This window comes from Lissotriton helveticus, chromosome 3_1 (assembly GCF_964261635.1).
Source record: "Lissotriton helveticus chromosome 3_1, aLisHel1.1, whole genome shotgun sequence".
In the NCBI taxonomy this organism is placed as follows: Eukaryota; Metazoa; Chordata; class Amphibia; order Caudata; family Salamandridae; genus Lissotriton; species Lissotriton helveticus.
Window position 1 is genome coordinate 434361748 of NC_136061.1, and position 144179 is coordinate 434505926.

Here is a 144179-nt window from a genome sequence, read left to right on the forward strand (position 1 = left end):
AAAGTTTTTGATTGATACAGGGGCAAGTAGGACTACTATCAGTCATGACGAGGTTCCAGGGGCTCCGCTCTCAGGCTCTAGAAATGTTTCCCTTGGATTTTCAGGAAAGCCTATTGTAAACGAGATATCAAAGCCAGTTACTCTAGAAGTTGGTCCATTGTCCCGAACTACTGATTTGTTACTTACGAAATCATGTCCAGAAAATTTGTTAGGTATTAGAACATTGAAAGAATTAGGTGCAGTTATTTGCTGTTCCCCAGAAGGAATACGCTTGTTTTTAAGGGACTTTAAAGGTCACTATGTATTACGAGATTTTGATCCAAGATTGTCCAATGTACCGCAGCATTTATGGGCGCAAGGTCCAACTGATGTAGGGTTTATGCAAATCACACCCCATCGTGTGACTCTCAAGCAAGGTATAGTCTTGCCACGAATCAGACAGTACAGATTGCCACCTGAGGCTGTAGCAGCCTTATCCAAAATTATTGACGAACTCATTACTCAAGGAGTGGTTGTAGAAACTGACTCCAATATATGTAATTCTCCTATCATTCCAGTCATGAAACGTACTGATCCAAATGCACCTCCAGTATATCGATTAGTGATTGACCTTCGAGAACTCAATAAATGTATCATACCCCAGTATCCAGTAGTCCCAGATATTTCATCCCTATTGACAGCTATTGATTCTGAAGCTGTATTTTTTACAGTAATAGACCTCAAGAATGCATTTTTCAGTGTCCCGATTCATCCAGACAGCCAGTACCTTTTCGGTTTTTTAGGGCTCGGACTCCTTCCCAGTGAAACTGGGAGGAGTTTCGAGAACTAATGTTAAAGGAGAAAAAAAAGAAGAAGTATCTCCTAGGGCCTTGGAGAGAGAAATTCCAGACATTCCTTAGCGTTTTCTGTCATCTGGTCAGTGATTCGTCTTCCTTGTGTTTTCGTTTTAATAGGCTTGAAGTGATAGGGTAAATGTAGTTTTGTTCCGCCATTTTGAGGCATATTTCGTGCGTGCTCGCGCAAAGAAGTACATAAATTGTAATTAGGAGCTGTCAGGGTGCCTCCGTTAGTGAATGCAGATGGCCGGGCGCGTTCACAATTCTGCAGCGCTCAGCGCTCAGCTTCCTTGTTAGGTCCCGGAAGCACTTTTTTTTCTGGATATTTTTGTTTTGGATCCATTTCACGGCAGTGAGCCTGGGAAGGGTGCCTGCCGCCGCCTCGCCTCACAGTACCGGGCGCACGGGGAGGAGCGCGCAATCACCGCCGTCGCTGCTGGAAGCTGGCCCCCCTCCCGCTGCCTGAGGGCCCCCCCTCTCCGGCCGGAATGCAGGCGCGGACCCTGAGCAGGACTGCAATGTTTCATCCCAGCTCCTGGCGTTTCAGTGAAACTTCATAAAGCAAAGTCCATTGGTAGTGACTCGTGTGTGCACACGTCACGCATGTGTGTTTTGGCGCTGCTGTGCTGTGTGTACCGGCCTCGTTCCCCTGCACACTGCGTGTCTGCGACACTTCACGCCGGAGCGGCCCTCCCGTGACCCCCGGGGCGCCCAGAAACCTGGGGCGTTTCGGTGCAGTTCACAGGTGCAGTTGCACCGATCTGTTGTGCACAGGAGCACGCGTTCCTGTTCAAAGCCGGTGAGAGGAAATGCGCGCCCTTCAAATGCACAGAACTCCCCTGGCACACTTTAGGGGGGTGCGCCCATACGGTGCAGGTGGTCGTAGGTTAAAGCCGCATGTGCAGAGCTGTGCGTGCACCCCGGGACACAGCTGGGCCTGTGCCCCAAGGCACCTGGTGCTGGACAGCCCAGGGAGGCCCCCGGGTGTGCACAGAGGTCACAGTTCACCAGGAGCAGAGGCCCCGTGTCTCACCTCTTCTGACTGTGCACTAACTGCACAGATACGCGGCGGTGGCACTGGTCGCACGAGCCAGCATAGCGCCTTCATCCTCGGCGCAGCATCACCTTCCAAGGACCGTGTAACGCGCATTGCGCTGTGCACCGCCGGGCGCGCGCACCCCCTGGCGCACCATCCCCAATGGTCAGCTTGCGCACAGGCCCAATTTTAGGATTTCGCAGTGGGTCATCTCGGGCCTTATTTACAAGGCTCTTGCGCCGCTGCTCCGTCATTTTACCCATATTAACAGTGAGGCACCGGCGGCGCAAGGGACTTGTAAATAAGCCCCCTCACGTTTTTCATCCTTTGGCTGCGCACTTTTTATAAAGCTGTTACTGTGAATGGAGCGAAACACCCTGAGCTAGGCGCACCTTCATCGTTGTGCAGAGAACGCTGCTACAGGTGTGCAAATGGAGGTGTGCACGCACATTAGTGCACACGTAAAGGCTTCAGGGTGCCACGGGGGGCTTCCTCGCGTTTGGTGGCACCCGCCACGAGCATCGGCCGTGGGGCACCCTTTCACCCCCCTCAGTGCCCCTCGTCCCGTGCGCATAAAGCACGGTTACTCCTACGTATCCGGCCCGTGCTCTGCTCCGCGCGCTTCGGGCCTGTGGTGCTCACGAGGGAAGGCGAGCGGCTCCTCGTCCGGACAGTGACACGTGCACGAGAGCGTCATTTAAGCAGCTGACAGGAGTGTAGGGTATGAGATAAGATAACAACACAGGAAGGGTCCGCGTATCCAGAGGGATGAGGGCCGGTGACAGACAGACAGACGTACAGATAAACGGTTGTCAGTCACCCACCTGTCCAACGCCCTCTTAGCCTCTTTATTCACCAGATCAAAGGCGTGCGAGGGAAGCGCCGGCCACATGCAGGCGATGCCAGCGGGTCATTAATGTGCCAGTTGCCGAGACAAGATTATGACACTCTTCCTTACATGACTAAAGGTAGACAGGCTGTAGACAGGCGCAGATTAGCACACACACCCCTCTCCGCCCTCCCGGGTCCCGGGTCCCCCCTGCCCTGGTTTGACGTAAATCTGATTTTCCCAGCGCGAGTTAGCGCCCAGCGTCGTAGTTGCTTCTGACAGGCACAGCCGATCAGTGTGAATTCCCTTCTGAAACATTTCTTTTGGTAAGGTTTTTTTAGAGCTTTATATAGCGCGCACTAGCCCCGAGGCATCGGGTATCAGAGCGCTTTACATAGCACCGTTTTCGTTACAGACACATTCATTTTTGAGAGGTGCGGGGAGATGACCTGATCTGCCCAGAATCACAGGACGTAGAGCGTCTCTGCCGAGACTCCAACCAGTCCCCCAGCTTCGAGGTCCGCCGCTCTGGCCACAAGGCTACACCCTCTCCCCTAAAATTGTTTAAAATACTTTTTTCCTTTAATTTATTTTAATGTGGGTGATGTGTGAGAGCTTATTACAGATATTCTGCAGAGTCATGTGTTTATGTTTAATGCAACCTCCGTAAAAAAGTTTTATTTATATCAAAATAGGACATGATGTGTGAGAAATGGGAGGGGCTCGCTCAGATTATTTGCAGTAATATTAGTGGGCCGCTGCTGTGTCACATTATCCAAGAATATTCGATGTAAACACATTTATAATCTGGACGTGGGACTGTGCACTGTCAGTGGCCTGGCCAAAGAGGGCATGAAAGAGATGAAATTGGATCATAAATTCAAAGCTGTTCCAAAAAGCGGCCCCCAAGATGCGTTTGGCCCAGAGCCCCCAAAATCCTTTGATGTCCCTGAACCGAGGCCTCTCCCATCAAACTCCCTGCAGCTGTGATCTCATATGGGGTCAAACACAGATACTGCAAGCGAGAAGGGAGCCTCGAACACACCAGCGATGTGATGGCCGCATCCTGGTCTGTCCAAGAGCACACAGCGAGAGAGTCCCAGGTGCGTTTTAAAGAACGAAAAATGCATTGTACATTTTTTAACCTTCCGCCACCACATGAAGTGTAAAAATTGAGAAATTATAAAAGAGAAGAGCAACCTAGAGCCAGACTTTTTAAACTGAATCTCACTTTGAATCGAAAAAAATATATATTAACCGCAGTGTTTGAGTGGAATTAAAAAGTAAATACATCATTCGCACACTCAAGAACATAACATGCAGCGCCGCAGCTGAGAATATTTTAAGCCACACAAGTCTAACCCCTATGAATAGAGCAGTGTGCATAAACACCGTTTATTTTGGCAAGAATAAGACCAAAGCGAAGTTCTCTAGTTTATTAGAATATTTCAAGTTGGTTTTATGCCTAAATTTGACTTTCAGTCTACATAAAAATGTCCTCTAACATGCATCACAGTCGTTACATTTCACTGCAATGGGCCATAACATTGTCAAATAAACTAATGCAATGTTATTGTTTTTAAAGACTGGAAAGAATATTACATTGTTTGAAGTGAACATTTTAATAAAAGTATTTTAACGAGAAATAATACTTAGGCATTTTCCTTGACATACTAATCCACAGTGCATGTGTGCACAGCCGTAGTGAGTAGAGTAGTGAGTAGAGTAGTGAGTAGAGTAGTGAGTAGAGTAGTGATTGGAGTAGTGAGTAGTGTAGTGAGTAGTGAGTGCAGAGTAGTGAGTAGTGAGTGCAGAGTAGTGAGTAGTGAGTGCAGAGTAGTGAGTAGTGAGTGCAGAGTAGTGAGTAGAGTAGTGAGTAGAGTAGTGAGTAGAGTGGTGAGATCACTGGCAGTACACACCACATGAACACACTCCACAACACATAGCAACAATACATTGGCATTTATAATGCCATTAGCTCAAACTCAAATAAATCCGAGCCCGATTGCATTTCTAATGCTTGTGTTTAAATGGAAGGAGCTATAAATTCACACGAGCTCCTCAAGGTTTCACAGAAAGTCCTAGTATTTACAGTCAAGCACTTAAAAGACAACTTGACAATATTCACATGCCAGCTGACACTGCCTTGCTCCAGTATGTCGATGATCTACTGATCACAGCCCGTTCTGAGCGAGCTTGCGAGCGAGCGTCACTTACAGTTCTGTATTTCCTAGCCGAGATGGGGCACAAGGTGTCCCCTTCGAAGCTCCAGTTCTGTGTCCAGCAAGTGATCTACTTAGGCCACTTACTGTCCAAGTGGGGTAGGCAGTTGACACCAGACCGTATCCAGTTGATAGCGAGTCTTCCACAGCCCAAGACACAGAAGGAGGTACGTGCTTTTATCGGCCTCACTTCCTATTGCAGACAATGGATTCCTCAGTATGCATTTCTAGCTAAGCCACTGATACAGTTAACGACACAGGAGGCAGCCGTATCGACTGTCCTCCCTTGGACATCTGAACATACACTTAGTTTTAATGAGTTAAAGAAAGCCTTATGCCAAGCACCTGTTCTAGCTACACCGAACTACAGTAAGCCTTTTACACTTTTTGTCACAGAACGTGAAGGTACAGCATTATCTGTTCTCACACAAGATCAAGCAGGACAGTACAAGCCTTGTGCTTATTTTTCGAGCACATTAGATCCAGTAGCCCAGGCTTTGCCTGCGTGCCTCAAGTCAGTTGCAGCCACAGCACTAGCTATCAGACAAAGTGATTCCATAGTATTAGGACACTCCCTGACAGTACAAGTTCCACACTCCGTGGAAGTTCTTTTAAACCGAACACAGACTCAACACTTGACCATTGCACGTTTAACAGGTTATGAACTGACACTGTTCCAGCCACACATAGAAATCAGACGCTGCAACGTTTTAAATCCTGCTACTCTGTTACCGTCAGTTACTTCAAATCCGGCCACACATGACTGTGTGGAAGTCATTAACACTATGACCAAGCCAAGACAAGACCTGACAGACATTCCATTACCTAATCCCGACCTGACACTTTATGTGGATGGTTCATGTATGAGAACTAGTACAGGAGAACTAGTAGCCGCGTATGCAGTGACTACTGACACAGAAGTTATTGAAACACACCGTATTGACACCCTGTCTGCTCAAGCAGCAGAGCTAGTTGCTCTGACCCAAGCCTGCATACGTGCCAAGAACCTGAAAGTAAACATATATACAGATTCACGTTACGCATTCGGAGTTGTACACGACTTCGGAGTGCTCTGGCAGGAGAGAGGTTTCATGACTTCTCATGGAACCAAGATTCAGCATGGTCTCCTCATTCAAGCTCTATTAGATGCAATACATTTACCGACAGCTATCGCTATCATGAAGTGCAAAGCACATACGAAAGTTACTGACATCATTTCCCAAGGTAATGATCTAGCAGATCGAACAGCCAAGCTTACAGCTCAGACTCCCGACATTCCAGTTAACAAAACACAGATATCCACTCCAGATCCGACTACATGTATGACAGTTAAGGACCCTACACAAGATGTCATAGACATACAGTTACATGCTACTCCTGAAGAAATCAAGAAATGGTCCGAACAAGGAGGGGTCCAGACAGATCAGGGATGGGTGACGAAGGGAAAAGCCACATGGTTTCTCCCCGACTCTATGGTTCAAGTCATTATCAATACCGCACATAGTCCAGCACATCTAGGAGAAAAAGCTATGTTAGATAGTATACAGAACCTTTGGTTTAACAAGCACTTACGAGCTGCAGCCAAGCAGAAAGTCCGTACTTGTATGATATGTTGTCAGTTCAATCCAGGTAAAAGTGTCCCGGTGGAACAAGGTGGATTCCAGCCTCCTGACCACCCTTTTGAAGTCCTCCAGATGGATTATATTCAGATGGAGCGATGTCGAGGTTTCAAGTATGTCCTCGTAGTTGTATGCGCTTTGTCCAGGTGGACAGAAGCATATCCAGTCCCCGATTACACAGCCGCGACCACTGCCAAGCAGTTGGTTCGTGAATTCTTTCCCCGCTATGGACTCCCTAGGGTCGTGTATTCTGATAACGGCCAGCCATTCTCATCTGAGCTAATGAAGCATGTGTCCCTTCTGTTAGGGTACCAGTGGAAGTTCCATTGTGTACGCCATCCTGAAGCAGCCGGTCTCGTAGAGAGACATAATCAGACATTAAAGATCCGCATTGCCAAAGTTTGTAAAGAGAAAGGTGTAGACTGGCTAGTTGCCCTGCCAGTCGCTCTGTTTTATATGCGCATGGTTGCACATTCCAGATCAGGTCTGTCCCCGTACGAGGTCGTATTCGGCCGCCCCCCAAATATGTGGGGTACACCTAGACCCCGAAGTATTACAGATGTTTCCAGTAATATGCTGACAGATTACCTAGCTTCCTTGATGTCTGCCCTACACTCTTGTCGTTCACAGGTTGCCGCCGCATTTCCAGACAATACCGAGGTGAAACCGCATGAAATCGTTCCAGGAAACCTTGTCCTTGTAAGGAACTTTGATCGTTCAAGTCCGCTGGAACCTCGTTGGAAGGAGCCAAGACTAGTCCTTCTGACCACCCGCACGGCCGTGAAGTTGGAAGGCCGAAAGAGGTGGGTCCACCTGTCCCACATCAAGAAATTTCACGGACTTCGAGAAAAAACATTTGCCAAGAACATTTCTAAGGACTGCCTAAAAATTGACTCTGAATCCAAGCCTCCCCTGTTAGAGGAAACTCCGCAGCAGGAGTATAAATTAAAACTCCGGTCTAGTAAAATAAGTCAGCCAGTTTAATTGTCTAAGTCCCCCTCGGGTGAAACGGTTAGACAGGTATCTGACATGTATGAGATAGACCCCCATAGTGAGAGAGTTAGTCAAAACTCTATCCGATGTATCGTTTTTCTAAGTTTCCTTATGTTTCTAAGTTTGATGGTTACCTGCACAAGTTATGCATTGCATTTATGTTTTCCAATTTCTCATGTAAATAAGTTTGCTAATGCTACAGTAGAGCACACATTTAGTGATCTGCCTCCTCACGAGTTATCCTATCGTCTTGCTATGAGAAATAACACATTCATCAGAATGTTACACTATTCACACCAGACCAGCAATGCCACTAATTGTTGGGTGTGTGGTCGACTCCCCCCTTTCCAGACACCGAAGGGAGTTCTGCCACTCTTTCCTTATCCGTTTTCACATAATGGTTCGTGTGGAGCATGGTCCATGTTAACGTCATCCTCGAATGATATGTCCCTTCTGAATAGAACATGTTTTCCAGACAAGCAAGGTTTCCCCCATAGAACAGGGTTAGATCTAGAAAATGAAGTTTATAATTTAGGTAATTATTCTTCGAATTTTATGGTCCTGAATGTTCAGTCTGATACTACTCCAGACTTACCTGCTATTTCAGTACTACCAGTCAAAGGCGAATTATGTGTCAGAAATAATGGTTCCGCACATGTAGGACATAGTGATTGTACTACTACTGTCGAGTATAGTGACAGTGGGAAATCTATTTTCAAAGCTTCACGTCATTCTTATTTTGTTTGTGGTCAGACCGCATATGTTCGTCTGCCCCTCGATTGGGATGGAACATGTTACATTGCCTTCCTACTGCCACCAGTTTTTCTAGCCCCATCTGATTATCACAGAAACACACATCTAGTACACGTCAGACATAGAAGGGAGATTGAGTCCCCAATTGTCGATCAAACTGAAACTGCTCTAGAACAGTATACAGATTTCAATAAAGGTTTTTTCTTCTTTATAGGCCCTATCCAGAATAGTAAGTTAATACGTAGATTAACCAGAACCCTTGAAGCAGTAGTGAATGAGACTACTTCTGCTCTAGGTAACTTAACCGAAGAGCAATCTGCTATGAGATTTGTCGTGCTCCAAAATCGTCTCGTTCTTGACGTCATACTGGCCGATAGAGGAGGAGCATGTAGAGTCATCGGATCTAGTTGCTGCATTTTCATTCCTAATAACGCGCCGTCTGTTTATTCAGCTATAACCAGACTTCATAAAATTGCCCATCAGTTACACCAGAATCCAGGCACCTGGACATGGTCCGGTTGGCTCTGGAGTATCATATCTGCCTGGGGATGGAAAGTATTGTCATTTCTAGGTATTGCAGTAGCGATCATATTCAGTTGCTGCCTCTGTATACAATGTGGCCCTGCGATTTGCGGCATTTGTGCTACATCTTGTATTCCTAGTCCTAAGTCCCGTTCCAAGATAATTCGAGACGAGCAAATGATGCTGTATGAAATGATAGATGGTATCATGAATATAGATGTTTCCTGATGGAAACGTAGGGCACAAGGAGGGAATGTGGAAAAGTAAATTTTGCCATGTTATATGTGCCTACGTGTTCCCCATGTTATGCCATATGTGCATGATCGATATACATGTATTCCCTTTCTGATCGATTAAAGACGCAATTACAGTTGTGTCCATCTCTAGTATGCCAGTTTCCAGTCTTCGTGAATACAACGAATATCAGGCCTATGTAATGCTACGTTGCCACGTTTCACAGTGTGCACGTTAATTCATTGAATTGTCCCCGTTTCTAGGCCTCAAAAGGGCCCGGACTCAGATTCAGCTCCTGTTTCCTGAACCCTCTCCGAGGAGCAATACAGCCCCCACCTGTATCCCTGACCCTTAGCTTACTTTCATGCCTCGCAGTGCCCGGCTCGGCCTGGCTCTGCCTCTCAGTCTGCCAAGAGTATGTTATGATTCTAGTTATCAGTCCAGCCCTCCTTCTCTGCATTCCTAAGCTACTGAATCGCATCAATAGTTTCCGTCATGGTCTAGCCTTTATGTCTCCATGTAAGAGAAATACTGTATTCATATTCATAGAATATTCCTCGCACATGCAATACATTTAGAATAATGCATGCACCAGTCTTAGTGTCTGTTAGCCTTTGCCCTGATAACTTTTAGTTTCTATCAACATGTTCTCTAAACACTAGATACTAGATATGCTTAGGTACATGTCGCTCTGACACTCCAGACTTTAGTCTCCTCTTCTAGCGCAGAAGTCATAGCCCCCCAGTTCTCCCTAGTAACACGTCATTGCCAGTTTGCGCGCACCACTAGGTTAGAGGTCCCAGCTGCTCAGGTAGCCCCCTCCATGTTTCCGCCCCCTTTTATGACATATTCTGTTACGTTTGCATCACATGTCTATGTATCCGCCTTGTACACACCTCTTGTTACACCCACTTTATGCCTTATCTTTCGCGACTGCTACAAACTCCGCCTACTGCTACGCCTATTGTATTGAATGCCATGTAAATGTTTTAACTATATATACTTGTGCACTGTTATTAAAAGCTAGCGCGCTCCTTTGTCCCTGCCCCAGGCAGCTGCCATCCCATCCCCGTACAGGCTGTGCTGTTCCAGTCCTTTATGCTTAATTAAAGCCTGTCAACTCTAGCTACCTCGTATCTTGACTCTTATTTATTGAGCTATCTATTTGTATAAATATCCTGAAAAATAGTACCGGTAATTAATTATTTATTTACCACAGTGCTATGGGTGGAAAAGTGTGTGTCCGTCATGGCACCTAGATGGGCAGTGTTTTGGTGTCATGCGGTGACCCCGGTTGTGCTCCGATTGTGTTTCAGGTGCTGCGCCTAGGCGTGCAGCGGAAACCAGTGGGGCTCGGGCGCTCATGCCCTGGAGCTGGGCATGGAGGGGCCGAGTGTGAGTGCGTCGTTGCCCGTGTGGAATTGCCTTGCTGCACATGTGCAGTCGTGAACTGCTTAAACCAAGTGCAAGTGTGAGGTTTCTCATTCGTGGGAGTTTCAGAAGTGTGATATTAATAGCTCTTAGAGAAGCATGCAGGCCCTATCTGCCTTTAGGGTGCTCTGACTGTATCAGACAAGTTAAATCACGTTGTCCCCGATTCCAATTCGTATTGAGCAGGAATCAAATTCATGATTGCAGTTCTGTTCCACCAGTTATAAGTGGTCTGGTGTTCTTGTATGCACTGCACCCGACTTTACAGACTGGGTAATCTGAGGGACAGAGAGAAAGGAGCTGTTGAGAGCATAGAAAAACAAGCTTTCGGCATTGCGGAAAGGCAGCCGCTTGTTTATAATTGCATCGCGATGCAAAAATAAACACACGGCTGCCTTTGTCAAAGCCCAATGAAAAACTACGTAGCGGCTAATTAGGAGACACTGTCTCCCGCTGCCAGTAAAAGATTCAATCCCGGTGGGCGGGGCCTAAAGTGGACAGGGTGGTAACCAGGAGGGACTTAAAAGCCTCCTTGACAACTGTAACACCCGGTTTTGCATAACTGGTGACGCAAAATGACGTGCACCAATGCATAACACGGGTGGAGCAGAAAGCGAGCTTTTGGAATTGTATCGGTTCCAAGAAGCCATCTCAAGGCGAGCGCAGCACATGCGCGCTGCTAACACCAGGCGAGACCTAAAAATGGCTTGTGGTGCCACTGCTCCTTTTCAGGGCACCAGCAAGATCAAAAACGAATAATTTAACCCTTGCAGGGCATTGTGGGTCACTCCTTGCCTGGAGTTGTAAATAAATGAGGGACTGCTGCAGCTCATTTATTATTCTTTTTTTGTTTTAGTTTTTTTGGATGTCCCAGGACACCTACACTTTATATTAACTTTGGGGCCATCTGGGAGCCCCCGCAACCCCCTAGCTTCACAGCAAGCACCAATACTGGATGTTGACAGGAGCCTGCCATTGTTTTACCATGGGTGCTCCGGTGTCCACCTTTTGTAAGGTAAGCAAAACTCTGTTCACTGCACCGGAGAGTGCAGGAATATAATTAACTGTGTATTCCGTGCATGTGTTCTCCCGGGCAAAGAATAGCAGTGTCCTGGGGATAGGATCCCCCGACATTGCTCTCTTCAGTTCCCATCTGATGCAGTCACTCATATGACTCAAGGTGAGGGGCCACAAACCGCCTTCTCAAATAACATAGTCGGCCCTGGCTGATGGGGTCCCTAGGGCCTTTTAAAGGCTCAAGTAGGGGGGTCTTCACACCCTCCTCCCATAAATATGTATTATACCCTAAGAGATGGGGTCTCTAGGGCCTTCTAAAGGCTTGATGAGTCTGGCTGCACATCACTGCCCTAAATATGTATTCAACACCAGGGGATGGCGTCATTGGGGTCCTCTAAAGACTCAGAGAAAGGAGCCGTAAGCCCCACTCCCCATAAATAGTTATGGCCCCAGGGGATGGGGTCCCCGGGGCCTTAAAATGGCCCAGGGATGGGGGGTGCATATGTATATATGTATGTACGTATAGTTACATTTTTAGAAAATCTTTAATTAATTCATATTTAATTTAATAAGTAATGTATTTCAACATTAACTTAAATGAAATGTTTAAACTTGTTAAGAATACAAATATATACATTTAATTTATACATACCTTTCAATAAATTTAAAACATATGAATATAAACATATTAAATGAAAACACGCATGTTAATATAAATAAATGTTAAATAATTCATTAATTTTTATACATTTAAGTTAATGTACTGTAAACGTTTATTTTATTAGTTCTAGGTTTAAAATAAATACATTCCTATTTGAATTAAAATATTTTAACAATTGTCTACAAAATGTGCAAACTTTAATAAATTACCCTATACCGTAGGAAGATCACTACGAGGGTGAAGGTGATCACTTGTGTGCAAAATTATTAATAGTCATTTGGCACTTCTAAACACTATTGTATCTCAGCCAAGAACCGGTGACATGCAAGTCTACAACTAGAAATAACCATGTTCTCGGAAATTGTGAATAGCAAAACGTGTCAAATTACATCTACGCATATGCGTAAATTTACTCATGAGTAAATCTACACATGTATAGTTACCATCTGTAAAAATGCCTCTAAATATTCAAGTTTGGGGGCATGACCAAGCTGGCGACCAACATGGCGGCCTAGCCCGGAAGCGCCGGAGCCGCCGCGCAAACAATTCCATTTGCCGGCTAAAACTGCTGCTGAAACAGGCTGCCAACATCACCCAATAATGGCTGACCGGACCGAGAGCTCCCTGGTATGTACAATGGCGCTCAGGAATACTGGCAAGACGAAGATCTGCTTGCCGCGATCCTGAAACTGACGCGGTCCATGGAGGCCCCTAATCGACAGGGGACTCGGGTGAGCCTGAGGGCGGGGCCCAGATCGTCTGGCTCTGCCTGGTGCCCCCGTAGCTTATCCGACATGCTGGAAGACTGAAACCGACAAGCCTGAATTCAGCTATCTGCACCGCTGTCCTGACAGGGGCCGGAGCCGATGTGAAATTGAGCGATCCTGACGATGCACTGCTCTCCGATTCCAGAGACCGGTAGGGGCCCACTAGGGCCAGTTCATACGCGATGCCCCCGTTGTGCGCGCAGCTGTTGCCCCGCATCGCTGCGGGGTGCTGGGCACTGGGCCGGCGCTAGGCATGGGCAGTGTGGGCAGCTGCCCAGGGCCTCGCGCTCAGGGGGCCCCCTTCTTCACTGTGAAAGGCCACGCTTTCACAGTTAGCCTCCAGGGCCCCCTGCCCCGCAATCAAATTACAAATGCGAGGTGTCTTGACCTTGCTGTCAGGGTGTGATGGCATTCCTGGGGGCGCCGGGGTGGGGGGGGGGAGGGACAAACAAAGAAGGAACTGCACAGCAACTGGGCCAGCAATTATGCTGGCTCACAGTGTCAGGGGCGAGGCAACACCTCTGCTAAGTACCGGCCATTGCCTGCATTTTGTTGCTAGGTGACAGAAGACCCCCTTTGTTGGCAGAACCAGCCAGACACAGGTAAGGAGAGGTGGGTGAGGGGAGGAGGGAGCAGCCAGATCAACTGGCTCCTGTTTACTTTTGTATCCCCTGTTTTTTTTTATGGGAATGTGCATTTAAAATGTATGTAGGACGGTCACGGTAGTGTTTTACGAAATGCTTCTTTACTGCTTGGAGGCCCAGGGGAGGGGCCCCCCTTTCCCTGGGCCTCTAGGCACTAGAGCAAGATCCAGGTGTGGGCCCCCCCTCCTTGTGCCTTGAAGCCATTACTCCCTCTTTCCTTTCATCGTCCCCCCACCAAAAAAAACATGCTTGCTGGAAAGGTTGTCTTTTTCTGACATTTTTCACTTTAAATGTGCTCCCTCGGGACGGACAGAAATAAAAGGTTAAAATTGAAAAATAACTAAAGCAAGACAGTGTGGATCGAAAAAGTGGCAAAATTGATTTTATTCAAACCCAAAGCACATTAGTGCCACTTTAAAGAGTTTGCCAGTGAAGCGCTACTTTTGTTTTTATGAGATGGGGCAGAGGCAGGGTGACAGATGGAGGGTGATAGAGGGAGAGAGAGACACAGAGGGAGAGAGAGACACACAGAGGGAGAGACAGGGAGAGAGAGAGAGACAAAGGGAGAGAGAGAGAGAGAGAGGGAGAGAGAGAGAGACAGAGAAAGACAGAGACGGAGAGAGAGACAGAGGGAGAGAGAGACAGAGGGAGACATAGACAGAGGGAGACATAGACAGAGGGAGAGAGAGACAGAGGGAGAGAGAGAGGGAGAGAGACAGAGGGAGAGAGACAAGGAGGGAGAGAGACAGGGAGGGAGAGAGGGAGAGAGACAGGGAGGGAGAGAGACAGAGGGAGAGAGAGACAGAGGGAGAGATAGACAGAGGGAGAGAGAGACAGAGAGAGGGAGACAGAGGGAGAGAGAGACAGAGGGTGAGAGAGAGGGAGAGGGAGAGAGGGAGAGAGAGCGGGAGAGAGACAGAGGGAGAGAGACAGAGGGAGAGAGACAAGGAGGGAGAGAGACAGGGAGGGAGAGAGGGAGAGAGAGGGAGAGGGAGAGAGGGAGAGAGACAGGGAGGGAGAGAGACAGGGAGAGAGAGAGACAGGGAGGGAGAGAGACAGGGAGGGAGAGAGACAGGGAGGGAGAGAGACAGGGAGGGAGAGAGGGAGAGAGAGAGAGGGAGAGGGAGAGAGGGAGAGAGACAGAGGGAGAGAGACAGGGAGGGAGGGAGAGAGAGAGAGACAGAGGGAGAGAGAGACAGAGGGAGACATAGACAGAGGGAGAGAGACAGGGAGGGAGAGAGGGAGAGAGGGAGAGAGAGAGAGGGAGAGAGAGAGAGGGAGGGAGAGAGACAGAGGGAGAGAGACAAGGAGGGAGAGAGACAGGGAGGGAGGGAGACAGAGGGAGGGAGAGAGAGAAAGAGATGTGGATATGCCAGGTCTGGTGGCTCAGTGGACAAAGGCGTCTGCTGCAGGGACCTGTGTTAAACCTCATGGTCACAATTTTTTTTGCTTCCCCCCTCTGACCCCGCCCCCACCGGTGTGGCCCTCTGTCAAAAGCTACACAGTAAATTTGCCCCCCTCCCCCCCATCCCCCAAGAAAGTTTCTGAGTACCCATGCCCTAGAGGGTCAGTGACCCTGTCATTAAGGTCACAGGACCCTTGAGCAGGGAGGCTCTAAGGGGGTGGGACCTGTGACATCGCACTGAGTGCTCACTTCGGGTGGGGGCGTCATCTTTGCAAATATATTATGTTTTTAAAAGCACTTGCTGCCTCCTTCCTGGCCTCCAGCAATTTTCGGCAACAATAAAAATGTCATGATAACTCCAGTGATTAATGTTCCTCCTTGAGAGAGATTGAAGTTTAGTCTAGTGGACGTTTTGACTCGTGGAAAGGTAGAGCAGAGGATTAATGTGCCTGCTGCAAAGAAGATGTACCATGCAGATCACAAAGTGCACATATTGTAAATAAGTCAGTTAATAAGTCAAAATCCGAACATTGAACAGTGAGCTATTAACTGTCATCTAAGAGCTGCATGCAAACTTCAAGGTATAAATTGGAGGGTTATGTTTTTCCCCCAGTCTTTGGTTATCTTAATGTTACAAAAAGGGTTCATTTGGATAGAATTAAATTCTGGCTATTAAAGAGAACCTCCAACCATGGTATTACGTCCTAAATTCAGAGTTTGTGTTTATCCAGACCAATCACTAATAAACTATAATGCCTAGTAACATGATTGTCTGATGACTCCTACACCTTGTAGTCCTCTGTCTTATGTAACATTTCCTATACAGTGATTTACACATTTATGACAGATTGTCTCTGTATAATGTGTGTGATATACATTTCTCTGACACCCTACACTGGTATCAGTAGCGTTGTAAATCAAATTAAATGCATCTCAGTGAGAATGTGGTTATGGAGACTCGAGGGGCACTGTTAAAGGGTGGTAGTGAGAGAATCCGTGACAGAGGAAGTAATTAGGGGCACTAACAAACAATGTTGCATAGGGTTCCACCAGCGCTAAAGCCGGCCACTTGCACTTCTACAGTTCTAACAACAAATCAAAAACGTTGATTTAAAAAAGAAACTTACATCTGCAGCATACCTTCAAGTCAATGTATGATTTAGTAGTGGTCTTGGTTGTTCTAGGTCTTTTTTATTTATGTACAATCTTAATTTGTTTCAATGGTGTCTTGTAATTTTGTATTGTATGTGTTGTGTTTTTGCACTCAACATAATTCTGGCAAGTAAAGAGCCCACACAAAAAAGATTGTCCTACGACTCTTAGCATGTGCGTGTGGTATACTGGTGAGAAGATATACGTTAAAAGAAATTACTTAGTATTAATGTCCTCTTAAGGTGGCAGCATAATGACACAAAATGGTAAAGGAGACTTTTGGAATGTGCGAGGTTTGCTTTTGTGTAATTTTATATTTTGAATTATCCCGCCCCTCATTATCTCAACAGGATCTCCCCCCTTTATGAGACAGAACTGGAATTTCAAGCACTCATCTGGAAACAATCAGTTAACATTGAGTGAAAAAACATCCATCTTTCTAAGACCTGGAACTAGCTTTTCCATCCAATGTGACAAATGTAATCCATTTAATACAGTTTGAAAATATATGGACTTATTTAATTTGTATATTTATCTTTTTGTCATTGTTACTGATATCCACGTTAGGTCTCTTCAGAGATGCCAAATAAGATTAATAGTCCCGCAATGTCACTTTCTGTGGTCACTTCTTGTGATGTTACATGCAAATTAGAGGGGCCTCACATCTTCCCTTTCGCCCGGGGCCCCAAAAGTTCTAGGACCGGCCCTGGCTGGGCAGCATGTCCACTTGTTTTTTTTTTTAGCTGGCCCGGGCTAACAATGAAACATAAAATGCAGCATCATGATTAGCATCCCACCCCTCACGTTGGCAGATACGGTGCATGTTAATTGTATGCTATCCCACGCCCTGGGACTGGAGTGATTGAACATAGCCCTCCTGGGGCATACCACCCCGCACTTGACTGGCTCATGATCGGCTTATCAAATTGCGACACCACTGCTACCGGGAGAATCTTTTGTTGGCGTTATTGGGTGTACAGCTTACAAAAGTGTGCCAATCCATAATTATCCTTGATGCCCTCAATCAGGGGTAGGTGTTGAATTTGAATCCTGTTGAGTGACCTGGGGCCCATCATACCTTTTCCTCAACCCTGCCACGTCCCAGGCCATAACAGAGACGAACCTGGGCCCAGGTCTCCATTACCTTCCAAAATGGGCTGAGCTGAACTGAGATAAAAGCAGCTGAGCTTCGATGGGGACAAGCCCCCCGACGAGACGAAGTACATAGAGCCTCGGGCCAAGACCAACCCGCATTGGATGGAGCAGCAGCCATTCTGGCGGAACTCAGGGCAGGATTCTAATCTATTGACTCCCGACTCGTCACACTGGCAACCCGCCTGAATGATATCAATGGGCGCCTGGAGGGACACGACACTCGCCTGGATGGTGTCCCTCTATTCCTCCTCTCTCCTTCTTGTATATTATGTCTTTCTTAGGATTCACCAGGTGCCGCATATTTGAGTAGCCGATGGGGGTGGGGAGGCGTTATTGTGGGATGTTAATTTTTGGTTGTGTAGTTATTTTTGGCTCCTTTGGTGCTCATTACTAAGTGTAGTATGTCACACATCAGTCAACTATTACATTTCCATCATAATCCATTATTGCTCCTGATCAGTGGAGGCGAGTGCGTAAGGTGTGGTGGCAGACAGTGTCGAAAGTGGCCGAGAGGTCCAGGAGGATGTGGGCCGTGGTTCGCCTTTGTCCAGTATGGTCCTGATGTCGTCAGTGTCGGCGTTGAGGGCGGTTTCAGTGCTGTGGTTGCTGCGGATGCCTGATTAGGAGGGGTCCAGGACATTTTCCTCCTTCAGGAAGTGGGTCAGTTGTCTGTTGGCGGTCTTCTCAATGACTTTTGCCGGGAACGGGAGCAGGGAGATGGGTAGGAAGTTCTTGAGGTCCTTTGGGTCCGCCTTGGGTTTCTTGAGGAGGGCGTTGGTCTCGGCGTGTTTCCAGCTCTCTTGGAAGGAGGCCGTCTTGAAGGAGCTGTTGATGATCTTTCGGAGTTGGGGTGCGATGATGGAGCTTGCTTGTTGAAGATGTGGTGGGGGCAGGGGTCTGAGGGTGAGCCGGAGTGGATGGTGCTCATGATTTGGATGGTGTCTTCATCATTGACATTGTTCCAGGAGCGCAGGAGGCCGGTGTGTTTGGTGGGTGTTGAGTCGGGGCGTCAGCGTCAGTCGTCGGCACCTGGGTGTTGAAGCTGTTGTGGATGTCTGCAATCTTGCGGTGGAAGAAGGTGGCCAGGGAGTCGCAGAGTTCTTGTGACGGTGGTACGTCATTGGAGCTGGAGCTGGGGGTGGAGAGTTCTTTTATGATGTTGAAGAGCTCTTTGCTGTTGTGTGCCTTGTTGTTGATGTGTTCCTTGAAGGAGGTTCTTTTGGCGTCTCGGATGAGTTGGTGGTGTTGGTGGTGTAAATGGAAAATTACTTATGAGAAGTGCCCCACAGGATGAGGTCATCGAGATGCAAGCAATGGGTGTATTTTGTGTTTTGTCTTTTGAATTAGGGACAGTGCCCCAGGGGTTTAGTCAGGAGAGGAGGTGAGGAGATCGAAGGAGAGGGAGGTAGCATCTTAGAATGAGCTCTGTAGCTTTGGCTACTTGAAGCATACAGCGTGAGTGCACTTCTTAGGAAGTCTTCACAAGCTGACACCTTTTCCTGGTTTTGCCTGGGGATTGATAAGTAGGGAAGTCATGGTAGTAGTAGCGTAGGGATAGACTAGCTCTTTTCATTTATTTTCCCAAATGAAGACAGATCTTGACATAGGGGCAATCATTGCCTGTGTTCTGGTTCTGGAACTTGTCATTCTTTTTATGATCCAGTGTCTTCGTCTTGCTCGTAGATTTGGATTTGGATTAGTTCCATTGTACTACTACAATCTCGTCTTGAGGTGTCTGTGTGTCCAGTTATTTTTGGCTTTGTAATAAACCCATAAACGTGTATTACAGAGTCTGTGATTCTTCTGAGTCAGGGTTCTTTAAAGATGTTGTATTTGTCCTAATGAGTTATTTTTCCCATCTACGCTAGTCAGCAGGCAACAAAGATTCATTTACCAAGAGTTTAAGAGTTAATTGGTAGAGAGGAACCCGGCCCCATCAATTCTTTGGAAGAGCTTCATCAGTAGTTGATCACTGTGAAACTCTGGAAAGGGGAACCATCTCTGGATCTGATTTGTGCCAGTGCCATTCTGGAGTCAGGTGTGAGAACGCTAATATAAGGTTCCAACCTTCAAGACCAGTTGATAGGCAGGCTCTGGTTCTGCAAAGGACCTTTCTCCACATCAGCTGCATGGTGCTGTCGGCTAGAATATTTTCAGTGAAGAGTTTAACCAGGAATCTCTCTCATTGCATATTCTTGCTTCAGATTAACAATATCTCAGCCATTCACTACATCAACAAGCTGGGTAGAGCTAGGTTAAAGTCTTTTTTGGGAATCCATTTACTCTGGAGGAGAGACACTTGCATTCTATTGATGTGCACAGAACTTCATCTGTTTACATGGTGAGAACAGCATCTTTTACAAAGGTACAATCGCATCGTTTACAAAGGTGCAATCTTTGTTTGGCTAATCTGGTTGAGGTTTACAACCATCACTTGCAACTTTAAGCAGGTGGTTGAAATAAGTGAACATTTTAACTTACAAAGCTTCTGAGAGTACTCTTTCAGGTCCTGTTCAAGGTGGGTTTACCAGAGGTATGGAAGCATCTTGGGCTTTGCTGAAAGGAGCCTCCATGATAGATATTTGTATGGCAGCCACATTGGCTTCCTCCCACACATTTATGTCACATTACCATTTGGTGATGGGAGGGGGAGTGTCGTCTGCTTTTGGTGAAAGTGTGTTGCAGACAATAACGCCCAACATATATTGCTCAACTGTCATGCTGTAAATAAATGTCTGGTGGTTATAGCATCACACTTTGAGTGCTGGCTCTGCTTGTTCTTTCGCTTGGATACCATCTCACCCAGTTAGGACTAGGACAGGAAAGACACACTTGGAGATAATGCCCTGGTTTATTACCAGTAAACTTCATTACACAAAGTTCAGGTCTTCTCCATCATAGTCCTGAGTCCCTTCCTCCCTTCCAGTGAAGGAGACACAGTCAGAGTATTCTGGGAAGTTTGTTGAGTTTTAGTATTTCCATGAGGTGATGTCAGCTGACTTCTCCTAGTTGTAGGTCACGGGAAGGGAAAGTCGGCCATATTGGTAGTAGTAGTATTTGTTTGCACTTTTATCTGCGCCTCTGTGGGATCAGAGATTTCTCACCCAGTTAGGACTGTAACGGAAAGGACCTGAACCCAGAGTAATGAAGTTTACAGATAAGTAACTGGGGCATTACCATGTTTGTGAAAACAAGTATATTACATAATCTAGTATTCTCTGCTCCCACGTTCACTTAGCCATTTAACAACGCAATATGCTGGTAAAAATACCTCAGAGACTTATTTATGACATATTCATGATTCATCAAACAGTTGATTGTAATAACCAATGGGTCGTGGACACTATGAGCTGGAATAATGCACAATCACAGAATAGATTCACTGTCAGCAATATAGCAAAAAATACAACAACAGTGAGGATAGGATGTGGCAACATGGTCAAAGGGGCCATCTTTGTAACTGGGTAAAGGTTTGAATTTCGTGTTGGCACAACATTCTGTGATTTTGGCCAAATCGGGTATTCTTCCAGTGCCAAAGAAAACATCTGAATGTGACTGAAATGTAAGTAGTGGTCTTTCTAAGAGTTCCAGTACCTTCGGGTCAAATTCGTACTACAATAATAAATAGTTTGGATGAATATGTTTGGCCTTGAGCTTATTCGGAATCAATGATTTACCACCTGGGTATCTCTTCTATTGCTCGGATTTATTGTGGTCCTGTATTTATTAATTTATTTATTTAATGCGTTTTTCTATAGCTCACACTTGGTGTAAGAGCGCTTTACAAAAGGACAAGTTACATTACATAAGGACTTCACAGTGTATGAGTTACATAAAAGATACAAACAGAAAAACTCTAAATTCACATAAGAATGATAGTATTTATAAAAGTCTACTACAGATACTGGTCGTTAGAGTTACATATATAAAAGTTTTAAATTAACTCAAAGAAAAGATACAAATGGATAAACTCAAAATTCACACAAGAATGGTAGTAAGTACATAAGACTACTACATATACTAGTGGTTAGAGTTGCATATATACAAATAGCAAATTCACTCAAGATGACATTTTAATGGAAGTTGAAGCGGTTAGGGTTGGACAAATATAAAATGCATATTTACACAGCATGATCTTCTCACCATTGTTTGGATTCTTGCTTTATGCCCGGCATTTAGGGTGTTGTGACACTCACCGGTAGTGATTTGAGGCCTGGAGGGATCCCCGAGCAGGTGATGTCCAGAGCACTCCAAATGTAGCAGGTGAGGTCCATAGCAGGGCTCCTCTGTGCCATGATGTTTACAGGGATAGGCAGTCCCCAGCCGGCAGCAGGCGCAGCTCCCCCACAACACCTACCAGTAGCAGGTGAAGTCAGCAGCAGGGCTCCTCCCCACCTCAGCATCCATCGGTACAGGCAGTCCCTGGCCACAACTGATTGCGGCCACTCTTCCATGACCCGCTATGATGTCCCTGCAGCGGCCGCACCAGGCGCACTGCCCGGGGCTCGCCAATAGCCCCTCTACGGGGGTGGGGGGGGGGCTCTCAGCCCAGCAGCTAGCATGACGGCCAATGTCTGCAAATTTGCCAGTAGCTGGCAAACAGTCGCTCCCAGATCTTTGCAGTTTAGCATTGTAGAGTTGGCGGGCGCTAGGCTCACATACTCGTAGAAGGAACACACAGACACATATAGTTGGGGCAGATAACTGGCACAGAGCACGTGCGCTCGGCCCCTTTTATTGTCAGGGTCACCTGACAGATGACGCCTGTGGTGGGTGGGTGTTCAGTGTGGGTTACAGGAGGGCAAACACTAGAACGTATCCATCCGGATACTACATCCCTCCCAAACATTAATGAAGTTCCAAACAAATGAAGTCCGAACCTGTGAGAGAAAATACAATTGGCAAACAAAACATAACACAATAATGACGACTCCCACGTAGTGTCTTTTGCTGCTGGTCAACCACTGACGATGGTGTCCTTGCCTCCAGGACCACTAGTTCTCCTTGGCACGATGTCAGGGTGCTCTGTGGATGTGGTCTTTTCTTGGACTTGCAACCTGGAAGTGGGATCTACAGTCTCTCTCTTTCTGTTCCACATCCAGTGAAAGTGCAGACGGAATGATGGTGGATCATTTGTGTATTACTTTCCACTGTATAGTCCTGGTTAGGGTATTTTCTCCAACTGGTTATTATCTTCATCTAATGGGATTTGCAGTTGCAGGATATCCCTCTCACAGATACACCTCTCTCGTGAGTGTCCCCTCTCACTAGACGACCCGGAGGCCCTTTGCTGCCAGGTTTCCACTGGACCGGTGGATTGCCGCCTTGTCGCTCCAACCGCGTTGGAGGAATCACTACGGGTCCTCTCTCCATGTCCGAAGCTCCACCTGAAAAGGGTGTTGTTGGCACTTGTTCCTTGGCATGTTACCTTTGTTCTCCCAGGATTTCCAGAGTGAACTTCAACAGTCCATCTCTTGTGTTGGGACCCGCTGCCACCGGTGTCCCAGAGGCCTCAACCTCATGGATTTCCACGGTCCTGTGTCCGTTCCATCCCAGAGGTGGTTGTTAGCAATGGACCTGCTTTCTCGCCTCTGTCGTCATCAGGTGATCTTGGGATTCGCAAGTATATGTGTACTTCCCGTGATAGTGATGTTTTCCAGGCACCGTGTTCCGATGATCTTGCACCTTTGCACTTTCTTCTTCAGATGTTCCCCTTCTGGTGTGTGTGTTGATCTGTCACGCACACCTCTTTACTCTTCTACTCTCCTTTTCATCTTTCGCCATGGCGTCTTGCCACTCAAGTTCTGTCCTCGCTTTCTTTCGCGACACGGTCTTGTCTTCTCTCATGCCTGTTCGCTCTAACCAGGCTTCTCCGTGTAGCGTGCACTCCAAGCACTAGGACACTGTCTTTACTTCGCTCCTTGAGTGGACCTGTCGTCGCAACCTTCTCTCGCTTGATTACTTCTGACTTCTAGTTACTGTTGTGAGACTTCTCGTCCGTCTCTTCCTGGTCCTCTTCGCGGACCTCCCCTTGGTCCTCGTCATGGACATCTCTTCAGTCGTTCTCTTCATGGATCTCTTCTCCATTCTTCTTCAGGTGTTCCCCGGATGTCTTCTCCGTCCTTGTAGGACCTCTTGTCAGATCTCTTCTCTCTCGCCCTGAACTCTAGTAGATCTTCATCCTCCTTCCAATGGTGCACTTTCATTTACTTCCTTGGATGCATTTGCTGCGCATTCCTTTTGGCCTCTTTGGGTATTTGTTGTTTGGGGTATAGGCCTGTTTCTTGCCTTGGCCCATTTGCTATGGGATGCCTATTTGCTGCTTCCATTCAACAACATGGCACAGTCTCGGTGGACTGCCTCTCAGTTCCGTCGAGCCCTGTTAGCTGCCTTCATCTGCTTTGAGTAACGTACCCACAACTGCCTCTGTGTGGAGTTCTTGCACTCCTGGCACGTTCCGCCCCGTCCCTTTGCAGTGGTTTGGCGCCACTCTAGCATGACAAGTCTCTTGCGCACTCTTTTCTGTACTTGTCAGTTCCCACTGTCCAGTGTTGCCTTTCTGTTTGTTTTTGCTAATGCTCCTTGTCCCTTTAACCTGCCTGGGCCTGCTTCTCTTGACTCTCTTTGGCACTGGTCTAACGCAAGCTACAGTGATCATCCCCTTGCTGCAGACTTGTGCTCTATGTTATCTTGATTTGTCCTAGCTGCTGTAACACAAACAACTACTAGATGACACTGCAGGAATAACATGGCAGATCACGGCCGTTTTCCTGTTCCTTACTTTCTGGAACCTCCACTGGTTCCGCTGTGCTGCAGCTTGTCCAACATTCACGGGCTTCGACAGGGCAGAGTTGCAGGTACTAGTAGGCTTCCCTGAAACTGCTTGTGAGGCCTTTGTGCTTTCAGCGCCTGGATTGGCCTTAGCAGCTTGTTATGCGCTGCTGGCCTCGCTTCATCCCGCTAGTGGGCAGGGCATCCTATCTTTTGGCGCTGCCTGACCCCCCTGTGTGTGTGGCGCACACCCAACCGGACTTCGCTGAGGAGCTCCCTCGGCACTGTGGTGAGTGTTTCTGTACTCAAGTACGTTCACTTTGCTGTGCGGGGGGCAATCGCTGGACGTCTTGTTGCTTTTATGGGTGCTTTACCTCAGGGCTTGAACCATGAGGCGGGCTACCTCGCCGCCTTCTACTGTGCGCCTGCGGCTCTGCCTTTCGCTCCACCACAGCGCTCCCTGTCCTCTCTTACCAGGACCAGAGCAGTCTTCACCTCGCTCTTTCCACCACCGCCGCAGCCTCACATGTCTCGCGCTGCGTGGCGGTGGGGAAGTGTTGGCGCTTCACTGGTCTGCTCGCACTTTACTTTCCTTTCCCGACCTGCCCGCAGCAGCCACGTCCAATTCCTTTGCTGTGCGGGGTAGAGCCACTGCTGTTTGCTGTGGGACCTCGGACCAGTCAGGGGTCACTCTTGGCCATATGTGTGGGGTGGGCTCCTGCTGGCTTCGTACCTTCCGGGGTCGCTTCTCGTGCACACCACGGTCCCGCGACACTGTCCCCTTTTCTGCGGGCTCACCTCCTGCCCGGCGGACTTCGCGACCGATGCGGATGGGCTCAACTCGGCTCGCTCTTCAATCGGGCTCCCTTAGGTTGGTGGCAGGGTCACGCCACCAGCTCTTCACTCGCTGTGCAGGCGATCAGCGGATGCGGCCCGCGGCCGGCCTGCCTGTTCTTTCTTCTGCCCGTTTCAGGCCTTATGTCGCCATTACCACGGCAGCGGGTTGGGCTCCGGCTCGACGTGAGTGCATCCGGGGCTCTTCACATGCCCCGTGAGGTAGTGGGTGCCTCTGTACAGGGATGCGGATCTCCTGCAGGCACATGAGGTGCAGGGTGGGCTCCCGACCTCCTCACCTTCGCCCGGGGCACTTCTCACACCCGCTGGTCTTCGTGCCTGTGCGGGGTGGGCTACCGGTCACCGTCTTCACGCCTGGGCTCTTCTCATGCTCCGCGGGCGATCAGCCATTTCACGCCCAGGGCTCGTCGCACGCCCCACAGCAATCAGGCACTGCTCACACCCTCTCCAGGGGGTGCCCTGCACATGGGCAGCTCTCTCCCCTTTTCCTACAGCTTCTGGGATGCTGCATGCACAGGCACAGCCCCCTCATCGCCAATGTAGAGTTGGCGGGTGCTAAGCCCACATACTCATAGAAGGAACACACGTACACATATAGTTGGGGTAGATAACTGGCCCAGAGCACATCCACTCCGCCCCTTTTATTGTCAGGGTCACCTGACTGATGACGCCTGTGGTGGGTGGGTGTTCAGTGTGGGTTACAGGAGGGAAAACACTATAACATATCCAGCCAGATACTACAGGCATGATGGTGTCCCATCGGCGGTAATCATACCCTGTCATGCGCGTTCTTTGGGGGTTGGTCTGGAGCCATGCTCGTCAGAGCCTTCCAGCCTTGTGGGAACTTATTCACACGACAGGGCTCACTGGGCCTTGTATAGATCCCAACCCCCACCATCCTCGTTTCAGTGACATAACGCAAAATGATGCCCCCACCCCGCAGAATGTGATGAGGGGCCCCTGAGTCTCCTGTATTTCACAGACCTTGATCTGAATGGGGACCCCTTGAAAGATTGCCCACCGGACGGCTAATGGACCCTCATGCGCCACAGGGGGTGCAGGGGCTTGTGTTACAGTCCTGCCTCGTTTGGCACAGTTGTAGTTCCCGTTGGCTCTGTCAATCATTCTCATGTACCTCTTGGTGCAACTGAATAGCGATTTGGAACATTGTTTTATTGCTGTGATGGGGTGCACCTCGTTGTGGGAGACGTTGAATAGTTTGTTGTTAATACTGTATTCAGGGGTACTGTGTTGTTGTGTATGAGTTATATGGTTTTGCACACAAGGTATTGTGGCTTTTGACTTGTGCCAACAGGGCTCGTAGGTTAGTGTTGTGGTTTATTTATCGTGTAAAACCCACACAGGTATCTTCTTTAGACACGTCTGCTGGTAGTTTGGGTTGATTGATTGTATTTTGCTTCAGGTGTGCTTGATGGTCGTGGGATTACCATCTACCCTTTTCAAAGGAGACTTTCCAGGATAGTTCCACCTTTGCATAAATTATGATGTGACTTGTAATCATCCATTGGTACCACATGCAATATTGTGCATGCAGTAGTACAAGTTGGCGAAGCACATTTTGGAAACACTACAATGCTCTACTTTGCTCCACAATGCTCTAAATGATTGCCATAGTAGGTAATTTATCTTTTTAAAGCTAACTCCCTACTAAAATACAAACACGCAGATTGCAACTGGATAGAAAATAAAATATCAAACTGCAAAAGTTAAGATGAAGAATGGTGTGATTTAAGGGAAAAGCAACTTCAGAATTTTCAGCAATAAAGCAGGGCCTGCTTCGGTGTTCTGATCAGATTCACTGGGCGCATCTACTGGGACAACATCCCTGATGGTGGCGGTAAATCATCACATGGGGCGAGGTCACCGCAGGCCTGGAGGAAGGGCCAGGCTTACAGAACCGGAATTTATAGAGCCTGCATTACAACGCTACATCAGGACAGCAATGAATCTGATGTATGAGATGGAGTTCTGCTCGAGCCCCAGAGACAAATAACTGGAGTTTCTGACAACAGACATAAATCTGGTGCAGAAGAGGAACTGGAGTATTTACACGAAAAATAGATACTTTTCTAGGCTGAGAATATTAACTCTTCCTTTCCTTCCCTCTTTCCACGGCCTTGTCTAGCGCCATTGGCCGACCGTTGCACTGGGTGCTAGTGGAATGATGGAGACAAGTGCTCACTGCTACCATGTTCACTGCAAAGGACTAAAGCCCAGATTTACTATTCTTTGGCACAAGGCAACAGTGCACCTAAGTAGAGTTGCCGTGCTGCCTGCCATCAAAGAGAGATAGACAAAATGTGTAATTTCTTCTAATGCATGGTGCATAGTGAAATGGTGTGTGTGTTTTCTGAAGCATAGGTTTTGTACTGGCAGAGCTCCCTTTCAGGACAAAAAATATGCCTTAAGGTTTCCCCACTTTGCATGCGTGCTGTACAATGCAGTAGACATGCAAAGTTGGAAACCTAGGAACAAAAACATGAATCCTAATTATGCCTGCCTCAAGGAGGGCGTAAGATTTTAGAGCAAATCCCTGTCTACTAATGATTGTAAAAAGGGACTTGCATCAAAAAGTGTGGGCAGTGATGGCTACAACGATAAAAATATGCTGGGGCGCTACGACGCCGAACTCACCCTATACTGCTCCCCTGGTGCACACCTCTCACCCAATTGGCGTCCTTGAGCAGGAAAGGGAAGGACTTCCTGCTCAGTGGACACCAATGCGAGGTGACGCTCCTCCTCTCAAATGGAGGAGCCGCCCCTACCTGTAAGTGGTTGTATGTCAATACCCAGGCTCTAGCCATGAAATGCCCTTTGATGCACATGAACTGCAAAACCTTGAGAGAGGAAATATAGGTGGGGAAGCTTGCCCTTGGTTCAGAGTACTCTCACATGACTCTTGCCATGGATTTGCGGTTCCAAACTGGGATTCGAATTCCAAAAAAAGACCCGGCCAATGGCTAAGCTCTATTGGCTAACTCTTCAGTGCAATGGTGGTTCATGACCAACAGCAGGTTGGGCACAAGGTCTGATCAAAGGCCTGTGCAGTGCTGGTATTTCCCCCCAATTAAATGCCAGGCCTTACTGCTAACTCTCTCTTTACATGGCCTGTGGCCATGCCCTCTGGACAGGGGTCAGCCACCCACGGTCAGTTGGACGCAGGAGCTAGTTGAAGGCTAGACCTTGCGGCCAATCACTGCTACACACAGAGTTGGCCATCTGTGGTGGGTTCGACGTAGGGTGTGTGCCAAAGCCAGGCCCAACGCCATCTTGGAGGTTGTCCACTTGCAATGGGTTGGGCACATGCCAGGTCTTAGAGCCAAACACCATTGCACACAGCTGAAAGCCAACCGCACCTGCACATGTTGGAAAGCAAATGCATTGCTCATGACCTCACCCTCAATGAAACAATGTAATTTCAAATGTTGTAAATTACTTTGCAGATGAGATTACATATAACATTACAACCTTGACAAAGATGACTTTGAATGTGGTATCATTTTTGTGTTTGATTATGTGCTGTTAATTAATTTGCTTCTAGGTATTGTTATTAATTGGTATAAATACACATTGCTTACTGCCTAATTATGGAGTCATTAAGTTTCAAAATAATTTATAAATAATTTGCAGATTTTAAAATTGTTGAAGGAATATTTCCAGAGAATCTGATGCATAATTTGCCTTTTTTCGCTGTATATTTGGATAATCGTTTCACATGATTTGCTCTTCCATGTTGCATAATCCTATTAACCTTGACAGTGGTAAACCTCTGCAGAGTAGGTTGGATTCATGATGATGAAGGTCAGTGTAGAAATGTAAAATCCTCCGATAAGAATCACGCAGAAGATCCAATGTGTTTATTAAGTTTCAGGATACAGGGAAATAATCTCAGCCACCTTCTCCATTCTTAGGCACCCTCACAACTCCTACAAGTTCCATCAAGAATCTCCATAACGTGAAGTTCCAAAAGAATGTGAGGCTTCCATGTTCTACACCATCCCAGGGCTTAAACGAGTTACCACGCATCTCCCTCTCATATAAAATCCAAGACATAAAAGTATAAATTCAATCTAAACAATGCTATAAAAACGTATTATAATAATAGCTACTAACTTAATTCAGATATCTATATTCAAAAAAGAAATTGCTACACGTGATTACAAATGCAAAAAACGACACTGTCCTATTGAAATTCCTCTCATAATCCTCCAAAACATAGGAATCTTCACCTTCCTTTCACTCGCCCAAATGCTTCTTCTCCCTTTTATTGTTTGTAATCAGACTTTCATTAAAACTCCCACTTGGTTTGAGTTATTCTACCCTCACTCTTACAATGCCACCGTTTACCCTATTCAGATTCCACACTGTGTTATTTGTGGTCTTAATGGCATTTTAAACAGTTTCATAATGCAAATAGGATCCTATGTACCTATCCACCAGGCATTCTAATTCTTATCCAGTCACCTACTAGCACTTTAGTGACTTTCACCCTTTTCCTTTCATCAAACTACTTCCACTTATCCAACTTTTCCGCTTCTTGTCTCTTCCTACTGTGCTCGCATTCCTCCTGGTATTTCCCATCCTCTCCTCACACTTCACACTCACCTGGGGGCAGGTGGGGGGGGGGGGAGGAGGGAGGAGGAGTCATTTCAGAGCTCGGTTTCCTCTTTCTGAATAATTGAAAAGTATACTTCCTGGTGACAGAATGGGGAGATAGGCCATAAACATCAACTTTGCTTTGCACCTCTTCTTTTCACTCCACAGCATTGTCCTTGGCCATTCTGATGGTTTTCTTAGGAGTGTTCCACTACTACATTGGTCTCTTCTTGTGCTTAATCCGACACTGCTCCAGAAATATCTTCATTTCCCTTGAAACCAACTGAACACCATTGTCAGTGAGCAACACCCTAAGGTTATACACCCTCTTACACGACCCTTCAGAAATGCTACAATGTGTCTAGTTTCAACTCCTTGTAAAGGTAATCTCGCACCACCTCGAATTAGATTCATCAATACCACCACATAAGTGGAATATGCCTTGGAGTAAATAAGTCCAAGGATATCAAATGCAACTTCTTGACCTTCTGGCACCTTCCACACCACCATGGGTTGGACTCTGGGTTTCAAAACCTTATCACTCGTCATACATTGTACACATTCCCTAACTAACCTTTTTGCTGCCATGTCTATCTCTGGCCACCAATAAACTGTCCTTAACTGCTCATTCATCTTAGAAACCCCTTGATGCCCTTCATGTGCCAACTTCAACAAATAATTACTTCGTACTACAGGAGGAACCAATCTTGTACCTCTGAGCAAAAGTCCCTGCTTTTCTGACAGGTCATCCCTCACTTTCCAACATTTCAGACATTCCTTATTACCACACTCTTTCTTATTCCAATTGATCTTTGAAAACTTGCACACCACTTGCAACTCACCATCATCACTGGTAGCCTTTTTCCATTTCTCTGCAGAAATGGCATTGCCTTCAACAAAGCAAACAACATCCTCCTCATCTTCAGACTCTTCTTCCCCACTTTTGATTCCTAAAACATTTTCCACCAAACAAGAAAAAGTATCAAGCACAACATTCTTAACTCCTGGTATTTATTCCACCACAAAATGATACTCTTGTAATACAATCACCCACTTAGTGATTCTCCCTGACACCGCATCAATGCCGTTTTAATGAAAATTTCTTTCAAAGGTTTATGGTCAGTCTTCACTTGGAACTCACATCCCCAAAAAAAGATCAGTCTTTTTCAGTAAATTGCCAGGGCTTCCCTCTCTATAACCGAGTACCTTGATTCAGGACCTTTCAAACCTCACGACACAACCATAATAGTTTTGGTTTTGCTCCCTTCCCCTTGGAACAACACAGCTCCTATGCCCTTAACACTAGCATCTGTAATTAATGTAGACTTTATGTTAGGATCTTAACTATGAAGATTTGGAGCAACAGTTAATTCACGTTTTATTAATTTGAATTCTTCTTCACAAAGTTGGGAATTAATTTCCAATAATATTTGGCCATCCCCAAATATCTGAGTAACTCCTCCTTGTTTTGAGGTGTGGCCAACCTGGTAATTGTCCCGACTTGGCTCATTTTCAGTTTGATACCTTTGTCAGAAACTTCATGACCTAAACATTCTATAAGTGTTTGCCTGAACTCACACTTTTCTCCTTTTATAGTTAGATTTACTGTCTGTAAACACTTTAAAAATTTAATCTCGATTCACTTTAATGCTGTCCAACCCTTTCAACACTCGTTCCATAGCTCTCTGGAACAGAGAGGCTGTGGACGCCAACCCAACCGCCAACCCAAAAGGCATTCTCTTGTACCGAAATGTGCTTAAAAGGAGTAACGAATGCAGTCAAATTCTTGGACATCTCATCAAGCTCAATCTGACTTTAGCTCTAATGAGAAGAATACTTTAGCAGCACTCAATGAGATAACCTATCTGCTATGTTGGTAATGGGGTATTTATCCACTACAACCCTGTTGTGAATAACGAAGTCCTTGAGCCAGGTACATATAAGAAGCTGGATTTAATTAGGCTTAGTTCCAGGTTAAGTTCCAAGTAGATAAGTATAAGATAACAATAACCCCACCAGGAGCGGCCTCCCTACCACTCAGCCTGCCTGCCATCAACTGCTTCTCCACACAAGCCAGGCACCCAGGATTCTATTATGTCATCAGGCATACCAAGACCCACACCAGCTGAGCAGCAGGGAAGTCACCCAAGCTAACTATAACATATCCCCCTTCCTTAGGGAAACAACATATCACAAGTGAAGGAAGGAAATGTGAACAACTATCACAATATACCATGAAAATATCCAATGCATAGTGAAAAGTAAGCATTTATATTGCATTCTAAAAAAACCATTAACATTGCCCATCCCCCTCCCTCAGTGAAAAATTAAAACAAGCATAAATGGCACTAGTTAGCATAACAATAAATGCATGAAAAATCTAGTAAACTTCCAAAAATATAAAAACAGTACGGGGCACTTACCACCCCAAAAACACACCACCATAGGGCACTCACCACCCTAAAACAAACTGCACGGGGCACCCACAACCCCAAAACACACCACCATAGGGCACTCACCACCCCAAAACAAAGTGCACGGGGCACTCACCACCCCATAAACTCCCACCATAGGAAACTGAATTGGGGCACTCACCACCCCACAACCTAACACACATAACACAATAGGACATACAAAAAAAATGTTGACCTCCCCATGGCAGAATACAAGAACCCCAAAGTATGGTACACCATAGAGTGAACTTCACCCTTGAAAGCTGAATAGGGGCACTAGCCACCCTCACAACCTAGTACAATAGTGGAAAAACAAACACCTTCCGATAATCCAGCACTGGGGCTCTAAACACCCCACAACCGTACAAACTGCCAGAAAAGGTCAGTGTAAAATGTACACACTTCCCCCTACAAGACAGTGTTTAGTAAGTCTTTCACCCTGGTGAGCGATCTCTCACCCGACGTCCTCGCCCAAATTGTGTACTTGTCATAGGACTCGATGTTGGAGATGTACAAAGTTCAATGCGGAACAATTCTCCAAACAACTGCAGGGAAAGTTCTGTGGAAAGTTCTGTGTCCTCCGGAAGATTTCCATCATCCCGGTCATGCGTCATGAGTGGTTTCAACACAAGTGATATCCCAGCTGGAAAGTACAAGAGACACTTACTGGGCAAACTCCAATCATAAAATGGCTGCACGCACCGGTGACGCCGCGGCGGATGGCTCCCGGGATCACCGTGCTGAAAAACGTCCAGAACAGCCATGAGCCACACGTCACTGAGGATCGCAGGAAGCAGGTAAGACAGCACGCGCTCAGTGTATGCGTGCTGTAGACAGCTCGTGATCCGTGACATTTTGAATGTGTAGCTGCGGCTCAACTGTCATGAAGCACTCGCAACTCGGCATCAAAATGAGAAAAACAAAGTACTCACAGTTAGTGCACACACACAGCAAATAGACTCTGCCCTTCACTAAAGTGTGAAGGCTCACCAGGGGTGCTGATATTCTCAACAATCCGCTAAATTCCTCTGGGGAGCCAAAGGGTCTTCACTTAAGATCCCACAGCAGCAGTTGATCCTCCAAACGTTACGGTGCAGGATTAATACCAGCGGTGCTGTACCGATATTACACAGGAGTTGATAACTACCCAAACAAGTCAGTCTTGCCTAGTAATGAGGTATCCTTCACATCCAATAGATCAGCTTCGGTCAACCCGCCAAGCTGCCCACAAAGTAGAATTTACAGTCAAACGCTCCCAAAACAGGCTAAGGCACTAAATTAAGCACATCACTAATCAGAATGTGCCAAATATGTTGCACCACGGTGAAACTCTTGTACCATGGGAGACTGTCCAAAAACAAAAATATACTACCAGACAGCAAGATAACAAAGTAGGCTCCTCAGAAAATCGTAGGCAGATTCCTCTTACTTCATCCGCAGTCTTCACTCATGAGACTTCTGATCAAAGCAGATAACTCTCAAACGCCCATTCTTCAGGCTGTCCGAATGGTAAAGAGCACTGGTGGGGCTTACCAGGGCGTTTCTACGTTACATAGTCTTTTATTAAATTCTTTACCTTCTTAGTTCAATTCTTTCTTCCTCACAGCGTAGATTCTTTAAAATATCTCAGACCCAGACTCTTTCCTTCACACGTAGGATCTTTTAATTCACTCCAAAGTCGCCAAAAAATGTTGTAAATAATGAAGTCCTTGAGCCAGGTACATATGAGAAGCTGGATTTAATTAGGCTTAGTTCCAGGTTAAGTTCCAAGTAGATAAGTATAAGATAACAATAACCCCACCAGGAGCGGCCTCCCTACCATTCAGCCTGTCTGCCTTCAACTGCCACTCCACACAAGCCAGGCACCCAGGATTCTATTATGTCACCAGGCATTCCAAGACCCACACCAGCTGAGCAGCAGGAAAGTCACCCAAGCTAACTATAACAAACCCCTTTGCTTAACTCCCTCAGGTCCATGCAAGATCTCACCTCTCTGTTACTCCTCCTTGCCACCACAACCGGAGCTAACTATTCAGTCCCTTTGACTTCTTCAATCACATGATCCTTCAGTAATCTGTCCAACTCCGCTCTCATGTCTGTTCTTATGGCGAATGGTGCATTCTGCATTTTGCTATACACCGGTTGCACCCCATTCCTTAATTTATTCATATGGGTATATCCTTCAACCAACCCAATTCTGACCTGAAGTCTACAGGAAATTCTTCCACCAAATCTACAGCCACGATCTCATTCTTCACACAATCCTCATGAGGTCCCGCTACCCGAATAGAATCTTTGAATATGGTGGGTGGGTTACTATTGGGATCTAACATTACCACAAATCTTTTTGGTAAAACCAACTCAGTATGCTGTCACCTTTTGAGGAAACATATAGTCACAAACCTTCCCCCACTCTCAATCATACCCACAAAATAACCTTTCAACTTAATCAGTTCCCCACCATAAGCATAAGGTTTAATGTCCGGTTTCATTAACTTTACCATTCCTGATAGATACATCTCATAAAATGTTTTCGGCAGTGTTATTGTTGCCCGAGAATCAAACAATACCCTTGCTTTCTCCCCTTCAATTAAAATCTCGTCAATGGGACACTTTTTATTGCCTTCCGCAACTTGCAACACTATTTCTCCACAATCATACTCTGAGTTATCTTCTTCAAAATCAACTTTGTCCTTCATCTTGTTTTTTCCTCTTTTATTACTGTTCTCACATTGGAAGTGACCCTTTTTTCCACAACCCCTGCATACAACCTTCATTGCGAGACTTTATTTGTGAAAGGCTAAATGACTCACGCCCACACCTAAAAAACCTCTTCTGCTCTTTATTACTTTTGTTTGTCATTTTCCTTGTCAACTCACTGCCAACTGGGGTACCTGGGCTGAATAAATAATTTTAACATAACATAACTCACCAAAGGTCTGTTTCTTCTTCACCACACTAACACTTTGTGGCAATTATTTCTTAATAAAATCCCCACACTTCATTGAATGTTCAATTTCCTTTGCTCATTGATAACTTCATCTAGTATAGGTTCATCTTTCTGCCAAAGTTTATCTCTAACCTTCTCCATGTTGCACCCCAACATGAACTGGTCTCTTATTGGTTCCTCCACCGCACCTTTAAACTTACATGACGGTGCAGGTTTTCTTAAATCAGTGACGTAGTTTTCTACAGACTCACTCGCTCTCTGTGCCCTGCTTCCAAAATGATATCGCTCACCTATAGTACTGACCTTTGGCAAGTAATAATTATCTAATTTCTTTATACAGTTATCATATTCAGTCAACTCCTCCACGTCACTTGGAGAAATGGCAGGAAGATGATCAAACACTTCCTGCCCTTCTGATGCAAACAATGCAATAGTAAAACAGTTTTTCTTTCAGAACTCATTGATGTGCCTCAGACTTTTGCATAACGTTCAAAGACCTTCTTCCGTTTGCTCCATTTAATACTAGGTTCACCTAGAGTCAACAGAAAAAATGGTGGTGCTGCTGTTATGTTCTGCATGCTAAACTATTTTTCCAGACTTGGTCTCACCTGTTCACTCTTTTTTGTATACCTCATAACAAAAAGAAAACACAGTACAACCATGAAACATAAAAAGAGTACACAATAAGAAAGGCACAATTCAAAGATACTAATTCCTAATAATTAAATCACTGCTTGAAAACGTAACTCATGTTACTGTTAGCACACGCTATAACCAGGGGCGGTGGGTGACATTTGAAAGTGGTGAGGCGCAAATTGATTTGCATACAGCACCGTAGCGAGCGAGCGCAGCAAGCGAGCCCGAACCCCCAAAGGGGGGTTTGGGAGGATAACCCCCCCCAAGAAAAATTTGAAAAGAAAGAAGAAAAATCGTGCATTTTCAAGCAAATTTGAGAAAGCAGGAAGGTTAATAAAGCAATTGTGAAAGTGCAGGTATTACATTAATAGATGGCATAACATAGGTAGCTGCTTATTCAGTATAACCACAGAGCTTCATACATTCACACTTGTAAAAGCCTCTAATGTGAGCCATGATGTCTTGCCTAAGGCGCAAACTGGACTGATTAAGGTAATGCATTTTAAATATAAAATGGAAATGTGAAAGGAGTGTGTAGGAAGACTTCATGGACATTGTTGGTAATTTAAACACCATTATTCAGCTCATGGATATCTTCTAATAGTTATGCGCGGCAGCTTGCCTCTCTAAAGGCATAGAAAATCCTCTGAAACATCACACATGATGCATTCTAAAATGTTACAAGTCATGCACTAGGCTGCCTTTTTAAGTACATTAAGCACGTACAGGGATATTATTACAGAGTAAAAATATTTGATGTAAACAAGGGAGTAGCCAGAAAAAGAAAATATGCACCGACAGGCTTAGAGGGGGAGCTCCCCTGAGGGAGTTCTAAAACATATTTCCTGCCCCATCACCCTTTGCATAACTTCAACACTCTGAAACACGTCGCTTCATAAACATGGGCAAGAAACTTGATGGAGCTGTGAGGTCCTGCGACAAAGGCAGCGTTACTCTTCCTATAAGCCGGGAAGTTTAGTGTTCCTGAATGACATGCATACATGTGTACCTAAAGTTGTGATGTACCCGTCAATAAAACAAGGTATATAACGCATGCTTAGGTAAAACATACTTTCACCGATGGCTATCTTAACGCGGAAAAGCGGATGCTATTGTTATCCAACTCAACGGTATTTATTTTATTGACCTTAGAAAAATGAAAGGCTAAGTGGGCAAGCTAGGATTGGAACATGTGCTCATGGAGTCCAACAGAGAGCTATGACATAAATGCTTTAGACCACAGACCATCGCTGTTTTGGAGATGTGTTGGTGGGAGGGGCAGAGAGGGCATGGCCACAGACTACTACTGGATAGTTTTGCATGTCTTAAATCTAAGTAATACTGCAACAACTAGAGACAAGGCCACTGGAATTATGCGGCAGGGAAGGACCAAAGTATGTGGCAGGGTTGGCTAGATTATGCATCAAGAAAAGTCAAATTGTGCAGTGTAATGTGCCACACTCTGTGATAGTATTACTTCATAACTTTGACAGTTTTACACATGGTAACGGCGTTATGGCAAATATTTAACCTTACTAATCCCCGATTATGCGGAAAACGCTGCGGCAACAGTATCGCATAATTCTGGTGGTCTTGCCTATAGGTGTGAAACACCTATAGTTATGCAGAGACCTTGTCTGAACGTTGCAAGTGACCTCTAATCTTCAGAGCTCGCAGTGTCACTTGAACTTTGCCAGAGACGTCCAGCGCATTAAGCCTCTGACAGTGACGCATAGCCTTGGCAGTGGCAGAAATCAAGCAACGTTCTTTAAAACTGGAAGATCTGGCTACAGAGGTGGACTAGAAATAAGTTAGTTGAAAAGTTGCAGAACCGCCATGATCCTAATATTCAAGTGATCTACATTTTGAGAAACCTGTAAAAAATGCAAAATTGATCCCTCTGCTACCATCGGCGCAGCTATCAAACTCAGCTTTCATGTGAACTACACTGGACGCCGTCTCTCAAAGTCAATACATACATGATAATAATAACAAATAACAATTCATGCCTTTTTGCAAACGCGTCACATAACCCACACAGCAATAACTCCTCCAACAACGTTATGAGTGCTATCAGCAGAAGCAGCCTATCCAGATGAACGTGATTATCGACAGTTAATCAAAGAAAGCAGTTACACAGAATGCATAGTTTATATCTGAATCACCTTAGAGGGATGATCATCTTATAAAAACAGATATTCAGTAATGTTCACATTGTAAAAATCAGCATTTGCATTTCACTAATTCATGCGCTCTTGCATTTCAGAGGTTGCTGAAAGGCTGTGCATAGTAGAAGTTTTCATCACAATACTGTAGCTCTGCAAGAAACGCCAGACACAGACGGCTGCTCAGAGCCAATGTCTGAATCAATCTAGCAAGTTTAGAACTTTACACTGGCAATGGGATTGTGCGGGGTCTGCCAGTGCTTGGTCGAGCAAGTGATCAATAAAGTAAATTCCTGGTTCAATTGTTAGCACCATGCCTTCCTGAAGAATCCGTCCAGTACGCAAGCTTTTGAGACCAGGCTCCGTACTCCGTTCAACTCCCTCTGGGTAGCCTCCAACATCATGCACGTCAATGCCAAGAAAATGTCCCAGACCATGTGGCATAAATATTGCACCCAGATGAACTTTCACCATTTCATCCACGTTGCCTTTCAAAATGCCAATTTTGGTCAGTTCTTCCAGATGAACTCTGTCTGCTAGACGATGCATATCTGGCCAGGCAACACCTGGTTTTACTGCCTTCATGACAGCACGTGATGAATGAAGCACAGCTTCATAGATGGCCTTCTGATCAGGAGGGAATTTTCCATTCGCAGGGAACGTGCAGGTGATGTCTGACCCATAGCAGTGATATTCTCCTCCCATATCAAACAAGCACAAATCGCCATCAACAACGGTCTTGTCATTTGGGGCTCCAGCATGCCCGTAATGCAAAATGGATGAGTTGTCTCCACTGACACATATGCAAGTGTATGACGTGTGCCGCATGCCTCCACATTTATAGCAATAATGCAGGAACAGGCTTTCCAATTCGTACTCTTTCATCCCCAGTTTAGCCGCTTTCATAACCTCTTTATGGGCCTCGCTGGAGATTCTGTTACTGTAGCGCAAGACTTCCAACTCCGTTATTCTTGTGTTTACCTCGCTCAGGGGCGTTTAGGTCTTGCCCTGTTCTAACTGGATGAGTTGTATGCTTCCACTCAAAACCTGAGGAGACTCTTCTTTAATTTTGTTTTAAGCACTCACTCAATGGAAGGGCTTGTTATTCATTGCTTTCTCCTCCCACCCCATTCGTCCCACTCCCACCCCGCACTCTGCATGCTCTCACATCACTCCCCCTCCCCTTGTTTGAGTTATTTTATTTATGCATGTTATTTTTCTTCAGACGGCAGGCACGCAATAAAGTGCCAAGTGCGGCCGGACTGCTTGCGTCCATTTTTTACCTCTTTGCTTACATTCTTTCACTTGTTCAACATTTTAATTTGCCATCCCAGCATGGCCTTCCGCCATTTTGGATTGGCAAGTTTAAAATAGCCTCTATGCTTCATGACTCATGGCCACTCAAGCATCAGGAGGCGCGCTTGCCATAAAGCACGCATGAACTCCCTAGCCATCTTGGAATCCGTTTACTTTAACTGAAACCCCATTTCAAGTTTGCCGGCCCTGCGTGCTTCTGCCATTGGCAAAAAAAAAACACCTGCAGAGGCTTGGCCCTTTGGAGCTGAGAACAAACGGCTTACAAGGTTTAAAAAAAAAAAATACACCAATAGGAATGTCATGCTCTCTCACTGTTAGTGTTAGGAGCGTTTTGATTCCAAACGCAGTGCAGTGCAGACTCCTGGCGGTGCCATTTCTGCAACAGGAATATTGAAACTACAGAGCAGCTTTTGTGGCATTGCACAAAGCCATAGGATGACAGCGCCGGCTGTTGTGTTAAGTCCTGAATACTAGTGGGCCGAGATGGGCTGCTTTATTTGCCATGTGTGAGAAATACCTTACATAATCCCATTATGATTTTTCAAGTGGAAAGTGAGGAATTAACCCCGTCAGTAATCAGGGACTGATAGGGCAGACAATGCTTTTCTGACACATTTCTGATAAAGCACATAAACCTATGTTTAAAGTGCTCTTTTGGAGTTAAACGTTTCGCAGTAGGCCTAAAGTGCCAACATGTTCCGTGCTCTTCTATCTGACCCAAATCAGTGCCTGCTGCAGGGCGCCCTCCTCACACAGTGACACCTGTCAGTGTGATAACATGGCGGGACCTGCTTATGCCAGGACGCGTACATGAGACAACAGATGCGTTGCGGGATGACCTACCCACGTTGACGCAAACACTCAGCAACGTGTTACTCTTCACTCCTGTGCATGATGCGCCCAATGCAGAGTCCCTCTTACCGACCCCCGCACACCCTTCCTCCCCAAAACCGAGTATCCTCAGAGGAAACCTGTTACTTCCATCACTTACGACACCAAAAGCACAGCTCCCCGTCCCCAACAGATCAGGGCATCCTGCATCAGGCCCAGTTACAGTTAGGTGTCTGAGTGGGTTGCGTGCCTGCTGCACACATCAGTGTGATACATACAGGTTGCCGCCATAAAAAAGCAGTAATGGCCTAGGGCCAATAAATGGGTATCATCTGAGGGATGCAGGGTCTGTAAAAAAGATTATGTTTTATTTGCCTTTAAAACGCCCTAAAGTGTTTCCTGATCACAGTAGGCCCCCACACCCGCAGGCCTTTCTTCCACAGCCACTTTTCTTTATCACTGCGATCAGCCCTACAGGAATAGTGGCTGGAGCGTTAATGTCAGACCATATACCCCCCAACTAATGTGCCACTTGAGAGCTGTAGGTTCAGATGCGTGGCTTTATAGATAGATCATATCACGGGGAACCACAAAGTCACTATACAAATAACATTCTTTTGCAGAAGTATATTTGACAGGGCTTGTGTGCTGTGATACTTATTTGGGGGATTTAAAGTTTGAAATAATGAACATGAGATCTGTCTTAGCTTCTTTACAACCACCCCCTCAGATGGTCTCCCCTGACAGCTGAGGTTCCGTGAAAATCGTTACGACGTTTTGGGCATCGCCGAATATGGAGGAGTGTGGTATCTATGAACCGTAAATGACGAGTTTAGTAAGTGTACGCGGTTTCGTCATGCTACTCAGAAGAGTTCGTTTCATTTACAGGTTTCTCCAATGAACCCTCGGGTTCCATTTTAGATACGGCATCCATTTTGTTTCTTGCCCTCACGTAGCCTGCGAACAGGCAACTGTCCGCATCGTGACCTTTTGTTCCCAAGCTTCACGGAAGAAGCATATGCCTTTTCATGCGTCTTTTATGAGTAGGGGGAGGACACTGCTAAAGCAGTTGCCTCCGCTCAAAGGTGATTCTGCCGTGCCGGTCTATTGTTTCAGCCTCGCACGTGCTGGGACCAAGACCTTTCAAGCTACAATTACGCATCCAATATTATCCTCACACTTTCTGTTCCCTGTTGTCTGACTTCCTTGCAGCTGTTCTCGTCTCTTTCTCTTGCCTATTTACAACTCGAGTGGAATGTACCTAATGGTGGGAAGATGTGCTTCAACAGTTGGAACTGGTGATGTTAATGTAATTATGTTCCGGGGTTCTGAATACATGAAAGCGATCCTTTTGAATTTTACTGTGGGAACTGAGCTGTAACCTTTTGCTTACATATTGTGCAATGACAAAATCTTGTATAAAAGAGAGCGACTCACAAATGCAATTTGAAGCAGACTCTCAGAACCTACACTCCGTTGTACTTCGTGTGACTTTTGCTTCCCTGCAGTAATAAACTCTGATCTTTGACGCCGAAGGAAGTCTCCCGTGTCTCTGTCTTTAGTACGCCAGAACAGGTATCCCACGAAGGTTTTAGGTGTTGTCCCGTGGCACCGCTGGGCCTTAAATACCCCAGTCCTTCAGTTGGCGCCCAACTCGGGGCGACATCGGCGGTACCGGTCCAAAGCCTGACGATTGTGAGGAACTTTGTGTGAAATCTCCGAGGAAAAGGTGCACCCCGCTTCATCGATCCTGTTGTCGAAATAAGTGGTCCGAAGATTTTTCCCGCGAAGATTCCCGCCTCCTGGCGGCTGCGACGGACCGATGCCCTGACTGTCGACCTGTTTTCACTGCCTGGCGTAGACCTTTCGTACAAGCGAGACGATAGACGGGCCTTCCGGGTGACGCCATTGTATTTTCAGTTAAGTATTTGTGGGTCGCTCCCAGTCCTTAGTGGTTGTTGCAGCTTATTGAAGCTTTGTTGTATTGCATGGTTCCATTGCATTTGTGGTTCTTAGTTGTTGGTCCTTAGTTGTTATTTGACAATTGCAATTGCCAAAAACCGAGGGTTTTGTTTTTCACGAAGAATTAATGCTTCGGTAACCTTTGAAGTTTGATACTAGGTTAGTGTGCACAATGCCTAGCCATAGTGGTTTCCTTGGTTTCTTTAAATGTTGCAACAAGGATTCCCGGTTGGAGGACTCGTGTCCGATACCTCCAGTTGGAACTCCGATATATGAGCTCTATAGTCGACATGGTGTGGGCCCTATTATATATAATAAATATTGGGTCCGTTACACGAAAAAAGATGGTGTCCTTAGTTGGCCACCGCATGGAAGTTTCGACCTCACGATCTTAGATAATCTAGAAGCTAAGTTGTTTAAAAGGAAAGCTAGGCCAGCTATGTTTGATTCCCTTCGGTTATGGCGTAAAGAGGCCAAACAGAAAGAAATCAAACAGCTTAAAAAGGATCGAAGAGAAGGTATCGTTCCGATAATGCAAGTTGTACAACAATGTCAGCGAGATAAAGAAGAAAAAGAAATAGAAGTTTCTACTAGACTGCATCACATGAGGATAGACAAATGTTATCCGGTTTTACCAGCCAGTCATGATAAGAGAAAAGAGGATTCAAAGGAGGATCCCCTGTTAGCGTATTTGATGAAATCGCCACCTCCTTATGCACAGGGTGCTACAGCCCCTGTAGTTCCTCCTGTAGTTCCTCCTGTAGTTCCTCCTGTAGTTCCTCCTGTTGTCCCTCCTGTTGTTCCGGCGGCTGCTGGTCAGGCCGTTGTTAATCCTACGTTTGTCCCACCACCTGTCTCTATTCCTACTGCTCCTTTGCCTGTACCTTCTCAGCCTCTTGTCCCTGCCACCCCGACTACCTTGCCTGCTTCTGCTGTGTCTGCCTTCACTTCTAACGTTGTGGCTCCTGCTCTCCTTTCTCCTTCTGTTCGTAATCGTATCCCTAACACTGTTGCTACCCTTTATTCACCGCTTTCTGGTCAGTTATTTCCATCCGATACTCCTGAAACTCCCCAAAGACGGAGTCAGATCCCTAGTGGAAGGGAGAAAGAGACGTTAGTGACAATGGCACGTAGGTGGATAAGACATCCTGCCAACTACCCTCCACGCATGGTTTTCGAGACGTTTTCTCAGTTTAATGAACCGACACAGAGATTCGTGTTCGAAGAAATGTGTAACTTTTTGAGGGAACAATGGTATAATGACAATTTAGATAACGTACCGCCCGATATGATTGAACTTCAGAGTCAGTTTTCGAACGGTATGATTGTAGGTGGCGATGTACGACGTGCCTTAGAGCGATTGTTATCCTTTAGATCCACAGTGCCTTCTCGTGTGTCATTTAATGATGACGACTTAGAAACTTGGAAAGCGGCTCCTGGTCAGTATCCTATGAGAGAAGTTCCGCCAGTATGGATGCCAGGTGATCCTAATGCTAATCCTGCGGTTCCTCCACATTTCCAAAGAGTTTGGATAAACCTCCCATGGAAGCGATCAGAAGTCTTGCAGGTGAAACAATCTTTGCCTGATCCACGCAAGAATCCAGCAGGTTATTATAAGGAGTTGTCCCAATTGGTAGATGCTACTATTATGAACCTTGCCGACATCGACATGCTGTTCGGTAATGTTGTACCACAGCCCGTTTGGGCGAAAATTCGTCAGGAAAATCATGCGAATGAGTTAGGCGGTGATTGGGCTGCAATAATAACGGCTGATGGCCGACAAGTTGGTGGGGCTAAGCCTGAGCAGTTAATTACAGATCTGCCCCAGAGAATAATTACGTTCATGAAAACGCTTATGCCGGCGATGAGGGTAAACTGGGATAAATTAGCAGCTTGTAAGCAGAAGAAGGACGAGAGTGTCTCTGATTTCTTTACTAGATTCGAAGAGGCATTTGTCGATCATAGTGGTCAGGATATGGGCACTGAGGGAGGTCAACGGTTGTCTGTTGATAAATTTGTGTTGAATTTGTTACCAGAACTATGCAACAAATTGAAAAATTCAGAAAGTGCATGGGCTGTTCCAACCACTGCACAGATATTAGCGACGGCTCAATATTATGAGAATAGGGAAAAAGAAGAAAGTGATCGTGTAGATAAAAAAACGAAGGAGCTGAAAACGAAGGTTTTGTTGCAGCAAGCGTATCCTCCACGTTCAAATAACATTGATTTGCAACAGCAATATAGACCACAATCGCAATCCTCCAGAATACAGTCACGTCCTGACTCCTCTGACTTTAGATCTATGCTTGGGTATAACCAGTGTGCATATTGTAGGAGAGAGGGACATATAAAATATGATTGTCCCGCTTTGCGTGACCGCCTTAATGGTGTGTCGACACGAGGGGGTCGTGGTGGTCCTCAACAAGCATCTCGAGGTAGAGGTCGCGGTGCCTTTCAAAATCAGACTGAGCGCCCTAATACGTCCTCGGACACGAATAACTGTTTTGACCAGCGAAATGTAAGGTCCGATAAATCAGCGCAGTATGACGCGGACGACTATTACGTTGAACATGAGACTGTTGTAAACGATCGTTACTAGGACAGCCACCGACAGAGAGAGGGAGTAGTATCAGTTCCGGTCGATCAGAGTGGGCCTTACGTCGCAGTTGCTACATATGGCATAGTTGAGCCTTTTCTGCTAGACACTGGTGCGACGAAAAGTTCCATCATGCATTCGAAACTCCCTGGCGCACCTTTGTCCGGCTTAACAAATGTTTCCGTTGGATTCTCTGGCGCCCCGGTTAGCAATCCTGTCTCTAGCCCTTTGCCCCTTACTATTGGTCCTCGTGAGCTGGAGGCTCCATTGATTCTATCTACTGGTTGTGGTGAGAATCTTCTGGGTCTGGATTTGTTAAAACGGTTATATGCGACTTTGTATTGCTCTCCCGAGGGAGTGGAGCTTACATTAGGTCGGAGAGTAATCTCTCCTATGTACTTGTCGATCGATAAACTCCCGCCGGAATTGAGCTCCCTTCCTGCGTCTCTATGGGCCACAGGTCCCAATGATGTGGGTCTATTGGACATACCACCCTATATTATCAAGCTGAAACCAAATGTGCGATTGCCACGTATACCACAGTATCGTATCTCCATTGAGGGAGAACGGGCGCTATTAGCGATTGTACACGACCTGATCGAAAAGGATGTTGTTGAAGAAACTCGAGGAAATGTGTGTAATAGTCCTGTGCTACCAATTTTAAAATGAACTGATCCATCTAAACCTCCTGTGTACCGTTTCATAATCGATTTGAGAGAAGTGAATAAAATCGTGATCCCACAGTTCCCCGTGGTCCCTGATATCACGACTTTGTTGACCCTGATTCCAGCGTCTGCCTCCTGGTTCACAGTAATTGACCTAAAGAATGCTTTCTTTAGTATCCCGATTGCTGAGGAAAGCAGAGATCTATTCGGATTCTCATTAGGTGGTCGCAGTTTTAGACTGAAACGCGCACCACAGGGCTATTGTGAGAGTCCGTCGATCTACAGTCAAGCCCTTAAAAGTCAACTTGATTCATTTATATTACCGGCAGGCGCAGCCTTGATTCAGTACGTGGACGACCTGTTGGTCGCCGCTGATACCGAAGATATTTGTAGAACTGCTACAGTATCGTTGTTACGGCATTTATGTGACTTACATCACAAGGTGTCACCTTCCAAGCTGCAATATTGTTGCCAAGAAGTAACCTACTTAGGTCACTTATTGTCAAAAGAGGGGAGAAGGTTGACCCCAGAGAGAATTGCAGCGATTACCCGAATGACTGTGCCAAAAACTCAGAGAGATGTACGTGCCTTTCTAGGTATCACGTCATACTGCAGACAATGGATCCCAAATTTTTCACTATTGGCGAAACCATTGTTAGCTCTCACGTGCAAGAATGTTCCGACTCCTTTGCCATGGACTGAAGAGTGTCAAAAAGGTTTCTCTGAATTACGTGATGCGTTGTGTTCGGCTCCTGTGTTAGGTACTCCTGATTACAGTAAGCCGTTTACACTGTACGTTCACGAGAGGGATGGTTGTGCGTTGAGTGTTCTGGCGCAACAATTCGGTGACAAACAGCGTCCCTGCGCATATTTTTCTTCGACCTTAGACCCAGTAGCTAGAGCTTTGCCGAGTTGTTTAAGAGCAACAGCGGCAGCTGCGGCGTCCATTCGACAGTCCGCAGGTCTGGTCATGGATAATATGCTCACGGTGATGGTTCCGCATGCAGTTGACACTCTCTTGAACCGAACGAAAACTCAACATTTGACGAGCGCAAGGTTGTCTGGGTATGAGCTGACGTTACTGGCTAGTCACATACGGATAAAAAGGTGTAATGTGTTGAATCCAGCAACATTATTGCCGATCAACACTGAGTCAAGTGATGTAGCACCACATGACTGTTATCTGAGAACCGAAGAGGAAACGAAGGGTCGTATTGACCTAAAAGATACTCCATTGGTAGATCCCGATGGTACTTTGTATGTTGACGGTTCCTGTTTTAAGTTACCGAATGGTGATGTGACGACTGCGTATGCTGTAGTGACGTTGAGTACGATTGTGGAAACTGCGAGATTGAGTCAGAATTCGGCTCAGGCAGCTGAAATGATTGCCTTGACGAGAGCGTGTGTGTTGGCTAGAGGAAAGCGGGTGAATGTGTTTACAGACAGTCAGTATGCTTTTGGTGTGGCGCATAGTTTTGGGCGATTGTGGAGAGAAAGAGGATTTTTTACGTCGCATGGTACAAAGATTCAGCATGGACAGCTTGTGAATGACCTTTTAGATGCACTTCCATTGCCTAAGCAGGTGGCCATAATTAAATGTAGTGCGAATCGAAAAGTGACAGATGATGTTGGTCATGGTAATGCGTTTACAGACGAAACTGCTAAAGAGACAGCTAGAGATCTGACAAATCGAATGTACGTTGCGAATTCAGTAAGATGGCCAGCAGAGACTAGCATGTGTGAGGACACGGTTGAAAGTGTGAAGGAAATACAGAGTGAAGCTACTGAAATGGAAAAGACGCAGTGGAAAGAAAGCATGGGAAAGTTAGACGAGAATGGATGTTGGGTTGATTTGTCAGAGAAACAGAGATGGATGTTACCGGATGCATATGTGCTTGCTGTTGTTACAATGGCCCATGGCACAGCACATATTAGCTCGAAGGGCATATGCAAGTTGTTGTCTCCTGTATGGAAGAATGATGGGATTACTAAATGTGCAGAGAGAGTGGTTAAGAATTGCATGGTATGTTTGATGCATAATCCTGGAAAGGGCACTCCCACTCCACCTGGCCATTTCGCTCCCCCGACATATCCTTTTGAGGTTATTCAGTTAGATTTCATCCACATGGAGAGATGCAACAATTTGAAGTATGTTTTAGTCGCGGTTTGTGCATTCTCCAGATGGATTGAAGCTTACCCTCTTAAGGATAATACTGCCCTATCCACAGCTAAAATTCTGCTCAAAGAGTATTTCCCCAGGTACGGCATGCCTCGGATTGTATGGTCGGACAACGGAAGTGAGTTTGTGGGAAGTGTGATGAAGAGTGTGTGTCGTGGTTTGGGAATATCCCAGAAATTCCATAGTGCTAATCATCCTCAGTCAGCAGGTTTGGTGGAAGGATATAATGGCACCCTGAAGTTGAAGCTTGCTAAAATCCAGGCAACGACTGGTTTATCATGGCCCGATGCTTTGCCTCTAGCTCTCTTATCGACCAGGGCTACTGTACACTCTCGAGTAGGGCTTAGCCCCTATGAGATTGTGTTCGGCCGTCCTGCGAACATTTGGGGGGTTCCAAGGCCTAAAGAGTTTAACAGACTTGAATATCCAATGCTAATTGATTATCTATATGATCTGACTGCTAAATTGAGTTTGATTCATCAACAGGTCTTTGAGGCTCTGCCGTCACAAACAGAGGGTCCTGGTCATCGGCTCCAACCAGGGGACTGGGTCCTCACTAGAAATTTCGGACGAAAACGCCATCTTGAGCCGAGATTTGTGGGACCCTTCCAGGTGCTACTAGCAACGAGGACGGCGGTTCGACTGGAGGGACGGAAACACTGGGTGCATGCCACCCACACCAAGAAGGTTCCGCTTCCTCTGCCGGCAGACACATGGATACGTAAAGGTTTTTCCTCGTCTGAAACTGACGTTCCCCAGCGCTTTGTCCCATTTAGCGAAGCACAGACCATAGGGAACACTTCAGTGTTATCTGACACCCCTGTTGATTCCCCTCAAACAATTTCCCTTCCTTCAACATTGGGGAATACAAGTACTGAACAATTGCCTGGACAATCGAACACTCTTTCGCCATCCAATCCACTGTTTGAAGATCAGACTCAACCCGGGAGAAGTCGATACTTTCTTCGACCGCGCGTTAAGGACAAATAAAAGAGTTCTGTTTTTTATTCCCTTTTTGAATTTACAGTACCCCTTACTGTTGTCATGAACATTGTGGACATTATATATTGTGTTTACCTTTTCTTTTCATGCAGCTAAGAGACTATTATGGAATTGATTCTAAATTCATTTAACCTATCATCTGGGTTGGCCGTAGGGCCGTGCGGGTACTTCCTTCTGTTTAGCAGCTATCGACACTAGGTCGGTTTCTTTTGTCGATTTCTGGGAACTCCTGGGAATTGGCAATCGCTACTCAGAACGAAGTGCGTCAAGAACGTCACGGACGGCTTTTTAGAGGATGGACCTCTCGAAGCTGTCGGAAAGAGAGAAAATGTTGGCGCAAAGATCAAAAGTGTTTTGTACAAAATGTTTTCTATTTCAGATCTTTATGTTGTTCCTAACCGTTTCAATGCTACTGGTGGGTGGAGTATATTTTGGGATTCAATTATTATTACCTTCCATTTCACCTACTCCTCCTTCCTATAATCTGAATTTCGCTTCCACTGTTTCTCCACATTCCTTTCATCTCCTGCCCCAACATGAACAAGTCAGACGTGCAGAATTTAGAAACAATTCATTTGTGCAACTTTTGCATCAGCATCAGTTGGTGGTAAATACTACAAACTGTTGGGTGTGTGGGCTAATGCCGCATACCATGGACAGGGGTATCCCATATTTGGTCCTTCCGTACAGCCCCCAAGGGTCAGTTCGGGCATTCCAAACCATGTTCCGTAGTGCACTAGATTCTTACCCCCATCGAGAGCCACGCTCAGCAAACTTTGGTTCTGGCCCGTATCACAAGTCTCTTATGATAGCTATTGCCGATCTAGATAGAGATATCTTCGATACGTCACTTATCCCAGAAGAGGAGGTGCAAACCTATAAGTACCTTAGTGAGGCTGAGTATAGTATATCAGTGGGTGAGAGGCAGCTTAAAAGCTCGTCTCCAATCTGGATTGTACGTCACCTAGGCCACTTTTGTCTGCAAGGTCGTGGCCGAAATCCAAGAGCCCAGCTTGGGAAGAGTGCTTGTGTGGATACTTACGTTCTACCGATGCTCTCTTCCCCTGTCTTTCTGACTGCCAAGGGTACCTATTTTGTATGTTATGACCGAGCATATACGTGGTTACCACACGACTTCTCAGGTACCTGCTATATTGCAAATCTCTTGCCCCCGACTTTCACTGTTGCCGCCGACTATCACAAAACCAGAGTTGTGAGAGGTGTCATTAGTAAAGAGGATACTTCCGGTCAAGAAGCAGGAGACTTCTTCAAGGGTTTTCTACCGTTTTGGGGCCCCATGGTCAATAGCAGAAATCTGAGACAGTTAACTCGTGTAGTAGAGTCAACTGCTAACATAACTGCAAGTGCCCTTGGTAATCTGACAGCAGAGCTTCAAGCGGATAGGCTCATGACGTTGCAGAACCGTATGGTTCTAGACGTTGTTCTAGCGGATAGAGGTGGTCAATCAATCAATCATAGACATTTATAGAGCGCTCTACTTACCCGGAGGGTCTCAAGGCGCTAGGGGGAGGGGGGTGCTGCTACTGCCCGAACAGCCAGGTCTTGAGCTTCTTCCTGAAGGCGAGGTGGTCTTGGGTCAGGCGCAGGTCGGTCGGGAGGGAGTTCCAGGTCTTGGCGGCCAGGTAGGAGAAGGACCTTCCTCCTGTTGTCGTTCTTCGGATGCGGGGGACGGCGGCGAGGGCGTGACTGGCTGATCGGAGGTGTCGTTTGGGATCGTAGAAGTTGATGCGGGTGTTGAGGTAGCTCGGGCCTTGATCGTGGAGGGCTTTGTGTGCATGGGTGAGGAGACGGAAGGTGATTCTCTTGTTGACCGGGAGCCAGTGCAGGTCTCTTAGGTGTCCGGAGATGTGGCTGTGTCGTGGGACGTCGAGGATGAGTCTGGCTGAGGCGTTCTGGATCCGTTGGAGTCTCTTCTGGAGCTTGGCGGTGGTTCCGGCGTAGAGGGCGTTGCCGTAGTTCAGTCGGCTGGTGACGAGTGCCTGGGTGACAGTCTTCCTGGTCTCGGTGGGGATCCACCGGAAGATCTTCCGTAGCATGCGCAGGATGTTGAAGCACGACGAGGAGACGGCGTTGACTTGCCTGGTCATGGAGAGGGAGGAGTCCAGGATGAAGCCCAGGTTGCGTGCGTGGTCTGTCGGTTTGGGTGCGGTTCCCAGGGCGGGGGGCCACCAGGAGTCGTCCCAGGCGGAGGGCGAGGATCCCAGGATGAGGACTTCCGTCTTGTCCGAGTTCAGCTTCAGGCGGCTGGTCAACATCCACTCGGCTACCTCTTTCATTCCTTCTTGAAGGTTGGCTCTGGCGGCGGCGGGGTCGTTGGTCAGGGAGAGGATCAGCTGGGTGTCGTCGGCGTAGGAGATGATGTTCAGGTTGTGTTGGCGTGCGATGGCCGCGAGGGGGCTCATGTAGACGTTGAAGAGGGTTGGGCTCAGCGAGGATCCTTGGGGTACGCCGCAGATGACTTCGGTGGCCTTTGATTTGTGCGGTGGTAGGCGGACTCTCTGGGTCCTTCCGTCGAGGAAGGAGATGATCCATTCCAGTGCCTTCTCCTGGATTCCGACGTTGTAGAGGCGCTGCACTAGGGTGCGGTGGCAGACGGTGTCGAAGGCCGCGGAGAGGTCTAGGAGGATGAGGGCCGCTGTTTCTCCGTTGTCCATCAGGGTTCGGATGTCATCGGTGGCAGCGATGAGAGCGGTCTCGGTGCTGTGATTGGCTCGGAAGCCAGACTGTGAGGGGTCGAGGGATCCGTTCGTCTCGAGGAATGCGGCCAGTTGCTTGTTGACGGTCTTCTCGATGACTTTGGCCGGAAACGGGAGCAGCGAGATGGGGCGGTAATTCTTGAGTTCGGTGGGGTCCGCTGTTGGTTTCTTGAGTAGAGCGCTGAGTTCGGCGTGCTTCCAGCTCTCCGGGAAGGTGGCGGTGGTGAAGGAGGTGTTGATGATGTCCCGTAGGTGGGGTGCGATGACAGCGTCGGCTTTGTTGAAGACGTGGTGAGGGCAGGGGTCGGTCGGTGATCCGGAGTGGATGGAGTTCATCATGCGGACGGTGTCTTCGGTGCTGATCGGGGTCCAGGCGCGGAGGGTGGTGGTGGGGGGCGTTGGTTCGGTCGTGTCGGACGTGGCGTTCGTCGGTTGGGTGTTGAAGCTGTTGTGTATGTCCGCGATCTTGTTGTGGAAGTAGGAGGCGAGGGAGTTGCAGAGTTCTTGCGATGGGGTGATGTCGTTGGTGGTGTGTGTAAGGTCATCCATTCGAGCTGCTGCATATTCATACCTGATAACGCTCCAACGGTTTATCAAGCCATCTCCAAGTTGCACAAAATCTCGGAGTCCATACACGAGGACGAGGGAGATTGGACGCTTCTAGGATGGTTTTGGGGTCTAATGTCGACTTGGGGTTGGAAGATTCTGATGATTATAGGGGTTGTCGTGACATTTCTGTTCACGTGTTGTCTTTGTGTACAGTGTGGTCCTGCCTTATGTGGCCTTTGTGCTACAACGTGTATAAGAAGGCCACCCGTTTCCAAGGAAACATTGATGGATAGAATTATGTTCCAACAACATCTGAATGATCTGATGAGAATCGAGATTGACTCCGACTTTGACTAGTTCTTGCCTACATGAGGGCAAAAGGAGCGTCTGAGGTTCCGTGAAAATCGTTACGACGTTTTGGGCATCGCCGAATATGGACGAGTGTGGTATCTATGAACCGTAAATGACGAGTTTAGTAAGTGTACGCGGTTTCGTCATGCTACTCAGAAGAGTTCGTCTCATTTACAGGTTTCTCCAATGAACCCTCGGGTTCCATTTTAGATACGGCATCCATTTTGTTTCTTGCCCTCACGTAGCCGGCGAACAGGCAACTGTCCGCATCGTGACCTTTTGTTCCCAAGCTTCACGGAAGAAGCATATGCCTTTTCATGCGTCTTTTATGAGTAGGGGGAGGACACTGCTAAAGCAGTTGCCTCCGCTCGAAGGTGATTCTGCCGTGCCGGTCTATTGTTTCAGCCTCACACGTGCTGGGACCAAGACCTTTCAAGCTACAATTACGCATCCAATATTATCCTCACACTTTCTGTTCCCTGTTGTCTGACTTCCTTGCAGCTGTTCTCGTCTCTTTCTCTTGCCTATTTACAACTCGAGTGGAATGTACCTAATGGTGGGAAGATGTGCTTTCACAGTTGGAACTGGTGATGTTAATGTAATTATGTTCCGGGGTTCTGAATACATGAAAGCGATCCTTTTGAATTTTACTGTGGGAACTGAGCTGTAACCTTTTGCTTACATATTGTGCAATGACAAAATCTTGTATAAAAGAGAGCGACTCACAAATGCAATTTGAAGCAGACTCTCAGAACCTACACTCCGTTGTACTTCGTGTGACTTTTGCTTCCCTGCAGTAATAAACTCTGATCTTTGACGCCGAAGGAAGTCTCCCGTGTCTCTGTCTTTAGTACGCCAGAACAGGTATCCCACGAAGGTTTTAGGTGTTGTCCCCTGGCACCGCTGGGCCTTAAATACCCCAGTCCTTCACAGCGTTATTTTAGTTCCCATTCTTTCTTCTTCCTTCGCCCACCAGACTCGCCATCCTGTTCACATTTAACTCTGAACAAGAAACAGTACATTGTGCAGTCGATGTAAACAAACCTGGGGGCAATTGATCGAACATGCATTTTCCCAGTGACGCAAAGGTATCATAAAACGTATTTGTGCCTGTTGAGGGGGCCCGTGCGTGCCTGTGGAGAGAGCCCCGTGCGTGCCTGTGGTTGGGGGCTCCATGCGTGACTGTGGTTGGGGGCCCCATGCGTGACTGTGGTTGGGGGGCATGTGCGTGACTGTTAATGGGGGCCCTGTGCGTGAATGTAGAGAGAGCCCTATGCATGCCTGTAGAGAGATCCCTGTGCGTGCCTGTTGAGAGAGCCCTGCGCTTGACTGTGGAGGGGGGCCATGCAGTTGACTGTAGAGGGGGCCCCCTGTGCGTGACTGTCGATGGGGGCCCTGTGCGTGCCTGTAGAGGGGGCCCCTGTGTGTGTCTGTGGATGGGGGCCCTGTGCACACCTGTGGAGGGAGTCCTGTGCGTGCCTGTGCGATTAACCCCTTAACAAGGAGCACAAACAATACCTTTAAATAAACACAGGCAGCTGAAGTCTAGCAACCCCCGAGTATAATCAGTGCCGGCACTTTCACTCTAAAGTGCACACTGCGGGTTGGTGGGCCGCGCCAGGCTTTCATCCTCCAATGAGAAGGATGCCACTCTGTTGCACGCCAGGTGTCCGCGGGCGCTAGTGCATTCTGGGTAGAATTATATATACACCCAACATCACCCCACACAGAAAGGCGGCGTTTTTAGAAAAACATTCGATAAACATGAAGATGTTTTACAGGCGAGCGGATGATCCCCAGACCTCGCGGCTGGCTCCAAACATAATAAAGACTACAACTTGCAGATCCGGCAATAAAACAAAAAGCAAAAGGGAAGAAACCCCAGTACAGTACTCACCAAGGGCACTCTTGACGTCACGAGGCCTCTGCAGAGGTTCCCACAGGAGGGAGGTGTTGGGTGGCAGCTCCCGCCCCTTCCGAAGGTGCACCGGGCTGGTCCAGGCAGCTCTCCTTCTTCCCCCTTCCTTGGACTTCCCGCCGATAAGATGAAAGAAACCTTGCAGGGCCACCCCCACGCGCGGCATCCAATGGGATGCTGCGCCGGTGGACCAGCCAATCCTGGCGCAGGGGGGCACATTTCGCCCTCGCCCTGTCGCCCTTTGGAAACCCGGGCTGTGGCACTATGGCAGGCGAACAAGCACCCCTGGGTCCTGCTGGGGAACTTACAGTGCGCATGCTTGAGAAAGTGGACAACTTTCCCAAGCATGCGCACTGTAAGTTCCCCAGACTGCGCACTACGTCTGCTGCAGCCTGAGTGTGTGGACTGTCACTCAAGCTGCAGCAGGCCACCCCCCCTGGCAATTCCCGGCGGCTGATTGTTCAGCTTGTATTTTATTTAATTACGGCCGGCAGCTGCGATGCGTCCATGGTGGCTGGTGGGGACGTGCCAACTGTTGTGAAGAGCAATGTGGTAGACTACTCCAAGAACAGCAAAGCCACAGACAGAGGCGTGCCTATCGCCGCGCTAAATTCTGAAAACGCAGTAAAATAGTAAACTTTAACACTTCCTGTATGTGTGTCAATCACCCAGATCAGCCATGGTGTGCCTACTGTAACAAGTAGAGGGAAGACACAATCAAAGGTGTGCTTATCTCTTTGCTGAACTCCGTGAACTCTGTGAGCTCTGTGTTCCTCGTCGTGACTTGCTGGGACGAGCGTACCACTGATCAAGTTCAGACAAAGCACTGTGAAAGGTATGCCTATTGCCATGCTGACCTTTAACCCAGTTGGGAATAGCAGACTTCAGCACTTCTCGAAAGCATGCCGATCGCCGTGAAAAACGCCTCACTACAATGATGGCGCACCCAACACTTCAAAATGGCCCACTACCAAGCAAGGCTACGTAGATTTTCCAAAGAGCTAGGTACCAACAACTGGGTATCAACAACTGCCTTCCCATGCAGTAAAGTAAACAGAAGAGCGTTTACCTAAAGTGGTTGAAAATGGGTACCCACCACTCCTCACACCACTCCCCATACGATTTGTAATAAAAAAAAAACACTAAAACAATACATCGTGGTCCTGGGGTGTTGAGATGAGTTCCTCACTCTGTTGTAATCTCAAGTTCCGTAAGTCCTTCACTATAATATCATTTGTCACCAGTGTAGAAAGGTTGAAACCTCACATACAGAGAAATCATCCCAGCCACCTTCTCCAGTCTAAGGCATTGTTACAACACCTTCGTGTTACATCAAGAATCTCCATAATGTCAAGTTCTAATAGAATGCAAGTTTGTCACGTTCTACGTACTCCCAGAGCTTACATGAGTTACCACACGCACATTTCATAAGGAACTGTATAATATTTTCCATTGCACTTCTCAGAAAATATACCCTAATACGCACTGCATACATATAGGATATGCAGTGCATATCCTATATGTATCCGATATGAAGATGCACAGGGTGTAATACGGTATTATATATATTGCCATTGTTGAGTGTGGGGAGGGGTAAAATCTCACTTCAGTGACCGCAATTACTTGAGCGTCTTGGGCATAGAGAAAGTGGAAGCTGACCCTAGAGGGGAGGGATAGACTTCTGAGATTAAGGAGAAGAGAATTATGCCTTATAATAGATTTAAACACAAAGGGGCAGATTTATGAGGCTCTTGCGCCTCCTTGCGCCGCAATTGCGTCACGTAATGTGACGCAACGGCGGCGCAAACAATGCGCCCTATTTACAACGTGACGCATCTAGGAGATGCGTCACGTTGGAAACCCCTGTGCCATAAGGAGGCGTTCCTGCGCAGGGGGGGGGCGTTCCTGCGCAGGAACGCCTCCTAAAAGTGGCTGAGTGAAATCTATGAGATTTCACTCAGTCACTTTCTGCGTCAATTCCCTACGCCTGCTTGAAGCAGGCGTAAGGGTGACGCACCATACATTGAACAGGTGGGCCCTGTGCATTGCAGGAGTCATGTCGCACTTGCGACATGACTCCTGCAATGCGCCGCCCGTGCGCCGAGAGATGCGTCACGCATCTTCACTGCCTTGCACCATGGTGCGCCGCATCATAAATGCGGCGCACCCTGGGTGGCGCAGCAGTGGCGCACTGTGGCGCATGTTAACTGGCGCAACCCTGGGGATGCGCCAGTTAACATAAATCTGCCCCAAAATCCCTTCATGGTTTGAAATTCAATGAGGTATTATAGGACCATCTTGACTAATAAGTTATGATAGTTTGGAAGGAGATTACTCGTTCTCGAGATCAACTGCCCTTTATGTTTGATTGAGATCAGAACTTTTATGTGTTGGTGCTTCTAATGTTTCTGATGTTTTATCCTTTTTATTTTTGATTTTACAGGGAGAAAAAGTAGGGACTCATTACCCCTGGCATTGTTGGGGTGACAAGAGGATGCCCTGGCTGGGGCACCTTACCTTGTTCCATACAATAATTCACAGGGTTTGATACGTTTGCAATTTTCAAATTTTTCATAAAAGCACTTGTATAGTTTATAAAAGTGACTGATAGTATTGTATCTTCCCACTTGGACTTTATTATCAAAACAACAGAGGTAGTAATTCATGATTCTGATTGTAATATGATTATTGCTTTAGCAGCCCATTTGGGCTTAGTACTATGATGTATACTATTCAGTATGTTTGGCATTCATTGTCTAATATGCTTTGTGAATTCCAGAAATTTAAGGTGACCATCTTTTGCATATTTATTTTACATTCATGTACACCAGAAATGTATAACAAATGTAACATTCTGTGAAAGTGTAGTGTTTCCAAGCAGGTATGTGTTTACGATACTGAATGGTGATATTCACTTGCTTCAAGATAGCACCCAAATTGCATTATACTGTCCAGTCCTCTGTTTATTGTGATTATTCACTTTTTAAAGGGAGGTGGTGTCAGGGAACACAATCATGCGTGAACAAGGCTGGCAGGCCGGAAAAGCGATGCAAGAGCCAGTGAAGTGTGCATTCCTTCATTCTCCCTGGAGCGATTAGATTCAGAAGGGAAACATCCTTTACAACGGAACCGCTACAACGCGGTACCGTTATGACACAGTTTTAACAACGAAAGTTGTTACAACGACTTTCGCTGGAGGGCGCTCTAGGATAGGGGATAGTTTAATTTACTTTCCAACACCTTCCCTACTATCCAAGGGGACTGGTGTTGGAATAGTAAATTAAACTATTCACTATCAGCGCCCCCCCAACGCAAGTCGTTGTAACGACTTGCGTTGTTAAAACTGCTTGGTAAAGGGACGCGTTGTAACGGTACACGTTGTACCGTCATACATCCGATTCAGAAAGTTTATATATATATATATATATATATATTACCTACTGGCTATAGCCAGTAGGTATATATAGTTAGGACCTAGCTACCATAGGAAATCTGCAACATTCTATTGGGAATAACTTTGGCGCCGGTTGAGGAATTTGCGTGTAATTTTCCAAAATATAGGCCAGCTCCGCTCCGCTTCTTCCCTGGAAGTTTCGGGGGGATTCGTCGTGTGGGGGCCGAGAAAAAAGGGGGGTCCCAAAACGTGTTTCCCCCATGTTAATTTCCATAGGACGAATAGACAAGGCTACAGCCCGAACCGCTGAATGGACTTACACCAAACTTTGCAAAATTGTAGGGACTGGTACACAGAAGTGCCTTTTGATTAAATGGTGTAAATCCCTCCAGTAGTTCCTGAGAAAATCAAAAGAAAAAAATATATATATCTGGGCGGAGCCTAACCACACATCTCATTGTGAGATCTGATTGGCTGTCAGCACTTCATCCAGGAAGTGTTGGCAGCCATCTTGGGACCAATATACATGATAGCACCTCATTAAAAAGCATTGCAGTTAATAGAAGGTTTTAGGACTTTACTTACATTATACATCATTTGTTGATGGTACCATACTCATTTTAGGAATTGTGGTGTGTTCTAAGGTGATTTTACCATGTGAAAAAGCCTTCTGCTGGGATATCATGAATCATGTTTGAAAGAAAACTATCATCTCATGCTTTTCCCACAGTGGTTTAGAAGGGGATCTATAAGCTAAACTGAAAGCATATTTTCTGTAAATTCACATTATATCTCTCAGTCATGTGAGAATGAAGTCTGACATTCTCAGTAACACATGTACATCCAACAAGGACAGAGACTGGCAGTTGATTCCTTTGTGTTCTACTGCAGCTTCCCAGAGTGTTCTAAAGAACAACTAGAGCGCTAACAGTCCTACTTATTACAAAGGTATGGCACACCTGAAGCCATCTTGATTGGAATAAAGTGCTAACTCTAAAAACATTTAATTTAAAAAGGAACAAAATGAGGAGGTATATTTTGCCATAGAAAGTATGATTAGTGCTGCAGAAAGAAAAATGAGGGCACATTTTTAGTGACTTCTCAAATCCTCTTCTATTTCATTAAACAATTCTGACATGCAGTCTCTCAAGATGGCCACCAGAGACAAAAGAGCCCAAATGTAGCCCAAATATCACCCAGATGTAGCCCAAGTATAGCCCAATGACAGAATGTCCCAGAGTGTTCTATAGAACAACTAGAGCGCTAACAGTCTTACTTATGACAAAAGTATGGCACACCAGAAGCCATCTTGATTGGAATGAAGTGGTAACTCTTAAAACATTTAATTTAAAAAGGAACAAAATGAGGGGTTTCATTTTGCCATAGAAAGTATGATTAGTGCTTCAGAAAGAAAAATTAGGGCACATTTTGAGTGATTTCTCAAATCCCCTTCTATTTCATTAAAAAATTCTGACATGCAGTCTCCCAAGATGGCCACCGGAGACAAAAGAGCCCAAATGTAGCCCAAATAGCACCCAGATGTACCCCAAGTATAGCCCAATGACAGAATGTCCCAGAGTGTTCTAAAGAACAACTAGAGCGCTAACAGTCTTACTTTTGACAAAAGTATGGCACACCAGAAGCCATCTTGATTGGAATGAAATGGTAAGTCTGAAAACATTTAATTTAAAAAGGAACAAAATGAGGGGGTTCATTTTGCCATAGAAAGTATGATTAGTGCTTCAGAAAGAAAAATGAGGGCACATTTTGAGTGACTTCTCAAATCCTCTTCTCTTTCATTAAAATAATTCTGACATGCAGACCGAAACATGCAATTTGAATACCAGCAGCAGACGTCCCTGGTGAGCAGTAGCGTTCCTACAGTGATATAATGAGCAACTAGAGTGCTAACATTCAGAATGTATGGCAAATGTGTGACACATCTGAATGCCTTCTTGATGGAACCAAAGTAAACAAGCATTGAAAATCTCGCCCTCGTTTAAGTTAAAGCCATTCTGTTTGTAATGAGGTGGCTTTTTAGCTTTGCTTTTAATAGTGTTTTTCAAACTTTCATGTAAATAACATGCATATGTATGCATATATGTATATGTATGCATGCATTTATATTTGTATTTATATAGATATGCAGATTATATATGTTTATATATGTATGTATATATATATACACATACATATATATAAATGCATATATATGCATATATATGTGTATATGTGTGCGTGTAGATAGACCGAGCCACAAGAAAGCAGAAAAACAAACGTGAGGAACACAAAATGGGGGCAGGGTAGATACACCCTGACCCCCTAGGCCTGCCCAGGTGGTCCACAAGGACAACAAAAGGCCACATTTAAAAAAAAAAAAAACCTGGTCTCTTTTTTTAGAAATTACCCCCCGGGGGGACCGAATCGGCATAGTGATAAAGAAGTGTGGGGGGTCCACAATCCCCCCCACACTGCCCCGGGGACCGCCGCCCCAGGGCAAAGCAACGCAGCCCCTTGGCGCATACTGGAGGCTCCTGGTGGGCTACTTGGCCCCCAGGGACCCCCAGTATGCAAGGGGAATTAGTTCCTATTCTGCAAACACGCCAGGGGTTGCGCTGCAGAGAGGTGTAAAACAGGGTGTGGCCTCATTACACCTCTCTGCAATGCAGCCCCCTGGCGCATACTGCAGGTTCCAGGTGGGATAGTTGGCCCCCAGGGACCCGCAGTATGCAAGGGAAATTAGTTCCCTCTCTGCAAACACGCCCGGGGGCTGCGTTGCAGAGAGGTGTAAAAAAGGGTGTGGCCTCATTACACCTCTCTGTAATGCAGCTCCCTGGCTTATACCGGAGGCTCCTGGTGGGCTAGTTGCCCCCCAGGGAGCCCCAGTAGGCAAAGGGAATTAGTTCCTCCTCTGCAAACGCGCCAGAGGTTGCGCTGCAGAACATTGTAAAAAGGGGGCGTGCCCTCTGAACACCTGCCTGCAAAAATGTAGTAAATCAGTATAAAAAAAATAACAATTAATACATTTAAAAATTGTCATTTAAAAAACCTTGCAAATTCACTGAAAAAACCATAGGTTTCAGGCCTTATATAGTTAGGAATTAGCATTTAAAAAACCTTGCAAATTCACTGAAAAAAACATAGCTTTCAGGTCTTATATAGTTAGGAATTAGCATTTAAAAAACCTTGCAAATTCACTGAAAAAACCATAGGTTTCAGGCCTTATATAGTTAGGAATTAGCTTTTAAATAACCTTTGAAATTCACTCAAAAAACTATGGGGTATATTACCAACAACTAGCGATAATTTTTGTCTCTAACTTGTTTAGAGACAAAAATTATCGCCGCACATCGGCGATTTTTATCGCAGATAAACCTTGCTATTAGCAAGGTTTATCGCAAATGCGATGAAAAACGGCCGCAATGCATGAATATCGCTGAAAAGTCAGCGATATTCATGCATTATCGAGCAAATGCTCTTAGCCATGTTATCCACCTCCCATTGGATAACATGGTGAAGAACTGCTCAGGGCAGGTGTTAGCTTTTGGAGATATTCGCGCTTAGCGCGAATATCTCCAAAAGTTGGTAATAGGAGATAGCGATGTTAGCGACTGTTTCCAGTCGCTAACATCTTGGCACGCCCACTTTGCATGTCATTAGTGATAAATATCACTGACATGCAAAGCGGGGCCCAAGATGGTCGCTATCTCCTATTAGCTGTCACTAACTGGTGTTAGCGACAGCTTGGTAATAGGGAGATAATTTTATCTCCGCTTTCTTGGCTTTTAAAGCCAAAAAAGCGGAGATAAACCCCTTGATAATATACCCCTATAAGTTTTAGGGGTGTTATAGTTAGCTGGACATTTCACTCATACAAAACCATTGAAATTGCTCCTATATAGTTAGTTGTACTAACTATATTTCACGCACCCGCAATCCACTGCTGATGATGTCACATATTAGATCATTCATGACATGGTCAGTGACATCACTGATGACATCTCAAATGACATTACTGATGACATCATCCAATGAATGAGGTTTGCTTCGTTATTTAAATATGCATTATATATATAGCAATTTACATTGAAGAATGAGTGCATATATATAAATAAATATTTGGATGGAGGATTTAGTAGCAGTGTAATTGACTGTTTACTTGACCAATTTATAATGTCTCACTAAATATAGTGGATAGTGACTAAACTGTGTGAATATCTGTATCACTTTGTCAGTTGTTGTGTAAACTGATTCTACAGTTGATTACTAGCTATGTGAAAGTCTATATTAGTTATTGATTAGTTAACTGAGTATTTGTATGGGAGTGTGAAAGTGTGTGGTTCGGTGGGGGGTGTGTGACTGTCCAAAGATGTGTGAATAGTTGATTCAGCAGATGTATGAAGTTAAAACTACATGTTCTAACAGTTTGGTTGAGTGAATCTCTTTATGGGTGTGGTGATGAGCAAATATATTTCTCAATGGTACATGTCCAACAAATTAGGAAAAAAAAGGCAGCGTATGTGTCAATTGTTGTATATAAATAAGTATACATAAGACTCAATGATTGTGTGAGTGACTGTATGGATAAATTGATATTTTTAACTGTTTTGGTCAATATTTTTGTAAACAATATTTTTGACATGATGCATTTAACACTATATTTCTGTCAGTCGATATTAATGTCTGTAATATTAGGTCAGTGAACCGTGCACCTTCCTCAAGAATTCTTCTACTGCATCTGGGACATTAACTTGTTGCAATTACTTTGCTTGTGTTGACATCAGCATGCCTTTCAACAACCTGGCAGCGCTGCTGAAGAGGAAACCATTTTTTAACATGTAATATCAGCTCTTCGCAAAGCTTGACCTGTGAGTATGTATATAAAATACTTGTGTAGCACTAGGAAGCACATGAGCGTTCTATATTGCATCATGGGATACCCATTTTCTTCAGGACACAGGCAGAGAGGCAACTGTGCAGGTGTTCTATGGTGCTCAAAAGGAGGGGTGTGTTACTTCTTGTGAACTGTATGTTACTTGATGAGTGGAGTCTTTTCTAAAGTATTTTATTGTTGAATATAACCAGCAGTACAACAATGCCATGTACCAGGCATCTGGGAGCATTGCAATGTCAATTAGTAAACAGGGTTCCTGTGATATCAATAAAGGTAAAGGCCAATATTATAGCGGTATGAGTCATAATAAAATATGAAGGTTTGTCCTTTGAAATAAACAATGAAAGCAATGTGTGCAGCAGATGAAGAACTCAGTCGCTGACATGTGGAATACATATATGATTGATCAGTACTTCACATTATAATATCATTGTGCATAAAAACAAGTGTTATACTGGAGGTAACAAGTGTGAGGAAATGGTCTAATGGGAAAAAATAAGGTGGGCAATAAGGGGAGTATGGTCAGCATCTGAACCGAAGAGCGGGGTCTTAACTTTATTCGTGAAGCCTTGGAGTGATGGTTCTCCTTTAAATAATCTTAGGATGATCTAAATAGTTGGTATGTAGCAGGAGAAGGCTTGTCTTCTTTTCTTCTCAGTCTTGGACTTCTCTGGATTGAGCTTGGTAATGTCGCTGGCCACATACTCCATTTTGTTGGTTGGTGCGATAGAGATAGCCAAATATCAACAAGAGAGAGAGGGAATATAAGGAGCACTCTTAGTCCCCCAGTTCACATAGTCAAAACAACGAGAGAGTGTGCCTCCTCAAGAGAAGAGCGAGCATGAAGAATCAAACTTGATACTTTAAAAAGCCCTCACTCACCAACCTAGTTGGTGACATGCTTCATCATCGGGCCCCACCAGGAAGGCCGAGTGCCTCCCCGGTGTGCTTCAACGCCAGAATTACTGCGGAGAAGGTTAGTGTTGTCTGAGCGACAAGTGAAAGTGATTGTGAGGTGGTTTAAAATGTCTAGATTGTGTCCAAAAATAATTTTATTCGTTGGCCAACCAGACACAAATAAAAACAAAGTGAGAGATGTATAAGCTGGATAGATTAATCGGCTATGTCTCACTTTGGATTTGCGCTGTACAAAACCATTTGTGTTTGATTCAATTAACTATAATGTTGTTTCTGTATGATAGCAACCCAGTCTACCCATGTAGTGTAGTTCCTATTATCCCAATAGGCTCTGCGCATTGGAATAATACCTTCAATAGTATAGGCCTAGACCAGACGTTAACTAGGTCTACTACTGTCGATATTAGACTTAAAGTTTTGGGTTTGCCAGCTAGCTCAGAGTTCACTAGAAACTTTCTCGAATAGGCAAGGAGGAGTTGAACCTCCCTGGATAGACAAGAAGGGATTTCGTTTCTGACAACCATAGAACATGACAACTTTGCTCTCCCCTAATCAAGAGTGTATCTCTAGAGTCGTGTGAAAACAAAAGACGACTTATTTTACTCAGTCAGTACGTGCATTCTTAGTCTCACCAGATTGTAGAGAAAAGGAAGAGACGGGCGTGTTCAATAAAAGATGGTATTTATTGATCAGTCTCTTTTCTCGTACAAGAGAAATGGATCGATATTATCGCAATACTTATGGTTAAGTAAAGTGCATACAATAAAAGCAGAAGTATAAAATAATACTGTAAAAACATTTATATGGTTTCTAAGCCATATGCAGGTTTAAAATGGATAAAATATATATATACATACACATTTGACTAATCGTACTCAACTGGTGTTTCTAACTACGCCTACCCCGGTGTACCTGACCTAAGCCTAATACGTGGGCGGGAATAGAAAGTAGCAGTTTAAGTTAAGTTTGTTTTGCCAAGTGACTGACTCAAGAATTCTCTGCGAGGGGTTATTCAGTTCTGTACCTGGAATCTAGGATGAATGAGGGATGGTATCTCTCGTCTCTGGTCTCGATATTCCAAGCTGCCTGCGAGGGCTGCTCGGAAGCGCCGGAGCTGGATTTCTCGGCAGGAGAAAGCAGCGTCTCGTTTTCGGCGGGGCTGCGCCAGCGGGGTCTGCTCTGCTCTGGGCTTCGGCAAGTCTGGCTGCTCCGATCTCGTCACCACCGCGTGTGTTTGCATAGGGCAATATCGGTAATATTTATACCTTTAAGGTGCCGGGATTGACGTAAGGATGGACATAGATACGTCAATAAGGATGTCATACGACTTGGTCGTTAGCACATTCTTTTGCTGAAGTTCTCGGTGAAATCAAAACAATGGCCGCAGGGTTTTTCCCAGGTTGTCATAGGTTTGATTTGTTTTGAGAACTCCGTATGCCTTATCAGGGGCTGGAGGAATATCGCTTGTCTAATTAGATGGCAAGCGTTATGACCTAATCAGATAACACGTTCCTGTGCCGTAGTGTGGCTTAATCAGATAACGGTTTCTGCATCATGGGGGTTTTCTGCCTCATGGGATGGCTGCTAGTTAACTTGTTAACCAGAATAGGGTCAGGAATAGGGGGATCGATACAGAACCTATAGGAATACATCACACCCACTCCACGCTAACTATGGACATATTTACGAATCTAGGCATAGTACAACATACTGTAGAGTATTATGTATACCTCACCACCCCAAAATACATAAAATGCATTTTGAAATTATCAAATATACGGAAAAAGCAGTCACATGTATTATATGCACTCAAGCTGTAGAATAATGCTAAGGTAATCACGCATTTGTATACATTATTGCTAATTGGTATATGAGAATTTACACATGAAATGGCTCTAAATACAGAAGAAAGGTTCGAGACCATTCCATCACAGAATAAAATAATTATGAACATACCAGCGGGCAGCTAATGTCTAAAAAGTATCTAAAAATAGAAATTTTAGTTCTCTAAGAATAGTTCTTACTTTAAGCAGAAGATAAGTGTCCCGAAAAATCGTAAAAATATTTTGGGGCTGCTGAAAAAATTGCTGTCCGTGAACTGGAGGGAAAATTGTTCATGGTATTCTGTTATTAAAGTTGAAGGCCAAATTCAGGGAACGCCGTGTGCGAGCTTGCTCAAAAGTCTCTATTTCTGTTCTGGTGAGAACATCATATCATTTAGACTGTCGAAAAAGCTGTCAACAGCTTCCTGTGAGAGTTCCACTAACTCGGAAAAGGATGTAACCATGCATTCATGCGCATGATTGTCTCCATTGACGTTTTGATTAATATTGCTGACAGGAGGTCGTACCTGATCGATGCTGCTTTCATCTTGAACTTCACTACCCCTTAATCGTAGTGGTGAAGATTCCACGAATGCCGTCATCAGGATTGGTAGCCGTTGAGGGCAGCACAAAGCATGAGCCTTTATCGGACTCAACAATGTTTCTGCATCCATTGGCGCATCTGATTGTAGCGTCAGACAGGTGTCCAACACGCATTCTTCTCCGCATAGCAGGCACCTTAATACAGGTAAAACACATCGATGCCACATTGGTCGAAATGAAAGAAACCAAGTCATGTTCAGGTCTCTGAGCCGGGAAAGTCCCAGGATTTTTGATATCCGGTCCCGGTATCCAATGGCTCGGATTGTTTCTTCCCTTGTCGCAGGTGTTTTGTCTGTGACACGGTTTGCCATAACGAAATATAAGGACTAGGAATAGGATTCCTGCAATTAGTCCTAAAATGAGGGGAAATCCGCCAAAAATCGAATGGACGAAATCTGGAAAAATACCCAGTATGGCTTTGAATGGTGTTAATGCCATCGAAAATACTGTCTTAAATACTTTTGAGACTCCACTGGTATCAGAAATATTTAAGATTTCATTCAGGATTTCTGCGAAATGTATGGGGGAATTAGTTGATAACAATGAGTGAATCTCTGCAGTCGTCCTTGCGACTAGGAGATCATACGTTTCTTTGGATGACTTGAGCCTGGTTGGCGTCTGAAGAAGCACTGTTTTCATTCTGCTTAAAGTGTCTATTCGAATAGAAGTAATTTTCAAGTTGGGCCATGCCCTTGCCTCCCTGTCTGGAAAGGAGCTGGGGAACAATAAGCGTCCACAGCACTTGACCTTCGCAGTCGTAGTTACGAGATAAGGAGTCCCGGGCATAAGACTACAACATCTGTGATCCACAATTAGAATGTAACTCCCATTGTAGAGTCTTTGAAAGAATGGTTCTATCTTTGTTGCAGGTGCGCCTAGCTGGTGACATGAAAGGTTATTTGAGTTCCCTTCACAGGCTCCATGCAAACTAATTCCATTACACAGAAGTGTACCGCTTAGTGACATCGCACAATTATTGCCACTAAGAAACACTTTCTGTCCTTTATTACTGACACATGCATGTGAATAGGGCAAGTTCCATGTTGTCTTAATGTACCCTTTTCCCAATTTTTCGTACATGCCAGCCTGTATATATTTTTGGCAGTATTGAAACCTGAAGGTTGATATTGGAATATTAATTATTCCATGTATTATCCATTCACTGACAGGTCGTTCTGACATTGTCACTGGTAATCTCTCGAGTTTCTCAATGCTCAGGATTGTATAATCAGCACCCTTTTGTGCCATACTGATTTGTTTATCAGTAAGGTTAAAGATATTGAATAGTGACGTTGTGTTGATTAAACGCCAAGGCACATAGCCTGAACGCAGATTTTGTAACGTCCAGCCAAGCTGTACAATAGAACGCAATTGAGACTGACCGTGTTGTAACAACAGTAAGTCTTGCGATATTATGTCGATTGCTGAAGACACAATGCTGTCCAAAGAAAAAATTCTGGAGGACAGAGTCATTAACCCATTGTCCACTACAGAAAGTGATTTTTCCAAATTAATACGGTCAATTTCCCGTATTCTTTCTGCTGTCTCAATTTGAGTCACCTTCCAGGCCTCGTTGTATGCTGCATATACAGAGGCTGCTATGAAGAGTTTTTGACGCTGTTTGCGTGGTCCCATAATGAAATCACGCAAGTCAGCACCATCAGTAAGTAAAGTTAGGTGTTGCTTAATTTCTGTCAGTGTGGAAGTTTGTAGCCATTGAAGGCATAATTTGCCCACACTGTAGGTTGTTATTATCCCTGGGTGTTGTCTTTGGGAATATCTAGGGTCTGGCCTGGTCAATTTGAACCCCTGTGTTTTGTTCAGGAATCTGTCTTGACAGTTATTAGTATCTGTGGGCCAGATCAACCACTGTTTCCAATCTGGATGTGTTCTGTTTTGGTTTAATACATAATTTACGTCTATCTCTTCATCTGTAGAGCTATTGCTGTTCATTTTTGGTTTCGGAATAGACGGTTTATTTAAGTCTTTGATTTTGGCTAGGCCAAGACAGGTAGTTTGTTGAACAGTGTCATTTAAAAATATAATTTGTTCTGGGATCATGCAGGCTCTAAACAATGATTCTATACCTTGTACTTGCCATTCTTTTGTACCCCAAACACTTTTTACTTCAACATTTTTGTCCCAATAATCAAAACCAAAAGTATTCATTTGTTCAAAAAATGAGTCTGAATATATCAATTTCGTGTTTGTTATCATGGTCTTTGTCCCTGTCTTATTTGACAATTTGAAATAAAATGTTTCAGCACTACTTGTGTTAAAACCTGAAAAGTATGGATATTTGTCATAAAAGGTTCTTGAGCTTCCTTTTGGAGGGGTTGCACAATGTTCCCATTGATTATAATTTAAAACATTTCTAGGTTGTGCAGATTTATGTAGAAAATGGTTACCATAGTGGTTGTAACAGTACATACTATCATAATTTGTCGAACCCTGCAAATAATCATGTTTGGTAAATTTAGCAGACATCACTAAGTCAGACATCATAATATTTATACTTTCAAAGTCCCAATCATCAGCAAATGAGCTTGGTTTTACAAAGTCACTCAACGAGATCTTAATTTGGTGTGGATATTTCAGGATCTCAACCGGACCATACATTTCGTAGTCAGTGTTGTCCCATGCTACCCCACCTGGTATAGGATTGGCTGTGAAGTTGACTGAAGAAAGTTCTCTTTTCTCGACGTGTGAAGATGTGTGTGGCTTGAGGATTAAGTTGATTTTCTGACTTGCTGTGTCCATTTTAGCATATTTTCCCTCAATGAAGCGTCCCAAAGTTAGTACCATGATGAGCCAAAGTATGAGGATAAATGCACCGAAGCCCACCCAAAATTCAATCCATGGAGAAATCAGATAGGTTTCTTTCAGGTGTTTCAAAAGTTCTTTAGCTTTATATTTAAAGGTTTTTGATGATGGCTGTGTTTTTGATTCACTTAGGTCTTCAGAGGAATCATCGAAGTTTATGAAGTAGCCGGATGCAGTTCTGTCAATTGTTCCAATTGCTTCAGGATTACTATTTCTTGCATATTCGTTTGTTACTTAATTGTAGGTCGGTGTGTCTCTACTAAATGTTTTTATTTGGGTTGTTAGAGGTCTGAGTTCCAATGCATTGTTGCATAGTCCTTGTTGTTGTTCTGTAGGCGTTTCGAATGTGATTAGCCTCTTAGTTTGGACCTCTGTATTTGTAGCAAACCTTGGTGTTCTACTATTTATCGGGAGTCCACTTGGCCTACTATTTGTTATCGGCCACATGATTGTGGTTTTACCAGGTCGATGGATACAACTCGGTTCTCCTTTTTACCAGCAAGTGGCGGTAGTACAACTGATCTTGTCCCGATGATAGACAAGACAGGAACTGCTTTTCTGTAAGAAGGCCCAAATTCCTTCTTTACCGCGATCTTTTCTCTGACTAGATCCCCGACTTTTGGAATCCAGACAGGTCTTGCTGGGACAGGTGGTGGTTCTTCAGTGGTTGTTGGCTGCTGTTTCAACTTTATGTTGCTCAGGTCTTTTCTTGTTTCGTTTAAGTCCTGCAAAATAGCCAAACGATCTTTGATATCAAAGCTTTTTTCCTTCACCACTGAAGTCTGACTGTCGAGGTCTAAGACTAACATCCTAGTTCCAAATAATAATTCGTACGGACTGAATCCCTTCAGAGAATTTCTTGGCAGGTTATTTAGACTACGTTGGACACTTATTAGATGTTTGACCCACCCAGCTCCCGAACCTAATATCCTTTCCGTTATAGATAGCTTTATGCCTTGGTTTTTTCTTTACACCATCCCGTATCCCTCAGGAAGGAAGTGAGAAGAATCCCGCTATGCTATGCTCATTTGGCCGAGCTTTCCCACAAGCTTGAGGGCTAAAGTGAAAACATTGGTCAAACGTAGCATGCTCCTAGCGTATATGCCATTTAGACTCGCAAATCTTTGTATAACAGTCCAGACGTCAGCCGAGTGCTGGGGATCTACATTATAAGTGGAAACTAGCCTGGATAATGTTATTCGGACGCTTTGCTTTTTACTGTCGATTCTTTCTGGAGTGAAACGCCAAGGTAGTATACCGTTTCTCTCGCCACTGCGATCTCTGTTGCAGTCCGGGCATTTTTTTACAAAAATGTCATGCTGCAGGCTCATGCCTGGCCACCAGTACACTGATTGTAGTTCTTCCAGAGAATCTTTTAGTTTGAGGTGTCTGAGACCCTCGCCTATGTGTGCGTCTACAATTAACAAAGTTCTCCTATCCATGTTTGGAATTACTCTATCCCCCACTCCAGGGATTCGAGCAAAAGGGACGGAGTTTTCATCGATTATGTATGTATAATTGAGTGGATAGTTGATCGGTAGTGCTGAGCAGTCGCCTTTTGATGACGTTTTCACCGCCAGCACTGTTTCACCGTCAATGTATTTTATTGTACGCTTTTTCCTAGCTACGGAAGCCGATTCAGTTGCTACCGCTGTGGCTTTCTCAGCCAATGAATTCCCTGCAACGTGAACGCCATCACGCTGATGACTCAGTGAGTGTGTCACGTGAGTCTTTGGTAGTTCTTTTTGTAACAGAACTATTTGTTCCCAAAGCAGTTTTTGCTTTATTGTTGCACCTGTGTCATCTTTGTAACCGTTTTGAATCCATTTCTGCAACTCATTGTTATATGATTTGACGCAGTAATATGAATCGGACACTATTAGTGTCGGGAATTCGTGATCCGCATTATCTAGCGCCATTTTCAATGCTATTATTTCAGTCTGTTGTTCTGAATTAGTTTCTACTGAGTGTGTTTTTGTTAATAGAGGTCTTAATTTACCTCCGCGCCACACTTCTTTTGTAATCTCACATGTGGGGTTGTATGCTTGTTCTCCCTAAACGGAGGGTTGAGCATGTCCGTCTGTATAGATTACACAAGCGTACTGTCGTAATGGCAGAATGTCGGCTGGCAGAGGGAATATTCTTTCATATTCTAGATTTTTTAATTCCTTTAGTTCAGGATCAAAGTAGTAGTATACTTTGTCCGTTGTAATTGAATTCACCCATTGTATCCACTTTGGATTCAATGCTGTGGTTGGTAAATTACACGGGGTTGTTAATGCCTCAAAGGCTGATTCTGCTGTTATGACTGTGATACGTCTACCGTCAGCTTTATCTTTTTCTTTAGCTATTGCGGCTTGAACTGCATGAACAATGTTTTCTTTAATGCTGAATTTCTTTTCAGCTTCTGTGTACAAGTGTGACTTGAATGCAATTGGTACCTTTTCTCCCTCATTAGAGGTCAGGTATGTGAATCCGCATCTTCCTGGGATGACTCGAATCACAAGATTGCGTGTGTTATCACGTGTTTCTAATTTTATTTTAATTAACATGTCTGTTTGTAAGGATCTCAAAATTTCTGTGTGTGTTTGAGTCCAATTGGTTCTTTTAAATTCAGGTTTTATTAGATCATAAAGGGGCTTGACCCTTTCTGCGTAATTTGCAATGTATGTACTTCCGAAATTTAGGAAGCCTAGAATTGACTGTAGGTTTTTTAGTGTTCTAGGTGCTTGGAGTACGGCACATTTCTCTAGGAAATTGTCAGCCAGGCTTTTGCCTTCACTTGATAATTCATATCCTAAGAACAGGACTGTTAGATGGGCAATTCTAGATTTTTTAAAGTTGAATTTGTAAACCTCTGCTGCGAACCCAAGTATTATGGTGTTCACTCTCTTCAAGTGAGTATCCAAGTCATCATCTGTTAGGTATATGTCGTCGACATAAGATAATGCCTCTTCGTCATATGTTTGTAATAATTCTGTTACTCTCGCTGAGAATACTCCTGGGCTGTTCTTGTACCCCTGGGCTAACCGACAGAATTGTTTTTGAGTGCCATTTATTGAGAACGCAGACAAATATCTGCTCTCTGGTGATATGTTTTGACAAAAGAATCCATTAGAGATATCTAATGTTGTTTTGTATTTTTTGCGCACTATGTTATTCATTAGTGCAGCACTATGTGAGTTTTGCACTGCAAAAGTTTTGCAACATGAGTTAAGGTGTCGGTAATCCAAGACTAGACGATATGAATTGTCTGGTTTGGAGACCGGAAACAAAGGGTTGTTCATTTGTGAGTTGCAAGTTTCAATCACCCCCTGGTATTCTAATTGATCTAAGATTTCTTTTACCTGTTTTTTAGCTTCTTGCTTAATTGGGTACTGTCTTTGTGCAGTAGGTTGTGATTTTAACTGGATTTTGTGAGGAGGAGAGTCCTCATCCCATCCTACATGATTTTTATATAAAGCAGGAGCTTGAGCTACTGCCCACTTTCTAGCAAGTGTGTATTTTTTATGAATTGGGATATGATTTGAGAAGGCAGGCATAATTATTTCTTCGCCATGAGGGCAGTCCCTGACAAACTCTGGTGGCCAGTCTTTTTCAGCTAGAAGGATGTCATAGCCCTTGGAGAGATTATCCCAAAATAGGCCCCTTATTTTTCTAGTCTTATCCCCTTCTATACGTAAAGTTATTTCATATATTTTGTGAGGTTTGCTAACTCTGGTGTCTGCAGTTTCCACTTGAAGGTATTCATTCGTGTCCACTGTCTCCAGATGATTCATAAGGACTTTGCGAGCTATGCTCACTTCTGCTGCGCTGTCTAGTATTGTCTGAGCCTATTCTCCGTTTTTCAGTTGTGTCCTCAGTATTCTCGGCATTGTTAACTATTTTAATGCTGGCTACCTTCTTTTTGGAAATTGTAATTTCTTTTTTAGATGAGCAGGTTCCTTGTCTTTGGACTTGGCGTGCTCTTCTCTTTGTTCTGATCGTCCTCTTCTTTCCGATTTCTGCGAGGAAGTCTGAAAAGATTGAGAGGGACGTGTATCAATGTCTTGATATCTATCAGGCTTCTTTATATTATCCCTATTTCTAAGGTTATATCTTTTCCCAGAGGGGTCACTTTGGGGTGACCTGTGTCTTAGGTTCGGAGATCTTTCTCTCCGCCGAGGAGACCTTCCTCTGGACTGGAATTTCTTTTCTTTAGGATTGGATTGTTTGTTTCCATCCCAGCTCTTTTTTTGTGATGTTGAATTATTATTAAAAAATATTTTTTCAGGACTTTCAATCAGTTGTGGTTTTACTGGTATTCCACCTAAACTATCTCTACCTAGTTCCTCATAGGACTTTTCTATGATTCTGGCAATTTCAGCTGGTTGGTCTGCTATATCCGTCTCTTTTAACCTCTGGCGGATCGCCACGTTTGCTGCTTCTCCCTTGATGTTAGCTAATAATATAGCCGAGACCTGCTTGCAGTCTTTTAGTAATTTCATACCAAGAGTTAAAGCGGGTTCTGGACCGTATTCATCTTGAATTTGTTTTAGCACATCTGGTATTACCGAGATGGATGGAACACCATGCGTTTTTGTGTAGATGGAAGCAAAGACTGTACCCCAAGTGTCACAGTCCTCCACGTGTGGTGCGATTCCCATTGGAAGACAGATAGTCAGAATCCTGTGTTTTTCTAATGGGGTGGTGTCTGGAAACACCGCCTCTATTTGGGTGATTTTTTGTGCTAACCAGAATGGTATTTGTTCCCGTTTAGCTGGTACTTTACCCAGGCAGGATTGTATGTTCTGTGGTGTAATTTTATTTGTGTTCCCCTGATGAGGGGTCAGCTGTGTAATTTTAATTGCTGGTTGGATTGTTGAAGTCCGCATTACATACTGGACTAATTGTCTATGTAACTTTATTAATTGTTTCAGCTGTGTTAACAGCTCTGGTGCAGGCATTCTTTCAATGTCTGGATGTGGTGTGTATCCGGCTAGGACCGGCCACGTTGCTCCTGGTCTACCTAAGGGACCGAGCCTGGTGATGTGATTATTGTGTTTTAGGGCGCCATTAAACAAGAGGAGGTGCTCTTGAAATTTAAGTGGTACTTCCACCTCCTCGAAAGGAGTGTACTCCTCAGGAGGTTCCTCTGTTTTGTAGTAGTGGAAGACCTTTGTTACAGCATTTGCTGCTGGAAAGTGTATCCATGAATAGAACACCTCTGTCTGCCGATATTCGTGTGCCTCTATTACGAATATGACTGTGCCACCTCTAGGTGTCAGTCCATTTTCTATAAGTTTTAAAATTATAGATTTTCTTGTGTTGACCGGGATGAGTATTATATCCGGGTCTGCGTCTTGCATAGCAGTATCAGCTGCTACGAGTTCAGCTGCTATTCTAGCTGCCTCCCTTTCTCCTTCACTGTCTGACATTGTACTGTCCAGAAGGTTATTTTGTTTGTTTGCAGATCATGTTCTTATGGAAACAAAGATTAGATGCACAATATTTTGGAACAGTGTATCCTTCAACGTTGACTAAACCAAGAACCATACATAGGAGTTTCCTCCTGCGAGGTCTGGCGGATATTACCTCTCAGCCACTCCAGACGTCTTTGGAGTATTATGGGAAAAAGGGGGTCTGAGTGAAAAAGCACGACTGAGTTACTCTAAATGTCTTACGTTAGTTTTATCGCCTTATCCAAACACGTTGGGCGCCATGTAGTGTAGTTCCTATTATCCCAATAGGCTTTGCGCATTGGAATAATACCTTCAATAGTATAGGCCTAGACCAGACGTTATCTAGGTCTACTACTGTCGATATTAGACTTAAAGTTTTGGGTTTGCCAGCTACCTCAGAGTTCACTAGAAACTTTCTCGAATAGGCAAGGAGGAGTTGAACCTCCCTGGATAGACAAGAAGGGATTTAGTTTCTGACAACCATAGAACATGACAACTTTGCTCTCCCCTAATCAAGAGTGTATCTCTAGAGTCGTGTGAAAACAAAAGACGACTTATTTTACTCAGTCAGTACGTGCATTCTTAGTCTCACCAGATTGTAGAGAAAAGGAAGAGACGTGCGTGTTCAATAAAAGATGGTATTTATTGATCAGTCTCTTTTCTCGTACAAGAGAAATGGATCGATATTATCGCAATACTTATGGTTAAGTAAAGTGCATACAATAAAAGCAGAAGTATAAAATAATACTGTAAAAACATTTATATGGTTTCTAAGCCATATGCAGGTTTAAAATGGATAAAATATATATATACATACACATTTGACTAATCGTACTCAACTGGTGCTTCTAACTACGCCTACCCCGGTGTACCTGACCTAAGCCTAATACGTGGGCGGGAATAGAAAGTAGCAGTTTAAGTTAAGTTTGTTTTGCCAAGTGACTGACTCAAGAATTCTCTGCGAGGGGTTATTCAGTTCTGTACCTGGAATCTAGGATGAATGAGGGATGGTATCTCTCGTCTCTGTTCTCGATATTCCAAGCTGCCTGCGAGGGCTGCTCGGAAGCGCCGGAGCTGGATTTCTCGGCAGGAGAAAGCAGCGTCTCGTTTTCAGCGCGTCAGGAAGGCGGGGCTGCGCCAGCGGGGTCTGCTCTGCTCTGGGCTTCGGCAAGTCTGGCTGCTCCGATCTCGTCACCACCGCGTGTGTTTGCATAGGGCAATATCGGTAATATTTATACCTTTAAGGTGCCGAGATTGACGTAAGGATGGACATAGATACGTCAATAAGGATGTCATACGACTTGGTTGTTAGCACATTCTTTTGCTGAAGTTCTCGGTGAAATCAAAACAATGGCCGCAGGGTTTTTCCCAGGTTGTCATAGGTTTGATTTGTTTTGAGAACTCTATATGCCTTATCAGGGGCTGGAGGAATATCGCTTGTCTAATTAGATGGCAAGCGTTATGACCTAATCAGATAACACGTTCCTGTGCCGTAGTGTGGCTTAATCAGATAACGGTTTCTGCATCATGGGGGTTTTCTGCCTCATGGGATGGCTGCTAGTTAACTTGTTAACCAGAATAGGGTCAGGAATAGGGGGATGGATACAGAACCTATAGGAATACATCACACCCAAAGGGTGTACATAACCTTTCAGTTCACTTCTGGCATTGTTGTCTAGGTTGGTGGGGGGGAGAAGGTATGAATGTTTCTATATTCATTTATCAAAAGTATCCCATTGAAAAAGTCTGTAAAAATACACTGATGCAATCTGATGTACTAAGGTGAAACAGTTCTGCAGTTTAATTAAATACCCTTTTTAAATTTACTTTATCAGATTTTATACACTTGATGCAAGATTCAATTAACATTTAAAGAAATGCTTGCCTGTTTATTTAACATCTTTTTTAAAAGTTTAGTGAAGTAGAGTAAACAGCCCAGTGCTTCAGTGAACCACGGGGCTGCATGTAAAGGTCAGGAGGGTCACTGCTCTAACACCAGTAAGGGTCCAGGACCAGGGAGCAGCGGCGGCCCCTCCATTAGGATTGGGGAGCGCTGCCCCCCAGCCACCACCTGCAAATAAAACGACAATCAAAGAAGTCTTAAACCTGTTTTCTTTTAATCCCCTGGACCTGCCCTTAGGACTCTGACGAGTCTTGGGGGCAGGACCAGAGGGATGACGCTGTGGTGGGGGAGTGGTGGGCACTCCCTTCACTGCACATGAGGATTTGGTCGGCCGTTCCAGGCCGGCCAAACCCTCATGCACAGAGAAGTTTTCTCCAGCCCCAACTGCCTTGCTGGGCGCCCAGTCTGCCTGGGAGCGCAAAGTCTCAGCACTCAGGCCAATCCTGACGCTGCTTTCATGCAGCGTCAGGAAGCAAGAAGATCGCAGTGGAGAGGAGGGCAGAGGCAGCGGCGATGAGGTAAGTTTATTTCATTTTTTATTTTGTCCCCGATCCCCCCGCAGCTGCTTCCTCTGGCCCACCCACCACTTTGGCAGGGGACGGGTCACTGCTGCCTGGGAGGCATCACTTGGGGGCTACGACATAGTCCAGCAGAGGCAAGCAGCAGGCTCCAGGCTACGTCCATTTGGAAATAGTAAGCAGGGAAGTTGCAGGGAGTGAGGCCCCTATTGCATTTTTTGCTGCTATTTTGAGGCACCTCATGTAAGTGGCATTGAGTAGTTTTGTAACCATATAACTTGTGATGGATGGTGAACTATGTTTTAATTATTCACGTTTTATTTTTGCAAATCACCCTATTAGCACAGAGGTCAGTTCACAAAAAGAGAATGGATTTGGTACAAGTCGGTGTGCAATTTGCAACCCCTTTTACAGAATCCATTCTTAGTAAATGTGGCTTTGTATATTTTGCAGCAACCTATTGTACACTCTTTATATTACACTTTTAAATTAATGAATTGCATATTCATGTTGTAGCACTGCACTAGGAAATACTTATTAAAAGTGATAGGGGCTTGTTTACAAGGCACTTGCGCCACTTTTGCATCATTTTTAACATGGGAAAAGTGGCGCAAAAGTGGCGCAAGGGGCTTGTAAATCTGCCCCATAGTTTTTAAACATGAACCATTTGTGAACTAAGAGCAGGAGCGGCCCATGCAGGTAAGAGTGGTGAGGCGTTGGGGCTGGGTTGGGGGTTTTTCCACAGATGACCATGAGAGAAAATTAAATAAATAACTATTTTTCTCACGTCATTGTCTGTCGAAATTTCCCCCTACCCGGCCCTACCGCCCCACCCCTCTTACCTGCACGGGCCACAGCTGACTAAGAAGCAAAGACAGTTGTCATGCACATGTCCCAGATTATTATAGAGGAACGTTAGTCTATTAAGTTTTGTACACCTGGTATTCTGAACTCACATATTTGAAAGTGCTTTATTAAGCAATAATGAAACACAAGCATTGGCTTTTGGGACCCTCTAAGTATTTAGTTATGCAGCACAAAATCCTTAGTGCAATAACATCAACTGTTGCATGGATAAAAACTTATTAGGTCCCAAAGGCGAGACCTAATGGCTATGCCAATGTTTTTTTTGTTATGGGGTGGCATAAATAACAGGAGGGTTAATTCCTGTTTGGTAACAGATTTGTGTTCTGGCTGACACCTTGTTCTGACATTCAGTCAGTTATTTAGGTAGTTAGTGAGAGTGATTTTCGAGAGTAATACAGTGAGAAAGAGTCAGTTAGTGAGAGAGTGAGAAAGTTAGTTAGTCAGTTAGTTAGAGTGAGAGAGTCAGTTAGTCAGTGAGAGAGTGAGAGTCAGTTAGTTAGTGAGAGAGTGAGCGTTAGTTAGAGAGTGAGAGTCAGTAAGAGAGTGAGAGAGTTGTTCAGTGAAATTGAGAGTGTTAGTTAGTTATTGATAGTTGCTTCACCCCTTGCTCTCCCTGTTGTTTCTATTGCCCTGATTGATTTAAAACCGCTTTTGCACGTTTTATTTTTAATTACCGATCTTACTTGGATCAGTAACTAAAGACAGAAAGTGTCCACGTATGCTACACAATTAGGCTGGCAGCTACGCAAAATATTTTTACATTTTACTTCAGCCATGCTGCACAGCATTGCTGACGCTGTGTAGCATGGTCACAAAACAATTGGCCAGACCTATTGGCTTTGCCAATGCTTGCTTGTGATGCACTTTCTATGATGCCAATTCCTATGATGCCATGTGTGATGTCATGCGCCGTGATGTCACCTGCATACTGCCTAACTAGGTTAGTCCCACCACTTTTTGTTTTTTGGGACTCGTGCCCTGACTATAAGCCAGAACGAACAACAAAGAATAACTGAGCATTAAAATGTAGTTCTCATTTGACCATTTTGCTTGTTCTTTTTAAAAAACTGAAACCTGGTCACTAGTGTAAGGGAATATTTACTCACTCCATAGATTGCATTTATAACGTTTCTAAACAATACCCCATCGTGACGTGGAGCACGGGTTGTTGCATGTGTACTTGTGAAAGCGGCCCAGAATGTAAAGAGCTGGTCGGAAAAGTATATATATATATTTTTTAAAACACCCACATGGACCAGTTAAAAGCACCTTCGGGGAAATTAACAGGACTAGTTTGAATTTGGCATAACAGAAACTGCATAGTAGCAGCGCCACGGGCAAGTGCTGGCATGTAGCAAGCATCACTTCACATTGTATTGGGGCGTGTTTTAACTACAAGTAAGAGACCGGAAAAAGACAAGCGACATAGCAGGACTTCCATGTTAGAATGCAATCGATTTAAAAATCAGACGTGGTTTGTTAGCATCAAAGTAGGCGCTAAAGGTAGAGTGCAGGCATTATAAGGGCTCGGCCTCACACGGTCCCATTTAACTGCTCCAAACGAAGCCTCTTTCACTTCTAAATGCAATTTAGGGGGAAAAAAATGTCACACAGACTCCTCCCACCCCTGAAGTTTCAAACAAAAGACATTAAAAGGATGTCCTGCGATCATGAAACGCCTCTATGACGTGCAATATTCTTATAATTTACAACTCGGGACGCTTGAACCCATATATGGGGCCCCCTGGAATTTCTTCTCGTTTAGAGGTTTAGCGGTGCTGATTAGATTGCAGAAACCTGTGGCTGATGGAACACTGATGACCTGAGGGATGTAAACCGTGGGCAGGATTTCGTTTTAGAGGAGAACTGCTCATAGCTTTTCACACATGGAATATAATAGAAACAAGTGATAACTTATTAGTGTGTGATCTGAAAATATGTTTACTGAACATGTTGAGTCAAAAAATCTGAGTCCCGCTGTTTCTAAGAAACTGGGTTACATTTTGCACAAACTATACGTTTCCCACTGCAGAAAAAGAGGTGCGCTCAGAGAGCTATAGCAAGCATTGGCATTAACTCACTAGAAGTGATTAAAAAACAAGCATTAGCCATGCAGCCATGAAGGTGATCGCATGCTGCCCACAAACGATGCGCTTAATGAGCCATGAAAAGGAAAGTCAGATGGCGGCTGTGAGCGTGCCCGCGTGCATATCAGCAAGCCTTAGACCACAAGCAAAAGCTTGTGGTCGCATTTCTAAAGCCCCCACTCACTAAATGTCTCGCCAGTCTAGCGCATGCGCTGGCTCAGGTGAGACCTAACAAAGGGCTTTACTGAAATAACATTTTTGCCTGAGACCACATAATTTAAGTGGTAAACCGCGATTTATCCAGGTTTTATGGTTTCATTTTGTTCACATCAGCCACAAAATGGGTATTTGTATTTTCTTTTTTATGTGAACACTTTATTTTTAACACTTTGAGCATTTCTCTGTAGTTTATATATAGTGCATTCTTTATGTGAGAACCAGTTACATTACACCAGGTCATATTACTTTTTTGAAGGCATGGAAACAGTACGTTGAAAAACCAACCAAAAAACCAACAAAAGGGTTTATGAGGCATTTTGCTCTTTTTACCTCGCCCCCATACTCACTACCTCATAGTACTCCGGTTCACAGCATCATCTTTTGTGCAGTTCAAGTACTGAAATCCTTGAAGTCATGGAAAACAACCAGGAGCATCATAGAAAGATTAGCTTCCTCATTATCTCCTCCTGTGAGGCAATGTTTTTTTGCCCATATGTTTACTCAAAAAGTAGCTCAGCACGCTACAAGTGGAAAGCTGTGCTGGTCTTCTGGGCATTCTTCAAAAGAAATATAGAGGCATACACGGCTTCCTGGCTCTCCTCACTCAAGCAGGAGGAGTGGAGGAGGAACGTGTCAAACAGTTACATTGTGGCATTGTTTAGCGAAACATCTTTGGGCAGGCTCTTACGTTAAAGCAAAGTATTTGCAGAGGCAACATAAAGCCTTTGTCTAAAACAACTCAGAAGAATAAATTTTCTTTGCATTTTCCAGGCTCCATATTGCAAAATTGCAGGCATCGCGCACATCAGCTGATTTTGCGGTAAAATTGTGATTCGTGAAATCGCGAAAAAATGGGGGTCTGTTTGTAAGTCCCTTCCTGAGTCTCAGCAAATACAAAACTGGACAACAATTAAAAACACAACTCACAGCGGGTATGCCCTCTGTCTGGCACTTCTGTGCCTAGCCCCACAAAATATATTGCTTGGGCGGTCCTGATTGCTATATATATATATATATATATATATATATATATATAGTAGAGGAGCTGAATTGAAAGTCTTCAGTTATCATCATAAACACAACTAATCTATAACAGCCAGATAATCAAGTCAAGTCAAGTCAAATAATCTTTATTCAGATAAGAATATCCAATAAAGCACAGTTCATCACCACCAATAGAAAATACAATGCAAATTTTTAAAACAAATAAATACACAATATCATCCAATACATATACAAAATTACACTGATAAAATCAGAAAAGAAGGTTGGATGGGCCTGCCAAATCTAGCAGCATTAATAACATAGTGCAAATTGTGAGGTTTGTACCAATGTGCAAAATCAGCAATATAACACAAATAAAGTGCGGTAACGTGCAATAAGACAAATAGTAATGCCTAATCTAGCAGCATTAATAACACAGTGCAATTTATGAGGTTTAGACCAATGTGCAAAGTTAGCAATATGTTATAAATAAAGTGCGAAAACGTGCAATATATCAAGCAGTAATGGGCATCAAGATATAAGTATAATTAAGCTAAAGCACCATTTACAATTTTACCAATACTAACAACTTTCATCAACGAAAATTTTTGTTTTAGACAATGCAAATAACCATCATAAAAACAAATTAAAAGGTGCATTGCACTAGGAAGTGCTACAAGGCTTTTTGGCACGTTAAAGTTCGTTCATGGAAGCACGTGAATGTACCGCAGCTTGTAAAAACGTGCTTGCGCGAAGAATCATATCGTCGCTTCCTAGCTCTAAAATTTCATGATATGCTAATTTAAAATCAGAAATAACCCGTGCCTTGAAATGGGGAATTAAATAATGTTTATTATATCTGGCATAGAATTTACAAAAGAATAAAAAATGTAACAATGTTTGTTTACTGCCAGTACCGCATGGAGAACACAACTTCTCAAGGTTGCTATTAAGTCCTATCGGAAAGCATAGTGAGTATTTTATGCTACCATCTCTGAGACGGAAAAGTAGTCTCCTTCTCCAACTCCCTATATTTTTCCTGAGATATTTCTGTGGCATATGATGTTGGTTGCTCAATACCTCCAGGAGGGGCATATATCTAACAATCGATGATTTATGGTGCTCAATATTTTCTCTTTCTTTACGGTACAAGTCATACAGTGCCCCCCTTAATGATTTTATGCTTGTACCATCTGTTGCTAGTGGGCGAAAGAAAATGTGCTCCAGCTTCAAACTGGCTAGGCTGTTTATAACTGCGCCAAGCCAGGGTATACTGCCACCCCTATCGCACTTGGGGCAATCTGTAATTATCTCTTGAGTTAAAATCGCAGCGGGATTCTGCCATATTTTTAGCCAGAATATGGCTGGACGGGACCTAATAAAGTCCTCCACATAATGTAGATTCAATTCTTTATGGCATATATAGTTTGGAGATGAGATTTGAGCCCCAAGAATTTTTCTGCAAAATTTGTTCTCTTCAATTTGGATCCCGCTGCAATTCACATGTCCCCAGACTTCGGCACCGTAAGCGGACGTTGATACACATTGCGATTTATATATCTGGAGTAAAGGTAGCACCACCTCTTCCTGTTTTGGCTGCCGAAGGCTGATAATAGAATTAACCGCTTTGGCAAATTTGCTGCTGCCAGGAGCTACATGGGCTTGCCAAGAACCTGATTATGAGAAAACTAAGCCCAGATAGGGGAAAGTGCTTGTGCATGTTAGGGATTCGCTGCCTGATGTTATAAAGTTAATGCGATGTTTTTGCGGCCCACACGACATTATATAGGATTTTTTAAAATTAGTGCAAAGGTCCAGATCTGCCATAAAGGACACAAACCCCGTGATTAAAGTACGAAGTGCGTTCGGGGTGCGGCCCATAAGGACCGCATCATCTCCGTATAAAAGCGCAGGGAACAGTTTACCATTAATTTTGGGTACATCACTAGTCAATTTGGACAGGGAGTTGTGTAATTCATTTATATAAAGGATAAAAAGTAGAGGGGCTAAGACGCAGCCTTGTCCAAACCCTCTACCAATAACGATGTCCCTGGAAACCTCCCCTTCATTACTTATCCTCACACGTGCCTTCAAATCCCTGTGCAAATACGCCAAAAAATAACCCAAGGCCTCATCCAACCCATAATTTAAAAGAATCTCCCATAAATACGATCTGTTAACAAAATCAAAGGCTGAGGTTAAATCCATAAAACCCAAGTAAAGTGGAGCTTTTTGAGCAATAGTATATTTACCCAGAATAACGTTTAAATTCAAGCACTGTTCGACAGTTCCAACATTACTTTTAAAACCCAGCTGACAGCAATTAAAAATGTGGTTGTCTTCAGCCCAATTCCTGATCTTATTAAAAACACACCAGCGAGGAGCGGAGGCATGCAGTTCTAGGCTTAGAGGCGGAGATCACGTCACTGGACATTCCAGGACCTAAAGGGTCCATCTGCCCCCTCCCTCCTATGGGGCCAATTTGACCTCATCTCAGGGTTTACAAGACTTAGCCAGACCAGGAGTGGAGTGTGATTATTTTCACCCCACCAAGTGGAACCCTCTCACCAGAGTGTGGTAAGAGTGGAGCCCGCTATATCAAGGTCCTGATGAATGCCGCGGACCCAGATGGGCCAACGGGCAGAAACACGGTGACCTCACTTACAGCGGTGGGGGGACACTAATATCCACATGACACTGGTAACCTTGTTTTAACTACCATATGGATGCCGGCACTATTAAAATATAAGCTGACACCCATAATGGCCTTTTAATTCACTTTCTATATATTATTTTGGGCCCCGACTTAGTTTAGAAGTGCATCCCTGTCATCAGGTGTATGCCCGCCCTCTATCAAACCAAGTTTTTAGAGGGCGAGGACTGGTCAATGATGATGTATGACACCAGGTGGTGTGTGAGACCAGTCCTTCACTTTTTGTGAGATGCCTGCACTCACAAGCTAACACTGCACTGACACTAGTAACACTAAGACTGGGAGCGGCTCATTGTGGTACACAGTTCATGTTGGAGGCTGCCGCCTACCAGTACCCCACGCCTCTGGTTCCCTCAGTCCAGATTTATCCGGCTCTTGTGGTTATATACTTATTAAAAACAACCCTGCCCAAAATCTTCAAAGTGTTGTCTATCAGGGAAATAGGGCGATAACAGCTGGGGTTGGATCTGTCACCCTTTTTAAAAATGGGCACGATAATGCTAGTCGACCAAGTGCTCGGGATAACTGTATTGGTCAAGTTGTTAAAAACATTGCATAAAAGAGGGGACGAATAGTGAGGTTCATGTTTTATAAGGCCGATTGGAAGTCCATCCGAACCTGGGACTTTATTCCCTATGCTTTGGTGTATGGCATCCTCGACTTCAATTATGGATATAGCAACCTTTAAAACTGGGAAGCAGGTATGACTGTTAGAGGTCATTGTAGGAGCTGTATAAATTCTGGCAAAGTGCTCCTCCCATGACTCACTGGTTATGTTGAAACTTATGGGAGTGATGTTCGATCCCATAGACCTCAAGGCTTTAACTTCCTTCCAGAATCCAGTTACGTCTATGAGTGAGGCAGCACTGGAGAGATTCTCCCAGCGTTCCTTCAGTATCTCCTCAGAGCGACGTTTGGTTGCTTTCTTATAGCATGCTCTTAGTGCCCTGACTAAAGTTATATCCCTGGGTTTAGCCGCGAATGCTCCACGCAGTTCTCTATTGGCCCGGGAACATGTACCATCGAATCATCTGGGATTCTTGCTCGAATTTGTAACCGGTCTTGAAATTCCATGTTTGATACCAGCACATAACCCAGTAAAGGCCTCAACAATCTCTGCACCCAGGGAGCTACTTGATAAACACGTCTCTACCAATAAGGGATATGATTTTATCATACGTGCAAATAGGGCTTTATTGTCTATGCCCTTCCAGATCACTCTGAGCTTGTCGGTGGATGCCACCAGATGTTTGGCCCCTATTTCCTTTTGGGTTATACATTTGGTAAAAAATCTAATAGTTGTTAAAATTTGGTTAAGATCACCCTGGCTAGTATATAAAACCTCAGCCTTAACTAAATAGTTTACCAATGAAGATGATATAAAAACATAATCTATTATGGATGAACAGCCGCGTACTCTGTAGGTAGGCAATGGACCCTTATCTGAATCAGCGCCAGCCTTTTCCATTACATTAATTAAATTGCGAGAGGATAAATGATTATAAAGTTCTTCCCCTCTTTTACATGGGTTGGCCCTGGCCGGGGCAATGGCAATATTAATAATACCACTATACAAATGTGCGTTAAAATCCCCACCTAGACAGATTCTGTCCAATTTGCCATACCTCTGCTCATCCTCTAATTTATCGATAAATTCAAACAAGTTAATAAAATTCCTATTTGGTAGTGATGTAAAATCATTATTATAAAAATTAATTAAACATACCGTGGCTCCCTGTGAATAGATCGTGGCTTGGAAGTTCTCATTGTTTGTCACCAGGGGTTTTATACTACTCCCAGCTGAGATCTTTATCCATGTGGAAACCCCCCCACATGGTCGACCTATTTTGGGACTGGGTACAATATTATTATAACATACAAATCCCTCAAGAAACAGTTTGTTTGTGCACCATGTCTCCTGGAACATCAGGATGTCGTAATTACTAACCAAATTAACCCACTCCGCTGAGTTCAGTTTAGATCTTAGTCCTGCGATATTCCAACTAAATACATTGATGTTGGGGTCTGGGGATCTGGATTCAGTAACAGCCGGACAGACCATTAAGGGTTCCACCGACCCTGGTGCAGTAGTCGATGGTTGATTCAATAGTCGGTCTTGGCTCTCCAGACCAGACAGAACGGTAAACCGATTCTGTGTGGTGTATGTTGGGATGGTAAAATTACGAGCTCCCCGGGGAGGTTTGTAGAAAAAACCCAGAGGTAGTGAATGTATAAGGGTTGGGGCAATGTTGTGATTCATTTGTGCTCGCAATAGCCATTTCACCAAGGAGGGGCATCTAAAGTTCACGACTATACAGTCACCTGTAATATTCTTATCTGAGGGTCCCACCCATCCTACACATCGCACCATTAAAATTTCATTGGCATTCACCATCCCTAGTCCCTTATGCTTCGATAACCAATCGATACTCTTATTCTTGAGTTGTTCCCAGGACTCAATTTTATCTTTCTTCAGGGGAGGTATGCCAGCTAAAATTACAACGTAGGGACAAGCCTCAGGTGGTAAGTGAAGGACTTCTTCAGATGGGCTCTTAACCTGTTTTTCAAAAGTAGGGGTGTTATTCAAGACAATATGTATATTCATGGGAACGGGGGCTAACGTCACAGGAGTAGCTGATATAGAATTACGGAACAAACTATTGCTAGTGGTCCTGTTGTCAAAAGCTGCATTTGACAAGGGCAACGAACTAGGAGTAGGAATAGGAAACAAACTGTTCTTAGAATTACCACACTCATCACATGCATTTTTAATACTTAAGGGCGTACGGTCACCGCTCTCCTTTGGCATGCCCTGGTCAATTGTCTCCATTATTTTTGAATGCTGTTCCCCCCTAATTTTATCAACAATAGTAGCTCCTTTTTTTTAACATCCTGTTTCTTAACCAGGTTTTCCAATCTGTCCAGACGTTTAAAAAGGGCATTAAATTGTTTATCTACTAAGTTTTTTAAACGATCATAAACAGAGTCCACTATAGTGTCAATTAGGGTATCACTCGACCTTCCATGTGTGCCATTTGCTATTATATGTTCAGTTGGGTATGGATAGAGTTAAGTACAGCTTCTGATGTAGTCAAGTCTACAGTGCAATCATTTATTTGCGCAGTAGGGCTAGCAGTCACACCAGTGGTCCACGACTCCAAATACTCAAGGGTGTCGGTTAGGTTTTTAGGCAGGGTGGCTGTTTCCTCTTACTGCTGGTAATTTTTGACGTTCCTCTCTTCCTTTTCTCCCCCACTGCTTTGGTGACCAAGGCCGAATTACCACTGCTGACATTGACTTGAGGCCCTAATTGGCAGTCAAAAATGTCCACATCATTCTTATCGGTATCAGAGCCCACAGGTAACATTTCTAGATGAGTGGGATTATTAATTATTACATTGGGTGAAACCGGGAGAGGTACAGTGGGGTTAGCCCGCTCTGCCCCTCCAGACATGTGCAGATGAGGTGTCAGTTGGCCCATAGAAAGTCTTCTCTCAGTTAGTTCAATTTCCGAGGAAACCATGCTAACAGCTTTTTCGAGCATACTTTCACTGGTAGTAGTAGTGGAGCTCTTTGGGCCCGATGTAGCTGTGCGTTTCCCCATAGTACTTATTGTCACTCACCTTAATAAGGTGCTTAGGGGGTGGCCCGGCCCGGTCTCCTTCGGCCTCCGACGACCACAGATGGCCCGCCCTTTGCCCGGGCTTAGCCTGGCGGTTGCCCGTGCACATCCCGCATCGCGGGAGTCAGCCGGCGATTAAATGCGCCTGGTAATGAGGGGGGAGGGTCTGCCGGTCCGCTTGAGGCCCCCGCTGGTCTCTGGGCCTTAAAGTCCTCTGCCCCCGCTGTGCAACAAGCTGTGACGCGAAGAGCTGAAATATCCCTCGATAGTGAGGGGGAGGGGCTGCCGATCCACTTGAGGCCCCCGCTGGTGTCCGGGCCTTAGAGTCCTCTGCCCCCGCTCTGCAACAAGCTGTGAAGCGAAGCGTCGCCCATGGAGCGGGAGATGCGAGGAGTTGAAATATCCCCCGGTAGTGAGGGGGAGGGGCTGCCGGTCTGCTTGAGGCCCCCGCTGGTCTATGGGCCTTAGAGTCCTCTGCCCCTGCTGTGCAACAAGCTGTGACGCGAAGCATCTCCCGTGGAGCGGGAGACAAGAGGAGCTAAAATATCCCCCAGTAGTGAGGGGAAGGGGCTGCCGGTCCTCTTGAGGCCCCCGCTGGTCTCTGGGCCTTAGAGTCCTCTGCCCCCGCTGTGCAACAAGCTGTGACGCGAGGAGCTGAAATATCCCCGGTAGTGAGGGGGAGGGGCTGCCGGTCCGCTTGAGGCCCCCGCTGGTCTCTGGGCCTTAGAGTCCTCTGCCCCCGCTCTGCAACAAGCTGTGACGTGAAGCGTCGCCCGCAGACCGGGAGACGCGAGGAACTGAAATATCCCCCGGTAGTGAGGGGGAGGTGCTGCCTGTCCGCTTGAGGCCCCCGCTGGTCTCTGGGCCTTAGAGTCCTCTGCCCCCGCTGTGCAACAAGCTGTGACGCGAGGAGCTGAAATATCCCCCGGTAGTGAGGGAGAGGGGCTGCCAGTCCGCTTAAGGCCCCGGCTGGTCTCTGGCCTTAGAGTCCTCTGCCCCCCCTCTGCAACAAGCTGTGACGTGAAGCGTCGCCCGCGGAGCGGGAGACGCGAGGAGCTGAAATATCCCCCGGTAGTGAGGGGGAGGGGCTGCCGGTCCGCTTGAGGCCCCCGCTGGTCTCTGGGCCTTAGAGTCCTCTGCCCCCGCTGTGCAACAAGCTGTGACGTCAAGCGTCTCCCACGGAGCGGGAGAGGCTAGGAGCTGAAATATCCCCCGGTAGCGAGGGGGAGGGGCTGCCGGTCCGCATGAGGCCCCCGCTGGTCTCTGGGCCTTAGAGTCCTCTGCCCCCGCTTTGCAACAAGCTGTGACGCAAAGCCAGATAATACAATCTGAGTTTATCATACCTCTGACATAACTTTCCTCCATCACATTGCTAAGCACTGAGACCCAAAACATGATAAGAACATACTAGGGTCACTCGTGCACAACCCCAAAACACTTCCACATAGGCCCAAAGCAAATACAACATACTTTCAGTCAAGCACTCACCCACGCCCTATCATATAACAGCCTGAAATGGGACTCAGAGCACTATTCAAAAAGAACCATAATACAACACAGATCATAGAATTACTTCCTCCTCAGAAGTCTATTAATTTTAAAAAGGTTGACAAACGTAGTTGGATATCATTCCAAGTCCTTTATTTATAGATCAAGGAAGTGGTGTTAAATAAGCAGTAAATGGGTATACAGCCCTTGAAAAATCATAAAAAATGTTCCTAGACCTGCAGGTCTAGTAACTTGAATAATCTACTCAACCTAACTGTAATGTACTTCACAAATTAACTGGTCTCAAACTTTGTGATCTCAGGCAAATATTTTATTTTACAGAAATACCTTTTTCTTCATTATTACTTTTGAGAACACCTTTAAATATGTGAGTTCAGCATTTCTTCTGTATACAAAAAAACTTCTGGTTGATTAAATAGACTAAACGCTTGCTCCATGTATGATAAGAACCTAACTCACATATAGGTCACACATGATCCCTGACTGCATCTTACTTCACTAATAGCATTGTCATCAGGGCAGGGACAAGGATTTTCTAAGTTCATGTTTAAAAAGTCACTTTTAATAAATATGGGGCTATATGTAAAAAAAATATAGGGATTGAATTTGCGATTCTTTGTGAATTGCAATTAGGAAATCGCAAAAGCAATCGCAAAACCTATAAGTTGGAAATAGCGAGTCCCATTGGGGTCACAATAGACCTGCATCCTGAATATCAAAGAAGTAGGTGTCAGGTTATGACCCATTAGGAATAGCAGCATTTAACCTCTTGGATGCTATGGGAATTCCCCTGCTGTGCTGGGATTTTGTGATCCTCATTGGTTCATGACGAGCTGGGCTCGTCATGAGCGTGCGAGGAGGCTACTGCATGACGAGCCCAGCTCGTCATGAGCGTGGAAGGGGTTAAAGGGATGGTGGCCCGCTATGGTCAGCAGACCACAATGTCTGTGATTGCTTTTTAATACAGTACTTTTTCTTTTCTAATGCAGCATGGTTTACTTAAAGGAGAACAGGATGTGTTTCAAAAGAAAGAAATGAAACATTGAAGTTCAATTTTTTAAGAGCAGGCAGTGGTTCATGGGACCTTTGCCTGCTCTTAAAAAATATTTGCATCAACATTCACAAAGGGGAAGAGGTACCATGGGGACACCTCTTTGTTTGTGAATGGTTACCATCACTCTTGAGGGGTCAGTAAAAAATGAAGTTTTTGTAAGTGTAATTTGGTTTCAAAAGATTAATGCATACCACTCCGAATTGGCATTAAAAAGGGACTCCCTAAACACATTCCTCCCAAATGCTGATTCAAAATCCCAAATTGTGAATGGATAATAGGTTACTGAATCACAATTTGGGTTATTTGCGACCTTGAAAAAAGTTTTGTACCATCAGTAAATTTCCCTTTGAGATGGTCAAAAATATTCAAACGAGCATGCACTTTTACTGACTAAAACTATGGAGTGTATAAGCAATAACCTGTGAAAATTGGCTTTCAGCAAACATATTTATCATTTGTACATCACCAAGTAAAGTGTTCTGATTTGTTTTCATCTTATAAAAATATTTTTTCATCACACAGAATTACAAAAAATTGACTTTAAATGTTTATACTGTTCACTTACTAACTATTTAAATCTTGTGTGTTAGAAAAATAACTGACACTCCACAGCCTTTCATTTCACACTCTTTCTACAGCACATCAGACAGTTCACTTTACATAATACTGGAATTCTGCTGTCAAAGAAAGAAAAATAATTGTAAGAAGAAGTAAACTGACTTATGGCCCCTGTCTCTGAACACAGAACAAACGTGTATTGTGCTCAATGGCCAGGCAAACTGGCCCATCCTCAATGTACTGGGATAACCTTAATGTTATGTCTGACAAACAACTTGGTGCTCAATGGCAAGAGTTGGCTACTTATTAACCCTAATGCAACCTACAAAAGGTTCAACAAAATGCACAAATTGTCCTAAACACTAAAAATGACATAAATTAAATGTCCAATATAAAGTCGCATTTAATCAGTTTTCTTTTATGGGATCCACAAGTGCTTCCTCGAGTCCATACTTCTTACATCGGTTCAATCACAGAAGGTGTGTTTTCATAATAGCCCCAAAAGGCACATTTTGTCTTAGCATTCTACATGTGTGTCATTGTAGTAGCACATTAGCCTCAGTTCACTTCATTTCATTTCAGTTTCCTTGCCTTTATTGTTTTATCTCATCCTGATGTTTTTGCATAACATCTTCAAATCACTCATCATTTTTCTTGGTTGGTTCTGGTAAAGTCAATTGATTAACTTCCTGTTGGACTTCTGGAATTTCTTGTAATAGTTTAGACACTTAAAAAAGGTGAGAGATAGTAGTGGTTAAACAATCACACTTTCTTAGAGCATATAATTTCTTCAGGTACAGTACAATGAGGTCATAAATTTATGGGTTGGCGCTTTTTAGGTATCCCACACTCTGCTACCAGAGGAGTGAGCTCACGTTAGACTAAATGGTCCAATGTGTATAAACGTCAAAGGAGGAAACCATAGCACTCAGTCATTAGTCCAAAATAGGTTGTAAGGTTCAAACACTAAGGACTTGTGTCAAACAGAAATGTATTAAAGATATAGAGGATTCTGTGATCTTCGTTACATTCACATTCAAATATTCATCCTTCGGAACTGGATAACAGCCAGCACGTTTTTTGTCATGCAATGACTTTTTCAAGGCTGTAAAGCTATTTGCAAAGAAAAACTCAGATTATAACTGGTCTTTAAAACAGAAACAAACGTTGTGGGTGAGTATTGTATCAGAATGTATAAAACTTTAGGAACCCAGTTTTGATATAAGATCCTCAGGGAGAAAACAGAGACATAAGTAGTGGAAGAAAGAAAAGCATAAAATTCTCCACCATGAGTGAGTCCTCCAATGTATTAGTCCGATAGCAGAGGAACAAGCTTGCCACCAGTGAAAAGCTACAAAGTGCTATGAAGCATGTAAGTATTAAAGCTATAGGGGGAAAGTAGCACATTAAATGACCAGGTTTTAATTAAACATCCACACACCTGGCGCAAGAAGATGTGCCCAAAATAAAGACTCAAGCTATAATAATCAACCAAACTTATGTAAGGTATAGATGAAGTCGTAGATTCCATGTATGTTGACCCACATGGAGTGGTGGGTATACATTCCCCCATTAGGAAGAACCCTAAGATCTCCATCTCTAATTATCGTCCCATTTCTCTGTTTCCTCTACACAGCAAACTTCTAGAGAAGCATATCAACAAATATCTGTTGGAATACGTTGAATCCTTCAATCGTTTAGACCACTCACAAACAGGATTTGGACCAAAACACAGCACAGAGTCAGCCCTGGTGGAAGTAACAGATAACATCCGTATGCTGGCGGATGAAGGTTGAGCAGTACTTTTGGTGCTGCTTGACCTATCCACAGCATTTGACACCATCTCCCACCAGATTCTACTCTGGCGACTCGAGGACATAGGCATCCTAGGGAAAGCCCTTAAATGGTTGACCGATTTCCTTACTAACAGAACGCAAACCATAAACTTAGGCCCTTTCAGCTCACAAACAACCAAAGTCACCAGGGGGGTACCGCAGGGCTCATGCCTGAGCTCCACATTATTTAAAATCTATGTTTTCCCCCTGGCTGGCCTACTGAGGCAATTCAGCTTTATTCCTATCTCCTACGCCGATGATACGCAACTTTTGCTCTCCTTTGATAGAACAGACACAAACATCCAATCCACCTTCTCGGAGGGTATGAAAGGCATTGCTCGATGGATGAGAGATAATCTCCTCCAGCTAAACACTGAAAAATCTGAAATCATGCTGTTTGGAGAAGCAATAACGAAATGATCCCCCAACTGGTGGCCTGAGGAACTGGGGTCAGCTCCTTCCCCCAAACATGTAGTAAAAAACTTAGGTGTGAAACTTGACCAGAAACTTACTTTAGAAAAATATGTTAACCATACCGCAGGGACATGCTATCGCACTTTGTGCCTCCCCCTCTTACCAACATCCATACGAAAAACCCTGGTCCAGGCCCTAATCCTTAGCCGCCTGGACTACTGCAATACTTTACTTATCTCTGCCAAGGAATCCTCCCATGGCAAACTTTAAGTAATCCAAAACACCACAGCCCGATTGATGAAAAACGCCCCTCTCCCCGAATCTCAGCTGCTCCGCTACTTCGAGAACTTCACTGGCTTCCAGTGAAACAAAGAGTACATTTCCAAATATGCTGTATGGTTCACAAATCCCTGAACAATATGGGACCCAGCTACCTGACCAAAAAACTGGTCAGATATATGCCACCTAGAGCCTTGTGATCAAGAAACCAAGGATTACTTCATGTCCAACTCATCAAACTAGCCCGCATGGGCGGTAAAGCATTCTCCCATCTCACCCCCGAGATACTGGAACCAGCTCCCCTCGCAGTTGCGCCAATGCCCCAATTTCCTAACTTTCAGAAAAATGCTCAAAACAACACTGTTCTAAACTCTCCCTGGTTGGCCACTAGCTATCACAGCGCTGAGATAATCTGATGGGGTGATTTGGGCGCTATAGAAATCATAAATCAAATCAAATATTGTGATGCTCTCAGAAACAGCACTGCTGTGAGATGTGATGTCTAAAGAAATGGATGCAACTAGTAAAGAGAAAATAGCTTGTTGACATAAACAAAAAAGAGAGAAGATGTGCTCATCCGACTAGTAATTATTGCATATTGAAGTAATTAATAGCTTACATCCAGTCTGTGGGAGTAGGTTAGAGTCCACACAAAAGGCAGTGTCTTGTAGTGAAAGCCTCTACCCTTTCTCAAGTACAGATCAGGTCACTGAATAAAAGAAGTACAAGTTGCCATCAGGGGAGGGGGAGGATAGGAAAAAAGCAATAAAAGTAGGTTTATCTAGAACCTATTAGTATGAGCATCTAATGGTTGTCATGTAGAATGACCTCTGTGACCTCAAGGTAAACTATATTAATAGGAACACTCATGTTAATGAATAGTAGTTGTGGTGGCTCGTTATTATGCACACGCCTTCCAATATTCGTCCTTAGGGTTGGAGGATGATATGTACCTATGATTCATTGAAAACTATTAAAACAAAGAGAGTAATGTAAACGGGGAAAGTGGTAAGGACATTCCAGAAAGAGTCGCCAGAAGCAACCAAGTGGCAGTAAAGTTAACATAACTTACCTCTGGATCAGTGTATTCTTTGAAAAATGTCTGAAGTTCTGCCGTAAAGCTGTCGTAGAACTATTTATTGTCCTAGGCTATCTAAAACAAACACTGGGTGAGCCCAAGGGAATATCAGTATAAATGTAGCGTCATGACTGAACAGTAAAATATATATTTGTCTCACCTAAAAAGACCATGTGGCAAGTATAGGTCAGGTGAGATTTAGAAATAGATGGAGACCATAATAAGCTCCTATTTGTAATGCAAGAGAAACAAGAAGTACTTAAATAATGATTCTAAGTAGTGCGATGTGCCATCTCCCAACATAGTAGGCCATATATAAGTAATAGAGTGTCAAAACAGAACCCCCACAAATATGTCAATTGGTGTATCATGTTAAGCCAGATCCAAGTTACCGATACCTTATTTTCTGGCATGTATAAAATTAAACAATGGTGTTAAGTCCCATTTGAGTATAATTATTAACATTATGGTAAAAAAGTAACAAAGTTACAAAATAAGTACTGGGTGACCAATTGCGCAATCAATATTGTAAATAAGCTAATAAGTCTGTTGATGGTGCGGTATTGATGAAGAAGTCTTGACAGGAAACAGGTGAATGCAAACCATAAGTGAGTCTCCAGCGTAATAGTAATGAAACGGGATTGACACACAAAGTAAAGTAAGTATCCCTGAACAGCTAAACAAACATTTGAACTATTATGCAGCGTATTGAGCCTTCGAAATAAACATGGCAGTAAGTATCTCCTAAGCAGCTTACATTACAGGGAATATGCAGCATGTCATTTGCAACGCGGACCCCAACCAGAATCAATGCTCCGATTTCATTAGGAGATTTAGGGCAAGATGTAGGTAAATCTTATTTACCGATTCATAAATACGAATTTTACCGATTCGGTATTTATGAATCGGTAAATAAGATGTAGGTAAAAATTCGGTAATTTTTACCGAATCGGTAGGATTCGTTATTTACCGATTCGGGCTTTGAAGCCCATAGGAATCAATAGCAAATACCGATTCGGTAATTACCGAATCGGTAAAAATACCGAATTGCCAAGGGGGACAGGGTGTCACTTTGACACCCTGTTACACCCCTGTTTCTGGCTTGTGTGCCATGTGACACACATACATGCTCTTAGGGCAGGTATGTGTTACCAAATATGTATGTTTTTGCTACCCCTACTTACCAATGTCCAAATACCGGTTGGAAACGGCCGAAAATCGGTATTTTCGGCCATTTCCGACCGGTATTTGGACACCTACATCTGGCCCCCAGTCATCTTAGTCATGTGTAGGTAAAGGAGCGTCACCCGTCGTGGGTACACGCCATCTGACCATCAATAGCTGGTGTCCATACTGGCATCTTACATGTGAAACACATGTTAGAGTTGGCGTTTAACCCATAAATTGGCAGATATCTTACCTGACAAAGTGTTGCTCCACGGCGTCTCAGTAAGGGGTGAATATCGTAAGGGGAATGAACAAGCTGGAGACGTCTTCAAGAACACTCGCAGGTATTCTAGAAGGGGAAGGGAAGAAAGGAACATAGAGAAAAAGGTCTAACGTGGCTGAAGGCCATATAGAGACAGGTGAAGATGTACAACACATCTTCCTCCTTTACACATAAATGAAAGTTAGAACAAAAAGGTAATAACATTGCAGATTTTTTGGGGGGAAATTGTATTTATTGGTTTTTCAACAAAAGTCATAACAAAGGCACAGAGTGCCCTAAGGGCATGTATGTGTGTCACATGGCACAGGTGTACATGCACAGATGTGCATGTACACAGGAATACGTTATTTATCACCCAATGGTATTAGGTGGTAAATAACGAATTCTAAAGGCCCTGTAGCACTGTTGAAAGTGCTTCAGAAAAGGGTGGTGGGGGGTGGTGCAGAAAAGGGGGGGTGGGGGGTGGTGATGAACAGAGTGTCTGAATTAAGCAGACCACTCTTACCCAGTCCAAAGATCAGGGCTTGATCCATCACCGTTATTTAGTTCACTGCCCCATCCCAGCTCAGAACCTGGCTATATGCAAATTAGTCTGTCCCTGGCCCAGTGCATCATGGAACAGGGCAGACCAAACTACCAAGCCAATTCTTCACCAGAAAGGATACAAGCTTCCGGGGACCGGTTTCTGGCATTTCAGCCTTGTCGGCCCGGCTTGCTTGAATCCTGATGGAGCAGTGAGCAAGGGACTCATGTCTGAGTATACCCTGCCTCACCTATAGTGGCCAAAAACGATTCAGAAAAGGGGGGTGGTGATGAACAGAGTGTCTGAATTAAGCAGACCACTCTTACCCAGTCCAAAGATCAGGGCTTGATCCATCACCGTTATTTAGCTCACTGCCCCATCCCAGCTCAGAACCTGGCTATATGCAAATTAGTCTGTCCCTGGCCCAGTGCATCATGGGAACAGGGCAGACCAAACTACCAAGCCAATTCTTCACCAGAAAGGATACAAGCTTCCGGGGACCGGTTTCTGGCATTTCAGCCTCGTCGGCCCGGCTTGCTTGAATCCTGATGGAGCAGTGAGCAAGGGACTCATGTCTGAGTATACCCTGCCACACCTATAGTGGCCAAAAACGATTCAGAAAAGGGGGGTGGTGATGAACAGAGTGTCTCAATTAAGCAGACCACTCTTACCCAGTCCAAAGATCAGGGCTTGATCCATCACCGTTATTTAGCTCACTGCCCCATCCCAGCTCAGAACCTGGCTATATGTAAATTAGTCTGTCCCTGGCCCAGTGCATCATGGGAACAGGGCAGACCAAACTACCAAGCCAATTCTTCACCAGAAAGGATACAAGCTTCCGGGGACCGGTTTCTGGCATTTCAGCCTCGTCGGCCCGGCTTGCTTGAATCCTGATGGAGCAGTGAGCAAGGGACTCATGTCTGAGTATACCCTGCCACACCTATAGTGGCCAAAAACGATTCAGAAAGGGGGGGTGGTGATAAACAGAGTGTCTGAATTAAGCAGACCACTCTTACCCAGTCCAAAGATCAGGGCTTGATCCATCACCGTTATTTAGCTCACTGCCCCATCCCAGCTCAGAACCTAGCTATATGCAAATTAGTCTGTCCCTGGCCCAGTGCATCATGGGAAATTTACCAAATCTGTATGTTTTTGCTACCCCTACATACCAATGTCCAAATACCGGTTGGAAACGGCCAAAAAGAACAAAAAGGAAATAACATTGCAGATTTTTTGGGGGGGAAATTGTATTTATTGTTTTTTTCAACAAAAGTCATAACAAAGGCACAGAGTGCCAACCGTTAGCCAGCAACATTGCAGTCACGATATATATAATTTACCATAGCATAGTATTTTTATCCTGGTATCTGGCAATATCCATTCAATGCATGTACAACATGGAAATAAACGAAATATAGTTCTGTATGACACAGGGGGAGAACATTGTACACAAAATCCAGTCTAGGTGTTGGACAGTTCAGTACATCTAGCACAAAGTTACGCAGTGTCATATACATCATTTCTACATTTCAGCCAACAGTACTCCTCTAATCTCCAGCATTTTCGTCTTGTACAGGCTGGTCGTCATTTGTCCGTGACCACTCCAGAAAGGGTTCCCATATATCTTTCGGTCGGGAAGTTGAAGGCATTTGGTCCCAGAATAATCCCAGTTGGGTGTGCTCATAAGTTATATCAGATAACCAATCTTGGAATTTCGAGACCCGTTTCCTGCCCCACCGAATAGCAACCTGTCGACGGACAAAAAGCAACAGGAGCACATGCAATTTCCGCCGTTTAGGCGTTGTGTTTCGTACAAATCCCAGAAGGCCCAATAGTGGGGACGGTGAATCAGCCCTGCCAATAATTTGATTCACTGCATCAAACACCTCCTGCCAAAACATGCTCAATCTCGGGCACTCCCAAGCCATATGCAGAAATGTGGCCTGCGCATATCCGCACCTCCAGCACCTATCATCTTCTCTTAGTCGCATGCGGCTCAGACTAATCGGTGTCCAGTAATATCTATGTAGGAATTTGAAATGAATCAATCTCAGGCGATAGTTGGGTGACAGAGCAGTAAACTGCCCGCAGCCATACTCAAATTGTTCCTCTGTCATCTGCAAACCTCACGCCCATCTGTTTCGAGCGGGGGAGGTCTAAATTTATCATCTGGATATAGATCAGCAAAGGTTTTCAACTTCATATGTTAGGTGAAGGACCTTCCCACGCCCTCTTCCATGCACGGCAGCATAGGGTTATGCTCTAGCAACACAGATGGTGCATAAAGTATCGGAACACCTGCTCTCTTTTGCAAATCACGCCACACCCAGCGCAACATGTCAGCAGTATCAACGTCGCCTCGCGGGCGCCTTGATTTTTTATATGGAGCAACAGCTAGGGGCACTGGGGCTACCGCGTCCACTTCTACCGCAACATGAGGTTGAAATGGCATCTCATGCAAAAGTGAAGAAACTGTGCCTGCACACAATGGGGAATATAAATGCATGTCTGGGGCGCCCAATCCGCCCTGCCTCAAGGGAAGGGTCAGTAGGTTCCAAGACACCCTGGCTTGACCACTCGCCCAAACTAGGGATAGCAGTTGTGAACGTAGAACTTTAAAAAAGTGTTGGGTTAGGGGGATCGGCACAAATAAGTAAAGAAATTTGGGCAGGATGATCATTTTCGCTAGCGCCACCCTACCCGCTACAGATAAAGGCAGCTTTGACCAAATTGCAACTTTCCTTTCCAGCCATGAATAAGCCCTTCTGAAATTGAGGTTAAAAATGTCCTGGAGATTTCTGCTCAACCACACACCCAGATATTTGACCTCAGTGGCCTCCCAGCATAAAGGGAACTCAGAGGTCACCTCTTTTGTGCCATCCGTTAGTGGGAACATCTCTGACTTTGCCCAGTTTATGGATTCGCCTCAAGTAGCTTAGATTTTAGAAGTCCTGCCTTTTTGGGATCTGCCTGTGAATAGAACTGCCCCTCCAAATCTTTGATCTGCTTTTCTAGCTCCGCGAGTGTACCTCAAATGGCTTTCAGCAGTCCCGCTTGTCGTGCTATACATTGCCCTCTGATTACGACCTTAAACGCGTCCCAGAGTGTGGCTTCAGTGCTTACTGATCCCGAGTTCGTGGCAAAATACATTGTAATATCCGATCTTATTTCCTCCTTGAATGCCTCGTCAAGCAATGCGTTTGGAGGCAGACACCAGGCGAATGCATGCGGGGGCACCCCAGGCAGGGACAATTTAAGCAGGCAGGGTGCGTGATCTGACATTGAACGTGCCATATGCAACACTTCCACTGTCCAAGCAGCTACATCATGCGAGACCAGCCAGAAGTCCAATCAGGACCAGGCCGCATGTTGGCTGGAAATACATGTACCCTCTCTCAGTCCAGGATGCCGTACCCTCCAAATATCTAAGAGCTCTCCATCAGTCATTATGTCTTGCAAAGCTGTGCACGCCTGGGGAAATAGTGATCTAGCTGCACCCTGCCTGTCAGCAGTATCTGAAAGAACAGCATTGAAATCCCCCCAAATGACAGTGTGACATCCCAACGCTCTAATTCTAGACCATATTTGTCAGAAAAAGTCAGGTGAGTCAGTATTCGGGCCATATACAGCTGCCAGTGTCACCTCGCTCCCTCCTAGTCTCCCATTCAGTAGAACAAATCGCCCTTCTGGGTCCACATAGGAAAAGCCACATCTCCAATCAGATGCTTTTTTTTTATAAGAATAGCCACCCCGTGCATAGCTAGAGTAAATGGCTGAGTATTTTTCCACCATCTGCTATGTCTCAGTCGCTGCGATGGTGTTACGTTAATATGCGTTTCCTGCAAGAAATCAATGTCTATATTATGTCTCATCAAATATGCGTGCACTAGTCTCGCCTTCCGTCCATCATTTAGCCCACTCACATTCCAAGTTAGGATGTTTAATGTATTCACGTATGTTGCAATTTGATGAAGTCACTACTTGATTTCTTGCCTAACCTGTGTATACCAAGGAATTGGATCTGCATTTTATGCGTGGCCGCTACATACTGGCATTTAAACAAACATTCAACCCTCCATTCCCAACCACCACCCACTCCAACCCCCCAATCAGGTTGCAGTGTACCCCTCCCAACAACAACTGGATACATCAACGATTAAGTTATAGGGAACCTTCCCGGGAAGGCGAGGGTAAGCCGGAGTACACCCCCACTTACGCAGAGTGGCCGGGGTGGATTGACATAGGGTACCCATTACATGGTGTGTAACAATTTAAGCATTTACTCTATCCCTGTGGGGGAGGGCACTCGGGGGGGGATCAGGTCCAAACGGTGTATTGCAACATGAGGAGAGCAGAACATAACAACATATATCATTAGACAATATATAAGTGCTTTTTGTATGATATAACAATTCAATCATTGTCACTCAGCCTGTCATCAGATGGTTTGTCCCTCTCCTCTCGTCTTTTAGGCGTCTTGCCAGCAACATGTTTTGCAAATTTGAGTGCAGATTTTGCGTCTGTAAAATAATGTGCAGTGCCATTGTGAGATACTTTTAATTTAGCCGGGTACAGCAGAGAGTATGGTATTTGCGCTTGCAACAAAAGACGCTTAGCTGGGAGGAATTCTCTCCGTACGGCCTGCACCAATGGTGTGAAGTCTGGATAGAAGGATATGGAGTTCCCTTCATGTGTAATCTGTCCTTTCTCTCTCGCCAGGCGCAAAATCACATCCCTATCCTGATAATTCAGCAACTTGACCAGAATAGGGTGAGGTGTGCCACCCACAGGTGGTCTTGGGCCCAGGGCCCTGTGTGCCCTCTCCACTACAAATACCTTGGATAAATGGGAGTCAAATAGTTCGTGCAGGAGTTTCGAGATAAAATCTTCCATTTTTGATATTGCTGTAGTTTCCGGAATGCCTGTGACGCGGAGGTTATTTCTTCGAGACCTCGCCTCCAAATCATCGGTCTTTGCTCTGATTACTCCCAATAGTTTGTCCATGTGTAAGAGTTGGTCTTTGGACTCGGTTTGAAATTCGTGAAACTCTGTATGTCTGTTTTCCAGGCTATCCAGTCTCGTTTCATGTGCAGACACCTGCGACTTCACATTTTCCAACTGCTTGGTTAGCTTGTCCAGCTTAGTGTTGATATTTCTGAGACTAGTGCGCATTTCCAACTATAGGGACCGCATATCTCCCTCCCCTTCTCCGGATTGCGCGTCAGTGTCAGAGCCTCTCTGCGCTCCAGACTCGGTGTCCGTCTGCCTGGTCGAGCGACGGGCATCAAAGGTAAGTTTCGGTTGTTTAGCGTCTGGTTTACTAATACACACACCAGTATTCAAGACTTGCCGCAGCTATATTTTCCTAACAGGTGTTCTGTGTGTCAAGCGCTTTTATCGCCATCCGGGGCCTTAATTCTCACACCCTACAGCCAACAATGTCCGTCTCAGCACAGCGTCTGGATGTAAATCACGGCCTGACCAGGGAATGTGTAGCAAAAGGATAGTTGTAGCGCCACTGGTTACATGCGCACCCCAATATAAAGCCTCTTCGCCGTTGATTATACGGACTCTATTTGATGATAGATACCCGATATCACCTTCTCAGAAGTCTAGCGGAGGCACTACAGGCGCTATGCATAGGTGCTATGTGGTCTCTACTTCCAAACAGCTGTTGTATTTTACGCTCAGCGCCGGCGCAAAGTAGCTCACCTTCTGGGATATGCACCCCAAATGTGCACGCTACTCTCGCCTATATCAGCCCACGATTCCACTATGGTCTCATCTGCGTCTTACAGTTCGGCTCACCCAGCAATTGACCGCAAGCAGTAGCCTCGACTTGACGTAGCAGCCTCAGATGGTATTTGGTCCCATCAGGCCATGAGTTCCCTAAGATTGTACAAAATGACGGCACACCGCGCTTTTTTCACAAACAGCCAGTCTCCTTCCCTGCCAGCCCGAATGTGATATGTGCTCTCAGGGCTAATCCACTATTCGACTTAAGTGACAACTCGGCCACCCATGCAGCTAGGGTCCATCCGTGTGTGCGTCTGCTCTCTAAAAGAAGTTACAGACAGTCATAAGGTTTGCACAACACAGCTCTCTATCCCGACCTCCTATCTCACCATGAGACTGTAGGGGAGGGTCGACATTCAATGTAACCGGGCAGTCACCGCCGTAATCCCGCAGTCGTGATCCGCGCTTTAGGCTCCGATCCGCGGGTATTCTAGCGCCGCACGGGGCGCCGCCATTTTCTCCGCTTCCCAGATCTCAGTATGGCGCCAGTCGTCTCACGCCCGTTGATTCAGCACTACGCCGCTGTATCCTTAATTCAGGGTCTCACAGGGATGGCCTAAGACTTCCTCAGGCTCAGTCGGCTCACCTGCCGGCAGCGCGCTGATCAAATAGCGGATCTGCGATCTCCAGCCTCCATGGCCCAGTCCGCCACAGGCTCGAGTTAGGGGCCACCCGGGTTTCAGACAGCTCCAGCTTCCTCGGCGCATCCGCTCCGCTGTTCGACTTCTATTACTCCGGCAAAACACCTTCAATTTGCTGGAAGTTTTCACCGCTGTATGCCCCGACTCTTCCCCCCACAGGGGTGATGCAATTACGCAAATTTAGTCACACTTGATGTAGGATAGTAGTAGGATTATTCCCCCCGCCGGCGGAACTCGCTTAAGAAGTGGCCATTTCGCAGCTCGGCTAGCCACGCCCCCACCAACATTGCAGAGTTAACAACAGTAATCATTTAAATAGGCAAGAGGTCTGCGACATCTCAAACATCTAGATCCTAAAGACACAGGAGTGTTTTGAACATTGCTGTTTTGAACATTGCTGCTCGCACTGCTGGCATCACCACCACCCACCTCCCTTAGATTGCCAACAAAAGGATCAGAAGCAACATTATCTAGTTCTGCCAACTTGTAACCACTATTGCTTTGTGAGCTTTCAACACAGGAGTCGAGCACATCAAGGGTGGGTGGATTACTTAATCTTTGATATAAGGTCACACATCGAATATTCAATTTTTCACCATTTGTCAAAACAAAATAATTTGGAAAACTTCTTTGACCATGAACAGACCTAGGAATTTGGTTAATCCTTTAGACACCCTATCAGGTTTTACCTTAACCAAATCCCCTTTGGAAATATGCCCTCTTGTGCCTTGTGAAACAACAAGGGAGTAGAAACCAGGTGACCACCCTTGGCAACCCAATCTTTAATCCAAGAGGGAGTAAGCTTTCTGCCCAGTAGCCTACCACGCATGAGTTCATAAGGGGACTTGTCATTGTGGTTGTGTTTGGTAGTGCGATAAGCCCAAACCATTTCTTGAACCATCTCATGTGCAAACCTTCCACTGGTGCAAGCCATTTGAATTATGCCCTTAACAACACGATTGGATCTCTCACACAAACCATTCCCCTGCGGGTTGTACAAGGATGCACGATGATGCACCACACCACATTCAGCTAGAAAAGAGCACATGTTATGAGAGATGAGCTGGGTGTCGTTGTCAGTAATGAGCACGGAAGGATAACCTCCCTCCTGAAACAAATTTTCAAAGAAAAAAAATAGTACTCTCTGTGGCAATATCCTTGACAAAACTCACAGTCAACCACTTTGAAAAAACATCAATAGCCACAATGGCAAAATGTTGGCTATAAGGTAGTTCATCCATGGGCACTATGAAATCCAGGCAAACACTATGCCACAAATTACTGGGAGTCGCAATACAACCCATGGCTGACCCTACCACAACTTTAAGTCTTTTCTCTCCCTCCTTGCACGCAGAACAATTCTCAATCCAGGAGGACACATGCAGGTCCATGCCTGGCCACCCAAAATCAGCTATAAGTCTGCGTTGTGTCAAAGTTTATCCCAAATGACCTTTGTGAGCTAATTTAATTACTTTGGGCCTTAAACCGGAAGGAGAAATACATTTGTCCCCTCTCATAAGGACCCTCATTCCAAAGATAGACAGTTCATCCAAGACCTTATGAAAAGGACGCACTGAAACAGGCACACAACTCTCAAGTCTGGAGGCAAGTTTAACTAAGTCCATAACAGCTTTGAGAATATGGTCAACAAGTTTCCTCACCAACAACAACAACATCCTGAACAGAGGCAACGGCACCCTCCTCGTTAGCTACTGTAAGTGACCCATCATCAAGAACCTCCCACTTAAAAGGAAGCGTGGAAAGGCAATCCGCTCGGAAGTTCCTCCAGCCCTGAACATGACAGATTTTGTATTGATACTCCTGCAGTTTGGCTGCTAGCTGCTAGTCTCGCCAACCTAGCTGAACCTTTCCTGCCCCACCAGGTGACAGAATACTAACCAAGGGTTAAGGTCAAAACAGGTGGTTTGTTCTTCACCCCATATAAAGTTCACCCCTTTCTTAAGTAATAGCCTTAAAGACAACGTCTTTACAGAAAAGATCTTCACAAATTTGGAGTACTATTTTATTAGCCCCATGAAGGCCCTTAGTTGGTCCTTGTCAGAAGGAACTGGAGCTAATTGAATCGCATCCAAGAGATTCCTTTTGGGTTTTACTCCTAGAGCCGAGATTTCATAACCGAGGTACTCAATGTGTTGGACAAGAAAGGAGCATTTTTCCTTGCGAGGGGTAAGACCCGCTTCAGCAAACCTCTGCAGAACCGATTTGAGTACTTGGTTATGATTGGCGATGGAGTCTCCGAAAACTAGAATGTCATCCTGAAAAAACACTGCTTTCTCAACGCCTTTAAAAATCAGCAACCATTCGCTGAAACACGCTGGCTGCTGAAGTTAGCCCAAAAGGCAGGTGTGTGAATTGTAATGTTCCCTCTGTCGTTATGAAGGCTGTAAGGTGTTTAGAGCTCTCATGCAATCTTATCTGATGATAAGCGCTCTTGAGGTCTAGATTTGAAAAGAACTTCGCACCCTTTAACATAGACACCAATTCGCCGATGTTGGGTAAAGGAAAAGTGTCAGCAACCACACACTTATTTAATAATCTCAAAACCACACAGAACCTAATTTTGCCGTCAGCCTTCTTTCTGATTACGACCGGAGACAACCAACTGGACGCCTCAAGCGGTTCAATCACGCCACCTTGAAGCATCTCGTCTAACAAAGACTTAACCTCATCCCTGACTACTGAGGGAACTCTTAAGAGCTTGTGTTGGACAGGTAATGTGTCTCTTTCCAACTGGATTTTGCGAGCATACCCTTTTAACTCACCTAACTCGTTCCTGATCACTGTGCTAGCCTCTTGAAGAATATCATCAACAGTGAAATCATCGACAACCATGACATGTGAAGGAGCCCTGCCGTTGACGATGATGTGGAGATCGTATTGATGGATCCAACCTAAGATGGGGGGTCCATCACATGCAACATAGATCTTCCCTTTGGTAGACCGGTTGGCGAAAGTAATATTTGCCTCAAAATAACCTAACAGGTCTATAGTGGTATGCAGTCATAAAATCGAGTTTTGTATATCAATATGCCATAATATCAATGTTTAAATTTCGATTTGACAGAATATCGGCCTGCAAGAACATCGTGAAAAAGAATATCGACATGCAGGTAAGAAATATCATTTTACTTAATATCGAAGTTAATAATAGCGTAAGTAAAAATATCTTTCTTTATAATATGGAATCTTTTTTGGGTGTTCTGTATGTTAGTATATGTGTTAAAAGTATAGCTTATTTTTCAAATGCATGTTTGAATTTTTTACAAGTAATTAATTTTATGTTAATTAATTTTTGCATATTTTCGTTCTGTTGCAGGTTGTGGGTTTATAGGGAAATAGGGTGGGAAGTAATTTAAATATATAATATATTAATTAATAATTTTTTAGAAGTTATTATTTTTTTTAAGATAAGTATTGTGTTTCAGTTCCCTGAGCGGGTTGTGGGTTTATAGGGGAATAGGGTGGGAGGTAATTTATTTGAAATTAATTATTTAATAATGTTATTAATTAATATTTTTGTATTTAATAATTTACATTGTTAATTGTGTTAATCAATTTGTTATTAATTAATTTCGTATTGGTTATTAATAATTAATTGGTACGTATGTTAATTGTGTAATTTGTTTAGGAGTGGGTTGTGGTTTTATAGGGGAGTAGGGTGGGAAGTAATTTAATTATAAGTAATTCATTAATAATTGTATTAATTATGTTAATATTTTATATTGTTAATTGTGTTACTTTTTTATTAATTAGTTATTCATTGGATATTAATTATTAATAATTAATTGGTAAATATGTTAATTGTGTAATTTTTTTTAGGAGTTGGTTGTGGGTTGATAGGGGAGGAGGGTGGGAAGTAATTTAATTTTAATACAATTTTTATTATTCTTTATATAATATTTATTTAAAGTTATTTTAGAGTGTTAATTGTGTGATATAATTTATTTTTGATGGTTTTTTAATTTTGTTAATTATGTATTATTTTACAATATTGGTGGTGTTTATAGGGGAATAATGGTGGGAGGTAAATTATTTTTGACCAATTAATTATTTCCTAATTAATGTTAATTAGTTTGCAGCAGTGGGAATACTAAATTATTCCCCTCCGCTATCCAACACTTTCCCTAGTGTTGCATTTGCTGGAGTGGGAATAGTAAATTATTCCCCTACACTCTCCAACACTTTCCCTACTGTTACACTTGGTGGCATGGGAATCGTAAATTATCCCCACCCGCTATCGAAAACTTTTCGCTACTGTTGCACTCGATGGAGTTGGAGTAGTAATTTTTACCCACCCGCTATCCAATACTTTCCCTACTGTTGCACTCACTGGAGTGGGAATAATAATTTTTACCCAGCCGCTATCCAATACTTTCCCTACTGTTGCAATCGCTGGAGTGGGAATAGTGCTTTTTAACCACCCGCTATCCAACACTTTCCCTAGTGTTGCACTCACTGGAGTAGGAATAGTAAATTTTACCCCTCCACTATCCAACACTTTCCCTACTGTAACACTTGTTGGCGTGGGAATATTAATTTATACCTCTCCGCTAGCCAACACTTTCTCTACTGTTGCACTCACTGGAGTTGGAATAGTCATTTTTAACCCACCCGATATCCAACACTTTCTCTACTGTTGCAATTACTGGAGTGGGAATAGTAATTTTAACCCTCTGCTATCCAACACTTTCCCTACTGTTGCACTCTCTGGAGTGGGAATAGTAATTTTATCCCCTACTGTTAGAAAATTAATTTATTGTTGGCTAAGGTTTGCACCAAAGCCAGGCAGAAACCACCACTCTAGTCAGGATAAGGAAGTTACACTCCTAAAATAACCCCTGCTCACCCCCTTGGTAGATTGGCTCGAGCAGTCAGGCTTATGTTAGAGGCAGTGTGTAAAGCAGTTGAGCAAAACCAATAGTAATACTATGTAAGCACTACAAAAAAACACCACACCAGTTTAGAAACATAGCCAATACTTTTATATACTTAAACAAGATAAAATACAATAAAAATCCACAATACAGTACTTTAAAAATAGTTTATTTGCAAAATGTCTTTAAATACAAAGATAAGTTGTAAACACAGTTCCTTGATGTCGATAGCTCCGTCCCTGGCTATCACAGCGTCGTGAACAAACAAATCCAAACAGTTCTTGCTGGCCGCGATGTCGCGGGTCAGCTACGGTGTCGGGAAGACCAGCAAACAGTACCTTTCAGAGATGCAAGTCGTCGATGACCTCTCGTTGTCACACCCGTTGCAGGTTGATCTCCTCTCTAATGGAATCAGGAGCGCTGGCGTCGGCAGGCGTCGGGTGCAAAGTGCAAAGTGCAGCGGTGCGGAGTGCGGTGCCCTCAGGTCGCGGTGTGAGCAGCGGCTCGGTGAAGGCATCGGGTGGCGTCGTCGTTGAGACCAGGGTTGCGATGTGAGATGAAGGCGGTCCTCGTCATGGTGCTTTCAGGTCATGGTGCATCAGGGGTGTCATCGTTGCTGAAGCGCTGTAGTCAGCTGACAAACTAGAGTGGATGGCACCGGCGTCGGTAGGCCCAGGCTGCAGGCCAACCCCTCAACATGCAGCGTAGGAGCAGTACTCCTCCTCCAGCTTTCCCGGTCCTTCTTCCTGGCAGGTTCCTTAGTTCAGAAGTAATCTAAATCTCTGGGGTCTGGGCCCCAATATGTATACCAGCAAATCCTTTGTCCTCTGAAGGCAGAGGGGTCTGTTCCTAGTTCAAACCAGTTTTGGGTGCATTGTGCCAGTGTGCACCTTCTTTATTTGTCAGTGTGGGCCAGGGTCATCATACGCACCACAGGAGGTGGAGCCAGCATTATGGAAAGTGCACCCAGCCCTATTCAGTCCCAGGTGCGACTCCTCCCACCCAACTATGTGTAGATGTGTCTATTGAGCCATGTGCTGACTCACCCTGTCTTCTGGAGTCTCCCCAGCCCCTGTCACTCACAAACCAGACAGCTAATACACAAGCTAGCAAACCAGACAGCTAATACAGAAGCTAGCAGAGGCAGGCTGGATCGTTTAGGTCAGAAAATACCCACTTTCTAAAAGTGGTATTTTCAAACACAGAATGTTAAAACCAACTTCACTAAAAGATGTATTTTATCATTCTGTGTTCAGGCATACTAAACTCGAATTTCTACCATCTTCCCTGAGTCAGTTAGGATTATAAGATGTTATAATCAAACTGCCCACTCTGGCCTAAGGAGAACAGGTAGCATTGCAATAGTGAAAAACGAAGTAGACTATAATTCACTATCAGGACATGCCACACACACCAGGGCATGTCCTACCTTTCACATACAACGCACCCTGCCCATGGGGAACCATGGGCCTACCTTAGGGGTGACTCACAAGTAAAAAAGGGAAGGTGTAGCGACTTGCAAGTGTGTGCACTTGCCAAGTCAACATCGCAGCCCCAGGCTGCGCACAGGCTCTGCAATGGCAGGCCAGTTTTACACTTTACGTGCTGTTTGCGTGGGTGGCACAATCCAGTGCTGCAGCCCACCGACAGCATTTGATTTATAGGCCCTGGCACTTGCACTGCACTTTACTAGGGACTGACACATAAATCAAATATGCCAATCATGGAAATACCAATCCATAACACAGTTTACACGGAGAGCATATGCACTTTAGCACTGATTAGCAGTGGTGAAGTGACCAGAGTCCTAAAAACAATACACACAGGTCAGGAAAAAATAGGAGGAAAAAGCAAAAAGTTGAGGGATAACCCTGCAGAAAGGGCCATTTCCAATACAACCCCCTTCCAGCCTAAAGCCAGTGGAGACCAATCCATACCTCAATCCCTGCTTGGGGCGATAGAACATGGAACTTGGCCCGCAACAGCAGGGTTTCATTCCTGTTTTATGCCTTCCTGAACCTAGTTGGATCCCTCCATCCATACCCTTGGGGCCCACCAAGCTGACCCATGGAGGACCCTTCTCCTCAGCTGTAAACACCATCTGTGCAGCGCCTAAACTTACTTTGCTCACCGATGTGTTCCAACAGGCCGACAGTACCCACGTGACAAGTACAGTGGTGTGGCCCAGTCCACCCCCGGGGTGTGACACCTGTCCCCCTCCCAGGGGCAACCCTGCTCTGGGAACTTAGCAATCCTGCTGTTAGGACATACTGGAGGTAATAGTAGGGGTAGTTGGCCCCCAAGGATGTCCTTGGGGGCCAACTACCCCTCTTGTTACCTCCAGTAAGTATCGCAGAGTGGGATTGCTAAGACTTCTTCGGAGGCCATGCCTCTCAGGGCTCTCTAACCTCTGTGGCGTCAGAGAGTGGGGGGCGGTAGCCCCCGGTGCCTATCACACTTGGTCCACTCTCCCTCTTGTCAAGTCAGGGTTTACATCCTGGCACTGACCCACCAGCCCATGGTCTGTATCCTGTGGCTGGACAGGAGACTGGGGTGGGCTCTCCCACACCCTGTCCTCCTCCCCAGGGCTCTGTACCCTCCCATCTGGAGCGGTACCCCCTTCCAGAATTGTCAGGGCACCTATGGCAGGTGTCCTGCACAATTCACCCACCAGTTCAGGGGTGCTATCCTGCAACTGGTACATCAGCCCACGGTCTGTACCCTGAAGCTGAACAAGGGACTGGGGGGGGGGGGCTCTCCCATACCCGGCCCTTTTCCTTGGGGCTCTGTACCCTGCCACCTGGAGCGGTACCCTCTTCCAGAATTGTCAGGGCACCTGTGGCAGGTGTCCCGCACAATTCGCCCACCTGTTCAGGGGTGCTATCCTGCAACTGGTACACCAGCCCAGGGTCTGTACCCTTAGGCTGAACCTGTGCCTGGCAACCCAGGCTTCCGGGGGAGTACACCCCCCCAAGGGAAACACCCTCCTCATGAGTTGTGCCAGAGTCTGCCGGGCGCAGGTCTCCAGCCTCCTGTCTACCTGACAGAGCATGAAGGCCCCCCAGGGGAAACAACCATTACAACGCAACTTTTACAACGAACTACCATTACAACGAAACTTTTACAGCGCAAAAACTTTTACAACGCATACCATTACAACGCAGGATTTTACAACGCAAGTACCTTTACAACGCATACCATTACAACGTAAGTATTGGTAAGTATATAATTATTTTTAAAATATTATATGTTTGGGTTTTTGGGTAAAGGGGTATTTTTAGGGTTCAGGGTCAGTTTTTAGTTTTTGGGTAAAGGGGTATTTTTAGGGTTCAGGGTCAGTTTTTAGTTTTTGGGTAAAGGGGTATTTTTAGGGTTCAGGGTCAGTTTTCAGTTTTTGGGTAAAGGGGTATTTTTAGGGTTCAGGGTCAGTTTTCAGTTTTTGGGTAAAGGGGTATTTTTAGGGTTCAGGGTCAGTTTTCAGTTTTTGGGTAAAGGGGTATTTTTAGGGTTCAGGGTCAGTTTTCAGTTTTTGGGTAAAGGGGTATTTTTAGGGTTCAGGGTCAGTTTTCAGTTTTTGGGTAAAGGGGTATTTTTAGGGTTCAGGGTCAGTTTTTAGTTTTTGGGTAAAGGGGTATTTTTAGGGTTCAGGGTCAGTTTTGGGTTTTTGGGTAAAGGGGTATTTTTAGGGTTCAGGGACAGTTTTGGGTTTTTGGGGTACAGGGTTAATTTGTAAAAATAAAATAAAATTATATTTAAATTAAATTAATTAAATGTAATTAAATAAAAATTAATTATATTTTAATATTTTAATAATTTAAATTAATTTAAATTAAAAAAAATATTTTTAGGGTTCAGGGTCAGTTTTGGGTTTTTGGGGTACAGGGTTAATTTGTAAAAATAAATTAAAATTATATTTAAATTAAATTAATTAAATAAAATTAAATAAAATTTAATTATATTTTAATAATTTAAAATAATTTATATTAAAAAAATATTATATACTTACCAATATTTACGTTGTAATGGTATGCGTTGTAAAGGTACTTGCGTTGTAAAATCTTGCGTTGTAATGGTATGCGTTGTAAAAGTTTTTGCGTTGTAAAAAATTCGTTGTAATGGTAGTCGTTGTAAAAGTATGCGTTGTAACGTCATACATCCCCCCCCAGGCCAGAAGTGGCCTCACCAGGGTCAGTCCGGGGGTGCTCTGACCTCAGAGCTGGCAACCCCTGACCCACTGGGCCTTCCAGAATTGTCAGGGCACCTGTGGCAGGAGTCCTGCCTAATTCGCCCACCAACTAAGGACCTCTCTCCAGCAACTGGTCTATCAACCTAGGGTCTAAACCCTCAGGTCATACCAGTGTCAGAGGCGAGAGCCCCCTCCCTCTGCACCCCCTTTCAGAGTTCTGCACCCTCCCACCTGGAGCGGTACCCCTAGAAGACAACCCGGTCAGGACACTGCTTACAGTCGTCCTTCCCTTCTGGTCAGGCAGGACCTAAACCTGGATTTCCAACCCAGGGACTAAACCCTGCAGCTGAGCACCTACCCGGCGCGCCAGGACTTCCTTGAGAGCACGCATGCCGCCCCTGAGGGTAACACATGACTCATATGTTGTGTGATAGTCCGCCTGGTGCAGATCTCCTGACCTCTGTCCATCTGACAGTCTATGAAGATCCCCCAGGACAGAAGTGGTATCACCATGGTCACTGCTAGGAGGCTCAGCCATTCTGGCTGGCCACTGACCCACTGGTTCTCCCACTGGGGAACGCATTCCCCTCTCACACCTCCATCTGGACTTCTGCACCCTCCAAACTGGAGCGCTGTTGCCAGACACCAGAACCGGTGGGATGCTCGTTACAGCAGCCCTCCCCCCCCCCCCTCCCCCAGTTCCCCAGATACTAGAGTATCCTCCTTAATGGGCAGCCTGCCAGTACAGCTTAGGCTCCTTACTTGACATCCCCTCATAGAACCAACCAGGCTCTGGGACTTGTTTTCAGGCACCTTGGGTCGCAGCCCCTTCCCACTCCTTCTCCGCAGAGACTGGACGTGAGTCCATACACCCTTCCCACGACACCGGGACCTATCTGGGCTACCACAAACCTTTCCCACCAAACTTGGTTGGGAAATACCTCAGCCACTTCCTTCCGGGTCACCCCAGATGCTTCTCCAGACAAAGGTCTGCCTCCGGTGCAAGCTCCCTAGGGTCAGAGAACTCAAAATCCACCAGGTGTTGGCATAGCTCTGGAAAACAGGGACTTAAAATATGCTCTCTAAGAATTGAATCACAGAGCCCCACACAGGTGTTAACCAAACTACCCTTCACCCAACCATCCAGTGCCTCAGAAAAGTACCCCACATCATTCTCACAAGACTGGTGATACAATGTCTGACTGTTGCTGTCTCCCAACCCATGCTCTTCTGGCTGGTCTCCATACTCACTTTCTAGGACTTATATCATGGGGCAACCCCCCTCTCCTTGCAGCTATCATCTAGAGTCAGTAGAGTGTCCTTCCCACTACCAGCAATATGCTCCCCTGTGCCAGTTCCCCAATCCACCTCAGGGACACTGCGCACCAGTGGAGTAACCTCACAATCCTGACCCCCCTGGTGCATGTCAACCCTCTCCTTGAAGCAGGGCACCAAATCTGTGTGTGCGTGTACCTCACTCTCAGTGCTGGACACTACATTTTTGCTGCCACCATCTACGCTGGACAAAGCCCTACTGTCTTCCCAATTCAGCTCCAGTTCTCTCATTTTAAGCTCATGATCCAAGATCATCTTACTTTCCTCCAGGCCATACTTTTGTCTTCTATTTCCCTCTCCATCCAGAGCTTTTGCAACTCAAACTTCCTTGCTTCCCGCCTGTCCTCCAGCTCCTCTGGGGACAAGCGACTGCTGCCTAGCCTGAAGGGTTCCCCACTCCCAAAAGCACATCTACCCTAGTAACAGGCTCCTCCACCTCTCCTCCAAGATCACCAGATTGCCCACTGGCATGTCTGGCTGCTACCCAGGCCCTCAGCGCCTTTTGTAGCTCCTCCTTCCTAGTGAGACCTCTGATTCAGATAATTAGGTTTTTGCAAATCGCTCTCAATTCCTTAACATTGTAGGATTTCAACCGATCCTCCTCAAAGGCAATTTTCTAGGATGCAACAGATGATGCAATTGATTCAGGCATGTTGAAGCAGCAAGTTCAAACTGGCAAGATCAAAAATAGGCCAAAAAGAAAAAGAACCAGTATGTGGCACGTAATGGTTTGTGATATGGTAGTAGTGCACACCAATCACTGTAAGTCAAGTGCAAACACAAGTCCTATCCCACTGCTGCCACCAATGTTAGAAATGGGATTTCAAGTTAGCTAAGGTTTGCACCAAAGCCAGGCAGAAACCACCACTCTAGTCAGGATAAGGGAGTTACACTCCTAAAATAACCCCTGCTCACCCCCTTGGTAGCTTGGCACGAGCAGTCAGGCTTAGCTTAGAGGCAGTGTGTAAAGCAGTTGAGCAAAACCAAAAATAATACAATGTAAGCACTACAAAAAACACCACACCAGTTTAGAAACATAGCCAATACTTTTATATACTTAAACAAGACAAAATACGATAAAAATCCACAATACAGTACTTTAAAAATAGATCATTTCCAAAATGTCTTTAAATTGCAAAGATACGTTGAAAACACAGTTCCTTGATGTTGATAGCTCTGTTGCGGGCTTTCACGGCGTCGTGAACAAACAAATCCAAACAGCTCTGGCTGGCCGCGATGTCGCGGGTCAGCTACGGTGTCGGGAAGACCAGCAAACAGTACCTTTCAGAGATGCAGGTCGTCGATGAACTCTCGTTGTCACACTCGCTGCAGGTTGATCTCCTCTCTGATGGAATCAGGAGCGCTGGCGTCGGCAGATGTCGGGTGCTGCGGTGCAAAGTGCAGCGGTACGGAGTGCGTGCCCTCAGGTCGCGGTTTGAGCAGCGGCTCGGTGATGGCATCAGGTGGCGTGGTCGTTGAGACCAGGGTCGCGATGTGAGATGAAGGTGGTCCTCGTCACGGTGCTTTCAGGTCACGGTGCATCAGGGACGTCGTCGTTGCTGATGCGCTGTCGTCAGCTGACAAACTGGAGTCGATGGCGCCGGCGTCGGTAGGCCAAGGCTGCATGCGGGATGAGTGCGGTGCGTTGTGTAACTTTATGAGCGGTGCCCTCAAACCACAGTGCAAGCAGCGGCAATGAGTCCGGCATGGGGCTGCATTGTCGGGGATACCACGGCGTCGTCGTGAAGCGAGGTGGAGTGCAGTGCCCACAGGTCTCGGTGTGAGCAGCGGCTCAGTGGTGGCATCAGCATGAGTCATCGGTGAGACCAGGGTCGCGGTGTGGCGTTGCGGCGGTGCCTTCGGGGCACGGAGTCGGCAGCGGCATCGTAGACGGCATCGGGCTTGAAGTCTTTGCTGTTCCTGAGACTTCTTGAACAGGGGGCAAGCTCTACCTCAAGCCCTTGGAGATACTCAGCACAAGTAGAGAAAGTTCAGTCCAGTCCTTTCACTGCCCAATGCAGAAGCAGCAGCTGCAGGCCAACCCAACAAAGCAACAACACAGCAACGGGGCAGTGCTCCTCCTGGCATCTCTTCCATCTCTTCTTCTTGGAAGGTTACCTGATTCCAGCGAGTTCTCTGAAGTCTTTTCTATCCCTGAGACTTCCAACAGGAGGCAAGCTCTACTTCAAGCCTTCGGAGAAAACTCTAACAGCAGGATGATGAAAGCACAGTCCAGTCCTTCCCTATCCAAGACAGAAGCAACCACTGCAGGCCAACCCCTCAATATGCAGCGTAGGGGCAGTACTCCTCCTCCAGCTTTCCCGGTCCTTCTTCCTGGCAGGTTCCTTAGTTCAGAAGTAATCAAAATCTCTGGGGTCTGGGCCCCATAATTTATACCAGCAAATCCTTTGTCCTTTGAAGGCAGAGAGGCATGTACCTAGTTCAAACCAGTTTTGGGTGCATTCTGCCAGTGTTCACCTTTTTCCTTTGTCAGTGTGGGCCAGGGTCATCAGACGCACCACAGGAGGTGGAGCCAGCATTGTGGAAGGCGAGCCCAGCGCTATTCAGACCCAGGTGCGACTCCTCCCACCCATCTATATGTAGATGGGTCTATTCAGCCATGTGCTGACTCACCCTGTCTCCTGGAGTCTCCCCAGCCCCTGTCACTCACAAACCAGACAGCTAATACACAAGCTAGCAGAGGCAGGTTGTGTTATTTTCAAACACAGAATGTTAAAACCAACTTCACTAAAATATGTATTTTATCATTCTGAGTTCAGGCATACTAAACTCGAATTTCTACCATGTTCCCTGAGTCAGTTAGGATTCTAGGATGTTATAATCAAATTGCCCACTCTGGCCTATGGAGAACTGGTAGCCTTGCAATAAGGAAAAATGAAGTAGGCTGTAATTCACTATCAGGACGTGTCCTACCTTTCACATACAATGCACCCTGCCCATGGGGATACCTTGGGCCTACCTTAGGGGCGACTCACATGTAAAAAAGGGAAGGTTTAGGGACTTCCAAGTGTGTGCACTTGCCAAGTCGAAATGGCAGCCCCAGGCTGCGCACAGGCTCTGCAGTGGCAGGCCAGACTTACACTTTACGGGCTGTTTGCATGGGTGGCACAATCCAGTACTGCAGCCCACCAACAGCATTTGATTTATAGGCCCTGGCACTTGCAGTGCACTTTACTAGGCTCTGACACATAAATCAAATAAGCCAATCAGGGAAATACCAATCCATCCTTCACCTACCTTCCCCACGAGAGAGCAGCAGAGAGCCAGAAACGCCAGAGACGCCGACCGCTGACCGCCATTCCAACAAGCCAGAGCAGCGAGCTGCAGCGTCTCCCCGTAGCGTCTCCCCGCAGCGCCGCTCACAGAGCCCCACTGAGACCCACACCGAGCTTGGGGACTAGGAGGGACAAGGAGACCGGGGGGCAGTGAGCGGCATCAGTGGCATCAGCGGGGGCCTCGGCAGCAGCTTCACCCCAGCAGCGGCAGCAGCACGTCACGACACCGGCTCTGGCATCGGCGGCCGGACTCAACCCAGACTACCAGCCCCAGCCCCAGCCTCTGCCTCAGCAGTGGACAGCAGTGGTCAGCTGGCCAGGGGCCTCAGGGGGTAATAGCGCCTTTGCCGGTAGTACCGATTGCGCCTAGGGAGCGGCCGGTTGAGAGGCTGCGAGGATGCCAAGAGCCTCGGCGAACTAGCCACCGCCTCTCCAAAATCCAAGACTCAATCAGAACCTGGCAGCTGGCGGGGTCAGGCGTCCCGCCGCCACTGGCCGTTGATGCTGCAAGCAGGCGGAGCCGGGCCGTGACCCAGGGCACAGGAGCTGTGCTGAGCAGAGCGGAGCGGCGTGGACCACAGACAGGAGCATCTAGTGGAGCATTGGAGCTCCATAAGGAGGAGGACTGAAAGGGAACCAGAGTGTACCAGAGCACTAGTGTGGACTAGAACGGACCAGAGGAGGTGCGGTGCTCCACGGGCGCATTGACTAGAGAGCTGTGAATCCCTGGTGCGTGCGGGTGCAGGCTGCTGGGCAGGCAGCTGAGGTGAGCCATTTTTTTAACTTTGCCTTACCTCCCTTGCCCCCGGCTCCTCCCAGCCGCTACACTTACCTCCCCACCTGCCATACGGTTGACCAATACCGATCGGGGCAAGATCCAAGATCTAAGAACTTTGCGCCCATACAGTTGGAGGTCTACAAGGATAGAGCACAACTCAAAGACTAACGTCTAAAGACTAAAAGACTAAAACCTAAAAAAACAGCTGTCAAGGCAATTATTCTGATGCAACCGATCGAACCGTTCATTTGCCACCCACCACCCGCTTAGCAGTGAGCGGCACGGACAGTGAGAATCTCATCGGCTACGCCAAGGCCTTCTGTAGGGGGAGCCTGCAGATCCTGTAGATCCGTTGGAGGGGGGAGAAGCTTGCTCCACCTAACCCCCCCACTCAAGTTGCAGGAGTTGCGCCCAGCTAAACCTGGTGAGACAATCAAACCCTGAAAATAATGAGGACCAGAAACTCGAACCTGATACAACTACAGGAGAAGCCCCGCCCCCACAGATCAGCCAGGAGACTGAAGGCGAAGCTATTCTATCCCCCAGGAACAGGTGGCTTTCACCTAGGGCCAGGGCTTGGAGATGGGGACCAAACAGGAGCAGCCGGAGGGACCGGTGCAACTCCGACGTCACCGGAATTCCCAGCGGAATACTCAGCTCTGACATTAGCAGCCCCAACAGGGACCCTCAGTCTACCAAAGCCGACAGCCCGTAAGTCCTGCCTCAGTGCAAATGAAACGCCTACCAGGCCAGTTGGAAACAGGGATATTAAAGCCTTTTTGAGCCTCAAAGCACCCATACCCGCGGAACCTCGCCCGACCTCGACCAGCTCACCTCCCATCAAGGAAACAGATGACGGGGAGACCCCAAGCCCTACAGCCCCCCGGGGACTCGGCATTCCTCTCTCGCCAAATATATTCACTCTCCATGGCGGAGCACCCCTTAAACCTGTGACTCCAAAGGCGGACCCACTCTGGCCCCCAGCTCGGACCCATCAAAGACCGGCGAACTCTCAGTTGAGTCCCACTGCAAATGGTGCACCCTTGCCCGACTTGCCTAATAGCCCACACGTAGACAATGAAGGAAGAACATCGTCACCATCTGGCATTTTACAAACCCAGTCCCTGTTTTTAATAAGATCAAGCTTTTTGGAACACGTTAAAATGCCTCAGTCTCCAACTCCTGTGAGCAGAGACGCGGACAAGGGGGAGAAGTCCCCACTGATTAAAAACCACTTATCGCTGATCAACGAGGCGCTCATTTCAATGACAGGTGCGGCACTAATGCACCCGGACAAGCTCGACACCCAAAATAACATCTTACAAATCGTTGCGAGTCTGATCTCCGGGATAGACTGCAAATTGGACCACCTGAACTCTCTGATTCGCAGAGCACAGGACAGCACTTACCTAAAGTCAGACCCATGCAGCTGCAGCCCAATTCTGCTCAGTCTAGAAAAACTACCAAACATCATGAACACACTAATTGAGGAACTCAAGAACGAAGCAAGCAAGAATCAGAATGTACCTGCACAGGACACTGCCCTGGCACCTCCAAAAATACAAGGAACAACATATTCTGAAATTTGCTGCATCGAAAATCCTGAAGGGGAGAAGATCAAGGGTTCGGCTCCTTCAGCGATGTCCAACGTGACTGGAACAATTACCACCCTGACTCAGATTAACAATAAAGACTTACATCACTCCTTTAAACTGGCTAGCCCAGAACTCCAAAATCTATCCAGAAAAAAATAAGAAAAAATTAAGAAAACTGAACAAGAAGAGTAAAAACCAATCACACCCCACCAATCTAATTCAGCAATGGCTTTTGCCCGTCAACCAGAGGTCCGGTCAGACAGATACACAGAAAGAGTGCCAGCCGGCAGCAATAACTACGACGACAGGGAAAATTGTGTCACCAGCGGAAGCTTCTCATCCAACCAATCTGGCAATAGACCAGAGTATGCTGGCCTACTACGCAGCCCCGAGTCAATTCTGGCTTTGAAACCGCAAAACCAAATGTCCCATCCGCAAGGACAATGCGATGGGGTAGAAAATCATGCCCCCCCAAGTGACGGCGAGCCCAGCCAAACAAGTTACCTGCCCTCACCTCAGCCAAAGAACATAATGAGCAGAGTAACTCTAGCGCCATCAGTCGCTAATAAATCATCAGCGACCAACGTAATGTCGGAAACCTCTCAACGCGCACCCCAAAGCACTTTCTGCCTTAAACCTGAGCAAGTTGGGTATCGGTCGCTAAATATCAGACCATTTAGCCCACCCCCTGTGGGGGCACCTCAGCAAACAACAGGGACAATAAATCAGTCATCCATTAATTCGCCCAGGGCGGGACAGCCACCACTCACTGGTACACAGGACAAAACCTGGAAGGACGCGAATGCTGCCAATAACCCAGTTGAAATAACATCCCAGGAGCGGAAAATAATGTTGTACCCTGAATACACCTCACAGGGTAAGTGGGACATCCTCAACCGCGGTAACATTCTAACACTTTGTGCAAACAGCCCACGGCTGGAAGGGATAACAAGCATTTACAATGCAACGGTCTCGGCATTGCAAAAGTTAGAGCTGTTAGCATTGTACATGACATGATTAATTTAACACGTGAATGTCGAAACATTTTTAGGCAATGAGCTGTCCTTAGCCCCAGGTGTATGGTATGTGGGAGAATGCACTGAACTGCCCGCAACACATATCATTCGTTTGTTTTTGTATTTTGTTCCTCGTGTATCACTATTGGTCCTTTTGTGAAGCGCTCTGACACCTTCGGGTAAAGTCTGCGCTATATAAAATTGCATAACTAAATAAATAAATAAATAACGAAGACGGAAATCTACGCACCCACCGGTAGTCAGGCAATGTCGCCTGTGACGGGGGCAGGGCTGCGTCAGGACCGGAAGAGGAGGCATGCGTATCGCAGCCCGGGGCTCCTGTGAGCAGTGGAGAGCCCCGGGCCCGCCAGCAGGAGGTTAGGCGACTGTTGCGGGGCTCCCTTGACCAAGAGGAAGCCCCGTGAAAGGAGCTGGCAAGAGCTGCAGCGGCGGAGTCCCCCGAGATTGCCCCGGTAAGTTAGAAAGGGCTGGGGGGTGCGGTGTGCGGGGTGCGGGGTGCGGCCAAGGGGCGAGGGGCGCAGCACTCGTGTGTCTGTGTGCGTGCGCGTGTGTATGTGTGTGGGGGAGGCTGTATGTGCATGCGTGCGTGCATGCATGGGCGCTTGTGTGTGTGTCTGAGAGAATGCAGCGAGCGTTCGCGTGCGCGTGCTCGTTTGAAATCGCCTCCAAGGCGATGCGCGCGGCCAGGAGTGTCTCCTGGAAAGGAGACACGGCCACAATAGGTTCTCGGCGGACACGCGCTTCCGCGCGTTCAGCCGAGACCTAAAAACTACAAGTATCGAGACCATTTCCTTCCTTCCGCCGGACCCGGAGGAGAAAAATGAAGCTAGAGAGCTAATTTTTACCCACTCAAACATGGTAGAGACCCTGAAGAGACAACACAAGCTACTGGAAAGCTGGGGCATAAAAATAAAGCCCCCCCGCGTACAAAATTACCCATTAATCTTAAAAACTCACTACCCGCTCTTCGGCTCGGAAAATCGGGAACAGTCGATGGGGGGAATACACGTTTGAATGCCTTCCCCGATCACGCCCCTCATGCGGCGTCAATTCTTCAGGGGTCCAAAGGCAGCACGAACACAGGCTTGACCAACGGAACTCCGATTAAGATAACAACAAACCTGAGTCAAGGCAAACGCTCGTGCGTAACAAGGGGATGCGCGAGCAAAGACTGGTCCTGGCTGCCGTTAGCATTAAACCCCAGCTCCTAACATGCACTGTCTCAGAGATACGGACCGCCCCTCTCAACTCATGACTAATGGGCAAGTGAAACACACAAACCAACCCGTGACTATCAAGTCCTTGAAAATCATGACACTGTTACAAAACCAAGCTGCAGTGACATTCCTGGAAGAGGCAGACATTATCTGCATACAAGAATCATGGGCGACGAATCCACTGTCATTAAGAGGATACGCAGAACATGGCAAACCTGCAATAAAGACTAACATATTTGGAAGACCATCAGGGGGGATGTGTGTCTATATCAAGCACTCGCTGATATTAGAATTCAAGGAAATAAATAACCTGCCCAACATGCTCCAGGCGGGCATCCTGAAAGGCCCCCCTTCGACCAATGGAACCTTTTCTATCTTGGTGATCAATATCTACCACAACCCGCATGGGTCTACAGCTGATTCTTCTTCGTTAATAAATCATCTAAAGGCCCTGTTATTACAATTCCCGGCATTGGATTGCATTATTCTCGGTGACTTCAACATCCACAATATAGGAGTTAAATCCCCACAAAGTCACCAATCCGGGGCCCCCAAGGCACTGAACGCCCTATTAAAATCTTACAATCTGGCGACAGCACATTCTGTCCACCTAAAGAACAGGCCAGGGGCCTACGTCGCTCCCACATACAACAACCAGACTATGATTGACTATATCATCTTAAGTGATAAACTGCAAACTTTGATGTCGGATTACTCTGTTCACAAGTGCAGCGACAGAGACCACGCAGCCTTAATAACCACACTGAACTTGACCGCAAACACACGCCATAGGCTACAATAAATTGGGGCTGCAAATGGCGAGGAACTGATAAAGCTACCTAAAAGAATCAAATGGGTGCAGGTAGCAACTATCACGTTTAATAACTGGATAAACTCCTGGGCAGGCTGGCCACCGAATGATTATACAAACGGCGCTATAGCAACATGGGACGGAATGACCGGGTCCCTAGCGGCGCTACTTCGAGGGGACACAACAAGGGTAGCCCGTTGGCACCCACCATCTACATTCGGATTCAATCAGGCAATTAAAGAGAGCGTCAAAAATCTGAACAAAAAACGAAAAGCGCACCGGAAAAATGGCACAGCTACAGACAATAAAACTGCTTCAAGAGGCCGCAGGAAGTCACTCGAAGAAGGTGTGGACCGCAAAATGTGAACACTGCGAAGCACAATGGCTGAAAATCTTTGACCTGCTGAGCCCTGGGAAATCGCAAGAATTTTGGAGCTATTTTAGCAATCTCGGACGAGGCCCAAACCACAGAGAAAACTCCCTTGAGGCCTCCATCTGGGTTGCCCACGTAAAAATCCTATATAATGAAGATCAAGCCGTCCCTCACCCTAAAAGTGCACCCACAGCCAGAGATGAGCCAGATTCCATCATCCACATGAAGGCCCCGCCTGGAAAATCATTAGTGTCCAAATTGTTTTTTAAAATTAGGCATAACTGCGCACCGGGCCCCAACGGCCTCCCAGGACTATTGTTTAAAGCGAACTTAGAATTCTGGGCCGAAAATCGGACCCACCTGTATGCCGAATGTTGGCTTTTGGGGGATGTGCCAGATTCCTGGAGAGACTCGCTCTTACACCCAATCCACAAGAAAGGGCCTAAATCTGACCCGTCTTACTATCGAATGATTGCCCTCCTGGACATCGAGGGCAAAGCTTATGCCAGCGCCATCTTGACAGACCTTGCATACTGGGTTAGTGAAGAAGGTCTTCTGCCTCTCTGCCAAACCGGATTCAGACCCGGGTCTTCAACCGTGGATAACATCACCGTGCTCTCTTACCTGGCCCACCAAGCTCGGCTGCGCAAGAGTCTCCCTTTAATCGCCTGCTTCATCGACTACTCTGCAGCGTTCGATGGGGTAGACCGCGCAATTCTATGGAGAAAGCTGGCCCAATGGAACATTAACCCGACCCTGTTAAGAGCAATTCAGTCGTTGTATCAAAAAACGTGGGTCCGAATTAAACTTTCAAGCGACTTTGCATCTGAGAAGATTGACACGGATCGAGGTCTAAAACAGGGGTGCGTTTTAGCACCACTGTTGTTCAATCTATACACAGCAGACATGGAGATAGCCCTGTCCGGGGCAGCCCTAGCCACGCCAAGGATTGGTGGAACTAAAATCCAGTTCATGCAATACGCTGACGATCTGGTACTCCTGGATCACACTAAGACAGGCTTGCAAAAGATGCTGACCGCCTTGGCAACCTACAATAACAAGAATCGGCTGGTAGCTAACCCTTCTAAGTCAAAGATAGTAATCTTTGGTCATTATCCAAATAAAAAACTAGCCAAATGGAGGCTTGGTCACCTGTCTTTGGAAAGTACACAACAATACACTTACTTGGGCGTCTGCTACCATGAGTCGGGGCTTTCTGGCGCTCATTTAAAGAAAATCCAAAGCAAAGGGAAAACCATCACCTATGCGCTCTGCAAATTACAAGCCTCCCTACATAGCCCATCGACAACGGCTATCCAAAGAGTACTTAAGGCAAAACTAATGTCCGCCCTCAATTATGCCCAACAAGCGTTCCCGGGCAAACTCAACTAAGAACTGGAAAAAATTAACTGCAGAGCGTATAAGAAATTATTCTTATTACCGAAGTGTACCAGTAACACTCTTGTCCGCCTAGAATTTTCACTCAACCAACAAAATCTGGAAGAGATGGCTGCTCTGAGCAAATATTACTATCTCATAATAGCGGCACAAGACAAGACACTGAAGGCAGTTCTGAAATATATTTTCATGGAACCCGGGAACCCTTGGCCAACCGCCCTTACCACGGCGAAGGAACTCCTCAACCTCACCATCGAACATTGGAATCCCGAGCTAGTTAATTATGCGGCAATTAAAAACGCCATCAAAAAACAAGTACGTATCCATTCCCGGGAACTGGACTTGGAGTCATTGGCAAAACGAGACTTCCATGAGTCCCTAAGCCTGCCACATATAGTGCATAATTCTAAACACCATCTTACCCAGGCCGTGGGCCACCTGGCCATTCAAAAAATGTTATCCTACAGACTACACCCCTTGCCCATTAAAGAACTATATGCACTCGAACGGACAGGACTGGGAGTCCCGGAATGCAGGCTCTGCAACTACAAACGGGAGTCGCTGGCTCATTTATTACTTTGCTGCCCGGCTCTGCGTGCAGCACGTAGCCTTTACCTCAGGCCAATACTACGACAAACGGGGTCACGTTCCGCAAAGGAGGCGGTCCACCAACTATACACTCTGAGCATAGTAAAGCAAATGGCCTCATTTGGAAAGTTTATCCAACAGACACAGTCCATGCTGATGGCCACCCAGGGCACAAACGATTAGAGACAATGCAGACGCATGCGGGGCTGCCCTCGCATAGACACTATTCTCTTGAGCTTACCAGTGTCTAGGGATCCACTATACAGACTTATCAGCCATATAACTTGCTGTTTTAATCTTTTTGTAATTTTGTACTCAGTTTTTAATGTAATTTCGTATTCTGTTTTTAATGTAATGGTTTTGAGTAACCAAACAATAAAAAATCAATCAATCAATCAATCAATCAATCAATCTATAACACAGTTTATACAGAGAGCATATGCACTTTAGCACTGATTAGCAGTGGTAAAGTGCCCAGAGTCCTAAAGCCAACACATACAGGTCAGGAAAAAATAGGAGGAAAAAGCAAAAAGTTGAGGGATAACCCTGCAAAAAGGGCCATTTCCAACACCCATGCTTTCCAACTTTTTCCCTACTGCTATAGGTAATGTAGTGTAAAATATGTTTTTGACAAATAAATATCAATTTTAGTATTACATTTTTTTATATATTTATTTTATTTTTATATTTATATTACAGGTTTATGTATATACTAGCAGCCCGCCCCGACGTTGTCCGAGGGCAATCAGGCTTCGCGCAGGCAGTCCGCCAAACTTTACCGCTCCTCCCCTTGCTTGACCCTTCGGGGGCAATCAGGCATCGCGCAGGCAGTCTGCCAAAGTTTACCGCTCCTCCCTGTGCTTCTAAGTTAACAGCTCCTCCCCTTCCTTGACCTACCTCAGCCCGCTCCAGTCCGCCAAAGTTCACCGCTCCTCCCCGCGCTCCTGTCCGCCGCTCCTCCAAGCGGCGGACAGGAGCGCGGGTGATGTCAGCACGCACGTCGTTAGCGCACACGGCCGGCGCTACTTCCAAGGGACTACTTTTTTTTGGAACGTATATTTTTTAAGGAACGTATATTTTTTGTGGTATATAGCCTATGTCACTCTGCAGACCCTGACAATTCCAATGATGTATTGGGTGTTTGGATTACCGCTGTGGTTCCCGAGTTTACCCGCCTCAAAAGTTCACAGTTCTTGCTTTATAATAGTAGTATATATATATATATATATATATATATATATATATATATATATATATATATATATATATATATATATATTCACTGAAAAAACCATAGGTTATAGACCATATATAGTTAGGAATTAGCATTTACAAAACCTTGAAAATTCACTGAAAAAACCATAGGTTATAGACCATATATAGTTAGGAATTAGCATTTAAAAAACCTTATTTTACTCACACAAAACCATTGAAATTCCATATATAGTTAGTTGCACTAACTATATATCGCGCACCTGCAATCCACTGCTGATGATGTCACATATTACATCATTCATGACATGGTCAGTGACATCACTGATGACATCACTGATGACATCTCAAATGACATCACTGATGACATCTCATTTGACATCAATGACCACATCACTGATGATATCATTCATGTGACAATACAATGCATCTCCTCACATTTTAATATAACCTCTGTTTCACCCAGTGTTAAATACAGAATATAATTTTTGAAACCATTGACACACCAATACTAGTTACTACATACGCACTCACTGATTCCTACGTCTACACACACCTTCACTCATTCACCCATACTATCATTCATACATACAATCACTCATCTTTACAACACTATCATATGCACTCATACACCTATACAGACACTCACAGTCTGCCACTCATCCATGGAGTTACTCACACACCTAGTCAGTCCTGTAAAGAATCAATGACACTTCCATTTTCTTGTCTATACAGTTAAACATGGAGCACCTTACATTTTCAAACATATACTAACACATACTTACCTTGTTATACAATCATTGATACAAGTACACATTGATCTGCACAGAGTCACACACCTCCCAGCCAGCCACACACACACTCAGTCTCCCATACAAATACTTGGACAATCAATCAGTAACCCATATAGTTAATCATATAGCTACTGATCAAAACATGCAGCAGTTTACAGAACAACAGACATAATGATGCACAAATTAAGACACTTTAGTCACTAACCCATGCACTCAGCGAGACACATTTAATCACTCACTCATGCATTCAGTCATGCACCTACTAAATCCTTTGTCCAGACACTTATACTTCCACTCATTCTTCAATATGTAAGACACATTTTAACTTTACAGAAACATACAGTCACTGGATGTTGTCATCAGTGATGTCATCAGTGATGTCATTTGAGATGTCATCAGTGATGTCATCAGTGATGTCACTGACCATGTCATGAATGATGTAATATGTGACATCATCAGCAGTGGATTGCAGGTGCGCGATATATAGTTAGTGCAACTAACTATATATGGAATTTCAATGGTTTTGTGTGAGTAAAATAAGGTTTTTTAAATGCTAATTCCTAACTATATATGGTCTATAACCTATGGTTTTTTCAGTGAATTTTCAAGGTTTTGTAAATGCTAATTCCTAACTATATATGGTCTATAACCTATGGTTTTTTCAGTGAATTTCAATGGTTTTTTAATAGCAAATATCATAAGCTGTCGAATGTCAAGTACGTGGTAAGTGAAAACATTTTCGTGTTTATGCACACTGATCTGCTTTGAATGGTGCCCCCCCCCCTCATTTCTATTAGGAGTACTCTCTCTTTGCAGATAGTGAAAGGTAGTTAACGCAGGTCTTTGCCCCCATTGTAATCCGTCGTGCCTGCTTCTCTCTCCATTTGATTCATTGTTATCCAAGTATTTACTGTTTTAGAATTAGTTCTCTTTGGTTCATTCTCTATTTACAAACAAACACAGAGTCGCAATACTCTGTTTAGTCTTTGCAGATAACGAAAAATCGTGTAAAAAAAAAGAAAAGGAATCGAGCAAAATCAGTAGGCCACTAATGGGATCTCTTTTTGACCTCGCTAAAATAGAAACATTAGGAACAACCCCTCATGACAAATACAAAACTAGTGAGATGAACTGAACTCCACACAATCATGGCTGCAAAACAGCTCGGCTCCGCCACCCACCCCGCCCAAAATAACGATAAAGAACGGCTGCCATGATTGGTTGCGGAATGACCACGACGGAGCTACGAAATGGTGCTGCTCTCATGCTAACCCCAGCTTCAGTCTGAAACATCCAGAAACACTGTAGACTACCAATTCGATCAGTTCCGGTAGCGCCCCAATGTAACCCGGTAGAGAAGAACTAGCCCTCCCCTCTTTGACTGATGGTTCTTGTTGCCTGTCCCTTCTGTTGTCATTTAACAGAACTATTTAGCCTGCTGAAAGAGGTTGTGTTCCGACCGCTGGTTGGTGGAGACATTTTGACTATATTCTGTACCTGCGTTGTCGCGTAATGCGTCATATGACGCGCCGCGTTAGCGCATCCGGAAGTCATCCGGGGCGCGCAGCGCGTAACGTAAGCATAACAAGTCATGTGACTTGTTAATAAAACTTTTCATTGGTTCATTTTACTTTTCTTATTGTAATGATGAAAGGCTTGGTCATATGACCTAAAAATTACGCTTTTCATTACTTCCGAACATTATTTTTTCTTAAATATATGTTATAATGTTCCAGGCTAATGTACTTTCCCGGAAATTTTACAACTGTCCTGCAAGTAAAATATATTCTTTTTTCGAGAAAAAGAGCGTTTCTTCGTCCCATGACGGAGCCGTTGAGCAAAAGAGGGTCGACCTGCTGTCTTAGTCGCCGATACGCCTGAATATGAGATTCTTATCGATCACTTTATGTTGCAGGAATAGAAAACACAACAGCCCTTGACCATTTATCTTTACTGCGTTCCTTCGTATTATACCTTTTACCCTTCATGTAATTGGTCTGCTTTATTTCACTTGCCTTTTAATGATTCTAAAACAGTGACTATTATTAAAAACTTTACCAATGTATATACTACTACCATGTTTTCTTTTAAAAACCTTTATTGTGAAAATTTCATTATACAAATACGAGCCTATAACCACGTGGGCCGGCCACGGAGCAAACTGTAATCGTATATGATGAATAGACATTTACACTGTAGAGGAACGTAACGGGCGGGCCATTACGTTGCAAGAACTAAGGTGTCTAACAGTTACGGAATCGGTGGACGTACATTTTATAATTAAAATACGACAGGGCCAGTTACAATAAAATTATCTAGATATACATTTGCGGGCAAGTACCATGGGTGACGTTAATTCGAACTTTCAACAGTACAGTAATCAATAACACATCAGAACTTAATATCAATAGGGATGTCGAAATATTCAATCAATTCTCGTCCCCGCCCGCCATTTGCTTCAAAACTGCATACGTATCTCGTGATTTCAAGGTTCTGCAACCAGTACACAACAAGGAGTTACGAGTCCCATTTATTCTGGCGCCATTTTGGGCGAGGACGGGCAGGTCCAGGATATAGTCAAAATGTCTCTACCAACCATCGACTATGATGATGTTCATATGCTGTATTTATTAGAGTAACACTCATCTGTCCACATGAAATTAATTTGCCACAATCTAAACATGTCATTTTAATCTTTCCAAAGTTCTTCTAAATATTTGGGACCGTTTCCCTTGCCTCTGAAGCTCTCAGTGCCACTTCTTTGATGAATGTACTAGCAGGTCAGGGGTTCTCCTCCAAATCTCTCTTTTATGCAGCACTATAATTAATTGGTGCCACCTCTCCATATGACGATGCATGGTATAGTTACCACAACTATATTTTTTTTCGGTTCCTCTGGAGAGTTCATCGTGGCAGATGAAGCGTGTAACGTACCGGGCATTTACCTTTTTTTGCATGTACAGGAAAGGAAAAAAAAATCGAGCGTCAGAGTTCTAAGGTGTCCCAGGGCCATTTTAGTGGACCAGGCCCAAATCCAAAGAACAGGCCGCCATTTTGAGAGTCCTGTTGCAGCCGCCTGTCGCTGTAGCATCAAGAGCAGCCGAAACTCAGCTGAATGGCAACTGAAACGGTAAAGGGGCGCCCCACTACAGCAGACGAGCCAGGCCCAAATCCAAAGAACAGCTATCTCACAGGCTAATGGGGCGACCCACGCCGAGTTTCAGCATTGTAGGATGACCACACAAGTACAGCAACTTGCTAGACATCACCTCGGTGCCATCCGGATCTCGGCGCCCCACTGCAGATGAAGTGCCTCTCAACTATGAAACCACCACGGTGACATCCGGATCTTGGCGCGTTGTGCTGCCTTCGGCCTATTCGCACATCGGTCCGCTACTGACGCCATCTCACAGGCTAATGGGGCGACCCACGCCGAGTTTCAGCATTGTAGGATGACCACACCAGTACAGCAACTTGCTAGACATCACCTCGGTGCCATCCGGATCTCGGCGCCCCACTGCAGATGAAGTGCCTCTCAACTATGAAACCACCACGGTGACATCCGGATCTTGGCGCGTTGTGCTGCCTTCGGCCTATTCGCACATCGGTCCGCTACTGACGCCATCTCACAGGCTAATGGGGCGACCCACGCCGAGTTTCAGCATTGTAGGATGACCACACCAGTACAGCAACTTGCTAGACATCACCTCGGTGCCATCCGGATCTCGGCGCCCCACTGCAGATGAAGTGCCTCTCAACTATGAAACCACCACGGTGACATCCGGATCTTGGCGCGTTGTGCTGCCTTCGGCCTATTCGCACATCGGTCCGCTACTGACGCCATCTCACAGGCTAATGGGGTGACCCACGCCGAGTTTCAGCATTGTAGGATGACCACACCAACTTGCTAGACATCACCTCAGTGCCATCCGAATCTTGGCATCTCAACGCCTAGTGGTATCTTCCATACAAAAAATATTGTTACGCTGCCTTTGGCCCCATTCGCACATCAGTCCGCAACTTAGACATCACCTCGGTGCCATCCGGATCTTGGCATCTCAGCGCCTTGTGGTGTCAGTCAGAAAATATTGTTGTGCTGCCTTCGGCCTATTCGCACATCGGTCCGCTACTGACGCCATCTCACAGGCCAACGGGGCGCCCCACGCCGACTTTCAGCATTGTAGGATGGCCACACCAGTGCGGCAACTTGCTACACACCACCTCGGTGCCATCCGGATCTTGGCATCTCAGCGCCTTGTGGTCTCTTCTACACCGGAAATATAGTAGAAAATATTGTTGCGCTGCCTTTGGCCCCATTCACACATCAGTCCGCTACTGACACCATCTCACAGGCCAACGGGGCGCCCCACGCCGACTTTCAACATTGTAGGATGGCCACAGAAGTGCGACAACTTACTAGACACCCCCTCGGTGCCATCCGGATCTTGGCGCGTTGTGCTGCCTTCGGCCTATTCGCACATCGGTCCGCTACTGACGCAAACTCACAGGCCAACGGGGCGCCCCACGCCGACTTTCAGCATTGTAGGATGGCCACACCAGTGCGGCAACTTCCTACACACCACCTCGGTGCCATCCGGATCTTGGCGCGTAGTGAAGCTGCAGCAGCTGCAAATAAGCTTCAGACAGTGTTACAACCGCTGCTCAGAACTCTCAACTATGACACCACCTCGATGCCATCCGGATCTTGGCGCGTTGTGTTGCCTTCGGCCTATTCGCACATCGGTCCGCTACTGACGCCGCCTCACGTGCCAACGTATTTTCTCCGCATTTTATACCCTATGCCGCATAACAGGTCATGTGACTTGTTTATAAAACTTTTCATTGGTTCATTTTACTTTTGGTTTCCTAATGATGGAAGGCTTGATCATATGACCTAAAAACAACACTTTTCATTGGATGAAAACTTTTTTTTTCCCCCAAACGATGAAAGCCCCACCTTGTTTCTGGATGTTTCAGACTGAAGCTGGCGTCACCATGAGAGCACCACCATCTCGTAGCTCCGTCGTGGTCATTCCGCGAGCAATCATGGCAGCCGCTCCCCACCAGAAGCCTGCAGGAGTCGGGGCCCCCAAAACTTTTGATGAATTCTCAAGGCGGAGGGGACGCTTTCGAGAATGGGGTCCAAGACCTAGCAGACAAGCGTCCGATTTCCAAGGTGTCCCAGGGCCATTTCAGTGGACCAGGCCCAAAAAGGAAACAGCCTGCCGCCATTTTGAGAGTCCTGTGACAGCCGCCTATCGCTGCACCGCAAGAGTGGGCGCAACTCAGCTGAATGGCGGATTTTGACACAGTGGACCAAAAGCGGACGGAATGGCAACTGAAACGGTAAAGGGGCGCCCCACTACAACAGACGAGACTCCACCTGGAGAGGCCCGTTCACGCCGCCTCCCCCGGGGCGCTCCACGCCGTTATTCGGAGCAGCATTGTAGGATACCAAAACCAGTGCGGCAACTTACTGGACATCACCTTGGTGCCATCGTTCTGCTGCCTTGGAACTATTCGCACAACAGTTTGCTACTGATGACCCACCCCCCGCGACGCCCCACGCCGTTATTTGCTGGGTGGCAACTTACTAGACATCACTTTTGTGTCATCTAGATTTCGGCGCGTTCTGCTGCCTTGGAACTATTCGCACAACAGTTTGCTACTGATCACCCACCCCCCGCGACGCCCCACGCCGGAAATCTGGACGTTGTGCTGCGTTGGGACTATTCGCACAGCCGACCGCTACTTCGTTGTTTTTCTCTAAAAATGTTTATATGTTATTACTATTTTTGTTTTCTTGTATATATTTATAAATTATTAAAGTTTTATAATCTTACTACTTTGTCGGAGTGCTATATATTTTTAATGTGACACATAATTGTAAAAACTTTGATGTACAAAGAGTCATCCCTGGAATCTTCCGCTTCACGCTCGGTCCCCTCCCCAATCACAATACAGGATGGTTTTCAGATAATAGCAACGCTTCTGCTGTGACGGATCTCATCGAGTGTGGGCCTTGATCTACTATAACTCCTTTGAAGACGGGTGATTCTTTACAGCTGTGGCTATAAACTACATCTGCAGGGCTAGCTGATAGCCTAGGACCGGCCTGGACAATCGGACACAGAGGAAAAGGAGTGTCAGAGGGTGCGGTAGTGAATAGGGCGAAAGGGAGGTGTCGGGCGGGCACAGGGTGTGATTCTCAGGGAAGAACAGCGCAGATGGGGGGAGGTTTATTACCCATGCATAAAACAGAGAGCGGGGGTGACCACTGCCTGGGGGAGATGCTTGCGAGGGTGGGGAGCCATGCTAAGGATCGACAGCGTGCACAGAGTGGATCTGGTCAAGGCATCTAAAATGGCTGCCGTGCACGACAAAAGTGTGGCATTTGAAAAAAGACAAGATGGCGCACACAATGTTTTTCAACAATTCCTGATTTCCTTCGAATCGAACGTTAACAGACGTTGGGGCATATTACCAAAGTTAAGCGATATTTATCCCTAACGATGCATTGCAAAGATTTTTTTACCGTCAGAAATTATCGCAGATAAACCTTGCTATTATCAAGGTTTATCGCAAATACGATAAAAAACGAGCGCAATGCATTAATATCGCTGAAAACTCCGCGATATTCATGCATTACCGAGCTAATGCTCTTAGCCATGTTATCCACCTCCCATTGGATAACATGGCTAAGAACTGCTCAGGGCAGCTGTTACTTTTTGGAGATATTCGCGCTTATCTCGAATATTTCCAAAAGTTGATAATAGGAGATAGCGATGTTAGCGACTGTTTCCAGTCGCTAACATCTTGGCATGCCCACTTTGCATGTCATTAGTGATAAATATCACTCACATGCAAAGTGGGGCCCAAGATGGTCGCTATCTCCTACTAGCCGTCGCTAACTGGTGTTAGCAACAGCTACGTAATACAGATATAATTTTATCTCCGCGAAGCGGAGCGCTGTTACAGATATATATCTTGTTTTTGAACGTTAATTTCTCAAAATGCACTGAAGCACATATATTGAGACCTAGCAAAGGCACATCGGGCTACCAGTCCCTAATATTTTACCAAGTTTCGTGCAAATCCATTCAGCCGTTCGATTATTATTATTATTTATTTTTTTTGCCCCGCGGGGCCCTTTTAAAACCTCCACATCAAACCTAGGGGATCAGCGAGGATCTACTATGCCCCCTTATGGTCATTTGCCCCTTCGCTTTGGCCTCCTCTTGTCTCTCGATCCTACCGAGAGACAAGATGGCGGCCGCTACGGACTGTTTGGAATGTTTACAGACACCGGAGAGCCAATCAGCTTCGCTTCGCAAAGCTCCGTAACGCGAAAAGTACGCGAAGCGGTCCGCTGTTACAGATATATATCTTTTTTTGAACGTTAATTTCTCAAAATCCACTGAAGCACATATATTGAGACCTAGCAAAGGCACATCGGGCTACCAGTCCCTACAATTTTGCCAAGTTTCGTGCAAATCCATTCAGCCGTAAGATTATTATTATAATTTTTTTTTTTTGCCCCGCGGGGCCCTTTTAAAACCTCCACATCAAACCTAGGGGGTCAGCGAGGATCTACTATTCCCCCTTATGGTCATTTGCCCCTTCGCTTTGGCCTCCTCTTGTCTCTCGATCCTACCGAGAGACAAGATGGCGGCCGCTACGGACTTTTTGGAATGTTGACAGACGCCAGAGAACCAATCAGCTTCGCTTCACAAAGCTCCGTTGCGCGAAAAGTCCGCGAACCAGTGCGCTAACTGGTCCGCTGTTACAGATATATATCTTTTTTTAAACGTTAATTTCTCAAAATCCACTGGAGCACATATATTGAGACCTACAAAAGGCACATCGGGCTACCAGTCCCTACAATTTTGCCAAGTTTCGTGCAAATCCATTCAGCCGTTCGGGCTAAAAGTGAGGCCAACCGCCCTATGGAAAACTCAATGTTAAAAACACGTTTTGGGACCCCCCTTTTTTCTCGGCCCCCACTGGACGAACCCCCCCCCAAATTTTCAAGGGCTGCTCAGAAACAAAATGTGCCATTTTCCTGAAAATTTCAGCCAATTCCGTCCACAAACGCCAAAGTTATTAGACATAGAATTTTCAAAAAACCCATAGAGAAAAAATCCTAACTATATATACCTACTGGCGACCGCCAGTAGGTAATTTATATATACATATATACATATATATATATATATAAATATATATATATGCATATAGAGTGCTTCCTCTTTTCTTCGAAAAACGAGACAAGTGAGAGCTGTAATATATATATATATATATATTATCATTTTTATTATGTTTCAAACGTTTTATAGTTGGATAAAATAATTATTTATTAATATTATTAATATTATTAAGTTAATATATATATTTAAATATGTGTGTTTATTTTTTTATATTGCATTTATTATTTATAATTTTAATTTTTTTAAAAATAATTCTATGTTTTTATTCATTATCTTTATTATTTAATTAACCATATATTATTTTTAAGACATTTTTAAAAGAACGATATTTTAAACAATGGTATTTTAAACAACGATATTTTGGTTTTGATATTTTTGTACTTACCTTTGTAGAGATAGGACGTCAATATTCTGTACATCAATATTCTGTACTCGATATTCTTGTAGATCGATATTCGGTCCGTCAATATTCTGTCAGCGATCCATCCATAGCATCTCCTTGGTGCCCTGCAGGGGACATGTCAACGTGCTGTAAGGTTTTTGTACCCCATTCTTTTTCTAGCATTGATCTAGGGATAATGGTGTACCGAGAATCCGTGTCTACCATGAGAGATACTTGCTGTCCATCAATGAGGAATAAAGCTCTGGGTCTAATCTCTCTCTTCTGGTTTTTCATAGCAACATTGCCATCATCGACTATCAACAATCTCTCTCTCTCTCTTGGTGTCTGTTGAGGATTCTTGTATAACAGCTATTTTGGAGCGGGTTTTTGTTTGACACATTTTAAGACGACCGCACTTCAAACATTCTTTGTTTGACGTGAAACAGAATTTTGACGCAGACGTGTGCCCCTTACTGCCACATCTAGAACAAAATCTGTTTGGCGTCCTTGCAACTGCATTTTTTCTGTTGCGAAACCTATTCTTATTTCTAACTAAGGCTACAAGATCATCATCACCCAAATCATTCTCTTCACCCACACTTTTTTCAGGGACTTCAGACACCTCTTGGTGAACGCTACTTTTCTGTAATTCCTTCATATAACTTTCCGGTTGTTCAATGACTTTTGCAAGGTCGATAGCAACTTTTAACGTGGGATTCTTTGCCGCCCACAGTCCCTCTTGGATCTTGCGATTATTACATTGAGGGCCAGATGTAGGTGGCCATTTACCGACCGGTAACGGCCGATTTTGGCCGTTACCGACCGGTAAATGGCTATTCGGTATGTAGGGGGGTCTTTATTTTACAGAATCGGTAAATTTACCGATTCGGTAAATTTACCGATTCTGTAAAATACCGAATTGGTAATTTTACCGATTCGGAAAATCCAAATGTAGCTGGGACTCTTCTGAGTCCCAAAGGCCCTACAAATTCGGTATTTTAACACACAATCCAATTGGGTGTTAAAATACCGAATTCAGGTGTGCATGCACATGTGTGCATGCACACCTAGCCATGTGACAGACAGACATGCCCTTAGGGCATGTCTGTGTGCCACATGGCGCACATGCCTATTTTTGGGGTGCCAGAGGGTGTCAAAGTGACACCCCCTGCACCCTTGCCAAAATCGGTATTTACCGATTCTGTAATTACAGAATCGGTATTGCCCATTGATTCCTATGGGCTTCAAAGCCCATAGGAATCAATGGGCAATACCGATTCGGTATTTACAGAATCAGTAAATACCGAATCTTAAAGATTCGGTATTTACAGAATCTGTAATACCTACATCTCCCCCTTCATATTTACCGACTCTTAAATACCGAATCGGTAAAATTCGGTATTTAAGAGTCGGTAAATATGAATTACCTACATCTGGCCCTGAATGATTAACTGATCTCGTATTAGTTCGTCAGACATGGCTCCAAATCATATTTAACAGAGAGTTCTCTCAATCTGGCAACAAATTAATCTATGGTATCTTCACTGCATTGTCGATGGGTGTAGAATTTATAACGGTTCATCACTAAGCTTTCCTCCTTAGCATATCTTGCTTCTAATCTACATATGGCCTCTTTATATTAATCAGGCATTGGTTGACCATTTGCTTGCAAAGCCTGTGGAAGAAACCTGAAGACGCGTTGACCCTCTTTCTCTAAGGCACTTAGAAGCAATGCTTTTTTTCACTTTTCCAAAAAATCTTGCCCATCCAAAGCGTCCAAATAATTGTCAAAAATTACAATCCAGTCACTAGTACAAAACCCCTTGTTCCTCCTCCTCCTCGAAGCACTAAAAGGAAAACCAGGAAAGCCTGTAAGGTACAGGCCAAGGGTGGGAAGGGTGGGAAGATACTCAAAAAACCTGGGGGTCCTACTGACTTACGAGAGGGGGTTGACGCCCTAAAAATTAAAGTAACTCCCTCATTAAGATCCTTCTTTAAAATTCAAGAGCAGAAACAGGAAAATAAGAAAAAGAAGGATTGTGAGCTTAACTCCACCCAAGTGTCTAGTGGCGCCGAACCCAAAGTTGGAGGCCCCCCTAATACCAACCATAGCTCCTCCCAAACCTTAGACGGCCCAACGATGTCTACTATGCCTCCGTCTCTAACGGAAGATGAATCTCTAAATTCCCAAGGCCCTCTCTCCATTCAGACTGAGACTCAATCGGGGACCCTTAATTCAACTTTAGACCAGTCTCACTCTGAGATCCTGACAAAATCCCCCACTGAAGTCTTTTTAGAGAAAATGATGGTTGAAATGAGGTCCAGATTTGTGATCTCGGAGGGGAATCAAGGCAAGATACAGGAAGCCTGTGATCTCTTAGACACGAAATTAAACGCCCTTGGAGACAGAGTCACGGCAGTGGAGGCTGAGGTAGTCTCATTAAGCAGGAGAGTGGATTCCAATCAAAAGGAAATAGGAAATCTAAGAGAAGCTGATAAAATCTTTGCAGATAAGCTGGAAACGCTGGAAAACCATTCCAGACGCAATAATCTGAGAATTCTAAATGTTCCGGAAGGCAGAGAAGGTACGGACATCAAAAAATTCATTATCGCACTTCTAGAGGAGTATTTCCCTTGGTGCAAAGATCTAGGACTGGAGAAGGATTTACAGCGGGTTCACAGAGACCCCTTTGGTAGAAGTAAGGAGAGGAAGAACCCGAGAAAAATTCTGATTAACTTTCAAACATACTCTATTAAAGAAAAACTACTAAGTGAAGCAATAAAAAGTGGCACTTACAACAAAGACGATTGGTCCTTTAGGATCAGATCTGATATCTCCAAGGCTACCCAAGACAGGCAGTGGGAGCTGGGGCAGCTGATGCCGGAGCTGAAAGCTCTGGGCGCTTCAGTCCAGATGAAATTTCCGGCATCTCTACGCATAATGTGGAAAAACAAAATGCATAACATAAAAGACACCAAGGAAGCCGAAACTTTCTTAGAACAACTGCGAGATCAGATGAGGAACTAGTTGGCGCCTTATGTTGCTTTTCACGTTTGTCAGGCACGGAGCTCAAAGAGGGCTTTTAGTAAGCCCAAAGAAGAAGAAAGGGAGGTATCCCCAGGGGGGAGGGGGGTCTCTTTTAATATACCTCGTTTTTATAGGTACACTATTGAATCAATGAAACAAAAAAATCAAAAAATTACGCACGGGATACGGGAGCAAATTAGGGAGAAAAAAAGAAAAAATGGTCCTCAGCAGTAACAGAATGCACAGAAGGAGAACTCAGAGTGCCCCAAAGACAAAAAAAAAGAAAAAAAACATATAAAATGAATAAAGATAATTCTCAAGTTAAAATTATTTCCTGGAACGTCAATGGACTAAGAATTAAGAGTAGAAGAAGGAGAATACTAGAGTATTTAAAAACGGTAGACAGTGAGATAATAATACTTCAAGAAACTCACTTATTAAAAAAAGAGTGGGAAGACATCGTGAAAAAGCTTCACTGGGTTGATTCATATATCTGCACCAACCAGGAGTGCGTTATCAAAGGCATTGCCATCCTCTTTAAAAAATCTCTGAATGTCAAAGTGGAAGCTTATGAAGCGGACCCAAAGGGGAGATGGGCCCTGGCCAAAGTAAGGATTCGAAACAATGCCCTAGCAGTGGTGGGGTATTATGGCCCTAACTCGGATGATCCGGTCCCCCTACAATCTCTATACTCTCACTTACTCTCGGTTCCTGCCCCAATAGTCTTAGGGGGAGACTTTAATATAATCCCTGATCCAAAAACAGACCGACTCCCCATAAGAAGACAAACAACTTTGCCAAAAATGAGAGACTGGTTGGGGGTATATAAAAGAGATTTGAGGTTAGTTGATATCTGGAAATTAAAAGGGGACAATCAGAACAACTTTACTTTTAAAAATAAAAAACTTGGAGTTCAATCAAGAATTGACTTTTTTCTTGTAGACCATAGTCTGATTGAGAAAACAGTCAACGTAGAACACATCCCCGCCCATCTATCAGATCACTCAGCAGTCCAGATCACCGTGAAACTGGAGCCGAATAATGACATCACTAGATGGACTTTGGATCGTACAATCCTCTTAGACCCCCAGATTATTGACCAGCTAAAATCACGGACTAACATTTTCTTTGAGGAAAATAAAGAAGGTACTTCGGCACAGATCACTTGGGATGCGTATAAAGACGTAATAAGAGGATATATCCTTAATTTGGCGGTGCATAAATCGAAGGGCCTAAAACAATCGATATCAATCTTGGAAGATAAGATTAAAAATTTGGATATACAAATAGATGCAGCTACTTCTTCTGCTCGTAAAGAACATCTAGAGGCGATCAGAATGAATCAAAAAGAAAATCTAGCTGAAATTTTAGAAAATAAAGTGAGAGAAAAATGGGAAGCTAGCAAACTAGCCCATTACGAATATGGAGAAGGATGTGGCAAACTTCTTGCCTGGAAAACGAAGACTGAACAAACCAGGAATAAAGTCGTTTGTGTCGACCCTAGAAACATTGTAGAAAATGGGAGTGATGATACAGTAATAAAACAAGAATTCTTCTCCTTTTTTTCTGATCTATACAATGAAGATTGCCATCCTAATTTGGAAGAAATTGATCACTTCCTAGACCCCCTAAATCTTCCCAGTTTACCGCCTGAAATGAGAAAGGAACTAAATGTGGAAGTCTCAACTCAGGAAGTGGAGGAAGTATTAAAAAACCTTAAGAATGGTAAAGCAGCTGGGCCAGACGCCCTTCCCAATGAATTCTACTCAAAATTAAGAGAGGTCTTGATCCCACCTATAACATCATTGCTGAATAAAATATTCGTAGACAAATCTAACCTTCCCGATTCTTGGAATGAAGCCATAATTACCATCCTTTTAAAACAGGGCAAAAATCCAAGAAAATGTGAGTCATATCGTCCTATCTCGATCCTTAATTGCGATTATAAAATTTTCACGCAGATTATGGCGAAGAGACTGGGAAAAATAGCAGGGCTCTTAATAAACAACAATCAGAAGGGTTTCATTCCGGGAAGACAACTACAAGATTTAACGCAGGAGTTGTTTGCCACCATAGATATTGCTTCCAATGAGAAAATCCCTCTATCAATAATTACCATCGACGCCGCAAAGGCGTTCGATAGAGTTAACTGGGTATACCTAAACAGAGTCTTGGAAAGGTTTAAATTAGGGGGAAATATACTAAACGTGGTCTCTAAAATATATACTTCTCCTAGAGCCCAAATTCTAATAAATGGCAGTCTGACCCCTAACATACAGATAAAGAGAGGAACTAGGCAGGGATGCCCCCTTTCGCCTCTCCATTTTAATTTTTTTATAGAACCGATGGCGGAACTTCTCAGATCAGGCCCCTTAATCTCTCCTTTCACGTTTCAAGACTGGTCTAAAAAAATCGCGCTGTAAGCAGATGATCTTATGATCTTTACAGATAACCTTAGGGGGACACTAACTATAGCTGAGGAGGCATTGATCAGGTTCGGGAGTATTTCTGGCTATCAAGTCAATCAAGATAAGACTGAAACCATGAGTTGGAACGACAACTTTACTAGCCCCCATAACAAAGATAAAATCAGATACCTTGGCATAGACCTAGTTAAAGACTTAGACAAAGTCACCCATATAAATCTCCAAAGAATAGACAAGGATGTTAAAAGATTATTGAAAGTTTGGGGGGGTCTCCCTTTGTCGTTCCAAGGCAAATCAAACTTAATTAAAATGTCAATCCTGCCAAAGTTTACCTTCGTCTTTGGGGCTATACCTCTTGAATTTAATTTAAAAACTTTACAAAAAATCCAGAGTGAGATCACAAGTTTCATATGGTCTTCAAAAAATCCCAGAATTGCCTGGAACAAGTTAAGAAGGGAAAAAATCCAGGGGGGCATTGCAAGCCCTGATCTCTATGAATATTGTAGAGCTTTCCAATTTAAATCTAATAGAAAGCTTCTAAATGTTTTTGATTGCTACCCTGTGTACTTCCAAACTATGACTCGTAAAACTAGCCACTTTCTATATAAATTCGGACACCCTAAGTACTTTAAAAAAATTAAACTAAAGATGTTGAAATCCGCAGCCAAACTGTGGTTTAGCATAAGATGCACTCTAAACATTCCCTATTACAGCGACCTAGCCCCCATTTGGGACTCTCCTGGCACCCCTGAGTGTCTTAAAGATAAACTAGCCCTCCCTATAAAAGCAGCTGGACTAACCACGTGGGGTCAACTGATGTCTGGAAACAACCTTTTGGAGTGGAATACCTTATCCTCCAAGACTATGGGCTCACTTTCTAAATTCAAGTTCTATCAACTCTCTGGCTGGTCGAAATCACTAAAAGAATCTAGAACTGGGAACCCTTCTCTAGAAAGTGAAATGCAGAAAATAGACACTATTCATAAAGAAATCGCACTTTGGTATTGGGCCTTGATTCTGGGAGGAGAGGAAGATTTCAGGATTCCGGAGAGAGTATGGGGGAAAGATCTGCCGACGCTGGAGTTAAACAACCAATGGCAAGTATCTATGAGTAAATGCTGGACAATTTTGTCTTCAGCTGCCTTAAGGAGAAACCATCTTTTCACCTCTCATAGAGCCTACTGGACTCCTAAAAAGTTATCGAAGTTTGCTGGGTCAACAGTGAAGGCCTGCCCCAAATGTGGACTGGAAAGAGCCGACGATCTACACATGTTTCGGCAGTGCCCCCTTCTCGACGGCTTCTGGAATGATGTGGGTAAGACTTTGGATGGGGTATTAGGAAGACATCTAAATGTAAGTACCGACTTAATTATCTTTGGGGTAAGGAGCTCAAATGCATTAGACAAGCTTTCTACTCTTCAGGAAAATCTCCTTTTTTTATTAATTTTGCTTGCAAGGAGAGAAATATGTATAAAATGGGTAAGCTCTGCTCCTCCAACTCATAGTGATTGGTTAACTTCCATACTAAGAATCTATAGACTTGATAAAAGAAAGGCCCCCAGAAAAAAAAACTCAAGTTCTGGGAAATCTGGGAAAACTACCAGCAAGGTGCAAATTAAATCAGGGAAGTATCCTAGACATAAATCTGTCTTAGTGATTGGCACGACGACCGTTTACAAAAGTCCAATGATTATGTGTAAGCAATGGAAAGGCAGGAGAAGGCCTGCATGAGTAGCCATAATGGCTAGCTCCACCCCCGTACTCAATCCTTCTATAAAGTATTGGAAACAAGGGGACCCTCCTCTCTCTTAATGACGCTCCAGGGGAACTGTCCAGTTACACACACTTTATGTCAGGACAGTGAAGTTTAAGAATCAACGAGAGAAAGGGGCCCCGACAACTCCTTACTTTTAATATTGCACTTATGAGGACAAAAAAAAAAAAATTACAATCCAGTCCTCCCAGGGAATGGAAGGGGTGCAAGGCTAATTTAGAAACTGTGGCGGTAAACAGCAATCTTTTGTGAAGCCATGCCAAAATAATATTAAGACAAGCTGCACAAAATAGATGGCTGAAACCAGAAGCTATGTACGTTGTTTTAGCTTACAGGTATGCAGATCACCGAAGGACATGCATTAAATGAGGGAGTCACAGTACCTGTGATGTGAGTTTCCTTGGTTCTCATCGTTCTCAATTAACATGCAGGGAAAGGTTTGGTGGACATGCTTGGGGTGTGCGTGTCACCCAAGTGTTAAAGTTGGGCCTGTTACCGGGGCATTAACGAGGAAGAAGTTGGGTGTGGCACAAGTAATTCCTGCACCGAGATAAACTGCACCGTTAACTCGAAGTTGAGGTACTCAAAATGGCTGATGCACGTTGTGGAAAGCTAGTTCGCTTGTTTAGAGGATGTGTCAGGAAACCTTAAGATGGCTGATTCACGTTGCGCGATGACGCCATGCCTAGACACTGCAACGCTGACTCTTTGATACTGTTATGAGTGGTGGTTGCTGCACGCGACATAATGGTGTCTGCATACGCAGCCTAAGGCATTTCTAATGCAGTGACGTCACAGGAACTTGTGGGTTGCTTCCTCACCAAATACAGGAAAACCAACAGAAAGGAGGCATTGATTGCTGGACGGCAGTGAATACTTTGGCTGAAGTGTTTGTCTTTCTGTTGTGCACTCGTTGTGGACAAGCTGGAATCAGGATCGTCTCTGGATCTTAGGCAACATCTGGTCTTCTGTGGTCTGGTCAGCGCTGCTTCCGATCGTCGCCAAAATTGTTGTAAGTAGAATGAACTAGGTGGAGACTTCTTCAAGGTAAATCTTATCTTATTAGCACTGAGGTGGGTTGTGTTTAAGTCTAACCGCACCAAGGGCCAGATGTAGGAGCCTAAATACCGGTCGGTAATGGCCGATTTCGGCCGTTACCGACCGGTATTTAAGAATTGGCATGTAGGGGGCCAATTTTACCAATTCGGTAAATTTACCGAATCGGCAAATTTACCGAATCGGTAAAATACCGAATCGGTATTTTTACCGATTCGGTAACTTGCAGATGTAGGTGGGACTCTTTAGAGTCCCAAAGGCCTTACAGATTCGGTATTTTACCACCCAATCCAATTAGGTGGTAAAATAGCGAATCCAGGTGTGCATGCACATGTGTGCATGCACACCTATGCCATGTGACAGACAGACATGCCCTTAGGGCATGTCTGTCTGCCACATGGCACACATGCCTGTATTCGGGGTGCTAGAGGGTGTCAAAGTGACACCCCCTGCACCCTTGCTGAAATCGGTATTTACCGAATCGGTAAATACCGATTCGGTATTGCCCATTGATTCCTATGGGCTTCAAGGCCCATAAGAATCAATGGGCAATACCGAATCGGTATTTACCGATTCGGTAAATACCGATTTTTACAGATTCGGTAATTCAATTACCGAATCTACCTAAATCTCCCTCCTTCATATTTACCGATTCATAAATACTGAATCGGTAAAATTCGGTATTTATGAATCGGTAAATACGATTTTCCTACATCTGGCCCCAGATGCACAAAACCAAGACTACGTTACACTCTTTGGAGCGAGACTATGAGTCTATCCCCAGCCTGCCCACCGTAGCAGCTATTAGAGAGTGCTTGACAGAGTTTAATAACTTGGTGGTTCAGGAGGCACTGGTTCTGTCCAAATGCCTTGTGAAGTGACTTATGGGAAGGGGGTCAGACCTAGCTGCAACGTCGCCGAAAATCTCTGTATACCTTGAGGGGTATGTGGTGAAGTGATTGGATGCTCTCTGTGCTTTCTGCATTTTAAAAGTTTTACGTTAATCTTTATAGTACCAGCAGATCTGCCACACTAGAGGACGGAGCTGGATACCTTGAAGATGTGGCGGTAGCGTGGCTATCCCAAGGTCAGAGAGAATATTTCATGCACCCCAGTACTGTTGAGCATGTTAAAGAAGTAATTTGTGTCCTCCCCAATGGGAAAGCCTCAGGACTTGAGTGCCTGACAGGGGAATTCTAAAAGGAGTTTGCTGGACTCATTGCACCACATTTGCATACTATTTTTTAAGAGGCATGTCAGAAAAAAATTCTGCCTCCCTTCCTTCATGAGACATTGATTGTGACCTTTCTAAAGCTGGATAAGGCACCCGAATTTTGCGAGTTCTACCAGCACTTATTGTTGATAACCATTGACACAAAATTACTAGTTAAAATGCTGGTCGTACACCTTCATCCCTTACTCTGTAACCTTGTTTTGCCTGACCAGTCATTTTTTATACCTTTCTGGTCCACTGCACACAATCTATCCACCATTTTTATGTTAATGCATCAAGTGGATCCCACCTTACAGGCAGCGTCTGTACTACTAGACGCCACACAGGCCTTTGATTCTATTGCATGGCCAGTTATGTTTGCTATTATGGCCCGCATGGGCATGCTGGACGTTTTTGTTTGTTAGATCCATATCTTATACAAAGACCCGGCGGCCTGACTGCATGTTAATGGTCAGACTTTGGTTGCGTTTCCCATAGGTAGAGGCACGCAATAGGGGTGCCAACTATTGCCCTAACTGTTTGCCATTACGCTGGAGCCACTAGCGTGCATTATCAGACAAAGACATACCGCGTTCGCACTGACGTTTCGCCTATGACCGCTAAGCATCTCCCTATATTCTGATGACATGGTCATGTATGTGAGAGACCCCCACCAGTCCATCGCACCACAGTCATTTGAGAATATGTTCGGTTTGAATTCTACTCAGGTCTATCTATTAACTGTCATTCAAAATGCAATGACCTGGTCCAATTAAGGCACTATTCTTAAATCCTTTAATTGATGTACAAAATTTCGAAAAA

At 45.1% G+C, this 144179-nt stretch overlaps 1 pseudogene; it reads right to left on the bottom strand.

The window, feature by feature from the left end:
- Positions 1–37924: 37924 nt before the first annotated feature.
- Positions 37925–84071, bottom strand: LOC144823060 (xaa-Pro dipeptidase pseudogene; annotated as a pseudogene).
- Positions 84072–144179: the final 60108 nt, after the last annotated feature.